We start from the raw sequence: 124,965 nt of genomic DNA on the forward strand, positions 1-124,965 counted from the left end.
CCCTACAGAGTAGGGACTCTCAAATCCCGCAGTTCCCCCTGGTGGACCCCACAGAACCCAACAGGACTACAATACACGGCATGCCTTGTGGGCACCCACGTGGGAATTCCAGCCTGGGTTGGCTGCCATCTAGCATCCTGGGGGAAGAGAAGGCCCAGTGTAAGCTGTGTACCCCTGTCCTTCCGGGTTGAGGGCATCCTGGCCGGACCAGGCTACCAGCTGTCCCTCACTCTGTCCATGAAGATGCTGAAGAAGTAGGCATCAGTAAAAGGTCATGTTACACAGATGCATTATGAGCAGAGAGCGAACCGCGTCAGAGTCAGTCAGGAGCTCTTAGATCAGTCAAATGACGAGTGGCTCTTACAGGCCCTGAAAAGTCGCAGATATTAAATAATAGAAAATTCACATGAGATTAATGTGACATTCCACAAAAGGAGCTCCAGGACGCATTCAAGAAATGGAAAAACACTTTGGGAATGATGTATAAATAAAGGAAGGGAATACTTTGAAGGAGGCAAGTCTGATTAAGCTGTAAACATAATAATAAATGTTTCTGTTTTTTTTTTTACGTTTAGTTTCTTTTTTGGACAGACCTCGTAAAATGGCTTATTTCCAACACAACAAACATTTTAAAATCCAACAGTTCATGAAAGTACAGAACAGGGCACAAGTGGATTCACCGCTCCCAGACACGACTGAAATGAGCCGCCAGGAATAGTGGGAGACCCTCCAGATTGATAGGATGGAAGGCAGTGACTGGCAGATGACCACCCCTTTTGGGGGACCACCGACGAAACACATGGAGCATAACACAGGGCGCTTACATACATAAACTAAGACGACGAGTGCTGCAGTAATCGACAAAAGTAGCTTTAACAATAAAAATAACAATAGAGACTCTGAAGCCATCCCGGGGCTCCTGGCTGAGACATGACGGTGTGACCAGAACTGCTCACAATACTCCAGATGTCACCTCACTGGGGTGTCATAGTAACCTGAACATAACGTCCCTCGGTTCACATTCAACACTTTTTATGACATAACCTAACATTTTATTTCCTTCTTAGGTCGATGAAAACATAGGGGACATTCTATTGGAGCCTTCTATTTTAAGTCGAATTTTAACTGCAAAGGGAATGAAATTTGATAGATATTTATTAAAACTGTGCATGAGTGAACTATTTAAACAATAGAAAAGGGGTTTAGAGTGTTTTTTTTTATTAACTTAAAGGTAGAGGATGTATATACCTTTAAATAAGATTTTATTTATGGGATTAAGTGTGCCAGAGCATGCCATTCATGGCCATATCCCCTACCCTACCCCTGATGTTCCTTTTACCTCCGTGTAGCACTTTGCCTTTTTTACATTAAACTCCATTTTCCAAGCACTCACCCACTTCTGAAGCCTTTTCAGGACTTTCTGGATTTTCCTTTGCTGCCTGCTCAGTGTCTGCCATTGCTCCAATTCTAGTATCGTCTACGAATTTCACAAGTTTACTAACTACTGCAGAATCGACGTCACTAATATAAATCTGAAGAAGTAGCGGACCCACGTCAGAGGGACTCACTCCGCTGCTCACCTCATTCGCCTCTTATTGGTGCTCTTTCTCTTCTGTCAGTTTTTCAGGTTTAGTTCATCCATCCGACTCACCTCGATTGTCCAAAATAACATCAAGTCCAGATTGGAAGGTCCCTAAAGTCCTTCTCTCCACCACATATCTTTGGTCATGTACTCCATGCGTCTGCATGAAGAAAAACTTTGTAACATTTGGGAAAATTCTGCCCTTGACAAGTCTCTAACCGTGTCTCCCTGGGTTCTTGTTGCAGAGTTTAAAGTAACAGCTGGGATCCATGCATCCCTCCATTATCCAACCTGCTATATCCTAACAACAGGGTCATGGGGGTCTGCTGGAGCCAATCCCAGCCAACACAGGGCACAAGGCAGGAAACAAACCCCGAGCAGGGCGCCAGCCCACCGCAGACAGCTGGAATCCACTCCACTAATTCCCTTTCGTCATTTCAAACACTTCAGTCCTGCCCCCTTAACCCCCCTGTACTTCAACTGAAAAGGCTCAGCTCCTTCACTCTCTCATAGCTCGTAGTCCTAAGAAGCCTAGTCGCTCTCCTCTGGACTTCCTCTTGTGATACTTTGTCCTTCTTGTAATATGGAGACCTAAGGTGACCGCAGTACTCCAGGTGGGGCCTCACTAGTGTTGTGCTATGAAGCCTTCGACTTGTACTCCACACGTTGTAATAACCCTATTAGCTTTCTTGACCCTTTCTGTCCACAGTCTGGATGTACTGTAGGTAATGACCAGTCAACTATGACTTCCAGGTCCTTCTCATGAGGTGTGCTTTCAGAGCTCCCATTGTGTATTCAAATCGTCACTTTTTTCCTACACATAACACTTTACTTACATTCAGTTTCATCTCCCCAAGCCTGTCTGCTCTCCAAGTCCTTCTGTAACATTATCTGCCTCTCCACTTAGGGTGGCATCATCTGCACACTTAACCACCTTAATGATTATATGCTTGTCCAGATCATTTATGTATATTAAAAAGAGCAGCGGCCCCGGCACTGACCCCCTGCTGGACATCAATGCTAACATCATTTCATTCTAAAAAAATAAAAACCTTCTTCTCACCATAACCCTTCGCTTCCTGCGTTTAAGCAAATTTTGTTCCCACCTATAGAAACCCCCCGTATTCCCACTTCTTTTGTTGCTTTCTAAGAGTTAACATACCTGCTCCACTCACACCAGAGGACAGCAGTGATCCTCTTATAATGGGCTGAAGGTGTGCCAGGAGCTGAAATCCATAGAAGGCTTTCTGTACAATATGGGGACGGTGTGTTACCGCGGCAGAGTGTTCAGAAATGGATCGAGAAATTCAAAACTGGTCAGACAAGTGAATAAGCAGTGGGACACCCGCTTCCTTGTCCAATATTAATGACCGTGTTGAGCGACTCTGATGAACCGAGGAGGATTTTGACCCCCAGTACACTTTCAGCCTATAAGAAACATCACTACTCGCTGTTTAACCTTAGAAAACAACAAGACAGACTTCACTGATGAGGTTGAAACTTTACCACGATGACCACAGACACACCGTGTGTCCACGTGTGTGCAGGCAACCCAAACAAAATAATCACCAAGACGTGCTTCAATACTGACTTACCCTCACGAAATGAAACACGAAGTGGAGCTGACCAGAAGTGGAAAGACCACCTTTTTATTTGAATGAGCCCTCACTTGGTCCTACCCTTTTTCCCTCAGCTCCGGCCAATATCCCTGTTTAATGCTGGTGCCAAAAAGATTGAAAATAAAGTGCACACTTGGGTCCAAAACTGGTGTGAGCCAAAATAGAGCAAATCAAAGTACCTGAGCAAATGTTCAGTTCTCTTCAACTGATGGTCCGCCATGAACGTTGACTTCTGGTGGCTTCTGGATTTTTATACCACCAGCCCAGAAAGGGTGGGGCTTCAGTGTGAGTATAGATACTGGGTCACACCCCTCCCAGCTGGTGAGCTTCAGAACTGCAGGTGGAAAAGGAGAGGCGATTAGTAACGGTGCCCCCTGCCTGTTCGGGGTGATATTGTTTATTGTATCAGAGCCCTGAAGATGGAACATTCTTGACACCATCCAGTGTGGATTTTTTTGTATTACCATCTTAACCCTTAGTCCCGATGATCTGAAGTTTTAGAACAAATGACATTTAGGTCCATCCATGCCTGTCACTAAGGTGGCATCACAAGATGGCTCTGCATCACTGTTTTAGGCTAAGCTCCCCCAGGTTAGGTGGGTTGCCCGACCACCAGGTGCCCGCCAGTGAACGTCGCTCCTCATGATTGGCGCCGGGAGTGAGTTCAGGTAATCCTATCCTGCGTAGGGTAACTCTCCATCCAATTTGTGCCATTATGAGGGTCATTGCAAACCATTCTTTGTCCCAAACCAGTTCTCCAGAACACCTAGCTCTGTGCACAAAGAGCCAACACAACAACAAGGTGACGGCCCAGGGTGAGGTGGTGGTTAGGTTAAGGTTCAGGGTGGGGATCAACACCTCCAAGTTGGAGGCCCTTGGGTCTTTCGTGGAAAGGAGTGGGTTGCTCTTTCCTGATGAAGGAGGGACAACCGCCTTTAGTGGAGGATCAACTTGTTCACAAGCTATGGAAGAAGGGAATGTGAGACTGACAAGCAGACTGGAGTGAAGGCAGCTGTTGTGTGGCACTGGCCCGGTGAAGAGGGAGGCGAGTCTAACGACAAAGCTCTCACTTTATTGGGTAATCTGCTCGTGAGTTGTGGGTAACGACTGAAAAAATGAGAGCGCGACTACAAGTGGCCCGAGTGAGGCTTCTTCCAGGGACACTGGGCTGGTAGGATGTGTAATGGGCTGCCAGGATTCTTACATCTCCGTAACAGAGGGACCGGGGAAAGGAGCTTGCACGGGGCAATACCTCAGACGGGACGACAGAGGGACCGTGGCCACCGAAAGGGAATGTTTGGAGAATGGCTGAGCCCTCCTGTGCAGGGCTGCCGTCACCCCCGGAAGTGTAGCTGGAAGGAGATCATGGGGCCCCTGGAGTCTCCAGTCCTTCAGGTATGGAGGTGTAGGAGGTGAGAGCCTCAGTGTAGAGTGTCTGCTCCCACCGGATTGAGGGGAGCCAGGTGAGGTGGTCTGGACATGTTGTAAGGATTCCTCTCTGGTGGCTTCCCCTGGAGCTCCCACTGGCTGGAGACCCAAGACATGCTGGAGGGATCGTATCTCAGGGCTGACTTGGGCCTTGGTGAAGACAAACAGGAGCCTGTGCCTGGGATCGGGGAAATCGGGGTCAACGAGACCCTCACCAGTCTGAGAGGATGAGGTGACATTCTGGTGACATTTTTATAGGTTGTGAACAAAGTTCCCTAAAATGGGGAGCAAAATCCACCGGAGTGTATGGTGGAAAGGAGGCAGCAGTGTTCAAAATGTGTAGCGGCTCTGCACAAGGGTGACTTTAAAGGGTACTTTGGTGGGGGGCTTTACATTTCTGAATTGAAAAGATAAACCGGAAGACTTTGTGTGCTCTGTGAACAGAAAATACCTGAAATGCAGTGGAAAAAATCTGTCAATGTCAACGGATGGCTGAAACAGGCCAAAGGTAAACATTTTTAAAAAAAACTGTACAAATTATGGGATGTTTAATGTTTCGTTTTTTTTAACATTTCTTAAATTGGAGAAACTGTAGGAAAAGTCACCAAGTTTCATCAGTTTTTAAACACTAATACAGTTTGTACCTTGGGGCCAGTTATTTATAGTGTCCCTTTTGAAGTTCTCACTGGGAGGGTATCCCCGGGGGTCTCTGTTATCAATCCCACCATCAGCTGCAAGTCTTTGGGTGAAGCTTGTAGAAGACAATGGCTGAGCATCACTGCTCTGGACGGGGCTAAGATCAGCATTCTGAGGGGCCACTCAAGACCCTGTGTGTAAAGTAAAGTCCTTAACGACAGAGCAGAAAGTCTTTCAAATCAGCCCCCTGGACCGCCATACTAACACTGGTTTGGACTTCCTTTTGCTCTCTGACACGCTCAGTTCTTCATGACGTGGCTTCCACAAAATTCCTTTGAGGTTCTGGTCCGTGTGACTTGACTTATCAGCCGCACATTCATGTTGTGAATCTCCCGTTCTGCCACATCCCAAAGGGGTTCGGTTGGATTCAGATCCGGTGACTGGGAAAGCCACTGAAGAACACTGACCTCACTGTCACGTTCATGACACCAGTTTGCTTTGTGACATGGTGCATTATCATGCTGAAAGGAGCCATTAGAAGATGGAGAAATTGTGGCCAAGAAGGGATGCACAAGGTCAGCAACAATCCTCAGACAGGTCATAGCATTCAAGCAATCATTGATTGGTACTAATGGGGCCCAAAGTCTGCCAAGAAAACATTCCCCACCCCATGGCACCACCACCAGACTGGACTGCTGACACAAAGCAGGCCGAGTGCTTGGATCCATGCTGTTCTGACCATAACATCTGTGTGTCTCAGCAGAAATCGAGATCCACCAAGACCAGCCTAAGCTGTTTGAGTCGTCAGCTGTCCACTTTTGGTGGGCCTGTGCCCACTGCAGCTTCGCCTTTTGTGTTCTTGTCTGACAAAAGTGGAACTCGAGGTGGACTTCTGCTGCTGTTGGCCGGCAGCCTCGAGGGTCCAAGTGTTCTGCATTCTGAGACGCTTTTCTCATCACCACAGTTGTACAGGGTGAGCCAGTCTGGCCGTTCTCGGGGGGTTTGCATCTGCAGAAATGCCATTCACTGGATGCTCTATTCTGAGCAAACTGCAGAGATTGTTTTGTGTGAAACTCCCAGGAGATTAGCAGTTACAGAAATACTCAAACCAGCTTGTCTGACACCAACAATCACGCCACGGTCTAAATCACCGAGATCACATCTATTATCCATTCTGGTGTCCAATGTGAACATCAACTGAAGCTCCTCACCTGTACCTGCAGGATTTTATGCATTGCGCTGCTGCCACATGATGGGCTGATTAGATAATTGCATTGGTCAGCAGGTGTAGTGGTGTCCCTAATAATTTGCACAACGTGTTTACATATAGTACTGCATTTTAATTTCTTAATGTCATCACTCAGAGAAAGTACAGAAAAGTATACCAGGACTCATGTATTTTCATAAAACAGAAAACATGAGGCCATAGCTATTGACAGTTATGTATCAGTTTACAGATTTTAAATTTTATGTTCAAGAATAGGTTTTTAGCGACATCTGCTGGCTAAATGAAGCAAAATACAACAGCGCGAAATGGAAAATCTGAATTAGCTGGCAAATAAATAGCCAACTTCAGCCTCATTTCATCATGCCTGTTGTGAACCAATTCGCCACTTTGCCACAGAAGCCAGACGCCTGTCATTTCAAGGATCAACTGCCAGTGGGCACAGTCAGGATTAGCAGTCACCAACACTTTCTGTTATCGGCATTGGGGATATTGGCCTCCAAACCCAAACGGTCCCTTCAGCAGATCACCACATCAGCCACAATTTTTAATGTTTGATTTTAATGATGTAATTTAATTAAATAAAATTTTAAGTTAATCTAATATAATTAAAAAATGTTTAATTTTTGCAAGCTGAAATAAATATTTCACAAACTTTTAGGTTTTTAGGAGAAGCACGTCATGTGATGCCACAGACGCCAGACGAGAGGCCGCGATACTTGAAATCTGCGTAACTCGGAAATTAAAACAACAGAGCTCCGTCACGGTAAGAAATTAAAAAAAGCAAGCAACTGGCACGAGAAGCCAATGCCGAACTATACGAAACATCCATCCATGTTTAAATCATATGCGAAAGAGGGATTAGTAAAATGCGACCCGCGTCATCCAAGCAGGACATCCCGTCGGGCGAGTGTGGCACTGCAGCGGGCTCGATACAAAAGGCTGCTTCTTCTTGTTCTCCCTGTCCACCTCATCCCATTGCCGCCGAGCGACCTGCCAGCTTCAGACCCAAGCAGAAATAACGAATGCGAAGAATGCAAAAGCCTTTACAACATTTATTCACCTTTTATGATATGAAAAGGGTCGAATGGCAGGGCGCAGCGTTCCAAAGATGCAAACACCTTTTTTTAACTAACATTATACAGTACAATACAGAATAGACATACGTAAAGAAACACACAATGTTCCAGTATTACTAAGTAAACGACACAGCAGTTTTCCCCAGGAATCGCAACACACTGGCCCGGTGCAGCACGCGATTCATCTAATTTGATGTCCGAGAAAACGTTTATGTGCACAGTCGCCTAGAGGCTGACGGACGGACTGTAAAAGCTGCTTTTAACTAAGGGGTTAACGGATTTTGCGCTACCCCTGTATTTTTTTTTTATCTAGCGTCACACACTTCAGCATCCATAAGACGAAGGCAGATACGAACGGCTGTTCAGGGGTCTTATGTCATCTCGTGTTTTCTGAAAGTCTCTCACTGCCCTTCTCTCAAATAATCTCAATGCTTCTCAAAGGACACGTTGGTCTGGCGGTAGTAACTAGTCTCCGCCCACCAAGCTGCCACTAAGCGATCTAGTCCCCGCCTACCAAGCTGCCCCTCAGCTATCTAGTCTCCGCCCACCACGCTGCCGCTCGGCGCTCTAGTTCCCGCCCACAATGTTGCCACTCCGCTATCTAATCCCCGCCCAGTCTTCGGCTACTAATGCTTTTAGCCCCGCCCATCACGTGAAGCGCTCGCCGAACGCTGCGTTCCCGCCCAGCCCGCCTGTACTGTACCCTGAGCAGTTAGTTTATAACGCTGTAATGAATGGATTTAAAAAATATATATTTTAATAGCCCACCACATATTTTGATATTTAGAGGGCTAAAAGGGTCAATTTAAGTTGGGGAGGGGTTAGCCCGATACTCTCTAACCACCTCCGAATCCCTGAATTTCGCACCTTGGCTGGAAGAACTTGTAATGGCTTGTACTGAACGGGAAGTGGCACTGAGGCGAAAGCTGGACGTTAAGGTAAGTGTTGTTTGTTTGTTTGTTTTTAAATGTAAAATGTCATTCAAGTATTGCATGAGACCTATCGACGATATCTGGTTCGAACAATTCGGATGAGGCGTTTCCTCTTCACTGCTAAATCCCGGCACACCGCCAAACGACCGCCTGCCTGCCTGCTCTGCTGCTTTACTCGGCCTCACCCTGGCAGTGGCAGGTTTAAAAATGGAATACGTGGCCCACAGACTGCCGTTTGAAGCACAACCCAAATGGACGGGTTTTAACCCAACGAGGGGTCGTAGGGCGTGGAGACGAAGCTCACCCGAGCATCATGGGGCGCAAGGCAGGCTAGAAAAATCCATATTTTCTTAAACCGAATTGACTGTACGCGTAGGGATTACACGCAGGCCAATGCAAGTTTCAGCTCCAGCACAATTTAGCTGGATTGGGTGAACTAAATTGAACTTCTCTTAATAGGTTTGGTTTAGCTCAAGAAAGTAGAGAGCTGTTGTCTGCCGTGATGAAACTGCACTGATCCCTTTAGTTCAATTTATTCACGTCAAGTTTATAGTCACGTACACCCAGTACAGTGAAATTCACGCTTCCTTAGAGCTGCTAATAAAAGTACAATACAAGAAATAAAGATAAATCACTTCTCACAATTTCTGCCACAAAAGCTCTGTGCAAGTAAAATCATCAAGTGTCCATTTTCACTGCTTGATATAAATATGACACCACCTGCCATCACAGAGAAGAAAATGATTCTCTTGTAATGTAGGGTGTGCAAGAAAACTGACACATTATGAAAACCGTAGCAGCCTTACTAATAGCTGCCTGTCAGTCAAGTCCCACCATTTGACTTTCACTTCAGTGGTATAAAGGAGTGTGAACCCTAAAGAGACTATTGCTACATTTTGCCATTAAAGGAAAATAAGTGTAAAAAAAAAATACAAGAATAACCCCTTGCTCAAGTCTTTTGATGACACTGGGAAGTATTAAAACATAATCTGGGGGATAACTTGCCCACCAGTGTGACACCCTGACATGTGATTGGTGGTCCTATGTTAATGACATTTGTTTGCGCACATCCATCCATATTCTGTTAATATTACAGGAAACGGATGGCGGCACGACGGTCACACGTGCCCACAAGTGTGCGTGACACCAAGCATGCAGCTTGTCACCAAATATGAGAGGAACATGCATACTTCATACGGAAAGTGACTGTGCTGGGGTCTGAGCCCACCGTCAGGCAGTGGTGTTAACCACTATGGCAACAGGTCATTCTGCCCCAGAAAGTATTTCTGTTTGCTCATTAATTTGTCTCTGTGTATTTATTTAGATAGATAGATACTTTATTAATCCCAAAGGGGAAATTCACATAATCCAGCAGCAGTATACTGATAAAAAAAACAATATTAAATAGTAATAAAAATGAAAAAAATTAAAATAAAATTAATGTTAGCATTTACTCCCCGGGGTGGAATTGAAGAGTCGCATAGTGTGGGGGAGGAACGATCTCCTCAGTCTGTCGGTGGAACAGGACGGTGACAAAAGTCTGTCACTGAAGCTACTCCTCTGCCTGGAGATGATCCTGTTCAGTGGATGTAGTGGATTATTCATGATTGACAGGAGTTTGCTTAATGCCCGTCGCTCTGCCACAGATGTTAAACTGTCCAACTTTAATCCTACAATGGAGCCTGCCTTCTTAACAAGTTTGTCCACGTTCACATCCAGGGACTCCGTTAAACTGTGGCGCAGCTATACCTCTCCCCCAGGGCCGCCTTAACGTATGGGCACAATGGGTAGTGGCGGGGGGCTGCAGGAGCTTAGGGGTCCACAATGCTTCTGATGGCCCCGTATGTTTCAGTTATCAAAACGGGGACCTCAGTGCACTACTTTTCCCGGGGGCTAAGATGCTGTCAAGTGGGCTACCCCAATAACGGAGGTCAGAGCCGCCTCTGAAAAATGCACTTAAAACAGGACCCCAATTTAACATTGCCATATTCGGCATTTTCACACATTTAAAGTTTTTTTGGATGCTTCTGTTGACGTAGATAAGCTCTTGTCTGAAGAAGACTTTTAAGACCACTTCCACACAATAACTAAAAGTGATTCGATCCTGAATTTTTTCCTGCTGTTTTGTCTTCTTTATTTTGACCCCTCACATAATTGTGCGACTGATCCAAATCTGTCTATCCTGAATGTGTCCACTGCTAAAAATGAATACAAAATTTTGCCAGACAGAGGCAAACTAATAGATGCCGCTTGCTGCTCCGCTTCAGGCAGGACGTATGAGAAACCAAGAAACGAAAGAGGAGAGCTGTTTGGTTTGAGCGCTTTTGTCAATTCCTTGCCGGTGTTCTGTATTTCGCAACGTTTAACCCATAGGACTAGAGACACGACAGGTCCAGAGACGTCGCCAGCTTCAGTACTTATTAGGGACTCAGTCCTCGATCTCTGACGTTACCGCACTGTTGACAAGCGTTAATAGAGAGCTGTACGGGAGGAATCGCGGGCTGGGGTCTCAAAGAACGGGAACTAGAAGCTTAACAGTCGCTTACAGAAACACGTGTTTAGGGATCATGATACGTATTTGCATATTGTTCGTTTCATTTTCATTCAGAAGTGGGCTTCTCACACAGCAGCGAGCGACACTGTAAACCTGAACGTGAGCTGCTACGGACATCCCCGTCACTCAGTAGTGGAAAACAATCGGTCTGAAAATAGATGAACAGAGCCGCCCGAACAGGTGGAAAAAGAATGTATTTGTTCATTAAATATATACAAATCTCAAATATATATAGATAAATAGTTTAGGGGGGGGGGGGTTCACCAAAATATTCTACTTGGCGTGAAAGTGAAACGTGAATCCTGATACGTCCCCAAAGCCACGTGACTTTCTGTTAATAAACTTCGCATTGACATACGGGTATTGTCGTTTTACTGCAGTTAGATTTCCGCTCAATCGTTAGAAGAGAACTACGATTCCCGAAATGCATTTCTTTTCCTGGTTACTTTTATGACGGCTCCTCTGCGAGTCAGTGGTAACGGCAATAACTGAACTGCACACTCGAGCTGGGTGGTGAAATCGAAAAAGCTTTTTATTAAATGGTTAGAAGCCGATAGCAGTCATGCGAAACAGAGCGTGGCGTGTATTCGTGTGCAGTTCGTGGTAAGTCGTGTTTAATTGTTAACGGCGTATGGTTTGCAAGACGCTTTCCGTTTTGCACTTTTTTGACAGAATAGTGATGGCGCTGTCAGGAATTTACAAAAGACCCGCTTTAGGATTATCGGTCACAAGGATCCTTTGAAACGTTAAAGTTTGCAGCGATAGTAAAGCGAAAGCTTTTCTTTATATTTAATTCATTTCCTTGGGAATATTCAGCCGTAGCTGCTTGGTTGAACAGTAGAGCAGCACTGATTTTTGTTTCCTTTTTGTGCGAGATGAAGTTCACACAGCCTTTTACTGAGGCGCAGACATTAACTCCATTGTGGATGTCCGTTAGACTTCAGGGTGAAGACATTGCAGATCTGTTAGCCGCTTTTCATCTTTGTTTTTTTTTTTTCTAGACATTTTCCTTAAAACTAGTGAGGATGAACATAGTGCGGCTTTGAGTCTGGGGTGTGCTAAAGTGACCAGTGGATGACTTCCAAGGTAAGGAGACTTCACATGGTACAACTTTCAAAGGGACACAACGGTTGAAGGGGTCGCCTCGAAATGTGTTATGGACCCGTGGCTTTTTACGGCTGTGTGACATGGTGTGCTGTATGTCCGGTGTACCTAGGAGGTATACCCTGTGGTATGCGCCGTTATTTGAAAAGAAACAAAACAAAAGAAAGTAAAAACAGAGATTATATAATATACACAAAATATAAAGCCAAGTAAGTGCATTAGGCAGTGTATCACATCACTTCAATGTGGCCACACACATACACACACGTCATTTCTGACTGACATTTTGTACATTATGTGTGTATTAGTTCAATTTGGTTGATTTCAGTAACATATAGTAGTTCTCTGAGTTGTCTCATTTATACTTACTCACCTGCAAGTCGATTTTTTCAAAGTGACGTACAAAATAATTTGTATTGTAGACTTTATTGTCCCAGAAATTTGTTTGTAGCAGAAAAGTACAAAACATGAGGCATTGTTACACAGATTTAAGAAAATAAACCAAGGTACAAAAACTGAAAACTGGTGATATATATACTGCCAGCCCACCTGTAGGAACTGCACACCGTTTTATGAAACACGACTTGGTGTGCATTCCAAATGAATTTTGCTGAAGCAGACACTATAGAAAGGTAAAAGAATGATTTTTCTCCAAATTTGGTGTTTAATCGAAATTGGCAAATGTAAAGAAAGGTCTTTTATGGAACAGCAGAGGTGCTTAGCAGCACAATCGAAAACCCAGCCAAAAATTAGCACAAGAACACAACAGACAAAAAATCCAAAGACAACAAGAAAAAGAGGGGACTCTACGTGAGCCCAGATGTCAAAGGAAGGCAGAAAGGCGGTAGGGGCCGTGCCCCATGTCTTCTCTTAACAGGGAAAATGGCAAATTAACACAAAGAAATTAAAAAGCAAATCGCGATCAGACGTGTTTCCCTTCACTTGTCTCTGTGCTGCTCTTGTTTAAAAGGTGGAAGATGGAGGACTTCAAGAAGGCGTACCTTCGACTGTGTAAGGAAAATGATCTGGAGCCGCAGGAAGCTGTTCTCAACCAGCTCCATGATGTTCGGGCCTCAAGTGGCAGTTGCAAGCTGGACCTTGCAACGCGGAGTCTCTCTGTTGACACCTGTGCTGTGCTCAGCAAAGTCCTACATGATGATGTTTTGTTTACCGAGCTCATTCTGAGTGACTGTATGCTCAGCGAGGAAGGTATGAAAATGTTGCTTCATTGTCATCCTCATGCTGTAATAAATATTAGAGATGCTGCCTTCTTTCTGATGCATTCTTGAATGGATGGCATGTTTGGCACATACTCGTGACAAAGAAGTTCTGTTCATTTGTATAGCTGAGGTCTGATCATTTAGTCGGTGAGCACTAAGCGACCACAGACAAAGAATCGTGACGGCAGTGCGGACTACTCAATGTTAACACAATGTGTTTGTTAGTTTCACTAGCATTACAGAACGTCATGGAATAGGGACCTCCTCCCTCCTTGACGTATTTTACCATTCTTTTACCCTAGGTTTTCATAGCCATATTTATTAAGTGTGTATTGACAACATGATACTTTTTTTCTTCACCTTTCATGCAATGAAACCAAAAACACATACTAGTTTGATATTCAATCTGTACATGTTAAACAGAACATAATGATGGCGTTGATGGCGAAGAAGCTGAGGCTGCCATACAAGGCCATATTTGCACGACCCATTCTTGACCTTAGTTGGAGTTAGTGAAGAAATCCAATCCAAAGTCTGTCTTGTTTATCTTGTATATAAACGTGTACACGTGGAAGTGTGTGTGTCTGTTCGGCCCGGAAGTGAGCGGTGGAGTCGGGGTAAGGGCTCTACCTCCGAGGATACGCAAGTGAGGCCAGCACGTTGGCGAAACGAAACCGCCAAGGAAAGTCACTCGCTTAGCCACTAATGCACAGGCGATGTGAGCACATCGGTAAAACAAGTCCACCAAGGAGAGCGCTGCCCAGAGCAGTTCCTTTCAATCACCTGACATCTCTACGTTTCAGTTTTTTTTTTTTTCCTGACGATTTCAATAGTTTTTAGGACCCCGGGCTTACACCGCTAGTATTAATTATTCATTTAAATATACAGTACGTCCAGCTTATGCACAATATTCAGGCACAGTGTGACAGACTGACTTTTTTTCTGGTGCTCTTCATATTTCTACAGTTTAGAAGCCAAGTTTGTTTTCTGAATATGGTGAGTCTGCAGTTTAATAAGTTTGTGTTTCCTTTCTGCATAATAGAGTAGTAACATAAACAAAGCCTAAGGCCACTGCGTCATCATTGATGATCTACACATTACAAAAAGCAAAATAAGAGCCACACCAACATGTTGTGTATAACGTGATACAGAAAAACAATGGGATCAAACTGATGTTGAATTTTAAACTCCTACACGCCACACTCTCTAAATGTCCATTTTTTTTTTCTTTTTCTTTTAAAATGCTGTTTTCTACTAATTGAAATTATGTGTTAATCAACTCCCCACAGCCATGAACTGGGCAGGTAGTTTAGAAATTGGATGGATGAGCCTATTTTGTTTCAACAGTTTGTTTTTTCATCTGTGCAAATAATTTTTTCTAATAAACTGCTGTGTGGCATTAAAATGAAAAGCCACCCTAATGCACGTTTATTAACTCAGTTTCAAAACTTGTGTAAGTCGTTTTGTGATGTTTAAATGTAGCCTTAATTCTGCCATAAAGGCAGTGATGAAAGCATCACAACCTTACCTAAAGCCAGTGGCACATTACACGACTTCTAGTCGGAGGGACTGTCAAACTTGAGGACTGCCAAGTGCTGATCTGGTCACCTTAGAATGTCCGATTACATGACTGGAAATCGCATGGCTTTACACAGCTCTGTAATGCCTTTCCAGCACAGTTTCACATTTCCAGATTATGGCGAGCTCACGGCAATAACGTACTGCGTGGCAGACTCCCGTGTTGTTCAGATGCTTTGTAGGAACAGCGTGTTCATCCCCAGTCTCTGCATCAAATGACCGGCAGTCACAGGAGCACATCACAACAAAATGAAAACGTTCTTTGGTGGGCCTTTTGGGCTGCCTACTAAAAGGAGAAGGTCAGCACTTGAATAATGAAGAGCAGTTAAGTTTTATTTTGAGTTTGTGTCCTCCTGGACAGTGGATGTGGTGAAAAGCAATCTCAACAATCCGATCCAAGAAACATCAAAAGACAATTATTGGTTTGTTCAAATAACAGAATGCAAACTGAGACCTTCACTTTTTTCATTATCTAATCCCCACTAGTGCAGTTTAGTGTCAAGCAGAGACCGTGAATACCTTGCTGGCACTCGGTGTAAGGCAGGAGACAATCCGGCACAGAGTGCCTTTTGATCACAGTCAGAAAGAAGCATATTGACTGATTTTTTTTACATTTTTTTAAAATTTATATATACACAGTCATATAAAAAAGTTTGGGAACCCCTCTTAATTCTTTGGATTTTTGTTTCTCATTAGCCTTTGATGAGTGTCTGGACTCTGGATGGAGGTATTTGTGACCAATTCTTCATACAAAATCTCTCCAGTTCAGTTCAATTTGATGGCTGCCGAGCATGGACAGCCTGCTTCAAATCATACCACAGATTTTCGATGATATTCAAGTCAGGGGACTGTGACGGCCATTCCAGAACATTGTACACCTCCCTCTGCATGAATGCCTTTGTAGATTTCTTGTTGGAATATCCAACCTCTGCGTAATTTCAACTTTGTGACTGATGCTTGAACATTATCCTGAAGAATCTGTTGATATTGGATTGAATTCATCAACCCTTAACTTTAACGAGGGCCCCAGTCCCTGAACTGGCCACACAGCCCCACAGCATGATGGAACCTCCACCAAATTTGACAGTAGGTAGCAGGTGTTTTTCTTGGAATGCTGTGTTAATCCACCATGCAAAGCGCATTTTGTTATGACCAAATAACTCCATTTTTGTCTCATCAGTCCAAAGCACTTTGTTCCAAAATGAATCTGGCTTGTCTAAATGAGCATTTGCATACAACAAGTGACTCTGTTTGTGGCGTGAGTGCAGAAAGGGCTTCTTTCTCATCACCCTGCCATACAGATGTTCAAATGTGCAAATTGCGCTGAATTGTAGAACGATGTACAGATACACCATCTGCAGCGAGATGTTCTTGCAGGTCTTTGGAGGTGAACTGTTGGTTGTCTGTAACCATTCTCACAATCCTGCGCATATTCCACTCCTGTATTTTTCTTGGCCTGCCAGACCTGCTGGGTTTAACAGAAACTGTGCCTGTGGCCTTCCATTTCCTGATTCCATTCCTTACAGTTGAAACTGACAGTTTAAACCTCTGAGATAGCTTTTGTAGCCTTCCCCTAAACCAGGAGACTGAACAATCTTTGTTTTCAGATCTTTTGAGAGTTGCTTTGAGGATCCCATGCTGTCTGTCACTCTTCAGAGGAGAGTCAAAGGGAAGCACAACTTGATTGACCCCTTAAATAACCTTTGACCACTCATGATTGGACACTCCTGTCTATGAAGTTCAAGGCTTAACAAGCTAATCCAACCAAGTAATCAGCATTGAGCAGTGACAGGCATTCAAATCAGCAAAATGACAAGGGGACCCACATTTGTGCACAGCCAGTTTTTCACATTTGATTTAACTTCATACAACTAAGTACTGCGTCACTAAAAATCTTTGTTCGGAAAACACATCAGTACTCGGATGTTCCTAGGAAACGAAGGACATGCCACTGGTATCTTTTTTTTTGTTGAGAGTCAATTATTATGCAGGCTGAGAGGGGTCCCCAAACTTTTTCATATGACTGCATATTATATATAATATACAAGTTGAATATTTCTTTGAAGTATTTGGCCTTGACTCAAATTTGAAGCCAAAAGGTAGATTAAAATACCGAGGCCTGGAAAAGTTTGTTGTCTGGCATCAAATGTGCGAGTGGACGCTCTTAATATGTCTGTCCTTTGCAGGTGTTAAACTGCTGGCGCATGGACTTTGCTCAAACACAACTGTGAAAACTCTGGACTTGAAGGTAAGTTGGGCCCCTGGGACTTAATGAGAAAAGCACTCCTGACTGCTCCCTAGAAACAGATGCACGCTGTCTTGGTAATTTATGAAAGCCTTGCTAAGGGTGGAAAACCACTTTTGGAGCCTCCCCTAACCTTGTGTTTCACGTCTTCATTTTGATTTCAGATTTCCCTTCTTTAAAATACTTTTTTATTTATATATATATAAATAGTTTTTACGTTTTTCCTTTTAGATAGGCCCTTAACCTGGAGTTACTCCATCCCGAGTATGACATTAATCTGCATCTAGCACTGCAAGCAGGTCCTCCAACTTTCAGGGAAAACTTGGGGGTTGGTGGCAGGGTTGGCACTCCAGCCACCTTTAAAACCTGCGCAGCAACACACTATCAGCACATATGGTGTTTTGAAAAATGTTTTCAGGCCCCAAAATTATTTTTTCATTTTATTTAGGTTTTAATCTTATATATATTTTATTTTTTTTCCCCCCTTTTAGGGTAATAACATCCGAGCGGCAGGAGCAGAGGCCCTTGGAAAATTACTACTACATAATAAGTCACTTAAGTGGTAAGTCACTTTTCCTTTTTAAGTAATGCAAACATGATGGCAGTTTGCTGCTGTAATGGTTTAATAATAATTAATTATCAGGTATGTTTATTGTGTGTGTATTTTGGTTTCCTTTTATTTTAATTTGCAGCTTGACTTTAGAGTGGAATGCTCTGGGGATATCGGAAGAGTCCTTCTCTCTTTTTTGTGAAGGCCTGGGTTCCAATCAAGTTCTTAAACGGCTAGATCTCCGAAACAACCAAATTAACCACCAGGGAGCTGGAGATTTGGCATTGGCGCTTAAGAGGAATCATACACTCCAAGGGCTCGGTGAGTATGAAGTCCTAGGCTGGTCTTGGTCTGGAGTGATGTAATAGCAGTCCACTTATGGCCTTTTGAGAGATTGGCTCCAATTTACAGGTAGGGTGTACGTTAGAATAGTTCTGCTGGAAGAAGTTTTAGAGCATCAGAACGATTTTGACGAGAACACCCTAACAAAACTCCCCAGTCCTATTTGTCTGATTTTTTTTTCCAGAATAGCACTGAGTCGAGTTTTGAAAGGCCCTAAAGTAGTACTAACCAACATATTTGGTAATTCATTCAATGTGTCTGTGGTTCTGTCTGTAAAGAAAAACTTGAAGGCCAACTTCTCAACGGAGAAACACTGGCTGGATCTCCTCACCTTGAGGATGTCATCTTACACAAGAAGGAAACCTAGATTACATGATTACCCTTATGACGTCTCAGCACAGTTTAAGGTTTCCAAGATGTCACTGTATTGATGTAATACTTGATAGCACTGGTGACCGTGCAAATATTTTGCAAGTTAGAGTTGCGCTTCAGTCTCCGCTCATCCTTTTCCTATTCTGTTCTGGTATGAGAAACACAAGAGAGACACTGGATAGACAAACCCCTCTTCTGCTTGCACAGTCCAGAACACTCCCTTTTTCTTCTTCCATTTCAACCACATTTTGTGTATTTTGCTTTTATCTAAACACTCATTGGTTGTCCGCTCTTAAACCCACATCTGCAGTTAATGAAAAAATCGGAGCTGTTTGATTTTGTTAGTGAAGTCGTACACTGGTCTGACCGAGTTGCTGGGGACATCACGTTACACAACTGGTAATGAGTGCACTGTGACCGACCCCAGCTTACGTTCATGAAGTCTATGAGTAAAACGTTTGCAGTGTGACAGGGTCTCGGTGTCTGTGTGAATCTTGCTTGTAATGCATTTCCATCTGTGACCCACCCTGTGTTCTTGTCCCATCGAGCAGATTCTGGATGTTGGGCCCGACTCATCGGTGATCTCGGATATTTCTGTTTACGTGTTGTTGCTACCATCAGCGTCCTTCTGCTTCCTCCAGTTATGCCCTGCTTGTTGAAAAGTTTTAGAAATGCGTTTGAGTCCAAGGGAAACAAGAGCAGGAAATGACTGACCGTGTTGAATTGTTTTAAAGCAACAATGCCCAAGCAGTGTCCTTGTATGAGGTGTGGTGAGGAGATGGTGTTAATTATTGGATGGCAAGCAGTAAATTTTGTGGTACATTTTTAATAAAAGAGATGTGCAAAAGGCATATTGTGCCTAGCAGTGTCTGAAAGCTTTTGAAATCCTCAATGACTAACAAGAGAAAATCAGATTGACTCTTGTAGATTTCAGATCTTTATGTTATTTTGCTTGTGTCCGCCTGTGCTCGATATAAACAATGGTTGCCACAACTATATATCCCTCCACAACGATAGTGAGGAATCCATGTTCCTGGCAGAGTTTTGGTCTTAGGCTTCTCTTCAAGTCTTCAGTTCTTCAATGTGACCAGTTATCGACTGGAGTTTGACGTTCCAGTTTAGCTGGTCATCTGTTGGCTCGTTTCACATCTCATTTCTGTTTGGCTGCCATTTAATTGCAGAAACAAAGCAATTCAGAGGACTAAATCCTTAAAAACAGGGCTATTAAAATGAACGGAAAAGGGGTTAATTAGCAGTGAAAACTGCTCATTGATTAGGAAAAGGGTCAGAATGAAAACTTGCAGCTGCTGCGGCCCACCAGGACTGGAATTAGACACCCTTGCCTTAGAACAACAAAGACAACTTATGACAAACCACAGAGCACATTACCCGAAGAACAGCAGCAGCAAGTCTTGCACCTCGACAGTGAACGAAAAGCAAATCGCACCGACAACCTTTCTGAAGAGCAGTGGCAAACTGCCAGACAACAAGAACCATTACGATGGAAGAACTACAGGGATTCCATAACACTGACAACTCAAAACAAGATACTCCCTTTATATTACGGAGTAGGCCATTCCCTGTTCGTTTAGCATACTGTGTGACTCTCGCCAGGTCACAAGGACAAACGTTTAATAACATCTGGAGTTTATTTGTTAGGCCTAGCTTTTACTCATGGCTGCATGTTCTCAACGTGTCTGCGTGGTGTGACAGATTAGGGGCTTTCTCGCACCCTTGTACCCTCAGACCACTCGTCAGACACCAGATAAAAAGTCCAATTATTATTTATTATAATAATAATGTGCACAAAGTGCGCTCCTCTACATAATTCTCAAATAATCAAATAAACAATAACAATCCTCCAAACTCCCAGACGCTTAGCCACCCTGCCTCCCAACTCGCTCGTCCATCTGGAATTTCCCACAGTCCTTTATACTCCTTGACCCGGAAGTGTTTCTGAGCCCTCAGTCCATGTGATTATCCAACACTTCCGGGTCGGGTAATTTTCTCTTTTTCTTCAGCCCGGAAGTATATCATTTCTTCCGTTTCCGCGATTGTGAATTACTTCCGGGCTATAAGGAAAGTATAAGTCCCTGGGCCTCCCTGCAGTGTCCTCTGGTGGCCCCCATGGTATCCAGCAAGGCTGTGGTGGAAAAACTCCCAAGTTCCATGATGCCCTGCTGGAATTCGGGGCCCTTCCATGCTGCAGGGATGGCTCCATCTGGCGGTTTGGGGTTGTTGGCCAGGATACACGGCCAGCAATCCCTCACAGTGGGTTTCCTTAATTGTCTCTGGCGTGTGTGTGCCCTGCGGTGGGCTGGCGTCCTGCCCGGGGTTTGTTCCTGCCTTGCGCCCTGTGTTGGCTGGGATTGGCTCAAGCAGACCCCTGTGACCCTGTAGTTAGGATAGAGCGGGTTGGATAATGACTGACAGTTGTACACTACATGTTCCAGAGTTACGTCGAAACCTGGGTTGAACGTACAACTACTTGTGGGTTACACACAAGGGAATATTTTCACTGACAATAACGTTTATGCAATTAATTGTTTTCCGACAATTCTAGACACTTCACACATACTGACTTACATGTGCCGTGCATTTCCCTTCTTATCGAATGTGATCTATTTACCTGTTCATGTCACACTTTGTATTGTAAATATTCATTCTGTTGTGACTATAATAACATCCCATACTAATCACGCGACTATTCTAATATTGAGTCCTCTCACCAGTCGCTACTTATTCAAATAATCTGCTTTGTTCCTGTTAACGTGTGATGTTCTTCTCTCCCTCGTCATCATTTCATTAACACTTTTATTCTTGCAGATTTTTCGCAAGCACGATTTGCTATTATCCTGTAGAATTCTTCTTATAGTTGAGCTGTGTGTGTAGGCTCCATCCAGCCTTATTAATTTAAACTCCCTCCATCCAGCCTCAAGCCTTCTCAGTCCTGTTCAAGTTCACAGGGGCTTCATGCCCTGCGGAGCAGGAGTCGGCCCTGTGCTGCGCACATTCTGACCCACCCAGAGTGTCATATGGTGACGACTCATAGTTTTCAGTCAGTGTGACACGCACGTCTTTGGCATGTAGAGGAAAACCAACGCAAGCAATGCCACAGCTGGAACTTGAATGTAGAAATCTGGAACGTTGAGGCCTTGGCACAAACACCTGTGTAATTCACATTCATACATAGAATTGAAATTTAGTGCTTTGCTACTTTGGTAAAAAAATGAGTTGTTCTAATAAAAGTGAATCTAAAACGTAGACGCAAGAGGCCATTATTATTGTATTAAATTGAGCGATGCCCAGTGCAGTTAGGGGCTGTGCCACTTTCTAAATGAGTGCGTTGTATTTTTAAAAGTGGATTTCTAGCTGTGTAAATGAGCCCACTTCCTTAAAACGAGAGTAACTTGCCTTGTGCTCATAAGAAAAGCCCCAAGTTCGTGTAACTGACAAAGTTTTGCAAGCCTGTATTCATGCACTCTTAGGTAGTTGTATTCTCATTAAAGTTTCTCCGAGACAATCCCAATCGGGTGTTTCTGTACGGAGTATTCCATAGGCCCTGTAAGTGTGTTCATCCATGGAAAGAAACTCCACTTTCTTCACTGTAATGAAGCTGTTCTTTAGCAAGTCTGCATTTATACGAGCTAAAAATGCTGGGCCATTTTTTCCCCCCTATTTTGTGCAGATATTCGCTGGAATAACATTGGACTTCTAGGAGGACGTTCGTTACTAGAAGCTCTGCAGCAGAACAAGACCCTCTTTGAACTGGAGATGGCCGGAAACAACATTGCCAGCGATACACTTAAAGCAGTCGGTAAGGCCGGCGGTGTGGGTTAATTGGGGGCTTCTTTCAGCGTTTTCCTTTGGTTCAAAAGAATGGTCATTCGTGGCCAATCCTTTGTTAAAATGTCGTCATTTGAGATGTTTCATGCTTCATTAAAAACAGAAAGTAGGGAACACTTCCCAGTACTTTTTGTAACTATGGAATCCTGATACTGTGAAGGCAGAAAGCTATGGTGGTGTGTGTGTGTGTCTACTGAGTTTCATTGGAATAAAATGAAATCCACTGCCTGAATTTGGTGTCTTGTTGATGAGTAGCTTTGAGGATGTTTGTTCTTTATACTTTATCTTTTACTTTATCTAGTGAGGGCTTTAGCTCAACGAAGGGACCAGGTTCATTGCAGAAGGGTCGTTCGGTTCAATATGCTGCCACAGCTTTGGCAAAAATAACCTCAACACCCACAAAATACAATCATGAAATAAATAGTAAACGTACAGGGTGTCCCTAAAGTCTGGACACACAGGCAAAATGCATATTTTCAATAATAAATATGAACATTTTATTTAATTAGAATATTATGAATTAATAACCTCTTCAATGTGATTTCCACCATTTGTGATGCAAAGTTCGATGCACTTTGTGAGATTCACCCGATGCATTAGCTCCACATTTCCATCAGCTTGAGCACATTCGTTTATGATGTGTTTCCTCCGATGTCTCGTATCTTTCATTTTTTTTTTTTTATACCTTCTCCTTTAGCATACCCCAGAAAAAGAAGTCAAGGGGCCTAAGCTCAGTTCTTTTTCTTTTTTCGACAAACTCCTATTTAATCTGTGGGGCAAAAAAAAATATATAGTAATAAATAGTGCTATTTCCTATGTGTGCACACTTTAGGCACACCCTGTATACTGCATCTTTTATTAAGCTAGGGGGCTTCACCATCTGCTCTCTTCACTCCCCACGCCAGTGCTACATGTGAAGGGGGGGGGCTGAACGCATCCAGAGGAGACGCAGCCGCTCCACGAACCCCCTCTTAAACGGTGATACATTGGGAAACGAGTAACAGTTGTTTTTTTACCTCCTCTTTCCTCAATCAGCTGCTAGCTTGCTGCTGCCGTGCCGCGTGATCCGCATTTCGTGCGGCGCTTCAAACATTTACAGCACCTGAATATTCAATCTCTGTTCTGTTATTTCACCAAGTAATATTTTTCAGTTTGCTAATGCGATCTTTACTCATTTTTTGAGACTTTCGAATTTTCCTACTTCCATTATCTCTAACCTGATCTGCATGTGTCTCACGGATCTGAAGGTTGTAAGTATGACATGACTTGTCCGTCTCGTGGGAAGTGAAAGTCTCTCTCTCTCTCGCTCTGTTTCTCTCTCTCTCTCTTTCTCTCTCTCTCTCTCTCTTTCTCTCTCTCTCTCTCTCTCTCTCTCTCTCTCTCTCTCTCTCTGTCTGTCTTCAAAAGATCACGTCTCGTCGCAGGAAAAAAGTCTCGTATTGTTGCAAGATTTTTTTTTATAACAGAGAGACATTCTCTTATCATATACTCGTGTTCGGTATTGCCTGGGAAAATGGAAAACTTCTATGAATACTGGCAGAGAGAATGTTAAAGTAGCGGCCCATACAGGCTCACGTTCTCTTGCAATTCAATTCAGAGCAGCTTTATTGGTGTGACAAGTGTCGAGATCTTTTGTCAAAGCAGAGACCCTTACGGTGCTAACAAGAATAAAAGATAAGAAGAAATGCAGAAAATGACAATAATACAGTAATTGTATTTATTTTACAATGCCATAACTGTACAATTTATTCTATATGAGTATTGTGAAAGAATGAATCTCAATACACTGGAAAGGTTTGGGGCAGCCACCCGGATATTGTCCCTGGCTGCACAAGGTTTAAAGAAAACAAGTTGTTGTCAGGTTGAATTCCAGGATTGAACTGACGAGGTTTTGGAAAATGACGACTTTATAAGCCATGGACTGGAAGTGATGTCCTTCTGGGCACCAGAACTGGCAGTGATGTTAAATCGGGCAGGTTTTCCCATATTTGGTCTGTAGAGATAACAGAGGTAGGTTTAGTGCACCCCGTCACCGCCTGGCCTGGTGGGTAATTACCTCCACTTAGTCCACTCCACTCCTTCCTAGTTGCACATGTGTGTGACAGTATATTAAAAAACATAAACTCTCACATGTCATATTACTTTATGCTATTTTGGACCCATTTTGCTTTCTTCTCTCAGAGCACACTTGAGTAAGCACTTGTCACCAGAAGTGACAGCCCACAGGGGTTTTCGTCTGTGACTTGACCTGACGAGTTAAAAACCAATACGATTTGGACCGAGTACTGAATTTCAAGGAGTGTCAATGATATTGCCTTAATTTTATTAATATAATAATGTCATCTGACGATCAATTAATTGCAAAATAGATCATATCGGGTGCTTTTACGCTGTCGGGGAGCTGATCCACTTTTAGCCTTGAGCAGTGAAGGCTACACAGAGACATACATTCCGGTCTTCAGAATTTCCAAAGGCATCAGTAAAGAAGATCAAGTGGAATTTCTGCAGTTACGTAGTGCGTCGCAAACTCGAGGGCACAAGGTGTGAATTAAAGTGAATAATTCAAGATGGACGCCAGAAAACATTCCTTCATGCAGAGGGTGTTGGGAATTTAACCAAGCTACCGGGTTATGTGTTAGAAGCAGTGACCCTGAATCGCTTTATAAAGGACCTGGATGAGATATCACAAAAGACTTGACTATTTCACCGAGCAGACATTCTGGATGGATTGAATGGCCATCTGTTGTTAAAGTTTATTGTGCTCCGCCGTATGAATGCCTTAAGTATGTTACATTTTCCAAATGCCTTCTATTCTCCTTGTCCGTTCTCGTGTAGGCTGCAGTGGCTGAAGTGCAAACTCGCTGCTCATGCTGCATGCTAATTTTCAGAAGGAGTGTAGCTGGGGAAATAATTGAGGGTGCTTCTGATATGTTGTGAGACGTGAAGTTTTGGTGGAGTGTAGCTCAAAAAGCAATATGAACCGTTCTGACAAGTGCAGTCTCATTGACACTTAAAAACATTTGTCACTAGGGATGGTTTTAATGTGGCTTTACATTTTGCTCTTTCCGTGGCAGCCTTTGTCAATTGTGCAAATATCAGCCAAACGTGAAAATGCTGTTCATTTGTCCAGCATTCCAGCTGAGGTTGTGCTTTGACTTCAGCTCTTCTCATATCTTGATCGCCAGCCTCTCGGTGTCCGGCGAGTGAGCTGCTTCCCCGGCTCTTGTTGTGTCCACGTAGAGCTGTTCTCTCCCGTCGGGCTGTCTAGTGTGAACGGTCCACATGGACGCTGAGTTGGCAGGAGCTTGGACTTGAACCTGTGCACCATTTTAAAATGTGCAGGAGTGGGTGGTGCTTCATGTTGCTGTCGGAAGTGGATGAAGTCTGCAGGAAATGAAGTGCTGTTGTATCCTCTCTTATAAATTGTTTAAATGTAAATCCTGCAGATATGTCATAAACTGTTAAATCTATGCATCCATTTTCAAACCTGAGTGCTTAAGCAAGTTCAGAGTCTTGGGTCTATGAAAAATAACACTGCAAAAATAACGTGATAGATATACACTCGGCTTTATTAGTAAGAACCAGAAGGCTCATGGGACAACTGACAATAAGTCAATTAATGCCATAAGCTATTATAACTGAACAGCAGAATCCTGTACCTTGTTGTAAACGACATGCAAAAGCATGACATGGATTTCAAACTCCCTTAATCCAACTCAGGGTCATGGGGGCCAACACTTATCTCAGCAGCAGTTGGGCGCAAGGAGGGGAAAGACCCCTGCAGAGGACGGCAGTCTGTCACAAGGCACATACAAGCAGGCGCCATGTCTGCCGACACTGCCAGCTAATCTAATCTGGAAGCCTTTTGGAATGTGGTAGGAAAAGCCGACTTCTCAAAGGAGAACTGAGAGGCACGGGGAGGACATGCAGACTCCACACAAACGATAAGCAGATGCAGAATGGTAGAACTGTGCCGCTGCACCATTGTGCTGTCCTCGCCGTCAGAAATGAAATAATAATGAGTTTATTATTACTGTGAAAGATGGTGGAAAGTAACACAGAAACGGATTAATAAGTGGAAACATATACTTGGATCTTTGTTGTTTATTGCACCAAGTAAATCGAAAAATTGCTGTCAGTGTTTTGTTTTTTTTTTTTTCTTTTTTTGGTATTGTCCGCACATGACCAACATGAACCCTCTCGCGTCACTGCTCCACTTCCGTTTATATCCACATTGTGGTCTGCTTTATAGTTATCTACTTAAACAGAAAGATTTTCAAACTTGTGTTCATTCATAGATAAGCAGACTTTAAAATACCCGTTAAAAAAAAAAAACGTTTTGTCGTATACTCGTAGGATTATTTAACTTTATATATTGTAGCAGAAATGTAAAAAAAAATCATATTTGCTAAATAAGTTTATAGCTTTAAAGGATCATTCCCTGCATTTTTCAAGTCAAAGATTGTTTTTCACAACCATGATATATATGCAATTGTCATTGAAAATTGCATTCTTAAGTTTTTTATACATTTTAAAAAGTATATAGCCAGTCCTGACACAGGACGCCCAGAAAACAAAAGCCTAGTGAAGAAGTGAGTGTGTGTTTCAGGCCCACAGTTTGTGTGCACAAGACTCTGAAGCAGTGAGACGGCACCGCTGACCGCTGCGCCACATCCTGATGGCCTTGTTCTATTGGACTGAGTCCTCATTTTGGACGACGTCTACTTGATTTCACTAAGCGCTGCTTCTGCTGTGCTCCAGACGCCAGTGCAAACATTTTGTTTCTTGCATGCTTTGATTATAGCCGTGTAACCACCCAGCCATGCGTTATGCTGCATACGTCTGTAGAATGGCTGTAATTGATTTTTACACTTTTATTTATTTATTTATTGGATGTGTTTTGTTTTTGCTTTTTAACCTCTAATCTCAAATTGTGTGGCTTTTTGGCAGGCACTTTAATTATAAGTCAGATTGCTGTCAATTGTGATATCTCTTTACACAGTATCCGTTTTCAGAAAGGTTATTGTCATACAAAATAAAATAACATGGCCTTATTTTCAAGTTTTATTTCCAGTCCTTGACCGGAGGTGTTATTGGTCAGATGTGAGCGGCTTTTCTCCTTCCCACAGGCATTCTCAGACAAACTGCCTTCAAGTATCAGCGGGGTCTCTCATTTCCGAACTCTGGCACCCATTATAAGCATTACTCAATGGGGCTAATCTTCTGTAAGCGGAAGGATAACTCTCTAAAAAGGAAAATAAAAGTGCTTATCCGTATGTTGACAGCAAATGTCCTATATTATGGACTGTTTTTCTGGTTTTCAGTTTTTTTTTTTTATGATTTTTCAGGTATAAAGTTAGAAATGAGACTTTAATACCTGTTTTTTTTTTTCCAGAGCAATCAGTTCGCCACAACTCTGAACGTCAGTGTGTCGTTAAGGAGAGCCAAAGCAGGACGCATGTGCTCAGCCGGGAGATCCAGTGTTTGAAAGATGAAAAAGGAAAACAAGTAAGAACTTCACTAGCTGAGCTGGCTTTGTTTTGTATATTCTGTTGTAGGCCCACCTGCAGCCGGCAGAGCTTGCATTGATTTTATTCTATCGGGCTACTTGGAGTAGACATTCACGGGTGTACTGAGGGCGGAAAGTGGCGTGATCTGAACTTAAACGTTTACAGTGGATCGCTGGTCTTCATTAACTACACTGGCATGGCCAGCTGAGCTGACCTGAATGTGAATCAGTCACCAATAAATTAGCTCACGCATATGTAAGACTTTCACTGTACTCTGTACATGTAGTAATAATAATAAGTTTTATTTATGTAGCGCCTTTCATACACTCAAGGATACTTTACAATTCAACACACACATTAACAAGACAGTAGAAATTACATATATGAAAAAGAATGTGGTTTTAACAGAAGTTTGAAATTAGTAATAGATTTTTCCTTGCGAAGGCTGAGAGGGAGAGAATTCCAAATTTTAGGGGCTATCACTCTGAAAACTCTGCCACCCATAGTTACTAACCTGTATTTAGGTACAGTGAGTAACTTAACGTCCAATGATTGTAATGCCCGGGTAGGAGTGTAAGGAAGCAGCAGCTCCCATGAAGGGCTTTAAAGGTGAGAAGAAGAAGAATTTTATATTTGATTCTGGAAGAAACTGGTAAGCAATGTAAATCATAGAGGAAGGGAGTGATGTGAGAATTGTGACATTAACGGCCCTGTAAACCGAGAAATCCAGTCTGTTCAGGGAGATCTTTGAAGTTCTGACTGGTGGTAAGGGAAGTGTGCCCTGCTGTCATTACTCAAGATGCTTTGTTGTTTGCCTTCTTTGGCTGAACGCCCTTTTTTTTAGATGATTTGGCACAAACATAAGGACGTATTTACACTACTAGGTCTTGACGCCTCAATTGGTGAAGAAATCCAAGCTGATGTCCATAATGTTCACATGGTCTAAATGTGGCTTAAGTGTTTAGACTACTATGCATATTTAGCTTATTTTCACAAAAATGTTCTTGAGCAAAAATACAATATGACTGATTAAACTTAGGAGATCAGTTCAGTACCACATACACAAAGAGCCCGTATCAGATCCGAAAAAGTCAGATACGTTTTAGTTTTATAAGATGACATCTAAATCCAATCTGTGTCAAGTATGTGGGGAAAACAGGAATCTGATCACTTAAGTAATAAGTCATGTAAATGCAGCCATACTACTACACGAAAGAAGAGCAATGCTATGATGTGAACACAAGTCACTGACTTTGGTTTGTACGCTTATTTGTCCTTTGCAGTTCTTGAATCTAATGGAAGTCATTGATAAACAGCGAGACGACATGAGCAGGAGTAGCAGGTCTGTGATTTATATTCTGAGTGCTTTTTTCAAACCGTGCTTGTCGGCACTTAACAACATTAAAATGATGGTTCGTACTTTGTCATCTTTATTATATGCAAATATAAAGGACCGTAAATACTTCAGTAAGCATCTGTGTTTACCCATCTTTGTACAATTTAAAGCCAGGAATTGGTTGTTTTCCTATGCACAAGTTTTCTTTGACTGGTTATTAAGTGTTTTTTGTTTATTTTTTGCTATAGAATTAAGTGTATTTAGAACTAACAAACTCTTCATCATAGAAATATTTGAGATTCTGATATTTTTTAATCATTTAAAAGTGGTTATTCTAAACCCTGATTAACCAGTTCTACCTCTGCCATTACACATTTTGGATAGAAGTTTTCTTCACTACTTCATCCTGTTCATAGTGCAGTGTATGCTGGAGCGCACCCCCTCTACATCCACCCCTTGAATGGGGTCCGCACATAGAGGCTCTTTGGTGTAATGAAAATGAATAATTGGTTCGTTGGCTTTGCTGATGTTAAGTTCCAGACCGTGCTTTCAAGACCAAGAAGCAAAGTTTTCCAGCTGACTCGTATATTTTGTATTTTCTCCCTTTTATCAGTAAATCCTATAAATCCAGAATCATCTGAGAATTTCGGCAAATGACATGACCTGGTGTCATATTTATAATCTGAGATGTACAGAGTAAAGAAAAATGGGAGACGGGACTGTTCCTGGTGGTGCTCCAGTGTTGCTCGCATCCACGTCAGAGAAACACAGTTCTCGAATCTCACAAACTGTGGTTTACTACCCGGGACCCCAGAGGCTCATCTACCTGTGTATCTCTGAGCGTACCCCTTAACAGGGATAGCTGGATAGCACTGAAGGCAGTGTAGAAATCAAAAAACTTAATCCTCACTGTTCTGCCAGCTTGGTCCAGATCAGAGTAGGCCTTGTGGAGCAGATAGATAATTGCATCCTCCATTCCAAGCTTTGTCTGATTGGCAAACTGCAGTGGATCTAGGTGGTCTACCATAAGAGGACTCCAATTGTCCAGGGCCATGGTATGAGACGTAAGTGCCATTGGTCTGTAGTCATTAGGTGAAGAGGTGCCTGCCTTAGTTGGACCAGGAACTCTGCAGGATGTTTTACACAGCAGCAGCACTTTATGGAGACTGAACAGGTGACAGAGTCTATCACAAAGGTGTTCAGCACAGTAAGAACCATAAGAACTTAAAGGCTGACTCCATTTGGTCCTGCAGCTTTTCCTCTGTGTCACTTTCTTAGTTGTCTCCTTACTTAATTTAGGACACCCCATATTGATGGTCAACAGTAGACTCATCTCTGTCCACAGTGTGGGGGGGACTGTGGCACAATCATCACATAAAAATGAGAGAGAACATGTTTTTTACTTTATTGCAATGGAATTCTGATCGAGGTAGCTCTAATACATTCGAGTTCAAACTGTATGACCAAGGTGGTGATCACGATCAAAGGCAACGGGTGTAAAACTACTGATCACTAGCAGATATTCAGAAATTGTAAAAAGTTATAAATGAATTCATCGGGCGGCACGGTGGCGCAGTGGGTAGCGCTGCTGCCTCGCAGTTAGGAGGCTTGGGTTCACTTCCCGGGTCCTCCCTGCGTGGAGTTTGCATGTTCTTCCCGTGTCTGCGTGGGTTTCCTCCCACAGTCCAAAGACATGCAGGTTAGGTGGATTGGCGATTCTAAATTGGGTTTGGTGTGTGGCTGTGGCTGTGTGGCGTCCTGCCCGGGGTTTGTTCCTGCCTTGCGCCCTGTGTTGACTGGGATTGGCTCCAGCAGACCCACGTGACCCTGTGTTCGGATTCAACGGGTTGGAAAATGGATGGATGGATGAATTCACACTTTTATGTGCAGGGTTCATAAGCAGGTATTACACAATCTTAAAACTGCACCATTAATGAAAAATGAAATATTTTATTGTATGATGCAGTAAGTGCTTAAAGGTATAAACTCATCAGTGAGACTGAATTTCACTACTGTATATCGCACTTGTGAAAAGTAAAATTACAATTGGAAATGTATGATGAAACATTTATAAGTTGGTGACCCTGTTCTCCTGTTCTAAGCCTATGTGAATTACAGAATGGCCTCCGTTAACACATAACAAACAAAATCTCCAAGAAAACTTTGTATGAACTTTAAAAGTGAATGGCTTATATTCTGTGATTCCTAAGGCCCAAAGCTGTTAATGTTTTTTTTTTTCCTTTACTGCTCTCATATATTTTATTTATTTATTTATTTTAAAACCAGAACATGCGCAACACGCATTGGCCAGCTTCAAGAAGCCCTGAATGAAAGAAGTTCTGCCGTGAATTCTCTCCGAGCAAAGTGAGGTTATATTTAAATAGATAAATGTTACTACATAATTATTTTGCATCATTTTTTTTAAACTTTTCAATTTGAAAAGTAAAGTCTAATTAAAATGAAGATGTATTGTATTGTAGATTTTAGTTCTGTGATTTGAGATTTGTGAAAGAAACTTTTCTTGTTTAATAGCTCGATATCAATTGAATTTGAGCTTGAAACGACATGAAACGTGCAGTATAAAGCTTTATGGGCACAGTGATGTTGCGGCCAAAACCCGAAGTTCAGCCAGTTCCCAGATTGGTTGGCCGTTTTGTCCGTGAGGTGTGGCCAAAGTCTGAATTACTAGAAATGACCAGTGTGTATGCTACTTTGGCCGGCAATTGTGCGAAGTGGCGAGAACTCCCTGGCCAAAATCCGATGCGCTGATGTAAGACTGTCCGCTCAAGGTGTGAAGATGCTTAAAGATTTCAGATGCAGATTCAGAAGTGAGTTTTCCATTCTGCACGAGTAACTGCTCAAGGCGGGTCTTGTTCAGAAAGCGGACGCCACTTGAGACGGCCTTCCCCTCGCCCAAACACTAACATTAAAGTCAGTAAAATAGGTCCCTGATGTTCAGTCACTATTTTAGGGCTAACATAACAGAAACGTGAAACCTACTTATATACCTAATCTTAATTATTGTGAAACAACCAAGTGGCGTTCGCTTTCTGAACAAGAGCTGCCAAGGCTACACTCGATGCGATTGCACTAAGTGCACAAAAGATCACTGCTCGTGCCTTTTTCCCGAAATCGAGGTAAAGATCAGAGATTGGGCGGTCAATTTACAGCGACATTGGCCTCTCCCCGATTTGGCCATAACATATACACTTCAATGTGTCTGGGAGCTTATGAAATATAAAGATTTTATGGCATAGCTTGATATTAAGAAGAGAGTGAGGACGTTTTCAGGACATCTTCAGTCTTTAAAACAAAGGTAGCATTTGAAAGGTGATTAAAACCCCCTTATAGTCAAGCAAAGAAACTCATTTTTTGCATAGATCAGTCACAGTGTATTAAAGGTAAACCTCCTGTTGAAACTGCCTTGCTGTTGGTCTCTGATTGTTTGTCACAGTATACACTTGAAAGGGAAAGCATTCATGTAGAAGTAATCAATAAGGGGGCTGTTGTAGAAACCCAAATCCTAGAATAATACCAAGAAAGTCAACATATACTGAAAGTAACATTTTATTAAAAAAAAAAAAATAAATGAGTGTTAGGAAACAAGTTATACAAAAAGAAAAGAACACGGCACAAAACAAAGAAAGTAAAAATAACCCCAGTGCCGTTCAGCGTGTTCGTGAACAGGATGAATCACCCGGTCTGTCAGGTGCTGTGGGTGCTACACTTCCCAACCTCTGCACATCCAACACCATTTATTCTCGTGTCACATTTCTCTCTCTCCAAAACTATGGCCCCTTTACCTCCTTCCGGATGAGCTCTCCCCAAACTCCATTCCTTCTAGCATCCAACATCAGTTTTGTGCTCACGTTGGCTCTCAGTTTGCAACATGGAGATCAGCGTAGTCACGGGTGTCCAGCTCTGGTCCTGGTGGGCCGCACAGACTGCAGGCTTTCATTCTAACCCTTTTCCTAATCAGTGAGCAGGTTTCGCTGCTAATTAACTTTTTACCCTTCACTTTAATAGCTCTGTTTTTAAGGATTCAGTGCTCTGAATTGATTCTTTTCATCATTAAATGGCAGACAAACAGAAGTGAGATGTGAAACGAGCCGACAGATGACCAGCTAAATTGGGGCTTCAAATTCCAACCAGGTTCTTAATGAGAAGCAGGTTCTTGCTGTTAATTAAACTCGTTATTTAATTCCATGGCTTGTTGCTGCTCTCATTCGGCTACAGCAGCCATTTCCAAAAGTTGATTTTTCTATTTATTTTAAGAACATCGTCAAAATGTTTTGGTGACCTGAGGCATCAACCTTACTGAGACCTACACCCTTCTTTATTTCCACATGTTGTGTGATGGGCCCAGGTTAGCTGGTCATGTGGAGGCCCGTTTTGTGTCTCATTATTATTTGGCTGCTAATTAAGGAAAAAGAAACAACAACAAAGGGGTCTGAGTCAAGCTAATTTAAACTAAGGCAACAGAAGTTAATTAGCAGCTAAAACTGGTCACTAATAAAGAAGATGGTTAGAATGAAAACCTGCAGCCCTCCTGGACCGGAGTGCGACACCCCTGGTAGGAGATCAATATCTGTTCACCTTAATTTTAAAACGGTCAGGTCAAAATTTGAAAAACCTCAGAGTGCTGCTTACTGCTAACTGGTAACTCATGCCATGGATCTGTTGCTTTTTGTGTGAATAGATGCGTTCAGATGTTTGTGTGGAACCTTTAACCTTGTGTTCCTGTTTCAAAGTAATAGCTGGTGCCGGTAGTCAATGCTGCTGCCTCGCTGATAAAGCATCCTGGGTTTGAATGCTGTGCACATTCAGTGTCTGTGTAGAGTTTGCACATTATCCAACTGTGTACATGAGTTTTCCTCTGGGTACACCAGTTTACATCCCACATCCACAAAGACATACAGGTTAGGTTGACTGGCAATGCAAAATTAGTCAATGGGTGTGTGCATGAGTGGGCCAATAATACCAGAATAAATGCTGGACATCTGTGACCCTGAATTAAATCCATGACTTGAGCATGAGAATGCTATGTTATCATGTCATGCCTTAATATTTTATTGGTCAAACTGAAAATATTTAACTGCTTCAGTCATCCCTCGTAACTCGTACCCCACAAGTCAAGAATCAGTCTTGTTGTTTGTCCCTATACTTTCTGTGGTACTTCTGTACGATATGGAGACCAGCACAGCGTGTATTCTACACATTAAACGTCACCTCCTTTGATTTTTACTCCACACACTGCGTTATGTAGCCTAGCATCACGTTAACCCTATCAATTCCTTATGCATAATGGCTGAGTGTGAGCAGTGGTGAGTCCACTACAACTCCTTTTCCCTCTGCCTTTAGGGGTATTTTCAGGTTTCAGGTCTCGGGTCTCACTGTGTTGTGTGATTATATCTTGTATATTTTCTTCTTTTTTTCATATAATACAGTGTTACATTCACTTACATTAAACTTCCTCTACCATTTATCAATAAGAGAGAACCATGACCATTTGTAACGAGTCTCATGACTCTAGGGTATACAGGTGCTGGTCATAAAATTAGAATATCATGACAAAGTTGATTTATTTCAGTAATTCAATTCAGAAAGTGAAACTTGTATATTAGATTCATTCATTACACACAGACTGATGTATTTCAAATGTTTATTTCTTTTAATTTTGATGATTATAACTGACAACTAATGAAAGTCCCAAATTCAGTATCTCGGAAAATTAGAATATTGTGAAAAGGTTCAATATTGAAGACACCTGGTGCCACACTCTAATCAGCTAATTAACTCAAAACACCTGCAAAAGCCTTTAAATGGTCTCTCAGTCTAGTTCTGTAGGCTACACAATCATGGGGAAGACTGCTGACTTGACAGTTGACCAAAAGACGACCATTGACACCTTGCACAAGGAGGGCAAGACACAAAAGGTCATTGCTAAAGAGGCTGGCTGTTCACAGAGCTCTGTGTCCAAGCACATTAATAGAGAGGTGAAGGGAAGGACAAGATGTGGTAGAAAAAAGTGTACAAGCAATAGGGATAACCGCACCCTGGAGAGGATTGTGAAACAAAACTGTGGGGGAGATTCACAAAGAGTGGACTGCAGCTGGAGTCAGTGCTTCAAGAACCACCATGCACAGACGTATGCAAGACATGGGTTTCAGCTGTCGCATTCCTTGTGTCAAGCCACTCTTGAACAAGAGACAGCGTCAGAAGCGTCTCGCCTGGGCTAAAGACAAAAAGGACTGGACTGCTGCTGAGTTATGTTCTCTGATGAAAGTAAATTTTGCATTTCCTTTGGAAATCAAGGTCCCAGAGTCTGGAGGAAGAGAGGAGAGGCACAGAATCCACGTTGCTTGAGGTCCAGTGTAAAGTTTCCACAGTCAGTGATGGTTTGGGGTGCCATGTCATCTGCTGGTGTTGGTCCATTGTGTTTTCTGAGGTCCAAGGTCAACGCAGCTGTCTACCAGGAAGTTTTAGAGCACTTCATGCTTCCTGCTGCTGATGAACTTTATGGAGATGCAGATTTCATTTTCCAACAGGACCTGGCACCTGCACACAGTGCCAAAGCTACCAGTACCTGGTTTAAGGACCATGGTATCCCTGTTCTTGATTGGCCAGCAAACTCGCCTGACCTTAACCCCATAGAAAATCTATGGGGTATTGTGAAGAGGAAGATGCAATATGCCAGACCCAACAATTCAGAAGAGCTGAAGGCCACTATCAGAGCAACATGGGCTCTCCTAACACCTGAGCAGTGCCACAGACTCATCGACTCCATACCACGCTGCATTGCTGCAGTAATCCAGGCCAAAGGAGCCCCAACTAAATATTGAGTGCTGTACATGCTCATACTTTTCATGTTCATATCTTTCAGTTGGCCAACATTTCTAAAAATCCTTTTTTTGCATTGGTCTTGATTGATATTCTAATTTTCCGAGATACTCAGTTTGGGTCTTTCATTTGTTGTCAGTTATAATCATCAAAATTAAATGAAATAAACTTGAAATACATCAGTCTGTGTGTAATGAATGAATCTAATATACAAGTTTCACTTTTTGAGTGGAATTCCTGAAATAAATCAACTGTGTCATGATATTCTATTTTTATGACCAGCACCTGTATGTCATTCCGCCTAGTGTTGGGTCATCTTCATCTGTCTCTCTACCCATCTCCTGCCTTTTATCCGTACCCTGGACGTGGGGGCAGCAGTCTAAGCAATGATAACCCAGGCATCCCTTTTCCCTGCCACCTCCTCCAACTGTTCCTGGGGGTTACAGAGACGTTCCTGAGAGAGAAATAGCATGTCTTGGGTCTTCCCCGAGGTCTCAGTTTGGAAAGGGAACTGAGGGCCCTGCTCTGGAGTCAGACCTGATGTTCGGGCCTTTACCCATGAAGGAGCAACATAGGTCTGTCCTCCAGTGGGCCCACCACCTGCAGACCTGTAAAGGTATAAGTGTCTGGTGCATTGTGGCCTGGGTTGCAGTTGAAGGCATGGACTTCTCTCTGGCTTCTGAAACTGACCTGGTTTTTAATATCCTGTAATTCAGCAGCAGCCTATTTTACACACATATGCACACTACACTTTGATTTCCTGCGTATTTTATTTTAATTACTAGGCCAGACAGATAGATCGGATGGAATAAAAATGTACAGTATGTGCATCGTAAGGGCTATTAAATACAGTCTGATGCAACCTCTTTAATTCAGTCTTTTCTAATACGTTGGTATAGACATTGTATTTGTTTATGGCCTGTGATGAAATTATTTTCAACTTTTTTTTTTATTCTTTGAAAGCTTTGAGTTAGCCTTGTTAAATCTAGGTTTTGGAGTGTTCTAACACATGGCAAACATGGTTTGGCCTAAATGGAAAAAATATGTTTCCTGTTTCAGGCTGCAGATGACCGAAGCTGCCCTGGCTTTGTCAGAGCAAAAGTCTCATGACCTCGGCGAGATCATCAGCAGAGTAAAACAAGACAAATCGGAACAAAAAGAGCGCCACTCAAGAGAGATGAAAAAAGAACAGGAGGTAAAGGAAGGGGGTGGCTATGGGGTGGTAACAGCTGAAAAAGCAAATAGCGGGCTTACATTTATTCAGCTGGTGTCTTGCGACGCTCCACCTCTCTGTTGACATCAGCTGTGCTTGCCAACTGCACTTTACTTCAGAGCTTCTTTGTTGTGTCTGCTCTTTGGTGCTGCCTCTGAAGAATTGTTCCCTGTCGAGGGGTTGTCTCCTGCCTCATGCCCACTGTCACTTGGGTGGGCTCTGCCCCTGTAATTGGAGTAAGCAGGTTGGTAATTTAAAATCTGGACTACAATGAGAATGTCCACAGTCAGGCTTTTTTGAATACAGAATAAATGTTTTTATATATCTCAACAGGGGCGGCACGGTGGCGCAGTGGTAGCGCTGCTGCCGCGCAGTTAGGAGACCCGGGTTCGCTTCCCGTTCCTCCCTGCGTGGAGTTTGCATGTTCTCCCCGTGTCTGCGTGGGTTTCCTCCGGGCGCTCCGGTTTCCTCCCACATTCCAAAGACATGCAGGTTAGGTGGATTGGCGATTCTGAATTGGCCCTAGTGTGTGCTTGGTGTGTGGGTGTGTTTGTGTGTGTCCTGCGGTGGGTTGGCACCCTGCCCAGGATTGGTTCCTGCCTTGTGCCCTGTGTTGGCTGGGATTGGCTCCAGCAGACCCCCGTGACCCTGTATTCGGATTCAGCGGGTTAGAAGATGGATGGATATATCTCAACACTATAATAATGTTATAATATTGCAGCTGTGAACATTTCCTAATATTCAACAGCAAAAGTGTTATGCTTAAAATAAAAAAACGTTCTAAGACTTGTGAAATGTGTTTTAAAAATTTCCCTTTTTCAGTCCTATTTCAGCCTCTGCCTTGTTTTAGAGTCCCGGTATAGAATACAGATTTGGCCAATTACCAGACTTTTAAAGGTCACATTTGTTCTATTTCTATTTTTATTTTGTGCCCCAAAGGCTTTATATTGTTGGCAGTGTGGCCTAGTGGCCAAGGCTGTTAACCGACTGTTGAAGTTTAGTTTTAGTTTTGCACTTGTAAAATATCTAGGTATTTTATTTACAATACAAAAGTATCATATTTTTCAGGGGGAACTCACTCCCTGAAAGGTGGGCTGTTTTATTTAGTAATTTATTGCTGGTTGACAAACTCATACCTGTAAACAAGCTACAGAGTTAAACATTAAAACTGTAGCAAAAATACAAATATTTCTTATATCATTGTATTCTATTTCTAATATGTCTTTATAAGTGTAAACATCCCACTGCTGTGCTTTTTAGAATCTGCAGAATAAGAAGAGAAAAAAAAAATGATCAGTTAATGAAATGAGATCAATTAAAGGTAAATGAATCACTTGTTGTGAAACTGCTTGGAATAAAAACCTGCAGCCATCTGTGGTCCCCAGGGCTGAATTCGAGGCCCACTGCTGAAAAATGACATTGAATGGCTTCACATCCAGGCAGAGATGTGTGTTAGGACTGCGCCGCGCAAAATAACTGGGAGCACTCGCTGTCGCACATTGTCAGACCTTAAACTGTTGCAGTGAGTGCTTCGCCTGTTTGTTGTTCAGTTGGCGTGTTGACTTGTCTCTTGACTTAGGATTCAATCCTAAGAGAAGGAAAGCTTATGAGAGATCTGCACGTGGCAAATGAGAAGAATCTCCAGCTAAAAAGCAAGGTACGCTTCTGTCTGCAAAGTCTGTTTGTTCGTATATCCCAGAATCTTCATCCACTTGCGATACCAAAGATGATTGTTCTCTGTTGCCTCTGGCAGGTTGATGAATTGGAGCGAAGGTGTAAAAGCCAGCAGGATCAGATCTTTAATCTGAAACAAGAACTGACCAATACTACCAGTGAGCTCAAATTGCGGCTGGCCCAGGCTGAAGGTATGTCATGAAAAGTTAAACAACATCCTGGGATTAAATAGCATTTGCCTTTTCAGAGGTACCATCTGTGGAGTGCGTACATTGTGCTGTTTATTTTACCATGGAGGCGCCTTTTCTTGGCTAACTATGAAGACTATAATATGCAGGGCCCTTCTTCAGGCAAGATGCATCTTGCATATTGTAATCTTTGTAGTTCGCCAATAAACGATGTCATTTTGCTTAACTTCTCACCACATCCATAATGGCTAACGCGGTACAACACCCTCGTACTACATACAGGCACACAAAAGCATTTAAAACATCCAGACATACAGTATATCAACCCCAGCTTTTATTAACATTATAACAGGGACTTGGAAAGAAAATGAAATATTTTGTAATATGTTTACTTTGCATGTTATAAAATCTGCATGAGTGTAAATGTTAGTGTGTACACATGTGGGCCCTGCAAAGGACTATTCAGGGCCGTTTCCTTCATTACATTGGGACCAGAGTGACAGAACACAGGAGTCCACCAGTGAGAATTGGGGTGCCAACTGGGCAACCCTGTTTAATAAGCAGACAAACAAAAGAAAAGAAGTGAGTGGAAGCACAACATAAAAGATGTCTGCTGTAGACCATGGAAAGGATTTCCAGCCAGGAATACACAGGCAGTTGGTTAAGGAGGAATGACACACACACACACACACCAATAGGACATGCCTCTCCTTCCGAGACTTCATGGATCTCCTGCCAGAAGGGGCGAGCCCTGCACTGGGCGCTGTGACCAGGATTTGCAGTCCTCACTAGATGTCGTCGTCTTCTCAAGAGCCGTGGGAGGAGGAGAAAAAAAGCAATAGCAGAAGGCCCCGCTCTCGTCCTGAAGTGCTACTGCTTACCTCAGTTGAGCCAGGATGTGATGCCCAGACACACGTGTGACGGCATCAAGTGCTACCAGGACGGGCTCGAGCCCCGTGACCTTGAATTGCATTAAGTGGGTTTGAGAAACTTAGTTATTTCATAAAAGCCGTTAATCCACAGTGCTATCTGAAATGATGGCGATCTTAGTAAAGCTCTGCCACAAACACCTAAATTTGGCCCACTTAATTGATATTATATTACTTTAGTTGTGTTTGGATTTTTTCAAGTTATAGTTCAACAATAGGTAAGCATGATTCTCCTGCGATATTTGTCAAGAAGAATAACCGTATTTTTATTTTATTTCAGTAACTGGGGAAATTGTTTAAAATGTGTGTTTGGATTTAACCTTTGTTATTTATGCTTATTTATTACTGGTGTAGTAGTTATAACTGCATCCTCCTGGGTGCAGCATTCAGAGTTGAAATCCCATACCCAGTTGTTGTCTTTGTGTAGTTGATTAGGTCGACTTTATTATCCTAGAGGGAAATTGGTCTGCAGCAGTAAAGTACAAAATCTGCAGTCTGACAGCAACAGCAGAAATTTAGGAAAAAAGAGGATGGCTACGGTCTGACAATTTATTTTTCTTTCTTTCCAACCTGTTTATAACACAACTCGGTGACAGGATGGTTTATATTCTTGATGCTGAGGTTGTGAAGCCAATAAATGAAAACAAATGTACCAACAAATTAAAAAAAAAACAAAAAAAAAACACCTATTTAAAACAAAAAAAAAGTGTTATTGTGGTTTTGCCTACTTTAAAACAACAGAGTTTCCTAAGAATGAAGAGTCGTGTCTGCCCCTTCTTACAATTCATTCTGTGTTAAGATCAAGCCCGTTATCATCAACGATTGCCCCTAGATATTTATGGGAGGGGAGCACCTAAGATCTGCGGCCATATCCTTTGTCTTAGAGATGCTTAGCTGTAAAAAAGAACAATCACACCATTGAACAACCTGCTCAACAACAGGTTCATGGCTGGCCTCCTTATCTTGTAGAAGACTCACAATGACAGAGCCATCTGCAGACTTCAGGATACGTCTGTCCTGATGTGAACTCCTGCAGTCATTTGAGTACAAGATAAACCAAAGAGGAGACCCACAGCAGCCTTACGGTGCCCTGATGTATTAAGGCTATCAAAAAAACGGCCATTAGCACTCAAATGTTGTGATCTGTTAGTTAAAAAGACCGGTTGCCATGTTATATTATTGTATTTTGTTTAATGCCAAAAGTCGGGTTACAGTACAATGGTTTACATACAGGTTTTTCTCACTTGGAGCAGCACAGTAGTTTTAGTGGTTGGCATTACTGCTTCACAGGTCCACCATCTTAGGTTCAAATCCTGAACTTGGTCATTGTCCATGTGGTGTCTGCTCTGCCTGTCAGAGATGAGCTCCTGAATGGGACTAACCAGGCTGTAGAATAAACAAGTGATTGTTTTACAGTTGCACATGACTTGCTCAGAGTCAGTCTGTTAGTCCATGGTAGGGACTGAACAGGCAACCAAGGCCTAACCAGTACACCACAATGCATGCCTGCCTGTTTGTTCATAATTTGCCAGGCCTGATATTTTGAAAATATTTGCTGAATCTGTGGTTGTATTTAGGCGCTCAAGAGCACCATAGTAAGCAAAAACAAAAGGAATTTGATGGCAGAAATTACAGGCGTTCATGACCAGTGCTGCTCATCCCCTCCATGATGTATTGATCTGGAGCACATTTAGTGGGGCCGATTCCCCAGGGTGTGCTTCGAGGCAATGCTCGGTCGGTACGTCAATCAGCCTGCACAAGGCCTGCTCCTACGCAGCTATGAAATTGGAACAGGAGCAGCATTTCTTTATATATTATATATTTGAACATTGGAGAATGTTTAAACAAAGCAGAACTATTGACTGTAACTGTAAGAAATTAATCATTTGTTATAAATGATACAGTAAGTAAATAAGCAACACTGAAGATAAAGAAATAATAAAATAAATATTATTATGATATTGTTCTTTATTATGATGTGTTTATAGTTCCGAATCTTGGACTTGTATTATTGTTTGGACTTGGTATTTTACTGCATTGCACTACTGTATATGAATATTACAAGTCATAAAGTAAATGAGGCAGTTGTCATTTTGAGAACTGCTGCTCAGTGTAGTGCTCCTGATTTTTGCAGGCCACCATCAAAATCCTTCTATTTCTATGTATGACAAATACAGTTTTTATGTTTCACATACTGGCTTCATTCACAATCGGAGTGTGCTGGAACTCCTGGTCTTCTGATTATTCCCTCAGTCCTTATGCACAGCCTCCACCACCACCTGGCAAACTGCTCAGTATTTTCCAGTGAAAATGGGCCTGATTTCAAAGTGCATTACTTGAGACTAAGCCTCCATTGTAAGGCTCTTATCCTTAAAATGTCCTGTCAAAATGAGCTTGAACTTGCACAGGGGGCACAAGGAATTACCTTTAAATTGAGGAGTGTCAGAAACACTTCCAGTGTTTTTCAGACCTGAGCTACTGGAACAGGTTTTCCAGCACCTGTTTAACCAGTGCTCAAATAACCTTTACACCCCAAACCCAACACATTAAAGCAAACAAGTCTAACAAAATGCACTCGGGCAACAGCTGCTAGAATCGGACTGTTGGAAAACAGAGCATTTTAAATGTTAGCAGCTTTGTCACGAACAGGTGCTTCTTCACTGTCGTTTTACTTTCTAGAACGTCTGGAAACTGAAAAGAAAAGATCTAAACAAGTGCTGGAGGATTTAGAGCATTTACACCAGAAAGAGGTGAGAACTTGCTTTTTAATTTTTGTTGTTTTACTGACACATAGCAAAGTAGGCCTTAAATGACTTTGGTCCATCTATACTTTATGTGCAGGCATTTGCTTGTCTTTGCAATTTGAGCTTCCTGTGCACTCGGAAAATGTAGGAATTACTGCTGAACCAAGCGGAGGCAGCTGCTCAGATTCAGTGACCAATTTACGACATCACAGTCATCATAAGAACAATAATACCCTGTCATAGGGTGCCCTGTACAGAGGACATGACTTAGGCACAGTGTGATGAAGTCCTTGTGGTCATTTGGATAAAGTGTAAAATGTGTGGCCTTTAGTATCGGGCCTGAACAGAGAGTCCCTGTAAACAATGTGCATCTGAAAGAAAGAGCACCAGGGACAGGCGGGACGCAGTTGTGCCAAGTAGCCACCAGGGTATGCATGTGATTATTATTTTTTTTTTTTCAGACCATGGAAATGATGTTTGGGCAGTGGTGTAAATGGCTGCTTTCTGCCAGATACAGATAAACGTGGAATGATCGGGAGAAGGAATAACTTCCTGGCAGACTTTATGACTGCTTAAAGCTTAGAGAAGGTGAATGGGAGAAAACGCAGTCAGTCTGTCCCCGTCTAGTTATTAGAGAGCTGCTTTTATGCTTTTTACATTTATTTATATGGCACATTTTCATACAAAACATGCAGCTCAGATTCCTTTATTATAAGTTACAAACACATTCTCAATAAATACATCAGTTTTTTTTTATTTTTAATAAATTTGCAAAAACCTCAAGTAAACTTTTTTCACATTGTCATTATGGGGTGTTGTGTGTAGAATTCTGAGGAAAAAATTGAATTTAATCCATTTTGGAATAAGGCTGTGACATAACAAAATGTGGAAAAAGTGATGTGCTGTGAATACTTTCCGGATGCACTGTACATACAGACTTGCACAATAGAAATAAGCACATTTTTAATAGAAATTAGCCTTTTTTTGTCATCATCATGAGTTTAAAACCACCATCATTAGGAGCCTTATAAAATTAGAAACACTTTGTATATCTGCCAGTGCCAGCACCCATCACACTCATCTGTTGTGGGCACAGTACAGGAGCATATCTCGCCGTCTGTGTCCTCTTTAGCCACAATGTTGGCACACGCTTGCTAAATCTTCAAAATATTTCTTTCAAAAACAAAAAATGTTTGTAGCACCTGGGGTGGGGGTTAATGAGAAACTTTTTCAGGACTTTAATTATTTTTCGTCTCTCTTATTTTCCTCAATATTCTTCCAACCGCATTACTAAAATTGCATCTTTCACTGCAGAGTATTAAATCAGGAGTGCAGCTTTCTTCTAGTTCGTGTAAAACTTTGTGTGAGAAAAACCAAGTGAGGCAGCCTGTCGTGGATTGTTGTGAAATTTCCCTCATGAAACTTCACTGTTTGTATTAACTTGATAAAACGTTTATATTGTGAGCTTTGTTTGACTTGGTGGTTTTGCATTTCAATATACTGGATGGCGATATGGCAAATTATTCACTAAATAAGTATGAATGAGAAGTTTTAATTTGGTAGAGACCAGAAAGAGCGAGGAAGCTTTGTATGATCTTCATTGCATTTCTTATTTGAAATGTGTGATATTATAAATGACTTCATCTGTATAATGGAGAATGTTTGGACTTTTTTGGCATTGTTTACTAAGTGTGTATAATAGCTTATATGTTTATGTGCATCAGAACGGTAATGTAGCTGAATGACCACCCCAGAACGTCCAGTGTGTCGGCCTTTCCCAGGATAGGAAGCTGACCCTCCTTCTCCAAAATCTACGCCTTCCCCATCAAGTTTTTGTCTTAAGTAGTTTTGCAGGCTGTGGATAGTGACGGCAGAGTGCAGTTGGCTTTTATGTCTTTAGAAGATTGTTGTTATGATTTACCCCCCCCAATGACACACACACAAACACACACACTGAAGAATTAAAAAAATAAAAAAAAAACACCCTGGTCGTGCTTTGTAAGACACAGTTACTTGTTCAGCTTTTCATGAAGGATGTTTCAAACAATGGGTTTGCACAAGTGTTGCGTTTCTTTCCCCTACAGTACATGTCATGTCTCTTCACAATCTCTGTACAAGAAGGAATGGCAGTCCAACAACTAAGGCCTATTAGCTCCTTTTTCCTTCCATCATTGAAAGAAGCTTTACATGAATGTGTACACATTATTCTGGGTCACTAATTAAACCCTGCTGCCTGTTCTCTTTTGATTTGATTGAGCATGGATTTGATGGCCTCCGGTGTCTACAGACAGGCAAGTAAACTCGGTATTATGAAGCTGAAGTAATTTTCTAAAGACGTACCTCGTGGTTCATATTTTACTATAGGAACATTACAGGAAAGCTGTTTGGATTGATATGCGTTTTAATGAGCTACCCGGCAGTGTGTTTTTTTCTTTTCCTTCCCCCAGAAATTTTCTGATACTTTAAAGTCTGTGATTTCCAGAACCTTTTTGCCTGACGATGGCCGTGGTGGTGGTGGTAGTAGTAGTAGTAGTAGTAGCGGTAGTAGTAGACTGAGCAGGCGCATTTCCTCATAACATTCTACTGATCTTCCAGAGGAATTCCCAGCCAGGTGGTAAATTCTCTGCTACATGTCTAAGTCTATAGTCTCATCCCTTTAGTAGTTACTGGTACAGAGCAGCAGAGTTTCTACCCCATGATCCACCTGAATTAAAAAAACCTTTAACATTTTAAATATTGCTTCCACTTCTGCATTCTTATTATTTCAATTACTTCGATAGACAAAACAATCGACTGGTGCATCACTTTCTTTCTCCAAAGTCTTGGTACCACCACCTCTGCTGCAATCTGCTGGCCTTGTTTCACAATACCCTGTACACTCACTCATTGAACTAGACCGCATAAGTCTTTAAATTTATTTGACCTTCACGCCTTCAACCAAGACATATACTCCTAGCACAATCCAGCATCCTGCCTTAAACATATTCGACGTAGTGCCAAAAATGTTGTTAGAAGCCTTCCTGTAAGTGCAGCGTCTGGGTACACACAATCAGGCCCCTAAGCCACGTATTTTTGCATTACCTCTCACAATATACCATGGGAAATGAAATCGCAGGCCTTCTCCAGGGGCACACATACCTTTATAGACTGAACTGACAAACTCCTGTGATCCCTCAAATAGCCTGGTGTCCCAGTCTGTCATTCACAAGGCACTTTCGTGGCATCACCTACAACACTGAAGAATTGTGTTAACCAAGACATCCTAAAGATTCCTAATGTATTGAACATTTGTAGCTGGTTGTCATTCATACCCGCAGCTTTCATATTGTGTGGCACAGTTCTACCACAACGTTTGTCATAGATACAGAAACAAATGTTTGTAGCAGTGCTTGAGCTGTCTGGCAGGTTCAGGAGATCTTCAAGGTGCTGCTCCAGTTGCTCGAGGATTTTGTGCTCACACTAGCTGACCGATTCGTGGATGACAGTTCACTTACCCTTCTTAAGTTATTTTGCAAAATTCCTGTGAGGCTGCCCAAAGGTGATTCTCCGTGGTCTCTTCAAACTCCTGATATACCAATGCATCTGTCACCTTCCTAATTCATCTTAAACAGTTTTAGAGACCCTTCCTCGATTAATGTATATAAAACCCCCATGTTTAATTTGATAGCTTTTTATCTTCATTTCCTTTCAGCTGCCTACAGTGAAGTTTGTTAAAAGAGTTCATTCATTCAGTCCCCAAGATTAGGAAAAAACATGTCCAGCATTGAGTGGTGTGCTAACCTCCAAAATAATTGTGGTAGACATTCCATGCCATGCTCATTACTGATTTGGATCTGCAGGATCGGTTGAACTCACTTGGCACCAAATGGCGATTCGTTTGATCGCTCGGTACCCCTTTTCACTAAAACGTATAGCATATGTTAAGTTAGTCATCATTGTAAAGTGCCATATCATTTTATATTACAACTATGCTGCAACTATTTTTAAAAGACTTTGTTTTTACGGATGTCTACAATTTAAAGATGAGAGGTTTTAGTCCCATTTTGTGGCTTCTTCTCATGATAGATTCAGCTTCTGCAGACCCTGCAATTGGATTTTATGGGTTAAGAAACTGGATGGATCTTTTGATTAACCTGATAAAACTGATCGAAAGGGTCTGATGTTCTTTCATGCTTTACATTTACTGTTTGGCTGTTTTTCCTTAAACAATTTTGGCAATTAGGTGCAATTTTAATATTTCACTTTTTTTAGGCCACCCAGTTGTACAGACATGAAAAAGAAAAACTGCATATAAAACATTCCATTGAAAACCTGTAGAAATTATTTTTAAATACTGTATATTGTAGTTTTCTGCAAAACTTTAGTTGGCTTCTTTCATTTTTGTACAGGTGGATCACCTAAATCGACATCTGGAAGATAGCGAAAGATCCCTTCAAGAGAGGGTTCTAAAATTGGAAGGCGTTCGAATCCAGCTCGAAGAAGTGAGTGGAGGTTTGGCAAAATGAAAGCCACATGTAAACACTTAAACTGCAATAGTGATGCCTCTGAAGCTCAAAAACTTGTCTTGTTTGTCTCGACGCTTACCAATAGGAGCTTTCTCGAGTCAAAGCACTTTCCGTTACCGAGCGTGCTCAAGCAGAAGAAGAACTTCAGAAAGTGAGGAGCCAGGCTCGAATGGAGGAGGTGAGCTAACATATCCAATACATCATCCCTGCTTAGAAGTGGCCAACTGTAAAGTCATCCCATATGGCACACATTTCCACGTGTTGGATGCAGTAAGAAAATGTAATTCCAAGTAAAATACAAACTTAAGGAAATTAAGGGATACTTTCATGTTCTTTTTGACATTTACACTTGGGTTGTCCCTGGTTAGGTTATTCTTATCGTTTGTTACTGACAAGTCTTTGCTGTTTCCATCAGTAGTCGCACAATCCTTCAATAAAAGATTCTTTAACAACTACTCAAGTCTACCCTCCCCACTCTCCCCATATGCCCCAACTTTGCAATGAAAACGAACTTACACAGTAAAGTATGAAATTACACTTAGCTTGTCATGTTTATTGCTGGTTTACATTAGCGAAAGCAAACAGTTTGAAAAGTTAAAGAAAGCAACAAATCACTTTAGCCAAGGCAGGAATAGACCACCAGCTTGTTCACACAATACAATACAATTTATTTTTGTATAGCCCAAAATCACACAAGAAGTGCCACAATGGGCTTTAACAGGCCCTGCCTCTTGACAGCCCCCCGTCAGCCTTGACTCTCTAAGAAGACAAGAAAAAACTCCCAAAAAAAAAGCCTTGTAGGGGGAAAAAAAAAAAATAGAAGAAACCTTGGGAAAGGCATTTCAAAGAGAGACCCCTTTCTAGGTAGGTTGGGCGTGCAATTGGGTGTCAAAAAGAAGGGGGGTCAATACAATACAATACGATACACAGAACAGAACACAAGTAATCCTCAATAGAGTATAAAAATAAAAATATTACAAGTACAGAGCATAATTTAACAGTAGATGATATCACATAATAAGATTCGGATTTGGATTGTTTTTCCCCAGTTTCTTTTTCCAAGCTAACCCTGGTTGGTGTTCTCACAGGTATGCAGGGGCAGGCTGGCTGGAGGGAACCACGTGCCAAGCCAGTGTGTGCTGCCTCTTTATATAACTTTTTTCAGACCTGCATTATCAAAATGTTCATCCAAATAAAAATACCCACACGTCCAGCTAATCACTCACATTCGTTATAACACACCGTGACTGCATGCTGAAGGAAAAGCAGACAAAACCAAGTATCCGACCTTGTGCTGCTCATTTGAACTGTTTGATTGTTAATGCCGTGTAGGTTTTGGGACACTGCATGCCTACAGTGACTCCAGATTTCACATTATTCACTCAACACAGCTTAGACATTTGAGATGATGATAAAATGGAGGTACTGTCAACTGGTGTGAAGAGTCAAGCACACAGAGTACTGCGTTACAAATGTACGGTGCATGTGAATTGTTTGCTGGTAGTGAAGAGTACACAAGCTCTACCCTAGAGAAATGCAAGTTTGTTTATATAAAATGATTGCAGACCCCCGTGACCCTGTAATTAGGATATTGTGGGTTGGATAATGGATGGATGGATACATTTTTCAAAACAGTCGGCCAGCTGGTTCCTTTTCTTGCAGATTAAGACAATGCAAAGAAAACTTTGACAAAAATCTGTGCAACTAAGGTGTAGTGATGTGGAATCAAAGAGGAATGATACCTCCTCTTTTTTCTTGTTTGAAGTGGTTTCCCATAACTGGAAGACAGAAGAGGTGGTGCATGGGAGAAAAGAGAAAATGTGCACTTCAGACTTTAGCATACTTTTTTTTTTCCCGCCCTTCATGAATTATGGTGGTACAGGATGGGGCATAAAGATCTCCCACATTTTGAAGGATTATAAAAAATGAACGAAGCTATCTTAAAAAAATGAAAATTTGTACATATTCTGAAATGTACATTAAAAAAGTTTTGTTTTAATGGGTTTTAAAAATCATATCATAGCCGCCGTCATTGGCAATACATTGCTGAAGACGTTCTCGGAAGTTCTCCATCACTATCTGGGGCATCTCGGGCGAAATGGTGTTGATTTTCCTGTCTGATCCTTTCCTTCAAATCCTCAAGAGATTGAGGATGATGATTGAAATCTTTTTCCTTTAAGTATCTCCAAAAGAAAAAGTCACATGGGTTTAAATCTGGTGACCGTGCCGGCCACCCCACGTCTCTCCTTGAAGAGATCAAATGCCCAGGGAAGTGAGCTGTGGCCCTGTCCTGCTGAAACCGCACATGTTCTCCCTTAGGTCTGCCATGGTGATTTTTCTTTTCAGTGTGGACCCATTTGCCCGGAGGGTAGAAAGCCATAGCAAAATCTTTTTCCAATCTGGTACAGATGCATTTTGACCAAATGTGATGCATGTACGGAATGCTCTCTGTGTCACAATCACAGAACGTTTTTTCTCATAATACACTTGAACAACAAAGCCCCGATGTTCACCGGTCCAACTCGTGATGGGTACTGAAAACGGTAAAGCCTAACCTACCGAATGAGACCTACCCCTGCCTCTGTATCCCCACTTCGTCCTGCACAGTTCTCCCTCGCAATGTGGGAGATCTTTATGCACCACCCTGTATAAGATGACTTTTCTTATTCATTCTGCAGCAACAAAAATCAAGTCACCTTGAGGAGAAGCTGCGCCTCCTAACACAGTCTAGAGACGATTCACAGATTTACTGCACACAGCAAAAACAGACCATTGGCGAACTGCAGGCCAAAAACAACAATCTGTTAGTGGAGATAGAAGGACTGAAACGAAGGCTGGAAGATCTCCTACAGGTAAGATGTCCTGTTGTACTGCGTTACAAGATTAGTCTTAGCCAACGGAGCTCCCTCTGCATCTGTTACCTTTATGGGTGCTTATAGTAAAAGGCACTACACAAAATAAAATACATGTGTTACGTATTAAACAGTCACCTAATATCATTTTTTTTTTTAAATGTAAAATGCGTCATCCTGGACAGCAGTACTCTGTAGTTTTTTATAATTAGACTGCTGAGATTGAGTTCCAAGACTCAACAAGTTCAACTCTTCCAGGGTTTATCTTAGTGGTCAATCATGTACTGTTGTTATGTGAGTGTTTGAAGACAGCAATATCATACAACAGCCTTGGTGTACTCTGATGAATTGTTTTGATCGATAAACATTAATCCAATGGTGCATTAACAGCATTATTTCAGAAGCTGTCTTACCAGCATGCAGTGGCTGAGCTATTGAAGAGTAACTACTGAGCCTTTATGCCAACGTTTATTTTTTAAATTTTGCTTGTGATTTTTCAATTACACTACATAGCAAACTCAGTGCTGTGTTTTGGGGTTTCCTTTGTGAGCCCCTGTGCATTTATGGGTCAAACCTTACATTTTTGATTCATACAACCACTGCTTGGCTTTTGGCTTCCTGAGCTGAACCACGGGTGTCAAACTCCGGTCCTGGTGGGCCACAGTGGCTGCTGGTTTTCATTCTAACCATCTTCTTAATTAATGATGGGTTTTTGTTTCTAATAAATTTCTTTTGCCTTAATTTTAACTAACTTGACTTGCCCCTTTGTTTGCCCTTAATTAGCAGCCAAATAATAGTGAGACACAAAACACATGACCAGCTCACCTGTGCCCATCATGCAATATCTGAAAATAAAGAAAGGTTAAGGTCTCAGTAAGGTTGATCTCTCAGGTCACCTTAGAAAAAAACAGAAAATCAACAGTTTTTGAAATGTCTGCTGGGGCAGAATAAGAGCAGCAACAAGCCATGGAATTAAATAACGAGTTTAATTAACAGCAAGAATCGCCTTCTCATTAAGAAACTGGTTAGAGTTTGAAGCCCCAGTTTAGCTGGTCATCTGTCGGCTCGTTTCACATCTCACTTCTGTTTGGCCGTCATTTAATGAAGAAAAGAATCAATCCAGAGCACAAATCCTTAAAAACAGGGCTATTATAATGAAAGTGAATAGAATTTAATTAGCAGTGAAAACTGGTCACTGATTAGGAAAAGCGTTTCAATGAAAACCTGCAGTCACTGCTGCCCACCAGGACTGGAGTTGGACCACCCTGAGCTGAAGAGTTAAACTGCAGCATCAGGTGGTGTGGGATGAAGTTCTGTTTGCTGTTGTCTGTTACGCACACACTCTCGGGCAAATCTGTTATAAACTGAAAATACGGTGGATATTTGTGTGTTTTGGGAAGAAAGCACGTTCTGATGGTGCCTCGTGCATTATGTGATAACTGGAGTGCCTCAGATATGTTCATCTTCATAGTTTTCCTGTTTAAGCTACAAACTGGGCTGCTTATCTAAGTTGTGAGTTTGTTGTTGTTGTTCCCCAGGACTTGAGCGGAAAGGAGCAAGAGAAAGTGGCTGAGGTGAACAAGGTGCGAGTGGAGCTTCAGGAGCAGATTGGTCACTTGCAGGCAGAGAGGACCGCACAGAGTGGACTGAAGGAGAAGATTGCCTCTTTGGAAAGAGAAATGAAAGGCAAGTACCTTGAATGAATGAATGAGTGAGTGAGTGAATGAATGAGTGATGTGCTAAATGCCATATGCAGATCATCGCCGTTGTATAAGGTCTACAGTATCTCAACCAGTACAGTCCAAAGAAAGACTTGACATGTTTTGGTAAGTTGAAATGGTACAGTGTTCCAGGACAGTAACCGCAAGGAGTGAATGTGAACAGATAAGAAGTTGTAAGGAACCTGCACAGGGTTCTGCTATTTGGTATTTCAACATGTGTGCAATTATAGCTGAAGATCATATAAAATAGACTTATTCGTATTATATTTATTCATATGAGCTGTTGCTTTTAACCAAAGTGACTTTCACATCACAAGCCCCTAGCACAACTGCCTCCATATTTCCACAATGTGACCACTGTTTGGTGAAATGACTCAGCTAGGGTCTTTGTCCAATTAGGGTGAATTATCCAGCAAGTGTTTCCTTTACATTGCAATTCATTAATCCCAAGCATACCTTATAAAAGGTTTAAGGAAATGTATGTAGGACATCAAGTCCACTTCTGTTGTAGTGAGTGCCCATTGACCATCGTCCTGATTGGGTTCTCTTACCGTGTTGTGTCTATAATCCTAGATGAGGTGACCAGATACTCTTGTAGCCAATATGGAATGGTGGGAGTTCAGTTATGATTCATTACATATTCTTGTATATTACTTTATAATGCCAGTATTTAGAATGCAAGCTCTTATCTCTCTCCCACATAAATGCTACACATTTATACGACAACTCCACATGAGTAGAAGGAGGCTCTATGCAGCCATTCAGACCATACACACTGTCACGCTAACCGTGACATCAAGAAAATGAAGCAGACCATCTGTTAAGGTGATACCACTAAGCACATACGCTAAGATGTAACGTCAAAGCCAGTCTCCAGTAATATCTTCACTATAACTTTCAACACTAAAAATGTTCTTTATTAGCTTAACCTCGACTTGTTTCCAAATTTATCTGATGCCTGGATTTTTTACATTTTTTGCAGTGTGTGCACATTGCTAATCCAGGCTGTCTAGATGGTGATTGCACTGGCCTAGGGTTAGCATTATTTCCAGTATGTGAGCTTCACATCATAGAACATCAGATAAGTCAGATCTTGTCAGTTTTGAATAGAACCAAAAGTTAATTCAAGATAAAGTGCAGTGTGCTTAGCAAGGCACTATGTGCATGCAGACTGCAGGGTCTGTCTAAGATAGAGCAGTCGGAAATGAATTGCCTCGAAAATACAGGACTAAGATTGCTTTAAAGGCAAGTTGGCATACCAACATACAGAGGATTGTCTCTGAAAATACAGAATGCTGGGTCATCCTACTCCTAAACGTGGTGTGATGATGTGATGTGACTCCCCTTTTAGATCCAGCAGCCATTTGTGTTTTTAGCGATTTTGTTTCTTTTGCCGATCTCCTATGCATTAGTTTTACATCTTTCAAATGCAGTGTGGCATAGTGGTAAGGGCTTTGGATTTTGCCCTTCAAACCCTGAGGTTGTGGGTTCAAATCCCGCTACTGACACTGTGTGACCCTGAGCAAGTCACTTCACCTGCCTGGGCTCCAATTGGAAAATCAAAAGTAATGTAACTAGTTGTGTATTAAATGTTCAGTCACCTTGGGTAAAGGCATCAGCCAAGTAATAATAACGTAATAATCTCATTTTTAAGGTTCCCAGATTCGATGTGACCTCTACTACAGGACACTAGGGTCTTTGGGAACCAGTTAGGATGGAAGCAAGCTTGGGTGTGGTGTTTGGTTGAGTGGCTTATAATGATTCATACCTGTGAGCAGGAGTTGGAATGCCCACCCGTATCTTTCACCCATGTTAACTTTATCTCCAGTCAACAATCCAGGATAAATAAGCCCTGCCAAGACCGTTATTAACACACTGTAGACAATGAATTGTGCACATGCACCAACAGTGATGGCAGAAAAGCACAAAAGATGTAATCCATTAATCGCCACATGTACAATTTTACATCAAAACCAGTCAGCACTGACCACTGTATTGTAATTTTATAGAAACAGAATTTTAAAATGTTCTTCCTTGACCATATTCTGTGTGAGGGCTTTATTTTTTCTGTGAAGCGAGCGATCTTTCATTGCGTGTAAGCTTTGCCAGTGTGCTTGCACATGCATTGATGCGGGCAAGACCTGCACAATGTCCTGGCATCTGTTTGGTCAAGAACTGATGTGATTGGGGACTAAAAGTAATTTGATGATGTACAGCTGGCACAAGGATGTATGAAAAATGTGCACAGTGCAGTGATGTGTACGGTTAATTACTACAGAAGAAACGTTGGCACTCCTGAGACACGGGGCAAGTAAGTGATCTTTGGACTGTCATGGGAAAGCGGAATGACGGTTGACCATCTCTGATCCCTTCTGTTCGTTATTTCCTTCTTTCTCTCTTTCTCACCTGCTAACACACACCTTGGCCGTATAAATGTGAGAAGAATCGACAATGCGATGATTCAATGTCGTCTTTCTCCTTTTGTTTCATTCATACAGTACAAACCAGTAATCACCGGGAGGCACTGTTGGATAAGGAGAGTGAAATTAACTCTCTTTTGGAAAAGCTAAGACTTAAAGATGCTGAAATCTTGAGGATGAGGGAGGATGAAGCTCAGAGGGCGAGCTTTCTACAGAATGCAATTCTTTCGTATGTACAAGGATCACCTCTGGGCAGCTGTGCCCTGAAAAAATAATATTTTGTACGAATTGTTCAACTTCAAGGGGCATGCAGTATCACAATCGGCACGGTTTTCTTGACTAATTTTTGTATTTCACTCTAGCAATAATGTTTTATGAAATATGAGATATCAATGGATCACTTCAAGAAGAAGTGAAAAGGAAAAATGAGCTACTAAGCATGTTTAAAAGGGGGCCGTTGTAGCTAGTATGCACTACCTGACGTATGTAGCATGACTTGGGTTTTGAAGTGTTTCCAAATTCAGAACCAATCTTTGTCAGATGTAAACCGCCTTCTGCTGTAAAGCAGTGTGATGCACACACAATCGGTGCTAAAACCTTTTCTGGTTGTGGATTTTATTGACCTCCACGTGTGCAGTTGTTTCTTTAATACCACATTAATGCTAAACTTCAAAAATGTCTTGCAAATAATGATGGCCATGTTAACAAAAGTGCCTATTATCTAGGGGTCATGTAAAATATGTTACTGCTTTTCAGTTTGAATTGGCAACCACATAGACCCCCATTCCTAAAAATAAATTGCACATTTTTCCTTTGTTATTCTCTTTGACCATAATGGGGTGCATATTAATGTTTATATATAATTTTTTTTTCTTTTCAAATCAGCACAAGTAACATTTTATTTTAACTACATTAAGCATAATGAAGGAAAAGTTAACTCGACTGAATCTGATGTAGGGTATCAAAACAAGGGAAGGACATTTGGCCCTCCACATATTTGCAAATGGACCCCCAACGGAAGGCCGGTAGGTCCATCGCCTGTTTGGATGGCTTCTTTGTAGGTTGCTGTCATGGAGAGGCGGGTGTGTGTGAGACTTCAGAGTGTTCCCCAGATGCTTGCGTGTGCCTGGGCCGAGATTTTGAAGCCCTGCTAATGTTTTAGGTAATGGCAGCTCCACCTCGTGGCCTCTTAACATGTGGTCTCTCTGCCACAACTACAATCAAGTGAACATTCAAAGGATGATATTTTGTTGTTGTTATTATTATGGGCTAGACCATCATGAGACTCTTCGAGCTCAAGCTCCTCATAATGCCTTTGAAGTAACCAAGTAAAAACAGAGATGGTTTTCTTTTAACAGTTGCTGATGGGCACTTACATTGAAACAATTAGGCAGTTTTAAAAATCATTGTACTCTGATCTTTAATTCCCTTCTCCAATATTACTGTAATCTTTTACAACAAATTAGATATCATGATTTGCTGTTTCATATCTTTTTGTTTTTAATGAAATGATTGGCAAGGTGTGCACGGTGTAAATGCTTGTGATTTACACACTGCAGATTGTGTTATTGCATACATTTTGTACCGTTCTGTATTTGTTTTTTACATTTTATATAAAATGTTTTCTAATTTATCAATAAACAAATTTTAATTACATGTTTTCGCCGTGCCTTTTGTTCTTGTGTTTCCTGTACCGAACTACTTTCTGCTTTCCAGATGTGGAGGATAAGTGCATTGCCTGTGGCCTGTAACAGACCTGTTAACATTTTTCATTTCTTTTTCCTCCATCTAGCCCTCAACTTTCATAAACTGCTGCAGGAACGGTAACTGCAATGACACTACGTAGTTTAGAATGGGACTCGAGTGGCAGGTACACTAGCAGTGTTAACGACGGTGACAGCAGGCCGCTGTGTACCCCAGTACTGTGTTCTGACCTGCGGAGAAAGTTACTGGAAGTCCAGGCCACTGGGGACAATGGGACATGTGCCTTAGGGTCCCCATGCTGTTAAGTGCTAGTGACTGGACCTACTGGCTAACCAGTATTTCCCCGTTCTCCATTAGGAGGCAGTGTGGTGTGGTGGTTAAGGCTTTGGACTTCAAGCCCTGAAGCTGTGTGACTCTGAGCAAGTCACTTCACCTGCCTGTGCTCCAGGTGGAAAAACACAAGAAATGTCAAATGGAGTAATAATTGTGTGGTTCAGTGTCAGGGGGACTGGAGCTCTGACAGGATGACGTGTTCCTTCGCCCTTTCCTGACCCAGAAGGTTGTGGCTATGCTTCCTCTGTAAGTAGTTCCATGTCGAGACTTAAAGGCCCACCTGACCACACTGCAGTCAAACCTTAGAGAGCTTGGCAAGTATGTACAAGGTTGGAGTAGAAATTGAAAATGTCTAGACATGTAAAACTATTATTATTATTATCTGTTGTTACTGAACCTGCTTGATGGTCACAGGGAAAAGGCACAAGACAGGAGTCAGCCCAGGATGGGACGACCATTTTATTTTTTTAAAAACATTTCAGAAAATGTGGGAAAACACAAATAGTTTCAGATTATTTGGTAGTTGCCACCTTTGGCAACTCATTACTGTGGTGTGTTTCTCTCCTTTATGTCACCGGGTGTATTCTTCTGATTTTTTTGGCCATATGGCAGCACATTGTTTGTTTTTTACCTTGTCTGCCCATTGTCTCTGTGGAGTCTGCACATTCCCTCCACACCTCTTTAACTTTCCTCCACATATCATTGTCACCTCCTACATCCCACAGACATGTTTGTTAGGTTAATCGGCGACACTGTCTTTCACCCATGTAAGTGATGGTGTCCTCGCTTTACTCCTTACTTGTGCCCAGTGCTGCTGAAACGTTGGCTCCCTGTAACTCGGTACTGCAAACATCAGGCTGGAGGAATGGACTGGAGGTCTCATTTGTGATGCCTTTGTTCCTGATCATTTAGCCAGTACATACGTACGTATTAATAACCCATCCATCCGTGTTTTAAGGCCGTGTGATATTAGACAGCTTTTTCAGTGAGTTTCAGATGTCCGCTTCATTTACATAATCCTGGAGAGTCGGCCATGCACCCCGTGCAGGCCAGTCGTATGGCGTGACATCGCCAGTGACTACTCCAACTACTCCATGACTCGCCCTTCGGGCTCTCTGTGTGCGCGAGAGCCGACAGCCAATGGATGATAACCCGGGTGGGCAATGCTTATAATGCAGTGATGAGGAATTAGAAAGGCAGATGGGTGTATTGGACCTCAAAGCCAGAATAGAGGCTTGTCTGCCTGATGTCACGTGTTTTACGTGAAATGACAGAATGAGAAAAATAAAAGAAGGGCTGAGATTGCAGCTGAACTTGCCACACCTGTTAACCCTTTGAACACCACATTGGATGTGCCCAGCGGATTTTTAGTTGTCTAAATTGGCTCGGCGATGAGATCCACTGCCTCAGTCACCAAGTCTGACATTCCCTTTGACTAGAAGTCCCGTAATGTGACATTGGCTTTTGCAGTTCAGAGCTGTGCCATATTGTTAAGCCACTTTTCAACTGTAGGAGTGTTGAGCCTTTTCTGTGTTCTGCATTATTTAGTTTGCCTCCCCAGTGCCTTGATTTGCACCTACTGCCATTGTCACGTCTGTCTGTCTGTCTGTCTGTCTGTCTGTCCACATTAAACAGTTCTGTTCTTAGTGGACTGATTTCATTGAAATTTGGCACAGTTACTCTTAATGGAAATTTGCTAAGAAATGTAACATTTTGTTGAGATACCTTGAATAAAGCATGCAGTACAAAGTTTATAAATTCTTACATAAAAAGGCATTGGCTAATTTACCAAATTATTGTTCTTCAAACAGAGAGCTACACAAAGCAGCCTCAAGTACTGATTAAGTCAAGTGTACCCATAGGGCGGTTATTTCATTTTGCGTATTTTTCCCCTTCGTACGTCCACATTAGCAGCGCAGGTGGACTGCAATGTAAATGTTAAGAACACAAATCTGCTAAACGAGGAGACGTTCAGTCCATCCGGCTCGCTTGTTTAGCTGATACTGCAGCTAAGCTGTCCTACTAATGACTGTGTCAGGCAGGTCTTTAAAAGATATGTTTAAACAAAAGAAACTTCACTTGGACCCCCACAGTTAGCAGCTAACACCAGTGTGTCAATTTGTGACAGTCTTCCATCATTCGAGTTGGACTCTGCTGCATACAAAGACAGTTTCCGTCATCACAAGCCCATTTGGAATGTCCGTCCAAGACAAGCTACAGCATTAGAGTATTGGGAACAACGTGTGGGAATGTTTTGAGTTTTTTTTATAACAAAAAAGTTATGTATGGGTTTAATGCCATTTTGTAACCTTTGTGAGGCCAAACAATGAAGAGAAAATGGGGAGCACACTTGCAGTTTCTAAGAAGCGTGGATGGCATCAAAGAAAATTTAAGGGAAAAAAGGTGAATGTTCATTTGGAAAATGGGATCCATCGAGGGTGGCAGTGCCCTCCATGCTTTTTCGAAATCCGCTCTTCCTACGAGCCCTGCCCTGTTGGCCCTATTGCCAAGCACGTAAAACTGGCCTTGTCCCTTTAAAGTGGCTCGGCTTTTTCCGGACGCACGCGCGCTCGCTCGGCTTTTTCCGGACGCTGTCTGGCGCGTTCGGCAGTCGGCTCCTGATTGCTGCAGCTGGCTCGTATGCGCGCTCGGCTGGCTTCACGGCGAAGCAGATCCGTTAGTTAGAATTTACAGCCACCCCGGCTCGTTGCGAGCAGCCTTTTCTTCGTCCAATGCAGGCTATAAAGTGCGTGGTTGTGGGCGATGGGTGAGTACAGTTGGCCTTTTTATTTATTCTCATTTTTTTAGACGTTGGGGAGGTGCTGCGTCCCCTTTCCCGGGTAGATGAAATCGCGTTTCTCCGGGAGAAGGCAATTGTTGCGAAGGAAGGCAGCGACTGGAGGATTTCAAAGGCGGAGAGAGCTGCTCTGTCATTCATTCGTGGGGCCGCCGTCGTCGGGACTGACGCTGGGCATTTTTGCCGTGCGTTTTGTTTGTTTGTTTGTGGCGGTACTCGACTCGAGCCGCGGCTCCCTCTGCTACTGGTGTCGTCCTCGCTCCAGTATATCAGGCTCTACTGGGTTAGGAAGGGGCGGGCGCGTTGGTGGGCACTCGACGATAAGAAAACCCGGGGGCTTTGCTTCGAGCAATTTGTTGACACTTGGCGCGAGACCGAACCTTGAGCGAAGAAACGCTCGGTGTTTTGTGGGGCGACGGGCGAAGGAAGAGGAGAAGAAAGCGCCGCCGGTTGTGGGGGGCGAGCGGCTGCTCGTTCCTATGATGTAATGTTTCACACCTACGGTACAATGCAACGTGGGGCGAGAGGCGGCGGCGAGGCGCGCCTCCTCCTCCTCCTCCTTCTCTTGATTTTTCCCATGCGGTCACTATGTGTGTTGGGTTTGGAGATTTTACGAGTCATTCGACATGCGTTACACATGTCGCTGTCATATAATAATCCGACAGGTATCAGTCCGGCGAGCGGTCTGTGCGACTGTCATACTGGGGAGGTGGCCGCGAAGAAGTCATGCTGCTGCTGCTGACTGACGGACTGACGCTGTGGGAAGTCCTTGTAGCCGCAACTGCCCAAAAAAGCCGAGCCTTGCACCTCACCTGCCGTTCACGCTCGACGACATTTATTCATACAAATGTGCATCGTACTCTGCTTTTCAAACAGTAAACGCGCAATGAAAGGGAAAAACGGAAGGATCCCAAACTGACATTTACTGTTGAATACAGCCCGTGTATAAGTGGGTATAATGCCACAAGTCGGGGAATGGCATTGATAAGAACCTCGCCCGCCGTGCCAACGTCACCGAACAAACACTTGTAAGGGGGGACGAAAATGCACGACATACAAGAACGACAGCATTTAGAAATACCGGACAACTTTGTAGAAAAAAGGGGCATTCAAAAGTCAGTATTGTATTGTCCGCATCACAGGCCCCCGGGCAAAGTAGTGTGGTGGGCTCCCTGCTTTGACAGCAAAACAGTAACATTCATGGGCCTCCTAGCCGGTGCCCTTTATACCCATACGTTAAGACGGCCCAGGTGGGATTGGTGAGTACAAAGCACATTTATTTAAAAGAAACGCAATCTTAATCCAGCATTTCAGACGGGTGGAACCAGCTAGTGTCGTCATTACCTTGGGTTGTATCGCTAAGCATTGATATTTGAAAGAACAACACTATTAATATAACTTTCTAATGGAGAGAAGACTATTACATTCAGTATTCAGTGCTAGAGCCTCGCAGTTAGGAGACCCGGGTTCACTGGATTGACGATCCTAAACTGGCCCTAGTGTGTGCTTGGTGTGTGGATTGTTCCTGCCTTGCGCCCAGTGTTGGCTGGGATTGGCTCCAGCAGACCCCCATGACCCTGTAGTTAGGATATAGCGGGTTGGATGGATTCAGTGCTAGACTTTTAACATTTCTTATTGTATTGGTGAGTATTAAACAGGCTGTGTATTTAAAAGAAGCACAATATTAATACTGTATAATATTTCAGACCGGTCGAAACCATTATGTTTAATATTTGGTATTAGATATTCAGTATTATGTTAGCTTTTCTTGTTCTAAAAAAAAAAAAAACACATTTCGGATGGATAAAAACGAGTATCGTTAGCATTTCATGTTGTATCGGTGAGCACTAAGCCCATTTATTAATTGCTTGCATTCCCAAGTTAAGTTACTGAAAGGGAGGGATGAGAGCTACAGGAATGCAGCGAGGGGGCTCGTGGGGTTGCCTGAAGGCCGAGTCTGATTGACGTTTTGAAACGACTCGCGATGAGTTTTAGACAGAAGGGAAGCCCCATGTAATGACTGCAGTTGCCGAGTTCTCGCCAGGCCTCAATGGCTACGGCAGTCGCCACAAGTCACTCGACTCCACTCTCTGTGGCTAATTACAAGATTTTTTCCTTCTGCAGTTTCAGAGTTGCATGTGGTGTGACACTTGTGTGGACACCACATGCACGGCTGGACATGAGAGCTGTCATTGTCACCTGTGATTGTTGAGAAGGTGGGCTCTAGTGAGTACCGTGTTCTGACTGGTGAATTGTCGGTACAGCGGACCCCCACTTTGCGCTGTGAGACACAAGATTTTCACGGCAAGCAAGAGTTGTGGCACGTCTGCGGCGGACACGAGTGCACGGAGCAGTTGTGAGGTTTTTTTTCTTTATTAAATAAGCAAATCTTGTTGTTAAAAGGATGCAGCTGCTTTAAAGTTGTCCATGAAAGGATGCCTGCCGTAAGATTTCCAAGATGATGATAAAGGCGCCTTATCCTGACTTTTGCCTTTCTGGTTTAAAGTATGCAGACACTTCTCTAGGAATCAGCTCTGTGCAACAACAACAACATTTATTTGTATAGCACATTTTCATACAAATAATGTAGCTCAAAGTGCATTACAGAGTCCATCTTTAAGGTTTAGATCCTCCATCTTTACCTTGAACTGCTTCTGGAAGCAACATCAGCACAAGAGCCGTGAGCTTCATGAAATGGCTGACATCAGTTTAAGCCCATTCTGCCTGAATGGGGCACAAAATGCCACAAACACAGAAGAGGGGAGACTCTTAGAGCCACAAAGTGGGCCCCCCGACTGCATATTAATGCTCGTGGTCTTGGAATGGAATGTCCTCCACGCTCGTATATAACTGGGACTACAGACACTTGGTCATGTAGTGCAAATACAAAAATAAAAATAGTGGAGTATCTGAGCCCCACTTCAGGGCAGGTTCCTGCCTTGCACCCTGCGCTGCCATGGTGGGCTGCGGCGTCACTTAAGTGGATTAAGCAGGTTTGAGAATTGCATTTTGTAAATTAGTTCTCGAATGTAAATGTTACATAGTTAATGTACAGTGGTGTGAAAAACTATTTGCCTCCTTCCTGATTTCTTATTCTTTTTCATGTTTGTCACACAAAATGTTTCTGATCATCAAACACATTTAACCATTAGTCAAATATAACACAAGTAAACACAAAATGCAGTTTTTAAATGATGGTTTTTATTATTTAGGGAGAAAAAAAAAATCCAAACCTACATGACCCTGTGTGAAAAGTAATTGCCCCTTGTTAAAAATAACCTAACTGTGGTGTATCACACCTGAGTTCAATTTCCGTAGCCACCCCCAGGCCTGATTACTGCCACACCTGTTTCAATCAAGAAATCACTTAAATAGGAGCTGCCTGACACAGAGAAGTAGACCAAAAGCACCTCAAAAGCTAGACATCATGCCAAGATCCAAAGAAATTCAGGAACAAATTAGAACAGAAGTAATTGAGATCTATCAGTCTGGTAAAGGTTATAAAGCCATTTCTAAAGCTTTGGGACTCCAGCGAACCACAGTGAGAGCCATTATCCACAAATGGCAAAAACATGGAACAGTGGTGAACCTTCCCAGGAGTGGCCGGCCGACCAAAATTAACCCAAGAGCACAGAGACGACTCATCCGAGAGGTCACAAAAGACCCCAGGACAACGTCTAAAGAACTGCAGGCCTCACTTGCCTCAATTAAGGTCAGTGTTCACGACTCCACCATAAGAAAGAGACTGGGCAAAAACGGCCTGCATGGCAGATTTCCAAGACGCAAACCACTGTTAAGCAAAAAGAACGTTAGGGCTCGTCTCAATTTTGCTAAGAAACATCTCAATGATTGCCAAGACTTTTGGGAAAATACCTTGTGGACTGATGAGACAGAAGTTGAATTTTTGGAAGGCAAATGTCCCGTTACATCTGGCATAAAAGAAACACAGCATTTCAGAAAAAGAACATCATACCAACAATAAAATATGGTGGTGGTAGTGTGATGGTCTGGGGTTGTTTTGCTGCTTCAGGACCTGGAAGGCTTGCTGTGATAGATGGAACCATGAATTCTACTGTCTACCAAAAATCCTGAAGGAGAATGTCCGGCCATCTGTTCGTCAACTCAAGCTGAAGCGATCTTGGGTGCTGCAACAGGACAATGACCCAAAACACACCAGCAAATCCACCTCTGAATGGCTGAAGAAAAACAAAATGAAGACTTTGGAGTGGCCTAGTCAAAGTCCTGACCTGAATCCAATTGAGATGCTATGGCATGACCTTAAAAAGGCGGTTCATGCTAGAAAACCCTCAAATAAAGCTGAATTACAACAATTCTGCAAAGATGAGTGGGCCAAGATTCCTCCAGAGCGCCGTAAAAGACTCATTGCAAGTTATCGCAAACGCTTGATTGCAGTTATTGCTGCTAAGGGTGGCCCAACCAGTTATTAGGTTCAGGGGCAATTACTTTTTCACACAGGGCCATGTAGGTTTGGATTTTTTTCTCCCTAAATAATAAAAACCATCATTTAAAAACTGCATTTTGTGTTTACTTGTGTTATATTTGACTAATGGTTAAATGTGTTTGATGATCAGAAACATTTTGTGTGACAAACATGAAAAAGAATAAGAATCAGGAAGGGGGCAAATAGTTTTTCACACCACTGTATATGAATATGAATGCTGTGCAATAAAGCGTACGGGGGTGGGGACTCCTCAGAATTCTCAACCTAAAGTCCGCGCTGCTCTTTATCTTCTGCTGTCCTAGTTACAGTAATGCTGCTCCCAGTCTCCTGTTCCTTCTGAGCAAGTCTTGGGTGCACCCTGTCATTGGGGGAGATGTAAGCCCCCTGCCCCCAGGCTATCTGGAGTAGTCGGACCCCTTGTCTCATTCAGATGATGTCCCACAGCAGTTAGTAATGTGGATGTCATTTAATTTTCTAATTATGTTGGGGAGCAGGTTGCTCTCCATAAAGGCAGACAGCATGGTGTAGTGGTTAAGGGTTTGGACTTCAGCCTCCATGAGGTCGCAGGTTCAAATCCCATTACAGACACCGTAAGTCACTTCACCACCTCGTGTCCCACTTCAAAAACCAAAAGAAATGTAAAGCAGCCATATCTTACAATGTTGTAAACCTCCTTGGCTGGGCCGCCAGTTCTAATCTTTTCTGGCTCCTTACAATCTGGAGCTGCACCTCGTGTACTTCATGGCTTTTTTGAGTTGTTTGCTTCTGCACTTTTTCCCACAAATTAAACCTTGGCACCCTTTAGCACAACATACCTTTGCCTGTTGGTGCCAACGGCTTTACCCTTTTGGTCACCGCTCGCCATACTGGTACCAGTTTTTTGAGGTGGGTTTGCTCATATTTTTAGCAGTCTTGCACAGAAAAGAAATTTGCTCAAGTCTAGCGACTGTTGCTTTGTGCAGGCTACCCCTGGTTGGGGGGAGGCCAGGCAAGTGGCTGCCATTGTTATTTAATTACATGTGAGGAGAGCTAATTGTGGCTTGTTTTCTGTCAATGTCACGCTGCTGCTGAAAATGAACGTTCCCACCCTGCACGTGCACTGCCTAGTGAGCACAAAGGATCAGAATTCTGTTGGCTTTATTAATTTGTCACTCGTCAACTCCATTTGTTATCCATTTTGGAAATCTTGGGATGTTTGGGGAAATATTGTTACAACCTGTTGGTGGTCCCCTTATTCATCCTAGTGGTCAACAGTGAAAGTAACACCATGTAGCTTCCAGTCTTTAGATCGACACGCCGTCCTCCTGTCAGTCAGCGTGTCTGCACATAGGAAGATGGGGGCTGCAAGCCGATATCCAGTAGGAGTGAAGGTGAACAGAACGCTTGCATGATTCCCATTGTGTTTTTGGAATGCAGTTAGTGGTGTAATAACCTGAACGGCCTCACTGCACCTAAACACGTCCTCCAACATGGCGATAACCTCCCATTAGCTCCTCAGACTAGCCGAGCTGCAGTCCGCGTGACGCTGATGCTCTTCATGTGCAGCTTTGCTTGGCTAAATGCATTTCTGACAAACCGTCAGCGCACTTTCTGTCCTTTGTGGCGCAGCGTGCAGTAGGCGTCGGGCACTCGACGAGTGACTTGTAAACCCCACCGTCCAACACCAGCAGAGACGGCTGCCTTCTACTGGCCACTCAAGGTGGGCCTCCTGTTTGAACTTCTATTTCATCTTATTGTTTATATGCTGTTTACACAAACCCCCATGACTTAACACCACAAACGTGTCGCACGGTTAGTTCCATATTTCCACCGTGTAAGTATAGGTTGCTTTACAGTAGGGATCTGCGAAATTGGTCCTGGAGGTCCATACTGGTTTTTGTTCTAACCTGACCGATTAATTAGAAAGCAGTTGGTGTGAATAATCGCTCATGTTTAATTTGTACGGCTTGTTAACATGTCCACACCTCCTTATATCGTAGATTTTTGTTTCCTTTCCCAGTTTATCATCCTAATGATTTGTAGCCCGAAGCAGATGAGTACCGTATATACTCGCGTATAAGTTCTCCAGTGGATAAGTCTGGACTTTTACTGTATAATTTCCGGTATTTTATAATGTCGGTCGTATAAGCTAAATGCGGAAAACTCGCGCTATTGGTCCAAGAGATTATGATATGCAGACTCCCTCCTGAGAGAGTAACCACGGAGCACACGGCCTTGTTTTCTATGTCTACGTGACCACACGGTGATACCCAAACTATTACGAAGTGACATTTGCACTGATTTGTGTTTTTGGTATCTCACACCCTCATACACCTTTATCATAAGAGCATCCCTTATCTACGATGGAGCGTTCAATCAGAAGAAAATATGAAGCTGGTTTTAAATTAAAAGTCGTTGAAGTGGCGAAAGAAATTGGTAACTGCGCTGCTGCAACAAAATTTGATATGTCTGAAAAACTGATGTGAGATTGGAGGAGGCAAGAAGATGTAAAAAAAAGAATGAAGTGTCGCATTTTTGAACGGGCGTGTAAGTCAGGGTCTGATTTTTATGATCGATTTTTCGGGTTTCAAGACCCCGACTTATACGCGAGTATACAGTGCATCCGGAAAGTATTCACAGTGCATCACTTTTTCCACATTTTATGTTACAGCCTTATTCCAAAATGGATTAAATTCATTTTTTTCCTCAGAATTCTACACACAACACCCCATAATGACGACATGAAAAACGTTTACTTGAGGTTTTTGCAAATTTATTAAAAATAAAAAAACTGAGAAATCACATGTACATAAGTATTCACAGCCTTTGTCATGAAGCTCCAAATTGAGCTCAGGTTCATCCTGTTTCCCCTGATCATCCTTGAGATGTTTCTGCAGCTTCATTGGAGTCCACCTGTGGTCAATTCAACAACAACATTTATTTCTATAGCACATTTTCATACAAACAGTAGCTCAAAGTGCTTTACATGATGACGAATAGAAAAATAAAAGACACAATAAGAAAATAAAATAAGTCAACATTAATTAACATCGAATGAGAATAAGGTCCGATGGCCAGGGAGGACAGAAAAAACAAAAAAAAAACTCCAGACGGCTGGAGAAAAAATAAAATCTGTAGGGATTCCAGACCATGAGACCGCCCAGTCCCCTCTGGGTATTCTACCTAACATAAATGAAACAGTCCTCTTTGGATTTAGGGTTCTCACGGAAGGACTTGATGATGATGGTCACGTAGACTTCTGCCTTGATTTGGAAAGGCACACACCTGTCTATAGAAGGTCCCACAGTTGACAGTTCATGTTCAGTTCAAACCAAGCGTGAAGTCAAAGGAATTGTCTGTAGACCTCTGAGACAGGATTGTCTCGAGGCACAAATCTGTAAGTGGAAGAAGTGTGAAACCACCAGGACTCTTCCTAGAGCTGGCTGGCCATCTCAACTGAGCGATCGGGGAGTCAGGGAGGTGACCAAGAACCCGATGGTCACTCTGTGGAGAGAGGAGAACCTTCCAGAAAGACAACCATCTCTGCAGCAATCCACCAATCAGACCTGTATGGTAGAGTGGCCAGACGGAAGCCACTCCTTAGTAAAAGGCACATGGCAGCCTGCCTGGAGTTTGCCAAAAGGCCCCTGAAGGACTCTCAGACCATGAGAAACAAAATTCTCTGGTCTGATGAGACAAAGATTGAACTCTTTGATGTGAATGCCAGGCGTCACGTTTGGAGGAAACCAGGCACCGCTCATCACCAGGCCAATGCCATCCCTACAGTGAAGCCTGGTGGTGGCAGCATCATGCTGTGGGGATGGAACTGAGAGACTAGTCAGGATAAAGGGAAAGATGACTGCAGCAATGTACAGAGACATTCTGGATGAAAACCTGCTCCAGAGCGCTCTTGACCTCAGACTTGGGCGACGGTTCATCTTTCAGCAGGACAACGACCCTAAGCACACAGCCAAGATATCAAAGGAGTGGCTTCAGGACAACTCTGTGAATGTCCTTGAGTGGCCCAGCCAGAGCCCAGACTTGAATCTGATTGAACATCTCTGGAGAGATCTTAAAATGGCTGTGCACCGACACTTACCATCCAACCTGATGGAGCTTGAGAGGTGCTGCAAAGAGGAATGGGCGAAACTGGCTAAGGATAGGTGTGCCAAGCTTGAGGCATCATCTTCAAAAAGACTTGAGGCTGGAATTGCTGCCAAAGGTGCATCGACAAAGTATTGAGCAAAAGCTGTGAATACTTCTGTACATGGAATTTTTCTCAGTTTTTTATTTTTAATAAATTTGCAAAAACCTCAAGTAAACATTTTTCACGTTGTCATTATGGGGTGTTGTGTGTAGAATTCTGAGGAAAAAAGTGAATTTAATCCATTTTGGAATAAGGCTGTAACATAACAAAATGTGAAAAAGTGATGCGCTGTGAATACTTGCCGGATGGACTGTATACGGTGATTCTCGGCCCTTCACTTTTTTCACTTCCGTTTCCTGCTACATATTTTTCTCATTTGTCGTTTGCATCTTACGGCAAATAAGGAGCCATTAAAAAATGAATTGAGCCGTTTAAGACTAAAATACGCAATTAAGAGTAGAAGATCCTAAAAAGGGAGGCTGCTAGAATGAAGTGTAAAAAAGTGTTGCTTCTGCATAAGTGGCTTCTTATTAACAGGTTGGGTTAAAACAAAAACCTGCTACCACTACAGTCTTCCAGGACCGACTGTGTGGACCCCTAGTTTTGTAGGGTCATTATGGTCACCTCATGTCATTTTGTGTGCTAATGAACATGCAACATGGCACCATGATTACTGAGCAGAACTACCGTAGTGACTCCCCTCGGATCACACAGGGAGTCACTGGTGGTGATGGAGTCGGCGCCCTTCTGGATTACAGTCTCCAACACCTTAACCACTAGGGAGCCGAACTACCAACTGTAAGATGTTGCTTTCTTTTTTAAACTTGTGATGGTATTCGTTGGGAGAAACACAATATAAAATGAAGATTGATGGATGACAGGGGAGAAAGTAATTTGCCATGCAGTGATGTCATTAAACATGTCTCCTAACGTATTGGCCGTTTATCAAAACCTTTACTAAGAGAACATTACAAGCGCCTGTCGTGTAACCAAATACAAGAGACTGCCAGTGTGCTGTGACGTCACCCCTGCAGCGCCGTTCTCCTTGCTCCCTTGGGGTCCACCTAACAGCCTTTCCTCCTGGTCCGCTCGCTCTCTCTCTTCCAGACCGTCTCTCTTGGTTTTCCTTCCTTTTGTTTTTCTTTGTCACTCTTTTCCTTCCTTACCTCCTCTTTTTATACCTTTTGTGGGTGCAGGTGTTTTGCTTGATGACCCCTGGAGTGTCAGTGAGGAGCAGCTGAGCCAATCACATCTACTGTATGCAACCCTGTGGGTGCCCAAATCGGAGCCATGCCAAAGGAGAACACTGGCACCTATTGTACTGGGAGGTCTCCCTCAGCCTCTCCCCTTTGACTGGGAATGAGAACAGGAACCATTAGGGACCGTTCTTCATGCCAGTCCATCCATTATGTCTGTCGCAGCAGTTTGTAGCACTACAAACAAAAGGCAACAAAATAATCTTAACATCATTTAATATAAATATAATAAACCAGAAACGGCGCACTGCACGAATACACTTGACTTGACTTCCTAGTTTTGCTCCTCTTTCTCTGTACGTTTAGCATTCGTTTGCTCAGAGGTCGATGCACTTGCTGCTTCCTGATCAGCTCTTCTTTTCTCCACCCTAGCGGCCCGCATCTTTTCGCATTAAAACTGATTAAGTCAGAGTTTGTGTTTTGCAATTATTTAGTGTGTGTTCCTAAAGCTGGCACGCAAGTCTTCAATGTGCCTCAAGAATGATTTAAGATATTGTGACAGATAGGAGGCGCTCTCGCTCCCTTGAACCCCTGTCCACGACTCCAGACACCAGATAAAAGTCCAAACGATGACTTTATTAAATCGCCACAGTGCACAAAGCACCCTCTCCTCCACTATACTCATACAATCACAATTAACAAATACAATAAATCAATCCTCCACTCCCAGATGCGTTGCCACCCTTCCAACCAGCTCAGCTCTCTGTCTGGGAGCTCCCATAGTCTTTATATTCCCTGACCCGGAAGTGTTCCCAATCCCCAGTCCATGTGATTTTTGTATCACTTCCGGGTCAGGTACAAGTCCTTTTCTTCACCCTGGAAGCACGTCGCTCTTCCGCTGACGCACTTCCGGGTCATAGGGCACAAAGGAATCTTCGGTCCTCCCTGCAGCTCCCTCTTGCGGCCCCTGTGGTATCCAGCAGGGCTGAGGATAAAAACTACAAAGTCCATGACTCCCTGCTGGTCTTTGGGGCCCCTCCATACTGCAGGGAGGACTCCATCTGGCGGTCTGGGGGTATTGGCTGTGATGACAAGCCGGCCAAATACCACGATATGAAGACGTAGGGGAAGTGATGGCGAAGGTGGTAGGGGATCAGAACGGTGCCCATACGTATGCATCGCATGGCCGCTGCCAAGAGTTGATTGTACAATAAAATAAAAAGAGGAATAACCTTGAAGGTCAATCGTCACCACGAAGCAGATAGTAGACGTCACGTAGTAGATGTTGCGTAGTACACGTTTACCAGATTTCAGGTCAGTAGGTCAAACAGTTTGCGAGCTACAGGTGAGTTAAAGTCCTGGACAGACAAACGGACAGCCACGGTAGCGTATTACATAAGAAGAAGATAAACAGTGTGATGGTGCTGCACTTGTTTCTACAGAGGTTACCTGTGCGCTTTTGTGGCTGCCAAGGCCTTAATTACATCTACGAAATTCATCTGACTTTTAAGCTGCCATTCGGAGGGCCAGGGTCTCGAGAGCGTTCAGTCTCTTCTTGGTACGCCTTTGAGTGGAAGTCGTTTTTAACTCTTTCGAGGCTGGTGTTGACGTCGCTACACGAAAGTGTTTAGCACGACGATCAGCTGACGCTGGTACATCGCGTTGGTTTTTGATCACCAGATCAGTTGCATCAAAACTGGAGTGCGGTAGGTCTGAGTCCGATTCAGCTGTGATGTGCAAAAACGTTGTCCACGGAGTATTCTGCTTTGCTCATTCGCTATGCTCTCTTATCAGATCCTCCTTTAGCTCTGGCAGCTGGTGCCTTCATGAAGACAGCTGATATATATATATAAAATATTCAGCCCTCAAAGAGTTGATCCATTTCAGTTTACTGAAAACCACACTCTGCCCCGAGCTCAGTGCGACACACACCTCTCCCAGACTTCAGCGAACGCCATTGAGCAATTCAAGAGGCGTTTTTAAAAGGGGGACAAATACCAGGGGCTTCACTTGACATTAAAGGTGGTTGTCATATCACTGGATATTTATATGTAGTGGTGGCACTACAAAAACAGGAAAAAAAAAAATAAAGCAACATTGTGGGCCCCCACTAGACCCAGAGCCTGGGACAAATGGCCCCATTAAGCCCGCTGTCAGTGCCCCTCTGCCTGCATGTCCATTGCTTTAGTCGGTTGTTTTCATTTTTTCTGGTAAACGCGTCAGTCAGGGCCACGGCCTTTAACAAACTGTGCATGTGAACTGCTCCGAGTGGTCCTACCATGACATGTGGTACGCACACTGAACCCACGCTGTTGTCTCATTCATTTTAAGCAGTCCTGTTCTTTACGTTAAAGCCTTACTTGACAAACCGTTTGTTTGAAGGCATTTTAAAGATCGTAAAGTACGTAACGGCACAAGGCACACAGTAGGCCGCAATAGCAAAGTCACTGCTCTCATTTCACTCCACCTGGCGCTTTAATGACCAACGGGCGGTTCACGCGGGGTCTCTCCTGTCCGGTGATCACTTATTGGTTTACTGGTGAAACTGGGCGCTCGTTCAGGGGTCCTCTACATGTATGGAAAAATTTGGAGGTCATTTTTTTTTTTTTTGCCTTGGTGGTTACTGCCTTTAGTTTTACTTTTTCTGGTGTTGCTCCTTTCCTACTTTTTAAAGACCCATACTCCTGAGGCCACATAATCCTGAGCAGGGTAGGAGCCAATCCCAGCAAGCATAGGGCACAAGGCAGGACGCCAGTCCATCACACACACGCACACAAGCCAGCTTGGCATCACTGATCCTCCAAACCTGCATGGCTGCAGAATGTGGGCGGAGACCCCAGGATGTGAACCCTGGTCTCCTTCCTGTCCTTTTTGTCTTGCAGTAACTTCAAAACACATTCGCCCGACAGTTGTTTTTAATCAAATCAGGACTCGCGTGTTCACTTCCAGCTGTCTTTGGCCCCTCTGCCTCCAAGCTTGACTTCCAGTCTTCAGCAGTGGCGTCTGGACACCTACTCAGTGGGTGGGATGCGTCTGAACACTTGGCAGGACTGAGAAGTGAAGTAATTGCATCTTCTGAGTGTGTTCTTAACTAGATATTGAGAGTGTGTGTGTGTGTGTGTGTGTGTGTTTGTGGGCCCCTTCATCATATATGGCTCTCCTGTAACTGTGGTGGACGGAAGCAGTCGTGGATAATCAATTTAAAAATAGTCTGGGCAAAAACATTGATAACGTAAAAGACGAGTTATTTATTTATTTATTGATTGATTGATTTGGTCACAACTACCCTTCATGTGCCCATCCTTGACCGTTTTAAACGTATTCAAGTTCTGCATTTGTTTTGAATTTGCAGCTGAGATTTGTGCTTGGGGCATGTGGAGCCCCTTTCTCTCCCCCTGGTATTCATTTGCTTCAGCTCTTCCTCGTAAGTCTCTCCTCCACAAAGCTCCCCTCCAAGCTCTCCCAGTTGACCGCTCTCCATCTTCTGTGTTGTGCTAGCAAATCATCTTTCTAAATGCCAGTAATTGCTCTAAAGATCCTAATCGCCAGCACACACAGTTTAAATGTCTCCATAGACTGTACCCTATCCCCCAGAGATGGCATTATGACCCGATCCCCTGTGTCCTGGGGGGCTGCAGGTTTTCATTTCAACCAGTTTCCTAATTGGCAGAGAGTCCCTGCAGATAATGACACTCGGTATTTCACTATATGGCCTGTCGGTGCTTTCACTCCTCCAAGCCAAATTTGAATCGCGTTACCTTTTCTCAGGACACTCTCCATGGGTCTTGTGGACCAAAACAGATGTGCACTTCAGGACCCTCTCCATTTGTCACTCTTTTATTTCTAAATGTCTTATTAACATGGATACTTCATGATGCTCATTCCCACATTGGCTGCAGAGCTGGTACATTCTTTGATATTTGCTGTTTGTTATTAACGGTGGCTGGGTAAGAAAATGGGAACCAATTAAAACTTAATGCAGCAGTTTAAAACGGAAATATGCAATTTAAGGGTTCAGGATCATAGCAAGTGAGTTAACTAAAATAAGGCTCACACACCACACTGCTTTAGCAGAAAATACGTGGATTCTCGTCAAGAAGCTGGTTGAAGTGAAAACCCGCAGAGATCTGCCCGTCCAGTGTCGTCTTTACCCTGGGAATCTCCCCTGGCCTTCCCCCCATTCCATTGTCCTGTCCTGCACGTCGTTCTTCTCCTTCCTCACATTCCCATTGTTTTTCCCAGCAGAGCTCCACTGCTTTTAGCCTCTTGCTGGAAATCTCCTGGCCTTGTGTCTACTGCAGTCTGGAAGTCTTCATTCTACCATTTTGAGCTCTACATCTCAGACCAGTGACTCCACCATCTCTGCTGTCCACAACCGGCTTTGTGCTGTTCAGTTAGTAAAGAGCTGGTTGCCGGTTGCTCCACAAGTCCATTCCTTCGGTCCACTTTCCTCATCTTTTCTTTCCTTACTTTGCCTGGCACCTCTGCCTACGTGGGTTGTTTGTGTGTGTTTACCTGTCATCATTTTTATTGTGATTCGGTTGAGAAAGCCATTTTGAAATAAGGTGGGGTGGTCTTGGCATGATGAGTGGGAGTTTGTTCTTATTTAGCCCAAATATCCGTTACTGATGGTTTCCTTTTACTGTACTTCTCATTTTATCAATAAAAATGTGATCACAAAAAAAAAAGGTTTTGCCAGTTGGTATTGAGTCACCATTAAAGTAATGCATCTCCAAAGTGGAGTGCAGCTAATACTCTCCACGCCTCGGCCTGCTTCACAACACTAGATCGTTTCATGCAGCTTTTACCCAGCTGTCATTTTGCATTCCCTAAATCCCAGTCCTGTGGCAAATGCAATGTGATACAAGTAACAGGGGGTCTGGAAGTAGACCCTCTCTGTGACAAAGGCTATGTAGGACAGGACTGTCACAAACGGACATCACACGAGGAAGTGGCAGCAGCTGATTGGATGGATTTCTGAAAGGGTGATGGGCATTCACAGCCCAGGCTCTGGGACCCCCCAAAGCAAAAATGAGACCCTTTACTTTTCTCAGAGTTTTCTCACCCTTGGATCATGGCGACAGCAAAAGGAGTAAAGTAAGACGATTAACTACTGCGTTTCCTGTGACTTTACATGAAAAGAAGTTGACAAGAAAGTAGAACAGAATCCTCTGCTCATACAGATGTGCGTAAATACAGGAAGTCCTGACATAAAGAGATAATTAGAAAAACTTGCAGAATTTGAGACTGCATACAATATATCTTAGAAAAGTAGATTGCAAATGAATTTTCTTTTTTGATAATTATTTAGCTGTATAATATTTTAGTGAAAGTCGTCATTGGCTGTACAGCACCTTCAGAAAGTCTTCAGACTCTCCACATTTTTCACTTTTTGTTATTTTGCAGCCTTGTGCTAAAATTGTTTAAATTTGTTTTTTACCCCCTCATCAAACACTCAATACAGAAGAATAACACACGGAAAATTGAATTTTAGATATTTTTGCAAATGTATCTCTCATTATATAAAAAAAAAAAACTTCGACAAGACATTTTGGAAGATTTTCTCAAGTCCCGCCCTCCTCTCAACCATTTCCGTCTAACGGCCCACACCCGTGGTCCTCTCACCTCTCATTCGTGTGCATGCTTTTGACAGACACAGTTCTTGTGCTCTTATAAATTTTAACATTTCCCTCACTTTAAGTTCACAAATAAAGAAGATGTATTATGTCCAAATCCTAATGAAGAATTTGATCACGAAGGGTTATCAACAAAATGAGTACACGGGCAATCCTAGCACAGAGAAACAATGAAGTCAAATGAATTAACAGCAAAAATGCTGATCGGTTACACGGCAAATTGGTTAAATGCGTCTCAATAGACTCTGGTGAAACAGCTGGTGGTGATGGTGCAGAAGATATAAATATCAACTTACAATATCACGAAGAATATCTACAACCGTTAACACCGCCTGGTCTTCCACCACACGAATTACTATAGAAAGAAGGATGTATCCAAGAAAGGCAATGTAGTACATCTTTACGGGGTAACATTACACAATAAAGCAGATCTTAATATGCCATTCGAATTAATACGTTTACAGTTTCCCATTAGAATAGCTTTCGCAAAGACAAGTAACAAATCACAGAGACAAAACATTCGAAAAAGACGTTTTATTGAATAGAGAGAAACCAAATTCACTCACAGGCAGTTCTACATTGCGTCGTCACAATGAAAGTCCAAACACAGAATCAAAATTCAGTGCTATATTGATGAAAATTTAATTCAAAAAATTGTTTTTTTTTACTAAAGTTTAACTGTAAAAGTGTAAGTTTAAAAAGTATTTGCGTGTTAATTTCAAAGCCAAACAGAACGTAAATGTATAACTCAACGAATACCTCTAACGCAACATGAAGCATAATTTACTTTCAATTTATTACGTTTTACTACGGTTAATTACTCGCTGTAATGTAAAATAGTCAGGTCTATTATGCATATGTAACAATTCCCATGAAAATAAAAATCTGTTTAAATTGTACAACCGCATCCCCATACGTGAGCGTCAGAACCGTAAAGAGGCTAGCGTGTATCGCAGGCATGGGGGTTGCCGAGCGAAGCCAGCAGGGGGTAGAGCCCCCTAGCTTTAAATCAAGAAACTGAAATATCTCGCTGACAAAAGTATCGCTATGACACTTGACATCTGACTGTGGTGCATCCCAGTCTATTATTAATGCTGAGATGATTCTACACCTTCTCTGGAGTCCACCTGTGGATTAGGAGAAGCACACCGCTGTCTATCGAAGGTCCCACAGTTGAGCACAAAACCGAGCCAAGAGGTCAGAGGAATTGCCAGCAGAGCTTAGACATGGAGTTGTGTTGAGGCACAGATCTGGGAAAGGCTACAAAAAGCATTCAGCAGCATTGAAGGTTTCCAAGATCATAGTGGCCTTTAATTATTCCTAAATGGAAGAACCTTCCAACAGGTCAATGACCACAAGTACAAAGCAAAGACAACACAGGAGTGGCTTAGGGACAACTCTGGGGACATCCTTGATTGGCCAAGCCAGAGCCCAAACTTGAACCCAATAGAACATTTCTTGAGAGGATCTACATAGAAGATTGGCAGAAAATCACCAAATTCAGGTGTGTGAAGCTCAATGCATCAAACCTAAGAAGACTCCACACAGGAATGGCTACCAAAGTAGGTTTAACTACTGTAAGTGCAGGAAAAGGGGTCCAAATACTTGTGTCGATGGGACATTTCAGTTTTTTATTATTAATAAATCTGTTAAGAAAATCAAATCCTGCATTTTGGGGTATTGAGTGTCCCCCATGGACTATAACATTTGCTGATGACATTGTGATCTGTAGCGAGAGTAGGAAGCAGGTTGAGGAGACCCTGGAGAGGTGGAGATCTGCTCTAGAGAGGAAAGGAATGAAGGTCAATAGGACCACCACGACAGAATACATGTGTGTGAATGAGAGGAGGAGGTCAGTGGAGTGGTGAGGACGCAGGGAGTAGAGTTGGCGAAGGTGGAGGAGTTTAAATACTTGGGATCAACAGTACAGAATAATGGGAGTGAAGAAGAGAGTGCAGGCAGAGTGGAGAAGAGTGTCAAGAGTGATTTGTGACAGATGGATATCAGCAAGAGTGACAGGGAAGGTCTACAGGACGGTAGTGAGACCAGCTGTGTTATGTGGGCTGGAGAAGGTGGCACAGGAGACGGAGCTGGAGGTGGCAGAGTTAAAGATGTTAAGATTTGCATTGTGGGTGATGAGGATGGACAGGATTAGAAATGAGGACATTGGAGGGTCAGCTGAAGTTGGGAGACAAAGTCAGAGAGGCGAGATTGCGTTGGTTTGGACATGTGCAGAGGAGAGATGCTGATTATATTGAGAGAAGGGTGCTAAGGATGGAGCTGCCAGGGAAGAGGAGAAGAGGAAGACCTAAGAGAAGGTTTATGGATGTAGTGAGAGAGGACATGCAGGTGACGGGTGTGACAGAACAAAATGATGAGGACAGAAAGATATGGAAGAAGATGATCTGCTGTGGCAACCCCTAATGGGAGCAGCCAAAAGAAGAAGAAGAATGTCACAAAATCTCTGGTGATACTAATTTAGGTTATTTGTTAAAACACTTTTGTCCAAAGGGACTTACAAATCACAGTAGTACAGAAGGTGTGTTTCCTTCTTTGATTGTTTGGAGCCCTGGTAAGTGAAGTGACCTCCTTAAGGTCACATTATGAACTTGCAGGAAAAAGTGTAGCAGCAACCTTGTGCTTCAGAGTGCCTTAGTAAGCCCAAGGTTACATATCTGGACATTTGAACTATTTTCAGTTACTGTTAACACACGTGGCATACAAAAAAAAGCATTGACATAAAGCAATAAAGTGTAAACTATTGTAAAATAACAAAAAACATTTCTTACAATTTGTATATACGTTTTGTCAAACGTCCCTAATAGTTGGAGTGTGACATCCTACAAATGGAATATGAGTTTGGTCTTAGGGCTGAGCTAATGGATCTAAGCCCACGTTGTAGCACAAGGCTGCAACGTAACAAAATGTGAAAAATTGAAGGGTCTGAAGACTTTCCTAAGGTGCTGTACATTCATGTTATTTAAATTAAAAAAAATAAATAAAAAAGGTCCCTATGGGCAGGTGGATGTTGGAGTTTTTGGGGCAAAATGGGCGAGGAGGAGCAGGCTGTGGATTACTGTGCATTAGAGCATATTTAACTCTTTGTTGAGCATTAACTGGAATAGCGTACTTGTTTCACTTTTTATTCAGTGTCCTAAAACAGCTACTGGCAGGTCTTGTGAACTTGCATTATGCTGAATTAAGTAAGTGGTACTTGGAAGTCCAGTAAGGAAATGCTGCTTGAATTGAAGTTCCGGATATTTTTTAAATACTTTTAAACTTTATTTTCTTCTTTCTCTTTTCCAGCGCTGTGGGTAAAACCTGCCTACTCATCAGTTATACCACCAATGCCTTCCCTGGTGAATACATCCCCACCGTGTGAGTATGGTGAAGTCGAGCTTGCTTGGTTTATTCTTTATAACCCGGCGTGCTCATCTAATGCTCGTCAGTCTAGCAGCACCTCTCCGTTCTACTGCTTTTGTGCTCAGCGCTGCCTAATAGTCACTGAAACTGCATTGGTGTCCTTTCAAAGCAGCGAGCGCCAGTAGGTCACTTCTTTCATCCAGCCTTTATGAGGTGGCACCCCAAAAGCAGACATTTTTGGTATTGCATGTTTTTCTTTCCTATAGTTGCCACCTGCGTTATGATAAACCACAAGGCCCACACTGCAAACAGCCATTAAAACTAACCAGTCATTTTATTCCAATTGTGTTATCTACTAGCAGTGATCAAAAAGTTGTGAGGTTGAACCCAAATGGTGTCGTCTTATGTTCTAACGTGTTCTACTGTGCTGATTTTCAAGTGGCCAAAGATTAGCTCCTGTGCACTAAAATATGTGCGTTATAAAATTGTAGCATAGTGTAGGTTTCTTATTAAAACATGAATGGCAAAAAACTCTAAACTCAAGTATGGTGGTAACATTGCTCTCTACAGTTAAAAATTCTGTGTTCCTGTCAGAGGTGGGTTCTCACTTATTTCGTGAATACCAGGATCGGTCCCTTCATATGCCACACTCCAAAAAAGTTGGGCTGGCATTGCAACAGGATGGGCGCCTTTCTTGGATGAGCCGAGGTGTGGCCAGCCTTTGGCACCTTGGAGTGAATCGTCAACAAGGCCTGAGACTCTGTAGATTAGTTGCGGGTCTTTTGTATGCATTCAGTAACCGAGATCCTGGCCACATGCATTGGCCTGAATGTTCACATCTGATTTGAAGCAAAATCCCATCCAGTTTTCCAAGAAGAATCTCAAGCCAGTGAAGTCGTGCCACAATGAAAAGAGCTGCATTTGTTCTTGACACCAACGTAAATTCAGGGTGTTATTTTAATATACGAATGAAATGCCTAAAACTCGCAGTTTAAATTCATTTGCTTCTAAAATCAGTCTGCAGTATTTGAGTTACCTCACAGTTATCTCGTGGAACAGAAAATTGTTTCTGCACAAGAACTTGGCTGGGCTTAACAAGTTAGATCTTGCATAGTACATCGTAATCAAATGTCAGAGTTTGCATTTGAACTTCATAGCGATGAGACCCAAATTGGTGAGAGATATTCAGATGATTGTGGTTCAACAAACCATTTTTGTGAAAAATAAATGTTATCAAAAACATGGCTAATAAGAAAAAGTGAAAGTGAAATATTCTGTTGTGTGATCCTGCATTCTTATTTCAGGCACCCACTCTCTATTTACACCTGTTACCCACAAATATGCTCATATGTGGTGCTAAAGCCCCAAAGACAGATGACTTGTAGGTGTTGTCCACCTGTAGATCACCAGTGTTTATAACTGGGAATGAAACTCTGGTCCAAAGAGCAATTGAAACAATGGAAACACAGCCATTCTCCCAAAAATCAAAGAACTCGATAGTTGTAGCCAGTGCTAGCATGATGACATTGAAGGGATAATTCATATTGATTACATGGCATTTGTGGCAGCCAATCGGGAAGTAGCAGGGAGGGAAATTGTCACAAAATGTCCCCAACTCACACTGCTTCAGCTGCAAAGGCTGATGTGCAAAACTGTGGATTTGAGGAGATGCCACATCCAGCGTATACCACAGACTGTTGTACTGGCGTTTAGAGGGTCAAGCTCAAGAGCTTCTTGATCACCCTTCATTTTCTAAAGTGTTCATGAGAAGCGTTTCTTATTGGTAATGTCGTGCATTCTTTCTGTAAGTCATCATGAGTTGGTATTGCATTGTAGCGTTCTACTTTAATGTCTTTCTGGAGCACTGATGTGAAAAAGTCCAGACGTACCTGGTCATTGGCACACAGCGCAGCTAGCCATAGTGTGGAATGCTCTTGGTAATGAAAGGCGGGCTACACTGGCCTTTTATACAAGAATTCATTCTTTACTCTCTAAAAAATGCTGAGGCTGACATGTTGTGCCCCCACATTTGTGAAGGGTGATGCCAGCCATCAGTCTTACATTTGGAGCTTGTGTTGCTTCTAACAAAAGATGTATTTCTTATCAGCTCTCGTGCACTGTGGTTGCTCCACAGTCTTGTTGTGCGTCTGCAGTAGTTTGTTTTTTCTAATCTTGTCGTCCTCAAATCAATGCTGTTTATAAACTTTCTGGTTCCCTTTGCTACTTTTTACAGCAGATGCAATCACAATGTACTTCACAAAGCACAAAAGACTACGGAGCCTGTGTACCAACTTCACATTCTTGCACCGACTATGTATTACTGGAGCCCTGATTTAGTTATTTCTTTTACCATCATTCTGTTTTCTTCAAAGTTTACTGGCTGTTCATTAATGTGTGTGATGTTCAGTAATTTCATCCATTTAATAAAATCCTGACAAAGTGCCATGCCATTAAGAACGGGGACTGTAACTGTAGGAAATGGAGAGCTTCTGGCCTGCTTCCACCCGTTTCTCAGTGAGGATCTCTCACGATGATCAGATACTGCATGTTGGCCATTGCAGAGCTGTTTACACGTCAGAGGCCCAGAGTGCAATGCATTCTTGAGAGACGCAGCTTAGAAACGAACCCCATTGTTTCTCATTGCCAGAGTGGAAGAACAAATTGGTGTTTGATACAAGCCAGGGGTGATTTGTGATTACTCACTATACCAACCTCTCATTTTGTTTTACCAATTTTTGCTAAGCAGACAATCACACGGTACTTTAAAGTGCTTTGTAGCCTTGTGTATAATGAAAGAGCAAGTATACTGCACTAGACAGTCAGTCATCTGTTGGCACACTTGAGGTTTCTGTAAGCCACTTTCTGAAGGCCTGTGCTTACTTTTCTCGTCCAGCTTTGACAACTACTCTGCTAATGTGATGGTAGATGGGAAGCCTGTAAACCTGGGATTGTGGGATACTGCTGGCCAAGAGGATTACGACCGACTCCGACCTCTTTCTTATCCACAGACGGTAGGTCTTTTTTTTTTTTTAAAATCCGCCTGTCTTTTTATAGTGCCTGCCCATAGTGAGCTCTGTGGTGAAGGACTCCATATAATATTGTGTCTGATCATTTTAGGAATTGAGTAATCAAGTTTCTCATCATTTTTACACATCTTAGCCGTCCAAGGTTATTTTTAAATAAACTCCAGCTAACCCTTTGAACTTGATTTGGTACATGTTATAGAAATCATAGTTGGTTTAAGTAATGGGAAAGTCATACTCGCTAGTACTTTCACACAAGAGACAGTCCTCGATTTTTCCAGCTAAATTTTTCAATGCTTGGATAATTTTCTCTAAATGGAGTTTTTATGTAGAGCTAATTTTGATTAAATAAAGATTTCATAATAAACACGTGACATTTAAATAATTGCAGTAAAATGTTAACAAGTTTCAGGTAGCCCTGCATTCATACTTTTGAACCTTCCCACCACTTACTTGCAGCCTTACTAGGAGCTCTGTATGTAACAACAGAATACAATACAATAGCAACTGATTTTTGTATAGCACTATTCACAGAGTGCAGGTGTAAGTATAGATTATACTAAATACTTAATACAGCATTTGTACATATAAATATAGTTTTGTTAAAAAAATACAGAAAATAAAGCAGAAAACAACATTATCTATCTGCAACTTAACTACTAAACTATGGCCAGTTGACAACAGAAGAGATTAAAATTGTTAACCACGCCAGTTAGTCAGTTCATACTTTTGATGCAGTTATTCTAACACAAACCACCTTGTAGAAACATCTATTTGGATCAGGCACAGCTACTTACACAAGCTAGAGAAATTTAGAGTCAAAGCGAAAAGTCATCCTTCACAGTAAACCATTCTGAGCACAGAGAGAGCACACAAAGATTCTGCTGCAGCCTGCAATCAAAAAGCTCTTCAGAGGCCATGAGAAAATGGCTCTTCTCGCTGTGCCACTGACCTGTCATCAGCACGTGTCTGCCGTTGATCCTTGTCTTCTCTGTGAGAAAAACCTCTTTGACTTAAGTGTGTCTTTCCTCAGCTGTTGTCTTCAGTTGCAGCTTATCTGTAAATTGTACTTTTTTTAATTATTTTTTTTTTCTTTTCTGAATGATTTGACAAATTATTGAAGGAGGATTTTCTACATGACTTTCCTGCATTAATCCTTTTCAACACCCCAGGTCTTTTCATTTATCCATACGGACAATTGACAGAAAAGTTTTCTTGCCCGTGAGCCCAGGCAGGGCCTATTTTAAGTGGGTCAGTTTGGGGGCGGGGGAAGCAGGCGGCTATTGAAAATCACTAGCGACCTCAATCACTGACAAAAGGAAACTGGGCCACTGCTTCCTGAGAGAATTCACAAAAAGGTTTGCTATCAGATATGCTTTAATTAATATAGAGCCTTTCATCTCCAATGCAATTACAAACTGCTTTGACAAGACTCCTCCAAACGATTTACCTAAAAAGTCTATACATTTATATATATATATAAAAAAAAAAATATATATATATATATAAAATATATGGTGTGCTCCTTTCTGTAAGAAACATTAAATAGCTTGTACAGTCCAGGTGTTAATTACTAATGTGAGTATGTGAATAATATGGGTGTGTATACAGGGTGGGATGAAGTAGGTTTACAGTTGTGAGTACACAAATAACAGAGTTTGTTGTTGTATTATTTATTAATTAATTATTGCATTTATTTGTATTATTTGTCTTATTTGTTATCGTTATCTTAAAGCTATTGAGTTAATAAAGCTATTGTAATAATCACAACCTGCATGTCTTTTTCCATGCAAAGAACCGTAAACCTATTTTGGCCCATCCTTCTATATATATGTGTGTGTGTGTGTGTATGTAGGTGTACATATATAAAATAAATATATATATAGGCCCGGTTCTAGAGGTGAAGCCGCCATCGTGCCGTTTAATTTCAGTTGCCCCCTCACCCTATAATACCTTCACTCGTTTTCTAAACCAGTGTATTTAAAATTAAAAATTTTCGCAACTTCCTTAATGTCAAAAAAAATGTAAAGAAAATTTCTTCGTAGGTAGAAGAAAACTTGACTAATGAATTCATCAGTAAAATCCCGATTAACATTACACAAGCTTTTGATTGATGTGCTGCGTACTTGAGCTGCCACAATTCACGTGTTGTGACTTGCCCGTTTTTCTTTGAAGCAAGTTACCGACATTCGACGGGAAAAGACGAGCCCCACGTCGAGCCTGCGTTTTGTTGAGGGTACCCGCAGCTGCTCTCTATGTTCAGCCGCCTTCATGCATGCACCGTTTGCATGGCTGGCAGAACCAGGCCTGTATATATATTTCATGTATATACTGTGTGTGTGTGTGTATATATATATATATATATAAATATATATATATATATATATATATATATATATATATATATATAAATATGTGTGTGTATGCTTTTCTAATAGGTTGGTAAATAGTGTTATATGTACTGTAAAAAATGTGAACAATAATTTGAAATGTACATACAAATAGGCTATGAAAAGTCAATAAGGTAACACTTTCTTATTCGCAGCAACATTTACATTCCACCTCGTGATCCATTTTCTTAACCTGCTTATGGAGGGAAGGGTGGAAGGGCAGCTGGAACCTATCCCAGCATTCATCAGGTGCAAAGCAGGAATAACCACAACCCCAATCCACATGAGCCATTTTAACAGCGCTTATGTATTTATTTATTATTTATTTTCACACTCTGGCTATAGTGAGAACCTGTTGATTTCTTAAATGTATGGATGTTGCAGTGGAGTGTCCTTATGAGACCTAATCTTAAATCCAAGGGCTGGTGTGTAACAGAATCAGGCCTCCTTCTCTATTCTTACTCTGACAATACACTGTGAACAGAGCTTTATGTTGCAGATCTTCATTGTCATTTTGGGGAATAAAAACACCTTCCTCCAGTTATTGGTTTAAATGCACAAACAGGCGAACAAGGCCTGTAAATGGCGAAGAGCTTCCATTGCGTGTTGAAAGTATCTGCTGGTATTCTGAGCGAGTACCTACAGTCACTATGACCTTCTAGGACTATGTAGGCCTCCTCCTGCTCTATTGGTTCTTTTTAGTCCTCCCACTTCTTGTTTTCAAGAGTCTCTTTGAAGCGCCGCTGGCAGTTTAATGTTTTTGATAATTAACAGGTCTGAGCTAAAACATGGCCAGCTTTGTGTCAGAGTATACAGAACGCCCTTCTTTTATTCTTAAGGGTCTTACTTTCTTAAAATGTTTTGATCTCAAATTTTGCATGATGGGCACGTTTACAACTGATGCACCAGTGAATGTAATTTCACAACACCTGTGAAATTTTGGCCTCTCTTCACTATGCAGTTTTTAGTCATTAATGTTAATAACAAACATGTGCCCAACAAGATGCTGTTCATGCAAAACACTCTGATGGCCAATTGGCGAGTCTGTTTTAGAGCCTTTTATTTGTTTGTGAAATGTGAGTAAACTGGAGCCGTGTAAGAAATCAATAAATATTAATTATAGAATTATTACCATTTCAATTATAAATACGAAGAAATTCAGATTTCTTTGCACATTCAAAAATGAATATTATTCATAGAAGAAAGACAGCCTGAATAATAACACATTTTTATACTATTATGCCAAATGTATGCTATTTACTATCCTCAATGCATTTCTGTATTTTGTTTGTTTTAGGATGTGTTCTTGATATGCTTTTCCCTAGTAAGCCCAGCTTCCTTTGAAAATGTCAGAGCAAAGGTTAGTATTCTTTGTTTTTCATAATGGTGTTTAATTCTTTTACTCTGCTGTCATGTTGGGTCAAATATTTTATATATGAAACTGTCAGCTGAGGTTTAGAACTCAGTGACTTAGTTTGTGATATACTGCCCTCTAAACACATTTCATTGACGAATGCCTTGAATTGGGGCATAAACAACAGTCTAACTCTAAAAGATCACTTTTTTGACAGTTATTAGCTAAAATGTGTGACTGATTTTGTAAAAGTGAATGTTGCAACATCTCTGGTGATACTAATTTAGGTTATTTATTAAACACTTTTGTCCAAAGGGACTTACACATTGCAGTAGTACAGAAAGTTTGTTTCCTTCTTTGATCGTTTGGAGCCCTGGTAAGTGAAGTGACCCCATTAAGGCCACATTATGAACTACGGTAGCAGGAAAAAGTGTAGCAGCAACCTTGTGCTTCAAAGTGCCTTAGTAAGCCCAAGGTTACATATCTGAACATTTGAACTATTTTCAGTTACTGTTAACACACGTGGCATACAAAAAAAAAAAGCATTGACATAAAGCAATAAAGTGTAAACTATTGTAAAATAACACAGAACAAAAAACATTTCTTACAATTTGTACATAAGTTTTGTCAAACTTCCCTAATAGTTGGAGTGTGACATCCTACAGATGCAATATGGGTTTTTAGTCTTAGGGCTAAGTTCTAGGATCTAAGCCCACTGTAACTCTCATATTTGCTACTTTTTTAAATAAACAGAATGCTTAGCCAAGGACTTGATTTATGAATTTATCAATATAGGTTAATGTTTAGATTTGTTTAGATGCTAAATCTAACAAACTGATGAGTTACGATGAATTACATAAAATGTCTACCCCTGAATTATTCCAGAAATATGAAAGACCACCAGTTCTGCTTTCTTTTGATTGAAAAGCCCCATGGATTCAGCTTTAAGTATTATTTACTGTATAAAACATGATTATGCTGAAGTACTACCCTTAACCTTCAACCCAAACTTCTGATGCACCTTATAGTCATGGAGGTCTCACTAAATAAATGGATGCTGCTGTTAAAAATGCAAAATGATAAAAAGGTTATTCACAGTGGTAATGCCAGTGCTGTGCTATAAAAAAGGCTTTACAAATACATACGGTAACACTTCAGGTACGGTAACAGTGCCTCTTATTCATACAATGGTATGCGCCAAGACCTTGAGAAAGGCGTCTTTTGTTCTTACTAATGTTTACAAGGCACCAGCAAAGTAGTCATTCACTTCTGTGCAGAGTGGCATATTGATAATAAATAATATAATTGATTGACAATAACTGATGATAAAAATTGCCAATATGAAAAATGACCAGGTCTTCTACTCAAATATGCAATATGAAGAGGAACACCTCGGTTAAGCCACCACAGACTATTCCAAAGTGAAGGTATTTTACTAGGCCATATTGCAGAGATGAATAATCTCCAAACTGGTGCTTTGCAAGTGTTGTTATGACCAAGGGAAGTGATTGTTACTGTCTTATTACGTAATAGTAAGTGAGTAACAGATGCAGTACCTAAAGTAAAGTGTTACAGTACATACAATGTCATCGCTTTCCCAAAATCAATATAAATAAAACCAAAAGCATTCGTTGACTCCAGTCTACTTTTGAACCTTCTCCCACAATGCAAAAGGATTGCAAAAAAAGTGCCACTCATGGTCATAAAAGTAAAGATCAAGTAAAATATCACAAAAGCTTAGACTAGCCATAGTATTTTGTACATTTATAAGCTCGACTAACTGGAATGGTTTGAACACTCATTTTTGTCTAAAAATGACTTTGCAGTTTAACAAAATGTAACATAATGCTAAATGTCTGAACACTGTGTTGTGCAGGACACCTTAAGAAACTCGTTGCTGTTTATAACCTTTGGTAAGAAGGTATAGCAGTGGTTCTGAAGTTTGATTTGGGCGTTTTGTTTATTTTATGTTATTTTTTTTTTCCCTTAATTGCAGTGGTATCCAGAGGTGCGGCATCATTGCCCAAATACGCCCATCATATTAGTAGGGACAAAGCTGGATTTGCGGGATGATAAAGATACCATTGAGCGTCTCCGTGATAAGAAATTGGCGCCCATCACTTATCCACAAGGACTTGCCATGGCTAGAGAGATTGGTAAGAAGAGAGACGAGAAGCTCTAGTACATGCAGGATTTGGTATTGTGGGACTTTCTGTGAATTTAATGTCACACTTACCGTACATACTCCTGTCATTACATACAGTGCTCATGGGATTATTCCATTTTTTCTGTTTATTCCATTTGTAAAGTTTCAGACAGCTATAACCTATCCTCTTGGGGATTAGCTCTTGATGAAGTGCATTTTTGTTGTAGAGTACATACTCATGCACAAGATCAATTTAGAGTCAACAGTTGGCTTAAAACTCCTGCTTTTAGGATTTGAGAGGAAACTGGAATATCTGGAGAAAACCCATAGACTCTTGGGAGGTCGTGTAAACTCTAAACAGGTCAGACTAGCCTGGGATTCTAACCCCCCTCCTTAAACCATTGTACCAATAAGCATCCATATTTTTTATAATACATGTATACTTTTTTTTTTTTCCCCAAAAATCTTTGAGAAGACATGCAAAGATATTTTGTATATCTCTCTCTTATTAAAAAAAATCTTGGCGACAAGTCATGACCTTTTGAAGACAGACAGAGAGACACTTTCACGCCCCGCAAAACGGACAAGTCACATCATACTTACAATCTTCAGAAGCAAGTCCCGTGATACACATGCAGAGCAGGTTGGAGAGAATGGAAGTAAGAAAATTCAAAACTCTCAAAAAAAGGAGAGTTAAGATCGAATTAGCACAAACAAACAGAAAATATTTGTATACTCCGTGAAATAACAGAACAGTGAAAAGAGAGAGAATAGTGTTTGAGGATGTCTGGGGGAGAAGAGTGAGATGCAGATCACACGGCACGGCAGCAGCAAGCCAGCAGCTGATCAAGCAATGAGGAGGTAAAAAAAAAAAATATTTGTTTCCCATTGTATCACCGTTTAAAAGGGGGTTTGGGGATGAGCGACTGCATCACCTTGGGGTGCGTTCAGCCACCCTCTACACAACAGCGCGTACCACTAGTGGGGTTGTTGAGCGAAGCCAGTAGGGGGTGAAGCACCCTAGTCATCCAGAGACAAACTTTCAAACCTTTACAGAGGTCTGAATAAAAAGCACCTCATATTTTCTACCATAGTGAGCAAACTCTGAATTTTTCTTGTGGATGCTGCACATTGTGTCTGTCTCTCCATAAACTAGGGCCGTTCAAATATAAACAGGAATTTGTGAGCTGTGCTTTATTTATTGAATACGATGAAACGACTTACACTGTTTTTCTATGTAGTCTCCTGCCACAGCGATACACTTGTTCCAGCACTCAGGAAGCTCCTAAATTCCAGAAGAGTAGAAGTCCCTTGACTGCATGTTGACCCATTCTTGCACAGCGTCAGTAACTTGACTTGAATTTCTTCCCTCCTAAAAATTCCTTAAGTGGACCAAAGAGGTGACAGTCCCTCTCTGAATGACTTGCACCAATCAGACCCTCTAGACTGAGAGAGACACTCATCCCCAAACTGTTTAAGTCTCAAATAAATCTGAGAAGGAATGACTCCTTCGTTTGTCAAAGATTACTAATAATGTGCTGTGCACCACTACTGTGTACCTCCTGCTCCGACATGTTGATTAAAAAGGACAGGAAGGGGGAAAGAGCAGCTAACACTACTAATGACGAGTTCATACAGTGGGAAAGTATTCAGACCCCCTTCAATTTTTCACTCTTTGTTATATTGCAGCCATTTGCTAAAATCATTTAAATTAATTTTTTTCTTCATTAATGTACACACAGCACCCCATATTGACAGACAAAAAAAAAGAATTTTTGAAATTGTTGCAGATTTATTAAAAAAGAAAAACTGAAATCTCACCTGGTCCTAAGTATTCAGACCCTTTGCTCAGTATTTAGTAGAAGCAGCCTTTTGAGCTAATACAGCCATGAGTCTTCTTGGGAAAGATGCAACAAGTTTTTCACACCTGGATTTGGGGATCCTCTGCCATTCCTCCTTGCAGATCCTCTTCAGTTCTGTCAGGTTGGATGGTAAACGTTGGTGGACAGCCATTTTTAGGTCTCTCCAGAGATGCTCAATTGGGTTTAAGTCAGGGCTCTGGCTGGGCCATTCAAGAACAGTCACAGAGTTGTTGTGAAGCCACTCCTTTGTTATTTTAGCTGTGTGCTTAGGGTCATTGTCTTGTTGGAAGGTAAACCTTCGGCCCAGTCTGAGGTCCTTAGCACTCTGGAGAAGGTTTTTGTCCTGGATATCCCTGTACTTGGCCGCATTCATCTTTCCCTCGATTGGAACCAGTCGTCCTGTCCCTGCAGCTGAAAAACACCCCCACAGCATGATGCTGCCACCGCCATGCTTCACTGTGGGGACTGTATTGGACAAATGATGAGCAGTGCCTGGTTGTCTCCACATATACCGCTTAGAATTAAGGCCAAAAAGTTCTATCTTGGTCTCATCAGACCAGAGAATCTTATTTCTCACCATCTCAGAGTCCTTCAGGTGTCTTTTAGCAAACTCCATGCGGGCTGTCATGTGTCTTGCACTGAGGAGAGGCTTCCGACAGGCCACTCTGCCATAAAGCCCTGACTGGTGGAGGGCTGCAGTGATGGTTGACTTTCTAAACTTTCTCTCATCTCCTGACTGCATCTCTGGAGCTCAGCCAAAGTGATCTTTGGGTTCTTCTTTACCTCTCTCACCAAGGCTCTTCTCCCCCGGTAGCTCAGCTTGGCCGGACGGCCAGCTCTAGGAAGGGTTCTGGTCGTCCCAAACGTCTTCCATTTAAGGATTATGGAGGCCACTGTGCTCTTGGGAACCTTAAGTGCAGCAGAAATTTTTTTGTAACCTTGGCCAGATCTGTGCCTTGCCACAATTCTGTCTCTGAGCTCTTCAGGCAGTTCCTTTGACCTCATGATTCTCATTTGCTCTGACATGCATTGTGAGCTGTAAGGTCTTATATAGACACGTGTGTGGCTTTCCTAATCAAGTCCAGTCAGTAGAATCAAACACAGCTGGACTCAAATGAAGGTGATCAAGGATGAGCAGAAGGAATGGAAAGCACCTGAGTTAAATATAGGAGTGTCACAGCAAAGGGTCTGAATACTTAGGACCAGGTGATATTTCAGTTTTTCTTTTTTAATAAATCTGCAACAATTTCAGAAATTCTTTTTTTTGTCTTTCAATATGGGGTGCTGTGTGTACATTAATGAGGAAAAAAATTCATTTAAATGATTTTAGCAAATGGCTGCAATATAACAAAGAGTGAAAAATTGAAGGGGGTCTGAATACTTTCCGTACCCACTATATATGCGTGTGCTTGTCCAATGAGTCAGGTCTTCCTTACACTCTTTATAAGAACAGAGCATGAAAACTACTGTTTCTAATTGAACGCCCCTCGTATTTTAAACTGGTGATTCTAAATTGATCTCACGTTTGAGTATGTACTCAACAACAAAATGCACCTTATCAAGAGCTAATCCCAGAGAGGATAGGTTATCGCTATCTGAAACATTATAAATGGGATAACAAAAAAAAAAAAAGATTAATGTTTGGAGTGGGGAAAAAAAGTCCCATGAGCATGGCATGTAACGACAGGAGAATGTACAGTAAGTGCGATATAAAATCCACAGTAATTTAACCATATGGAAGGTGTAGATGGATGGGTGGATTTTTTTTAAATTCATTTAAATATAACGCTCTCAATCCTGCTTAATCAAACTCTAGAGTTATACAGGGTGGAAGTCCTGGCAACACTTGGCACAAGGTAGTAGTATCTTGTACCTTTTTTTAGGGCTTATTCAGTCACACGTGTATAGTGAATTCATTAGGAATCAACATTCTTTAAAGGAAAAATCCAATGCAGGCTTGGGGAGAATGTGTACCCTAACCCTAGCTAATGACCAAGTAGCACTCAAGAGTGCAGCCCAAAACAATGGATTTTTCTAACCGCTGTGTCACCATGCCACCCTTTACAGTATTTATTTATAACAAACTTAAAGTATTAAAATATAATTTGAAATCTAAAATGATTTAGTGTTCCCTTCCTGCACTAAAACTAAATGATTTACTGTTGCCTTATTCAGTCTGCATATTTAAATTTTGCCACTAGGGGGCAACTCATGACTATCCATCCATCCATCCATCTATTAACTAATTTACATTAGCAATAATGAGAGAAGTGAGAGCCACATTAGAACATATAAAACTACAAAGGAATTTTTTCAAACTGAATTGGATTCATTTAGTACTAACAGATTTTCAGAGATATTTACAAGAACAAAATATTTGTGTTCACAGAGTCCACTTACCATTTTGAATATTTGATTATAGTGAGAATGAAGGAAGAGGATACATTAACCGTCCTTCGTCCACAGTTTTAGCTTGAAACACTCATTGTTAAGATCATATTTGGGAAGATCAATTGGTGGATAAAGAACTACGAAGTGCCCTGGAGACTCGAGAGTAGATTTCCACTGTTTGGGGTACACCCAAGCCTGAATTACCTTGCTCTCATTTCTGCCAGTTCAGGTGTGTAGCTCAAGCAGAGTCCTATAAGGCTAATTATTGGAGGGTTTAATAATTGAATGTTTAATTATAACTGGTCATGATTTACAACCTCTCAAGTTGAGACAGTATGGAAAATGAAAAGGAGTGCTCTGTAAATTGTCTTTTGACTGAAAACCGTACAAAGACAAGGTATTTCATGTCTTACCTAATCAGCTGCATTGTTTCTTGAAGATAAACGTTTATTTTGAAATTGATCCCTGAAACACATTCCCAAATGGTTGAGGCAGGTTAGTTTAGAACTAATAACAATGTGACAAGGCCTAAGTCCTACAACAGCAAGAAGGAGTCAAGACTTTCCAATTTGACAACAGATGCATCAGTGAACTCCAGTACTTTGGGAACAATGTTCACAAAGATAAATCAGTAGGCATTTGGGCATTTCACCCTCAACACTACACAAAATAATTAAAAGATTCAGAGAATCATGGAGGTCAAAGAGCAAGACCAAAAACCACTTCTAACGTCACATGGTCTCCAATTCCTCAGACATCACTGTCTTAAAAACAATCAAATGTCTACAGTGGATATCATGAGGTGGGCTTGAGAATACTTTGGTAAACCTTTTTCAGTTGACACCATTTACTACTGCATCTATGGTTGCTAGTTAAGGCTGAACAGGCCCTCCATCAACTCTGTCCAGAAGAGCCACCGACTTCTCTGGGCTGGGTCTCGTCTGAGGTGGAAAGGAGATCAGTGGTTTAGTGGTCCAACAAGCCAGTTTTTTCAAATAGTGTTTGTCTCTCTATTATAAAAGGAAATTTTCAGACAAGTCCCGTTCTCCTCTCAACCATTTCCAGTTAACAGCCTACACCCGCGGTGCTCTCGCCTCTCATTCGTGTGAGTCCTTTTCTCAGACACACTTCCTGCGCTCTCAGCTCTTATGAATTTTTACGCTTTCCTCACTTTAAGTTCCCAATAAAAGAACATTTCTTATGTCCAGATCTTATTCAAGAGTTTCATCCCGAAGGGTTATCAACAGAAGAAATTAGTACACGGGCAATCCTAGCACAGGGAAACGATGAAGTCAAAAGAATTAACGCAAACATTGTCGATTGGTTACCTGGCAAATTGGTTAAAAGTGTATCAATAGACTCTACTGAAACAGTTGGTGGTGATGGTGCGCAAGATGAAAACATCAACTTACAATATCACAAAGAAAATCTACAACCGTTAACACCATCTGGTCTTCCACCAGCCAAATCATTGTGGGCAGAAGGATGTATCGTAATGTTCCTGCAAAGTTTGTCTGAGTGATGGGCTATGCAATAGGACAAGATTAGTTGTATTCAAAATTGGTCAAACAATTCTGACATGTAAAATTTTAACAGGCGACAAGAAAGGTAATGTAGTACGTCTTCAGGGGATAACAGACACCAAAGGAGATCTTGATATGCCATTCGTATTAAAACATTTACAGTTTCCTGTTAGAATATGGTTTTGCTATGAAAATTAACAAATCACAGGGACAAACATTCGAAAAAGTCGGTTTATTTATTATAGAGAAAGAAACAAAATTCATATACGTTGTGTTGTCGCGATGGAACTCCAAACACGGAATCAAAATTCAATGCGATACTGACGGAAAGTTAATTCCAAATATTGTTTTTACTGAAGTTTTACAGTTAAAGTGTAAGTTTAAAAAGTATTTGCGTGTTGATTTCAAAGCCAAAACAGAATGAAAACATATAACGTAACGAATACCTGTAGAGCAACATGAAACATTTTCTTTAAATTTATTACGTTTTACTATTTTTTACTATGGTTAATCACTCGCTGTAATGTAAAATAGTTAGGTCTATTATGTATATGTAACAATTCCCATGAAAATAACAATCTGTTTAAATTGTACAACCGCATCCCCATACGTGAGCGGCAGATGCTGCCCTGGGGTTGGTGAGCGAAGCAAGCAGGGAGCAGAACCCCCTAGTAACAAAAATAAAGGACCATCTAAGCTGTTATCAGCAGCATCAGGTCCAAACGCCAGCACCTGTCATGCTGTGGTGGTGTACAAATTTTGGAGCATCTTACCTAACCATCTAGATGCCATCTTTTCCTAGGATAGCCCTGTGTTTTTGTAGCCATCTTGTGCACAGATTACAAGTGCAGGACTCCATAAGCAAACAATTGGGGTCCATGATTGTCCTGACCAGTGTGGCGCATTATGAAGCACAAAATATGCCCCAGTGCAATTGAAGACCTGCATAATGGATGAATAGGAAAAGATTCTGCCTACTAAACTTAATCAGTTTGTGCCTTTAGTGCCAAGACACTTAATAATTAGTGCTATAAGTAACGAGACAGTGGGAAACACTTGACTGGGCCAACATTTTGGAGCATTTTGCAGTCATCGGGTGTACTCACAATTTAAGACATCAAATAAAGTGCTGTTGTAGTGTTTTCAGTATAGTGCTGGGCGAGTAGAATTTACAGATCATTCCTTTTTGTCATTAATGGCATTTTTCCATACTGGCCCAACTTTGTTGGAATTGGGGTTGTCAAAATCTTAATACAGCTGTGCATATACAGGTGGGTGGCAGAATTCAAGGAGCCACATGCAGTGATGTTAAAATAAAGATACCCGACCTTCTGTGACATTTTGAAGAATGTGCCGCCTTTCAAGTGAAATGTCAACACTCGCACTCATCTGTGGTGTGTCTTTTGGTCCAGGGGCTGTGAAGTATTTGGAGTGTTCGGCTCTCACCCAGCGGGGCTTGAAAACCGTCTTTGACGAAGCAATCCGGGCTGTACTGTGTCCACCGCCAGTCAAGAAACGCGGAAAGAAATGCACTGTGTTTTGAGGGAAGACAAACGGCCGCCTTCTCAGGAAAAGTAATGTTGAATGGGGTTGAGGGGACAACAACAAAAAAAAAATCCACAAAATATACGTGAATAGATGATGTTTTGTTTGCTTTTACTTGTAATTCATGAGTATGTATGAGTATGGACAAGAGGGGAGATGGGAAAAAAAAGATGGTGGGGGGGCCACCAGAGTGCAGTGGCTCTATACAGAGAGAAAACTCTGGGGGTCGTCTTTGTGTTTGTGAAAGGAAAATATAGGAAATGTCTTTGTATAAATTGCATGGAAGTAAATATCAAAAGGAACAGAAATGAACATATGTCAAATGTTAAAAAAAAAAAACAAATACTATTTTTATTAATTCTAATTTAAATTGCCACTTGCTGATCCGGTCAAGTGTGAAGAGTGCCGCCCCTTTATTCTTCCAAAATGTTACTCCCTGAAATCTCGTTTTGATGACAGTGTTACAGAGGGAGCTTGGTAGCAAACAATGAAAGTGTTACTCCTCTTCCGTATTTGCTAGTTTGCCTAGATTTGGGTTTTTTTGGTGAAGTTACATTGAAATAAAGAGGGACAGCCACGCGAGCCGATGCCTAACGGTGGTGACGAGTAGTGCGTTTATGTAAGATAGGAACATTCATTTGTGTCTTTTTTTTTTTGCGTTTCAGTTTGTTTTTACATTTCCGAACTGACGTCTCTTGTATGGTACGTTTTCTTTATTACTCTGACAAAATAAATAGGCAGGCGTATCTAAAATTCCGACTGGACGTTTTGTTAAATTCTTTTCTGTGTAAATTAGCGTTGTGTCAACACACACACTTCAACGCAGCTTTCTTCTTTCTTGCATTTACTTTTGTCCTTAAAACGTTTGTAAAGTGACTCCTGGTAGGTCGGTCTGCCAATTATATGTGAACAGTGATGTTAATAAAGGGCTTAAAAGATAGGAGGCCTTGTTGCCAGTAATGGTCATCCGCACCCAGTAAAGGCGAACCGCGTTTATCAAAGACTGAGCTCTCGTGAGATCGCTTCGGCCATATTGACTTTGGGCATCCCTTCAAGTGTGTCATTTTGATTAATGTATGTTCAGTAAATCCCCCCCCTATTGCCCCACGGCTGTTCTGAATTACTGCCACATGCTGTCTGAGACATTTAAGGGTGCCCATGATTTTAAATTAGAAACGTGGACAGAGGCATTCATGTAGTTAACATGCAAGCGAATACGATGAGAGGATAGAGAAGCACAAAGCAATTCATCAGTCGGAGCTGAGATCCGTTTACCAGTGCAGACGTTTCCCACCTTCACGCTGTCCATTCGCTGCTCTGGTCATCGAAGCCTCACAAGTTGGTAAATGCAAATCTCACCGCTTCTTAACCTGAAGAAAAAGAAGAATTTCACTTCTAAAAAATGCCCGATTAAAGTCTGTCAGAACTTGCCAGCAATTTCAAACAAACAAACAGCCCAGGCTTTTCTTATCCTGACAGGGGAAGGGGCAGTGTGGGGTTTGGGTACTGCGTGGTAAGGGGTGCTGTGCCAGATGGCGTGTGAGCAACTCGTAGCACTAATTACAGTTGGTGAGGTGCTTACACCTGAATGGAGTTTGTGTCGATGTGCATCTGTAAAGGGGAGAAAAAACAAACAAACTTAAGGTTATTACCACCCTGAAAAGAAAAGAAACAGAGACAATGCTTCAGCTGTAAAGTCTTCATCAGTCATGGCACCTTCTGAAGGCTCAACACTTTGTGTCTTTTACCTTCTTTTCAGCCTTGTCCTTTACGCTTGAATAGTTCAAAATACAAAACTGGTATGTCAAGTGTCCAATGTAGCCTACCAAGTGTTGTTTCTGATCCAGACTTGCTGCTGACCAGCTCAGTGCCATCAGTTTCAGCAGCTGGCACACACACATCAGGCCAATGCTCGAAAGAACAAGTCTCCTCACGCAGTTGGCATAGATGGTCAGAATTCCAGCATTCACACAAACTTCTTTGGTAAAGACCCTTTGTTGTGGCGTGTGAGTGGGCAGTTTTTGTCATGCGTTCTTCACAAAGCCTGAGCAGAATAGGATGTTGTATTTCCTGTCTGCCTTTGACAAAATAGAACATGAGGTCTCGTGGGAGGACTGGAGTTCAAGGTTGGTCCGTGACTGCGTTTATTTGGATTTGAGCTATGCCAGGCACATCGAGGTGTCAGTTCATTTAGCTGTCTCCATGCTGCCTTCTGTGTGTGTTCTCTGGGGGCTTCTCATTCTGCTTGCAATTCTGACTTTAGTCCTCCTTCTCTGTGCCGTTAGTGATGCACCCCAGTGGTGTCCCCATCTAGAATGAGTTCATATCGCCCATGGTGACTCAACATATGAAGTTTTGGAGTGGAGTGTAAAGCATCAGAATTTAAAAAAGGTGCCCAGGATGTTGGACGAGGCCGTATCGCTGGCACCTCAAGCCCATGACTGTGTTTGTAGAGGGTGAGTGGCACAAGGCCCAAGAACAATGTGCAGGAGGCTGTAAAGACTTAACACAGTAAGGCCTGGCTGTTGGTAAACTGAGTGAGTTGCTGGGAGTTTCTAGAAGGTGTGAACAATCAGGACCGTGTACGGGGGGCACAGAGACCTCCTCATCTCGCCTCATTCTCGGCAGCTTCTCCAATACCCTTCCAGAAAATAATATGGTCAGCACTAGATTGTGGAGTTTAAAGCCAGTTGTGGATACACAGAGCCCATGTTACCAGAAAGGTGACAGCACGGCCACGGCATTGTATTTGTGTTTCTAACCCGATTTTTCTCTCATTTTGAGTAATTCACAGTAGATTATTGTTGTTGTGAGAGAGGATGCAAAGATGGAAACTGAGTGGAGAAGGCAAGTCACAGCAACGGGCAAAGCTGACATTTCAGTTCATTTTGTTGCAGTGACACAGTAAACCTCAGTTTGGGGTTTTTGGAGTAGCAAAGGTGCCCAGGATTATCATTACTGGCTGGCAGGAGAGCAAAAAACAAAACTTGTATCTGATGGGTATACAAAGGAATTGCAAAACACGAGGTACATTTAGGGTGTTTAAATTGCTGGCAAAAATCTAGGAATAAAGCATATTGGGGTGTAGGTGTACAATTCTACAAATCTGCAATTTTAGAAACGTTTACATGAATAACACTTTCTATCTGCAGTATTTTATAAACAGTCCAAAAAGAGGAAAAGCCAAAAAAAAAGCTCTGAGAGTCGAGTGTGCTCGGCACCTTTCAAAATTCACAAAGTGACGGCATAAATATCAAATCATGGGGACTCTAAGCGCAGGGCACCCACCTCTCGTTACTTTTAGCCAGGGTCCTTCACGTCAAGACAGTTGAGCTTGGTGGTTGAGTAGAGTGAGATGTGTACTTGGCGTGGACTGTAGAGGTGTTTTGCTAAATTTTTCTAAACTGAAATTTATTTTTTACTTGGCTGGCTCTCATTAAGTCTTGGATACCAAAATATGCTGCCACAAAAGTGTGTGTCGGAAAAAAACGCCGGAGGAGCACGGAATATGTGTATTCATGTAGAGTCCTGATCAGTGGCATCAGGGCGGGCACTGGAGCTTGTGAGAAGAAGCTTGTTGTGCAGCCAGGGTACCAAACAGGCTGCCATGGTGAGGGCTGGGTTTTGGGTTTTGTTTGCCTCCAGCATTATTAATAAAGCTCCACACACACTGGGCCACAGGGAGGTGACAGTCCCAGCAGGTAGTGACAAGTACGCCTATGAAAAGGCGTCGGCCACTTGGAAGCTTTCCTGTTTTATTGTTGTGTGACATTCAATCAGAGTGGATTTACATTGGCTTATTTGACAGAAAAGTCTTTAATCTCAAACTGAACTGATCTTGAGTTTAATTAATGATGAATATAAAACACCCAATACTGAGACTCAAGTTTTCACTTCCATCAAATTAGCCTTTAGTACATGGCAGTCGTGACCGCCTTCAGTCTCCGTCTCTCTCAGCTTTGCACATCTGCCATTTCCCATCCACTCGTCCTTTTTAAATTGCTCAGGCTCTGTCAGGAGTCACGTTGCTCATGCCTTTGTTAAGTCCTACCACAAATTGTCCATTGGATTGAGCGCTGTTCTCTACCTCGGCCACTCCAAGACATTCACATGGTGGTTTTCAAGCTGTTCTTGTGTAGCTTTGCCTTTGTGCTTGTTATCTCCAGGATTTTCTTTATTTTCATGTTAGCCTCGCCAAGACGTCCAGAACCTTCTGTGTTAATAATGATTAATAATGATCAGTGTTTAAATGTGACTTTTTCAGTCTGGCAGCCAAAACCCTCCATGTTGGTCTCACCAGAGCTTGTCACGCTTTCCTACTCCTCCGATGTCAGTTGGTGGTCACTGTCACTCTCTTTGTTGGAGAGCATTATGCAGATTTCTAGCCGTGCCACTCTTTCCATTTTTGATTCAGTGTTTCATTGAAGTGGATTATTCAGTGATGTGGATGTTTTCTTGTCTCTCTCCCCTGACTTGTGCTTTTCATCCAGTTGCTTATTCTATTCTCTTGTCTTTATTGTGCAGGTCAGGCCACCATACAGACTTGCACAAGGTGACCCTTCCACATTCAGGGGAGTTTACTTTGCAATTATCTTTAACCCCAGCCCAGTGGTCTACACTGAACCAATTCTGGTCTGTGTCTTCCACTTATAATCTTAGAGGTGTCATATTAACATCTTACGGGATTCATTATTTAGTGTTTAATTTTAAAGTGAAAACAGATCCCTACAAAGTGATCTAAATTAATTACAAATATTAGTCTTTTTCTATTAATAAGCCAAAATGAAATCCACTGTGATTCAATGTTGTATAACAAACAAATGTGACAGCAGGGTGTGAATACACTTTATAGGCGCTATATAAAACGTCCCGGCTGGTGTAGTCAATAATCCTTTAGCTGCTCTTCTACTAATGCCTTGCTCTGATTAGAGGAGCCCCTAAACTCTGATACCCATTAGTTGTGCCCACCGCTACCCTGGCCTCAAAGTGTGCATATAGGTGGGCAGATGAAAGCACATACCTTACATGTAACAAATGCCCTGTTAAAACTCACTGCAGCATCCCATGTAGATAATAAAGAGAATCCACATCCACACAGTTCAGTTCTGCAAGAAGCAGCCATACATTTACATTTTTTATACGTTAAAAGAAATGTTTCTTTGTTGTGTTGTATGATGTGCTCTTGTGTTCAGAGCACCATGTCATTGGTGATGCGAGTTGAATATCATCTGCTACAATTCTTCCTCCTTTAGGATCTGCTGAATGGGCATTTATCCACTTGGAAAACAATTGTTTTAAGATATGTAAACTCCGTTTCTCCGCTATCCAGCAGTCCACAGACTGAGCGTCTGGTATTCTTTAGTCGTCTCCCACTTGAGAGTAAAATGCTTAGCGCCCTTTGCTGGTTAAACCCACACACACACACACACACACACACACCCCTCACAGCATGTGTCGGCCGTGTGAGGAGCAAATTCCCTGGAGCATGTTCTGGAAAAATGCATTTAAAAAAGAGAGAGAGAGGGAGATGGCTGTTGATTTCTCCAAATGTTATTCAGTTGCATGGAATCTGTTTGAAACCTGTGGATTGAGTCTGGTCTTGTCAGTGAAATCTCATTCATCTTCTCTGTGTATATGATGATGTTTTAAAATTGCTCCAGATGCGCTTGTATAATTTTTTTTTTATTAACTATTATTCATGTCATAAAAAGCATTGCAAATGAAGCATTTTGTATAATAAATATGGACTTATGACTAATGACTGTCATAATTGTGTATTATTTCGTTCTTGCTCCTTTCTTATGAGTGTTGTTTCTGTCATTTGATTTAATCCTCTCAGTCTACCTGCAGTGGTAAGAGCTGCAAATTTAGCCTCTCCTAAGTGGGACAATGGGGCACTCGGGCAACGTGCTGTTCTCTTTTAATTCCAAAACTTTTTTTAAAACCTACTTCTCGCCCCAAGTGCCTTGTGTTACCCTCGACTTTAACATTTTGCAGTAGGTTTATGGGTAACTAGGGTGTCCTCCCAAGCACATTTGTTTTCTACGGCATCTAAAGGGCTGAGCCACCGCCATCGCATATTTAAAGGTGTTCTTATGTGGGGGGCTCCATCCTTAACTACCTGTGTCCTTAATTAGAGGCTTTTACTGCAAGCCTTTGGTGTGTGGTGATCTACAAAATGTACCACGTTTATCAGAACAGCAGCCCTGTTGGACACTGGATTCTTAATTGTTCTCCTTAAGCCTGTCGCTCTTTGGTTAAAAAACATTCAAATCCAGCTAATTTGTAATCTGTGTTTGTGTGCACAGGTTTGTGTACTGTTCGTGTGTGTGGCTGGTTATATACAGTATATTATTGTGCTTGTGTCATTCAAATAGCCTGTATGTGGAGTTTTTTTTCAGAGTTTATTCCACAAGATTTCAGGAAATGGGAACACAGAATCAGGAATATGGGAGTACATCAGGTAAGTTTGTTTCTGATTTCTATTAAGTAAATATTGAACTTCATATTGTAATACATTATGTTGTGAGGATTAAGAAAGTGCTGTCCCAATCCTGTGTCTTACGGGTCTTTTTTGACCCAATTCTGACAGCCCTTTTCAGGTGCCCTGAACATCAGATTTTTCCACCCCATACCAATTTTCTACTGGTCTTCACCTTTAGTGCCCATGATCCAAGGTGACATTTAGGATGTCTTTATGGGATGTAACCAACAGTACACTAAATGGACAGTAAAAATCCACCGAGGCTACCAGGTAGGTAGATATTACTTTCTTTTTAGCTCTTATGACATTTTTATGGGTTGTGAGCAAAGTACCATGAATGTAGTAGAAAAATAGATTAAAGGCAATGGTGACCTGAAGGACAGGGATGTGTGTGAAATGTGCAGCCGCTATACAAAAATGGCATTTATTTATCCCCAATTCTGACATGAAATGACAAGATTTGGGATTTTTTCGAGTTGCAAAGCAAATATACGACCATAGGCCAAAACTGACCCAAGACATGGCGAGGTAAATATTTTTTTTTTAAAGCTGTGCAAATTATGTGATTTTTTTTTTTTTAACTGTTTACTAATTTGGAGAAATGTAAGAAAAGTCACCACGTTTCATTCAGAACTGACTAAACGTAAGATGCTTTTACTGATTTCAAACACAAAAACAAGTCAAATGTGACCAGAAGCAGTTGTAGGGTTAATTATTGTGGCGACATTTTGCATGTTGGTTGGGCTTGTAAATAAGAATGTGACTGGTAACATTTAGTGGTAACATGTCTATTACTAATATATGCATTTTATATTGTAGGACCTGCGGTGGGGCTGGCACCCTGCCCGGGGTTTGTTTCCTGCCTTGCGCCCTGTGCTGGCTGGGATTGGCTCCAGCAGACCCCCGTGACCCTGTGTTAGGATATAGCGGGTTGGATAATGGATGGATACTGTAGGACCTTGCAGGACTATTTGAACCCTTGACCAGTTCTCAATTTACCAAATTAAAAATAATACTCTGAAGGCTTCTCCTCTGTGATTATCATTTCAAAGCATTCAAATCCCAAATATTTGTTTGTTGAGACATCTTTAGTGTAAGATCTGTCATTCAGTAAAAGGGTCTGAATACTTTTACAGTGCATTGTGTGTACGCACATGCATGCTAGTACTGTATTGCATTCTCACACACACACACAGTCAATCTACATCATTTAAATCTAAAGGTATGTGTGAACAGACCAAGTAAGACAGAGTCAGTACTAAATGTTAGAGCAATCAAAAATTTTCAGTGGTCTCAACATACAGTTTACACCCATGGCTCATGCAATTGAAGTGAGAAAGCCCCCACTGCAGCTCAGTTTGAAAGTAAACTATGCATCTCAATAGCTCCACTGTTTTTGTCAGTAATGTGTGGCTTGCCATTTCCAGGACATGTTACCACTTTGTTTTTACACCCCTAGTTTTTCTGTGATGGTTTGCAATGCTAACCCATGGGTCACAGTGTTGCTTCTTACAGCCCTGCCAGTTCTAAAATGTACTTCTCCACCTTGGTACACTTTGCTCATGTACTTGACACCATGATGACTATTACATGGATGGCCATGTAAAAGTCTAACATTGGCACCAGGCACACATGCTATAGAGAAATGTGCACAACAGTAATAAATATTATTCTGCTACAGCTGTCTGCTTTTTGTGATCAACTGCAGGGAAGAGAATAGCATTACCTAATGGACAGTCACAGTCTTGTTTCTGGAGGAGTTTGAGAGAAGGTGGGCATAAGATGTCCATGAAATTCTGCGGTGCTTCTCATGTGCTGACAGTGTTGCAGACAAGATGTAGAAAGGACAGCAAGCTGGAATAGTGAAGGTTTTTGGATGTGAAAGCAGGACAAGTGTCCATTGCTATACAAAGGTAGTTCTCAAATTGAGTCCAATAGTGATGTGTATGGCACCTAGAAAGTTACAGTAGATGAACTGTCATGGAAGCTTTACGGTGCTGATGATTTTATATTGATGATTAGAAGAGACGAGAAGTTAGGAGATAGTGAAGTGGAACAATGTTATGAGATGCATAGGATGACAACAATGATGGTGTCTGAAGCCAAGAGCAACGAGGAGGTGGTGGCTGCATGATTAAGTGTATTAAAATGTTAGAAGGAACTCTTTGGTACACACCAGGCTGGCAGTGGGTTCCTAACAGATGCAGTGGCAAGAGGAAAGGGTATTGATAAGACAGAAGTCAATGTAATGGCAGTAGTGAGTAGGTGATTTGCTTAAGATACATTTGCTCACATGGAAATGGTAGCAGAGGTGAGATGTCTATAGAAATAGTTCAGTAAAGTCTGTCTCATGAAGGTAGAAAGTGGAGGGAACAGTGATTGAGTGTACATCTGGTGTGCCACATCGAGAGAGGGACAAAAATGAGAGAAACAGGGCTTGGGTGGAATCAATTAATAGTGTAAAGAGAAGACAGGAGGTGGTTTAACATTTTAAGATAAAAAGCAAAGAATTACAGTGTAAAGATGCCGAAGGGGGTGGTACCCAAGACCCTCGTTCAGCTGAATTTGGAGGACACCCTGCCGATCTGACTAAACCTGGGTAATGTCCATTAGCACCAAGTGAAGTTCCTGACTTTGTAATACTTTGAGTTTTCCTTCCATATAAAGTGCTCTATGTTTCCACACAATTCCACTTTAAAACAAATGCACCCTATAAAGTATATAGTACTCGGGCCATTCCAGAATACTTTGCCATACATTTCCTTAAATCTTACTCAGATTCAGGGTTGCTTGGCTGAAATGTATTGAACTTAACCTAATGGTTTTATCCATTTTTGTGAATACGACAACTGGTCACACTCTTGTCTGATTTGGCACAAACCTTATCAACTGAATGTGAAGGTGAAACTGGTCTCATGTACTGGCGTGACTGTTGTGCAAGTTGTTCATTAAGCAGGTACAAGTTATGGTGTGTTTCCCCAACTAGAGCTGATCTAGTACAGGAGCAATGATTATATGCTGCCAAGATAAGTGACATAACAAAATTCTCAAAACAGGCCTAATCCAGTGTGTAAATGTTGGAGGGTAGACAGCAGCAGGCACAGCATATGGTGTCCTGGAGTGGGCACCAGTTCATGGACACTGCCACCACAGAATCAATTCACACACCGATTCACAATGTGCTACAGTACACCGAGAACGCAGAGAAAAATCCTCCACAAACATGGGGTGCAAACTAACCCAATACAAGGGACATTCCCAAAACGTACAAATTAGTGGCACAGGTGTTCAGAGACATCTGTTACAAAAAGAATACTGACCCAGATACTTCTGTTACCACTCAGACTGTATAAAATGTATGTGAACTGAATGATTTGGCCTATTTCCATGTATTAATGTGAGTTTTCTTAGAGCTTGTTTTGCACGTGTGAAGGAAGACAATGGGCCGGATTCTCGATAACCAAGAATTCAACTTTCACTCACACTGTTCTCACTAGAGTTGTTTGTTATTTTGCAATTTTGGAAAAAAAAACAATTTAGCCCTTGTGTACAGTATACCATATACCCTTCAGTGTTTTGAATGTTTTCTGAGACACCCTGGTGGTTGGATGTCCACAGCAACTCTTAAATTTAGCTTATTGAATTAGTCTAAGGCAAAAAAAAACAATAACTGACACTTAGAGGAGCTGTCATCTCAGAATAGAGTTCAGATAGCTTCAAATAGTCAACCTTTTACAAAAGGTGTTTACTTTTACCTTTTACAGTTCATGTTATTAAAGGAGCGTTTTAATTATTCACTTTTATTATTGTTATGACAAGCATTGCAATTAGAAATGGATTTAGAATTAATTTATAATAAAAGTATAGTGAACACTATTGACTGCTTACATTTGTGAAGTTAACAATTGTGGGATTCTTTATATTACTGTCTCAAAAAAGTAAAGGTAATTGAAGTCTTTAGAGAATATGTGCTATGAAAGATTAAGCCTCTAGGATTATTTTGGGTATAATTAGTGAGGTAGTTTTCATAAATAGACTAATAAACAGTACAGTGTAACTATGTATATTAGTGTCAGATAATAGGCTACATCACATGCTTCAGCATCTGTTTAAGTATCTGTGGTAGTCGTAGTTAGTGGTCACTAAAGCTGTGGTACAAATGCAGAGATTTCACTAAAAAAGTCAGTTAATTTTTTTTAGTTATGTTATCTAGAGAAAATAGAAAGGGGATGTATTTTCTAATGTGATAAAAATGAAGAACCTTTTTGTTGGATAAGACAAACACAAATGGTTTATGCTTCATAAATGATGCTGTTAGTTCTTAAATCCACACCTCAGAGGGCATTTCCTTGCTATGAAATACAGGGAGACTCCTAAATTTATGAGGTGCAATAGAAAATGAATAAGTTTTAAATAATATTACAATAGCATTTAGTAATTTATCAAATTACCTCTTAAGAGTACAAATTATGTTGTAAAATTAGATTTGGTAGAACAACTTCATCAGTTAGTAACATGACAATATCTGTTTCGGGATCAGCTTCAGGATGCAAGGAATCCACCATCTACCGGCAACAAGGCCCCATTTATCATGGAACTCTTATTACTGAGAAGGAACAAGATGGCATTTACAACATCTTCAACCTCTGCAAACAAAAGAAGAAACATTCAGTTAGTCAGAGTATTAATAAATCTGCTCAGTGACACCAGACAGACTACTGCATCCAAAAAAGGACTGATGGACAAGTCTGAGCCTACAACAGGGTTAGTGAACCCAGCCCTGCAAAGTCACAGGTTATAAGCTTTTACTAAACTCGGTGTGCTATTTACAAATGAATGCTGTTAAGGCAGATGCCTCAAGTATTCCAACCAACAGGTCTGAGGATGCTGCAGTGTTTCATTTTCCAAATGCCACCTTCTTTGGTAAGATTGCTTGTTAAGATCAAGCATGGCCACATCTGTAAATCAGAATTAATAGACCTGTATTGCAGCTGCTCTGGCTCTCACAATTGGCCATCTCCCGTTTAATTTTTCCTATCAGTTGAATTGTTTCCTAAAGTGATATTTACATAAAGTATTATTTAACAGCACTCATTTTTTACTATTGTCAGAAACATCCTAAAATATTAAATATCATGTTTTACCAGGCTTCAAAAAAAAAGGGTAGGAGAGAAGTTAGAGCAGCCCGAGAACTAATACACAAATGATAGCACCAGCGCCCTCCAAGACCAAAACAGAAAAGAACTTTTAGAATTTGCAGGTTACATGTGAGTCAGTAAAATAGTGTGTATTTTTTAATCATCTTTCTCCTGTACCAATGCCAGTTGGATACAGCATGCCCTACCAAAAAAAATAAAAATTGTAAAACACGCAAATGAATGGGCTAATTTTCCCATAGAAAAAGTAGACCAAAATGATTAACTAGCAGTATGTTTACATATTGGAGGATTTCTCTTAAAAAAAAAAAATTAAGTAAAAGGAAGTACTCTTCAAAATATGAACTGCCACGCGGCAGACCTTAAAGATGCATTCTATAGATCTGGAACTTTTATATATTTAAAGAAAGAAAAAACAAACACACACCAACACCACACACACACACAAAATGGCGTAGATTGAGGATACCTAAAAGCAGATTTCCTCTGTTTTTGCAACAATGCTAATCCTCTCTCAGTCTTTGTAATTTACTCCTGCAAACCTACTCTATACAGGAAAAAGAATGCATCTACTATAAAACTGAGACTTCGCTGAAGAATAGTTACTGCTTAATAAAAAACTACTACTTCTTATTTGTGGTAGGTTATATGTTAAAAAACATCTCATTTTAAACAATGTGAGCTTCTACACAGTTTGAAAACAGCAGTGTTCTGCATAATAATAATAATTTATTACATTTATATAGCGCTTTTCAAGGCACTCAAAGCGCTTTACATACAAGGGGGGGGGGGATCTCCTCAACCACCACCAGTGTGCAGCATCCACCTGGATGATGCGACGGCAGCCATAGTGCGCCAGAACGCCCACCACATACCAGCTTACTGGTGGAGAGGAGACAGAGTGATGAAGCCAATCAGTGTATGGGGATGATTAGGAGGCCATGACGGTCAGAGGCCAATGGGCAAATCTGGCCAGGATGCCGGGGTAACACCCCTACTCTTTCCGAAAGACATCCTGGGATTTTTAATGACCACAGAGAGTCAGGACCTCGGTTTAACGTCTCATCCAAAAGACGGTGCTTTTTTTACAGTATAGCGTCCCCATCACTATACTGGGGCATTAGGACCCACACAGACCACAGGGTGAGCACCCCCTGCTGGCCTCACTAACACCTCTTCCAGCAGCAACCTAGTTTTTCCCAGAAGGTCTCCCATTCAGGTACTGACCAGGCTCAACCCTGCTTAGCTTCAGTGGGCAACCAGTCTAGGGCTACAGGGTGATATGGCTGCTGACAATACTCCAAGAATGGTTAGTAAATGAAATGCTACACCTTATTCTATAACAGAGCTATGGACTCACCAGTCTGGTCTACAGCTTCTGTATTAGTCATTACTTTCTTCACTTTTATGGGACAAAATTTATTTTGAAGGCTTACTAGGGTGTAATGAATTGAAGATTCAATTTTTCCTCAAGGTCTGTTCTAGCTGGTAGTGTACAATTGAAAAGAAAAAAAAAAAAAGCACTTTGGTATTACAGATGTAAATACGTTAGAACTATGGAGAGGGGGGGGGGAACCACCCAGAACAATAAGCGTAATGCCTCTGTCTTAATGACTAAACCCATTCTTGAGAGTTTGAGCCATATACAGTAGAACATATTGTGTATCAAACCCGCATTGCATTACCAGCTAGAGGGTTGAAAATACCACTGGATTTATAGTAGTTTTGATCAACCAATATAACATAACAAAACCACAATTACCAAAGTTTCCGACAGAAAAATATAAAATTCAGCAGCAGTTCATGAAAAATTACAAAGACCTTAGTCATATAGCATTCTTTATTAGTTATTTTCAGCTATGCTTCTTAATGTTCAAACAGCACTTACAATTAAAAGAACTATGGCTTCTCTGAACTGGAAAGAGGAATGGAAAAATGTGAAAACTAGTAACCAATTCGCATAAAGAAGTATACAGCTAAAGTCTGAGGCCATCTTTAGATCAAAATCAAGTGATCTGTAAAAAGGAGTCACAGTCTAATATTAAAACATCTGGATACATTTTACAGCTGGCCTTTACAAATAAATGTGGCAGATGTTTTACAGTTGCTAAAAACAGATGCTTTTAATCAAGGAAAACTTAAGAAATGCAGCAATACTTAAAATATTCTCACTCGTTACTGTTCAGGAAAATAAGAATGAATAACAATTCTATGGTTGATTCAAAATGGGGAACAAAACAAAAATAACTTCAAAAGGCATCAAACAAAAACTCGCAACTGACTTTACAACTGAGAGTCCTAAACAGATTACATTTGATGGTCAACTGCAAAATTTCATCCGTTCAATCAATTTTCCAGAAACATGCATTTCAATTCAAAGTGCCAAAATCTTTCCTGGCTGAATCCTGCATGGAACTGGCAAGTAAACAAACCTTTAGTATATATTAAGGGTGTCAAACTCGGATCCTGCTGGAGGGCCGCGGGTGCCGTAGTTTGTTCCAGCCACTTTCCTAAAGAGTAAGCTGCTGCTGTTTTTGCCTCAATTTTACTTGACTTCATTTTTAATATTTGGGACCTTTTAATTGCTTATTTTTTCACCTTAACCAGCAGCTAAACAATACCAAGATGCAAAGCAGGGTAACCAGCTAACTTGGCATTCCTCATGGGCCACCAGTTTTAGACAAAATATGTACTCAAAAGTCAATTCTTGATGTTAGTGAAACAAATCCTTGAATTCTGTGGCTTGTATGTTATTTCATTCTGCTACTTGGGACATTTCCAAAACTGTCAAGATTTCTCAGATCTTCACTTTTTTCCTTTTCAAAGATTTTCCTAAAACATGTTTTGTATGGCGGACACATACAGTAGGTGTAAATGGGATGGAGGTAGCAGGTCATCGGCTGACTTGCTTTTGTATTTCATTATTATTTGGATGCTGGTTAAGGTAAAAAGAAACAATGAAGTGATCCAAGTTTTAAAAAGCAGGTCAATCAAAATTAATGCAAAAAGAAGTGTTCAATTAGTAGTGGTAATTATGAAAGTGGTCATAACAAAAAACTATAGCCAACATCTGATTAACATTTCTACAGCTGTCACATCCAGAGGCACTTTACAAGTAAAGACCCGGTAGAACTGTAGTTCAACTGTCGCAACAATATACATTTCCTCCAGCTGGAGCATAGTTGGAGATGAGAATTGAAACTAACCTTGTGCTTTTGAGTCCAGATCATCTCACTAACTCACATATAGTATTGTGGGCAAATAAAATATTAGGATGTACCCAAGTCATTTTACAATCCTTAGCCAGCTTGATTATAAACCACCAATCCATAGCTAGGCAGCAAAAAAAAAACAAAAACACACACAGACAGCCATGGCCAACACACCAATACAAAATATATCACTTAGAAGTAACAGATGAATGGAATAATGATTATAAATTAGAAAACACTTACACAATGTACAGAAACCTGGGTTGCAGCACAACTCCCCCAATCACCATATAAATCAAAGTCTACAAGCAACACAAGTAATCCACAGAACAAACTAACAGAAGGACCTCTAAGTCAAAGGGTCGAATTATTTAACTGTATTTCTCCACTATTAATGGACTGTCCATAATAAACACAATGCTCAAACAGATGGCCGTTTATAAGACTACATGGTAATGGATTACCATGGACCACAGTTCAGTGATCATCATAATAGCTACAAGATTAGGTTTTGAACATAGTTAAAGTGCAGACATGTAAACTTCTCACCACCTGCTGGTAAGCTGTCAAGATGAAAGTAGCATTTGCAAGACAAGCCTTGTAGATTCAGATAAATAGTGAAGGTGTACTGAGAATGAGAGGCAGAGGCCCCTGTTCAGAATGAAAACAACCCTGGCCTGCAGAACATTTTCCCTAGTATCTCAAGAAAGATAGGGGACAGAGTGTGAATATACTTTGTTCAAGGCCTCAATAGTCAAGACAGCTGATGGGAGCGTGTTCAGGAGTTTCTAAACCCAGAGCAATTGTTTGCCAGGGTGAGAGGTCATACAGCCATCCAGCACAGTCATTTTTCTCACTCCTCCCATCTGGCAAAGTGCTGTGAAAGTGACAAACTGCCTATTTTATTTTTTTCTTATTTGTCACATAAAGATGTAAATTTCTACTCGTCGATACTGCAACCAAAGAATGTCTCCAATTTATTTAGTAATTTTTTAATTAGTAATTTTCTTTCGTAAAACAAGAGAGTGATTCTGACCTGCAAATTTCCCGAGTGGTATTCGTGAAATCATATATTTGGCATTTTCTGGGTCCTCCCACCTAAAGCGTCCCATAGCAGTCAGCACGACAGTGGGGTGCACAGAGTTCACTCGGATCTGCAATAAAATATCCATTATACAATAAAATTTCAACATCAGACAAAATTAGCATCTTTAGACACTTATTTCTCTATTTTCTGTGAAGAGTTAATCATAACATAACATTTTTAGCTTAATGTTTAGATTAAGTAACAAATATTGCAGTACACAGAGCGTTGAGATTTTAAATCCATCCATTTCCTGAATCCATTTTAACAATTCAGTGGAATGCAGAGAGTTGGAGTCTATCCTTACAGCAGGAATCACGCCGTTCTCCAGTTCACTGCAACATTCTCACATTCATAACCATACCTGAATAACTTAAAAGTCACCAATCAGCCTAACATGCATGAGAAAACCAGATTACCCAATTAAAAACTCAAGACACTGGCAGAACATGCAAACTCCACACAATACCTGGGTGTGGATATAAAATACAAGAATCAGAGCTCCGAGGCAGCAGTGTTACCCACACACAGAGGCATACATTCTTTAGGAAATGTCAGAAGAAAAAAAAAAAAACACACACACACCTTATGAGGGCCTAGTTCCAAAGCCATCACTTTAGTCAGCATGTCTAAAGCACCCTTGGTTGCACCTAAATAAATACATTACATGCATGTTAGCCAGAAAGGAAAACTAAAATGTAACTAGTCCCTAAACTTCTATTACACACTTTCCCACTTTGTTTCTGCTCTCCTACCCAGGTCACCAGCTTCATTTCACATACAATATTCATTTACAGAAACAAAGATAGACTATAAACAAGATATGCATAGCTATACAGGAGAATACCAGCTCTCTTTTTAAATGCACCGATTGACAATTAGGTGAAATTTATTTTACCCTTTACTCACATTTCATTTTTTGTTGTATTGAGCCATGGCTACAAGTATATTAACTTACAGTAAACCGCATGGTCTTTAATGGCAGCCTGAGATGCTTGGCTGGAGATGTTGACAATGCTTCCACCTGTTCCTCTAACCTTCATTTCACGAGCAACAATCTGCAAAAAGTTACACTTCTTTATTGGATTTGCCGCTTTGAAATGCCAAAAAGAATTTATGTACCAACAGATATATTCAAAGAGTGCCATTTCAAAAACAGTCAAAAGTTTAATACTGCCAACATAAAACACTCTTAACTGTGACCCAATAAATTGTAAATTTATGGAAAACACAAGAAGTCTGCAGACATAAAGGTTTTCTCTGGTCTTTTTTTTAAAAACGAGACTGATCCCTTTGATGTGATACTGTGAAATGTTCAACATTTAGACAGCTCTATGTGGAAGTTGTGTTACTCCAATAAAATAGACTAAAAATCCAACATCTGCATTTACTTCTGCATGCTTATAGAAATACAAGGAAATTGAACACAAGAAGAAACATTTCTTTCACTGTTCTTATTTGTTTTTAATTGAAAAGGAGGGGGCATTTTTACTTGGGTTTACTTTCAGCTTCAAGGGCATGAAAAGTAGATGACAATAACTGAAGATTATGAAATCATTTTTCAAAGGAAAAATAATTTATAAAGTGGGTGTTCAAGTCAATGTAGAACTTTGCATTAGTTGTATAAGAGAAAAATCAATTCAGGTAAAATGAAGGCTAAAATTAAAAATGTGTCAAATTAAACAACTAAAGATTACTTGTAGAAGGAAATATAAAAGTTACACTTATTCTCAATACAATTTCCAGAGGTTTTAACTCTTTCATATTCATGACACAGAGCAACAACAATAGAAATGTGTTTACAGTGGTACTGATTATACTTTAACTTTTGAATACTGTCAATTGATACATTAATAGTGACAGCACATTATTCTACCATGATTTTTGGAAAAAAAAAAAACTATAAAAAGGCACTACTGCCATATATAATGTATAAGGCATCAAATTTGCATCATACCATAAAAAAATATTTTTTATTATGCTTTACCTGTGCTACATGGAAAGCTGCTTTCACGTTGACATCAAATGACCTGCAAAAGCAAAACATTACACAGAAAATTGCAAACAGACTGTAAATATAAAGCTGATGCTTAAATCCTTCAGGCAAAATCTATTCAATGGAAGCTATACTACAAAACACACACACACACAATATCATTTTAGTGCTGCCTCCCAACATACTCCAAGTTAATTTTAAAAATAAGCACAATATACATTTACTTATTTATTTATGATTTGAATGCTTGGCTGTATTTGTCCAATCAACATGTATCCTTCTTTTTACTTTCTCGTATACGAAGTATAGGGAAAGTATTGGAATTCTCCAAAACTTCCATTTAAAGATTTTAATGAATCTCAACGTTTTAGACCTCCAAGTCCAAAAATACCATTTTTGAATTATGTCTGTGTGTGTGTGTGTGTATATAAACACGATAACTTAAGTACACTTTCACTTTAGGTCACCCACATTTTTCATACAAGTATTAGGTACAAAATGTAGATTTCTATCACCTTTTGAGCTACTTCCGATAACCGGAAGTGGTACTTCTTTTACTCAACTTTAATTTTATAATAATTGTTCAATATATTATTCATTTGATTTGTTGTTGATGGTTCTTTAATGTACATAATATAAAAATACATTATAATCATTGTCTTGCGGTTTACTCCTTAAATATCTGCCCCTATACCCGAGTATAGAAACTCTGGGGGAGACCACTCTGCTTTTTTGTTTCTTCTACATTCCCATGGGATTAATAAAGTTTAGCTAATCTAATCCAAATCAGAATGTTCCACTGAAGGGCACTGTATTAAGCTTTTGGCAACTGGCTATTTTCTTCAAGACCTGATAAATTAAAATACATGATGCAGGTAACAGTACTCTTTCCACCCTCAAACCATACTTATCAAAATCCTCTTGCGTGGCTTCCAAAAAAGGCTTCAGAATGGCGACTGCTGCATTGTTTACCAAAAGATCTACATGGCCTATGGCATTTAATGCCTTTTCAGTAGCTTCCCAGTTAGAAAGATCTACACAGATTGGAATAATGGATGGACACTATAAATAAGAAATAGATTATATTGTAATGCATTTAGAAAACAACTTTGATATTCATGCAAGGGAAAAAAAAGCACACAAAAACAAAAAACATTTTTAATTTAATGACAATTTTAGTAGTAAATGGACTGGATATCCCATTTACAGGTCGTTCTCATGAACTAGTCATTGTGTTTATAAAATATTCCTGAAAATTAAGAATTATGAACACTAACTTTATGATGTAGACTTACAAAAATAAAACACACATAAAAAATATACATTTTCAATAAAGAAAAAAACTTTCAAATGAACAAGCTAACATTAAAGTAAACGTTGAAGAAATGTATATTTCTACTTGCACTGTATACAAAATGTGTTGTTAAAATCCACATTAGGACAAGCACCAAAGAAGCCATACATTATGATAACCCATTCTGATTTTGTGTTATTTACCAAGCAAATCAAACTGTATATCTATATACATCTTCAACTGTTTGAAGTGCATGTTATCAATATTTGAAAATAAATTTAGACTGGGCCTTCAAAAAAAAAAAAAAAGTCTTAAAACAGCTTCCTTTGCTGAGCCACATGCCAGACAGACGCCATTTCAATTTTATCCATACCTCTGCTTTGAGGCTGTCCAGGTCAGACTGTGTGCGGCTGACTGCGATCACCGCTGCTCCACCCTTGACTAGAGCTTTGGCTGTATCCCTGCCAATTCCTGAAATAAGTGAAGCAGAATGTTCTGTAGAAGTTCGAGAACAACACTGACTGTCTACATTATAATGAGGCATTCCCTTGTAGAACTGCAATCAAACTTTCTTGGGGGGGGACTTGTTGTTAGCATAAGACTTATAGTGGTAATCCATCTTGGAATTTGTTTGAATTTTCTCTTAGTTATCTTTTACTCTATAAACAAATACTGCTACAAAAGGATAACATTTTTGTGACGTGGCAACACTTGTTTAACCACAAATTCTTCGAAAAGTAGTGGTATGTCATTAAATTATGAAAAAACAAAGATATTTAAGGTGAAGTAATGATAAATCAGCATTAATACTTAAAATGTTAACATTAATATGAATTAGTACACAAGAAAAGAAACTGAACTCAGCTATTATTGGTTTTATTTTTTTTTTTCTTTTAAACTAAGTGGACTATAAAATACATCTTCTGTTAGCTAATACTTAAGTGTGGAACATAGCAGACAAAACTAAATTTATAGTCAAAACAGCACATACTACCAATGCAGCCATCACCCAAGTACACAGGGCCTTTTACTGTATAGATCATATGAGATTTGACTTTGTCAGCCATTTATAGTTTACTTACACACACACACAATCTAAATGTTTCACTGATAACTAGTTATTGAACACCAAAGCATTATATTACATCACGTTACTAATACAGCTTTCAATTTTAGGTTTCCTCGTTTTGATATCAAAAATCCTTCCCCTCATCCTTCATTACCATAAATAACATACTAGTAAGCAGAGAGAAAAACTTCGAATTAGGGATGCACCAATACCATTTTTTGACCGATTGTTTGATACCAATAGAGTACTTAATGTACATTATACAGTATACCAATACCAAGTACTGAATAGGAATTTTTTAATAGAAAGAAAAGAATGCTAAGTTTTCATAGAGATACATGAGTTTTTTTTTTTGTTTTTTTGTAATAAGCCATAGTAAATGAAACATGTTTTTTAACAAAGACAAAAACATGTATTGTTATTGGTATTACAAAGAAAAATGTTAATATTTACTAAATAGATACAGTAGGAATTCATAACAGTGGAAATAAAAAAAATTACATGCAGCCTAATTGTAATTCCTGGCAATTAAAACAAATATGTGGCTTAAAACGTAATGAATATTAGAGGCAAATTCTTTAAATAAATAACAATATTGCAGCTCTGTCACAGAACAGCCCTTTTCTTCTATTGTCTATAAAATTCTTGAAGCTCCACTGACCACACTGCAAAGTAAGTAAATCAGACTAAATTGCATGCCCATCAGCGGAGAACACGGATGATGTTGGGATATTAGGTTCAGATAGGCACATCTGCCGTTCAAGTTCAATAATCTCTTCAACATTACTGGTGTAAAGCTTGGCTGCAGCCCAAACCTGATTTTTCTACCTTTAACTGTGGTCACATTGCTGGTGCCAAATGTGGTGATACCAACATCACAGAAACAGCTGCTCTCCTGGGATTTTACCTCATTACAGTCTGTAGAATTCACTGGCAACAATAAGCATGAGTTCCTTCAGTGAAACCAATCTGGTCATACTCATCTGAGTTCAAGGTAAAGTCACAAATACCGAATATCTCAACACTAAACATGTCAGACATTGAAGCAAATGGGCTACAGCACCACACCGAGTTTGACGCCTGTCAGCCAAGAACAGAAAGAGGTTGCATTGAGCACATGATCATTGAATGGCTCATTATGGCCACGGTATTCTTTTTTTGAATGGATAATGCACCATGTCAGAAATTATAAATCATCCCAAGCTCCTTCCAGGAAAATGATGGTGATTTCAGTATAATCGAAGGGCCTAGACAGCCCTCCGATCACAAGACAAAAGATCATCTTTTAGATGAGCTAGAACAGGAGCTTCACACCATGCATATGTTGCCAAAACTCTGCACAAACTGTGTGATAAGACCGAGTCAGAATGAACCAAAAATCCCTAATGTCTACTCCCATCATCTTGTTGAATCCATGCCTTGAACAATTCAGGGTGTTCTGCAGATAAAAGTGTGGGAGCCTACCCAATACTACTTCCACTACATGCGTTTACATCATAAAGCTGCCACTAAGTGTACCCGCGTTGTATCTTCTTATAACAACACTATGCTAAACATGTCACAACTCACAAAGCTGAGTAAGAAGTTAACCCAGTGACTCCAGGTTCTTGCCTCAACCGATCAGTTAGAAACCATTTTCTAATTTATCAAATTTCCTAATCAGTCTTAGTTTTCTAATGCAGCTCCCAGCAATAAATTCAGAAATAGATTTTGCACTGTGCAAAGCAAAACCTCATATAGTTTTTAAAATCAAATGAATAATGTTGCACACAACCAGAGTATAATGCTGTACTGGCAAGTGTAAAAACAGTCAGCAATTTAGATAAGGCTTACGGATATGAATCTATTGACTTCTTGGATCGTTTCAGAAAATGTTGCTTACTTTTAAAGTGTATATTTGCAAGGTCCACATTAATTTTTAAACTCTTTTTTTGGGGAAGACATTTTACATGTGCAACTAGGATTGAGCAAGTGCTGAATTGTCAAATCCGGTCCTGGACAGGCACAGTGGTGGCAGGGTTTACTGCAGTTAATCTGACAATCAGCAACTACTCTTATGACTCTGCCTGCCTGGTTGTACTTCAGACTCGCCTCTCATTGGGTCAAAAAAAGTCAGAAAAAAATATCAGGTCAGATTTGTACTGTTTTATGTTCAAGGACCTACATTTACTCTACACAATTTCATCCTGACCATTTCAAAGGGGAGATCACCTTTGAGGAGTGCACACTGGCATGAATAAAAGCGGATTAACTTAAACCTTTACACTTGCATCCACTCATCACAACATTTGAAAAGGAGGTGAACTGACACAAACTGCAGTGACTAGAAATAGTGCAGTGATCCCATATCCCATCAGGCAAATCTGTGCCAATATGTGTTACACCAAAAAAAGTCATCTAAATAAACAAGAAATGATTTGAAGGCATAAAGTTCTATAGTATTAGTATCGAAGAGGAGCACAGGTGGTACATGGATTAGCACTACTCCTTCATGAATCCAGAATGCTTGGGTTCAAATCCTATACTCAGGTTTTAGCGGATGGGACATTCCGTGTTTTCCCCTATATCTCTGAACGGTTTCCTGCATGTTGGGTTAACTGGTCCCAATGAGAGGGGTATATACAATAAGTGTCCCCTGAAATGTTGTGATCCACTGTTCACTGCTTACTCCGGCCTAAAGCCGTTGGAAATTGCTTCAGCCACTTGTGAGCAGGAGTTGGATCAGGCAGGTTTAAGAGTGTTGTATTATCTGGAACAAATACCTGCGGCCAACAGCAAGCCATTCTGTCATTTAAAATCTAATGTCAATTCCTATTTTGCATATCTAGAATTATACTGTAGCTATTCAAAACTTAAAATTAGAGGTATCGGGAATTACATTTTTACCTGTGAAAACTAGGAGACCATAACACCCCCCAAAACGTCTGTCTAACTTTTAGAGATGTCCAAGTACATTTTAAGTAATCAAAATTAGAATTATTGACTTCCTTAAATATTCCTAAATTAAGAACATGTAAAGGGTAAGTTTAGACATCTAAATATTCAATCTTATGTACTCGTAACTCTTATTTGTGAAACTATATTTACCTACATTATCCAAAATAACATCAAGTTGTGATTTGAAGGTCCCTGAAGTCCTACTCACCACCACACTACATTGTCACCCAATCGGTCTCCAATATTTGTGGGAAGAAAAACTACCATTTGTCCATAATCTTCCCTTACAAATTTTGCAGTGTAACCCTGTGTTTTTGTTGCAGAATGTATTTTAAAGTAACAACCAGGATCTACTGTACTTATTCCTTTTATAATTTTAAAACACTTCAGTAATGTCCCTTTTTAATACTGGTTTCCTTAAGCTGCAAAGGTTCTATTCCTTCATTAAGTGTGTCCTAAAATGGTGTGATGCTGCTGGAACTTTCCCCAGCTGTTGTATTATTACCTGAAAAGAAAAAAACCCTGCAGCCAATGGGAAGCCATTTTGTCATTTACCATCTTATGCAAATGATTATATTGAATATCTACAATTATACTCTTGACTATTCAAAACAGAAATTGAAGATATCTGAAAAAATCTTTATTTGTAGTAATTGGGGGATTCTTTTTTCATTGACTCATTTAAAATATCTATAATTACATTTTAACGGGTCAAATTTGGAATTATTGACGCCTTTAATGTTCAAATGAAGAACATATGATGGGAAATCTTAGCTATCTAAACGTTCAATTTTATCTACACAAAATTTAACTGAAGGTACCTGTAGCACTAATTATAGCTAGTAAAATATAAAGGGTGGACAAAAGTAGTTTACCGTTTTGAGTACACGAAACACACAGTTGTATGATTTTTTTAACAATTGTATTATTTATTTGCATTATTCGTCGTCTTATTATTATTTAGGTATGCTGGAGTGCAGTAACCACAACCTGCATGGTTTTTTTCCCCCCATACGACGTAACTGTAAACCTAGTTTTTTCCATCCCTTTATATTTACAGATCTACAATTCAAATTTCGACTACTGAAAAAAAAAAGCTTAAAATATGAAAACTTCGAATTCTCATCTAACTGAAACGAAATTTTAAGCCGTGATAGTATAATTATGACTTGATAACGTAACAGATTAAAACGGTTTGCCTGGGCAGCCACTCAAGTATCAAAGCAGTATCGGTTCTCTGTAAACGACCAGATACTTAATTTAAATAACCCTGGGCCGCCTGCCGTAACGCGGGCGCACAGCCACACGGTGTCGCTGTATTTGCTGCTCGGAGACGCCAGAGTGTTTCGTTACCTTTGCCAGCACCAGTGACCAAGGCCCGTTTGTTCGCAAATGAAATTTCCATGTTTCCTCCTTTTGATAGGTCCAGCCGCAGTGCACCAGCCTTGATTTCTATTTGAATGGAGAAAACAAACAAAAAAATACTAACTGGCGCAAAAGTTCACCGTAATGCAAACTTACATGAACAAAAGTGAAGACAGCATTACTAAATGCTTCATTAACCGTTTACTTACAAACAGTACTTTGTACATAGAAATTATGCTAACAGGCCCTAACAGCCTGCACTCACCTTGCAAGTTGGTGTCGCGTGAGCGTTGTGGGCGGGTGGTACTCGCGCCTCGGTCTTGTGACATTAACCCCGCCCCCCAGTTATTTCGACCTATCATGTCGTTCCTTCTTATTGCTAAACGATAACAGAAAATCCTGCTGGTGAACCGAAACAGCCACAAACCTGTCTTTGGGTTCGATTTAAAGCAGGCATGACTGGCTTCAAAATAAAACCAAACGCGTCATCTCGGTATTTTATAGGCCGTTCTGGACTCCGTGAAAGAGCAATGGACACTCGCGTTTCAAGTCTTGCAGCACTTGTAGTACGAGGTGTGGCAGAAAAGTAATGAGACTAATTTTTTATTTACCAAAGTTTTTATTTTTTTCAAACATCAATGTTATCCCCTTCAAGGTAGTTCCCTTGGGCAGCTACACACCGATGGAGACGTTGTTCCCACTGTTGGTAGCAGCGCTGGAAGTCTTCAACCGGTATGGTCTTCAGCATGTCCGTTACACTCTTTTGGATGTTTTCTAAAGTCCCGAAATGACGTCCTTTGAGGACATTCTTCAGTTTAGGAAAAAGGAAAAAGTCACACGGACTGAGGTCAGGTGAATTAGGGGGCTGGGGAACCACAGGAATGCCTTTTGAGGTCAAAAATTCTGTTATGGAGAGGGCAGTGTGACATGGGGCGTTGTCATGATGGAGCATCCATTTGTCTGCAATGTCTGGTCTCACGCGAATGACCCTTTTTCTGAGCCTTTCAAGGACGTCTTTATAAAAAACTTGGTTGACAGTTTGTCCTGGAGGAACAAATTCTTTGTGGACGATTCCCCTTTTGTCAAAAAAACAAATCAGCATTGATTTGATCTTCGATTTGCTCATTCGAGCTTTCTTTGGTTGAGGAGAGTTTGCAGTGTGCCACTCCTGACTTTGCCTCTTGGTCTCAGGATCGTACTCGAATTCAAAAATCCATGATTCATCACGTGTGATCACACGACTAAAGAAATCTTGCTCATTAGCGATTCTGTCAAGAAGATCAAGACACTTGTTTTTTCGAATGTCCTTCTGCTCAGTTGTGAGGTTTTTTGGCACAGACCTTTCGCAACATTCTTAATAGTAAACGACGGTCTGATCTCACAAGAGTGTTCACACATTCAATGTTTTCATTGGTTTTAGAAGTTGAAGGCCTCCGGTTTTAGAAGTTGAAGGCCTCCCTGAAAAACTTGAACTCGGGATAAAGAATGTTCCCCATAGGCCTGTTTTAACTTTTCAAACGTCACACTTGCCGTTTAATGGCACAACGTTGCTCCAAATTTCGCTGTTCCATTTTGCGCGACGCACAACCAAAAACACAACTTCGCTAATAGCAGTCACAAAAATCACGTAGTTAACGGAAGGAGTTGAAACTCGCACTGAGCTATGGGAGGGGACTGATACACGCGCTCTATCACGGACAACAGCGCAGTGTTGCCAGTCTCATTACTTCTCTGCCACACCTCGTATGTTAAATACTTCTAGGAAGGCTCCGCTTCTGTAATCGACTTCACAGTTAAACCTAAACCTTTAATTGAGAGTAGACGAGTAGCTCAACAGCAGGAATGGGTTCGTTTAGCTCTGAGTTCTGGCTGTTTAGAGAAAACGCGGACATTAATGCTGAAAATAGGACGGCATGTAAACTGTAAAAAAATACATCACATTACCGTATATTTTTCACAGTAATAAACTGTAGTGTAATTAATGGTACAAAATGTATTTAAACAGCAAAATGTATGTATATTTACATGTAAGCACTGCTTTAGCTGCCATTGTCAATTAGTTGTTTGAATGTGTAAGAATATTTTTAGGTAACTTGTATTTTGTATTAAAACACTGAATGTTTGTAAAAATACTGTATGTACTGTTAAAGTTTTAATGTCCAGGTTTTCTCAAGAATTTATGAAGCACCTCATTTAGTTTTGTTTTGATTTTTTTTATATATGAACTCCTAAATGTTACAGCTTCACCATTTTTATTTAACAGATCCTTAATAAAACGATGATGTTAAATATTGTTGATTTTTTAGTTCTTTAATCTTCATGAATACTAAATCAGTTTAAGTAGCTTAGCCAAATACTGCCTTTAATGCCGAGCTATCGTTTTGCTACTTAGTAATCCAACATGCACATTTAGTTTTTAATTATAGTTTTTTTTTTTACTGCTTTAATGATTTTTGTTTGGGTGGTTGCCTCTTAGCTTCACACAGTTTTGCTTTCTATTAGTGTGTAAGAAGCGGTCTTTTTTTAAACAAGATGACATTTAAAATGTATATACAATAGTGTACACGATTCAATTGGTATTGTTCTTCAGCTTGCATACATTATGGTAAATAAATACATAAATACATAAATAAACTACCAATTTAATTGCCTATCTATATTGACATTTATCTGACTTCTGCTGGCATTTGGCAAAACCGAACATCTCCAAATGCATGAAGTGGGCCACAAAATGACATGCTTCATTCTGTCACCTACGCTGTTTGTATTCACACATTTGCTGAAACTGTTAACTTCATTTACTACAGAAACCGCAAATGTCGAGAACTCGGCAGTATAAATTCAGGCAGTTATACACTTCGCTGTCTGCTCGGAGCGTCATTGTATTATTCATCCACAGCGCTCAGTGGCAGGTGTTTTATTATCAATTATGGAAAGGCTTTTTCTAAATTTCTTAAGTGGCCTGTTTCTCCACAAATTAAAGAAACACATTTTAAGATAATTAATAATAAATACCCGGTTGCAGAATTTTTAAAAAGAAGATTTAAATTTGAGGTGGACCTGCGTTCTTTTTGTGATTCTACTTGTGAAACATTACAACACTTGTTCTTTTCATGTCCTGTTTCGGCCAAATTTTGGTTAAAAATACATAGCTGGTTATCACTCAAGGTTAATGATATCCCACAGTTTGACTTGTCTCATATTATGTTCTGCATGAATAACTTCTATCCATCTGTCTCTGATATGAATAACATTATCGTTCTCTTAGGTAAATACTGTAGTAAGTGGTGAAATAGCAAACCGTCTTTTACAAGGTTCATAAATGATTTTATACAACACCTCCTATCACTTAAGAAACTGAAATCCAGACGATCTGTAAGAACGATTTATGATAACATGTCTCATTTAGTACTGTTTTGATTTATGCCTCTTGTGTCTTTTGGCCTGTGCTCCCTATGTCCCAATTTGTTATCGCGCATATACAGTGGAGCCGCGGGTCACGAACGTCTCTGAACACGTACAGATCGGGCTACGACCAAAACGTTTGCCAAACTTTTGCATCTGTTCACGACGACCACACACAAGCCAGTTTCCCTTCCGGTTTGCACGTGCCGGTGATTTCCGCACATGTTCAGTCTCTCCCTGTGCAGCGAGCGCGAGCGCGAGAAGGCAGTTATTGAATGCACCGGACTTGTTTTTAAAGAGACTGATTAGAGCATTCTCTGTTCAAGGTTTTCTCAATGTTATTCAATGTTTTTACATTTAGTTTACTATTACACTGTGCATTCTATGGTATAATTGTGCTTAAAAATCTTAAAAATATATATATATTTACATACAGCTCGTACGGTCCGGAACGGATTAATTGTATTTACATACAATCCTATGGGGGAAATTACTTCGGGTCACGACCAAATCGGGTTGCAACCAGAGTTTTGGAATGAATTACGGTCGTGACCAGAGGATCCACTGTACTGTGAATGTTGTTTATATTTTTTTGAATGTTGAATTTATATCCTCTACGAGAGGTTTTGTATTGTATTGTGTTTCATTTGATAGTAAAAAAAAGAGCCACGTTAGACGGCGACCTGCCCACCTTGTGGATAATTAAGAACACATCAAGTCAAACAAACTGTAGTCTGAACTTTTCAGGATTTCGTAGTAATAAGGAATTGTGGGTATTGGGCTGCTATTAGGATTCAGTAGATAATAATAAGGTGATGTAAGGTGTATTCTCTTAGTAAAAGGACCCGTTAAAGTTTATCACTTTCAACCTGTCTCCGTCTTCTTCCTTTGTATCGGAACAATATTATTGCCTATAGATATAACACAAAGCGCGACTATGAACACGAAGTGCGGCACTTTAAAACTAAAATCTCCAGTTGGGGCCTGGAGAGATCGCAAACATGCTGCTCGTCCGAAATGTCAAATTAAGAAATCGGGCTGACCTGAAATCCCGTCGGCTTTGGAGTCAAACATCTTCCGCGGCGTCTGCCTTTGCTTTTCAGCCCCCGACCCGACAATGTGCTGGCAAGTGTGCAAAGACAACACGCATTTGCAGTGATTTAAATCGCTGGAACAGGAATAAAACTATGGGAACATATGAATACAGTGTCCGCGTAAATATAACGCATAAGGTTTTCCTCAACATCAAGGACACTGTCATGTCACAGAACGCAGAAAGAGCTTCTTTCTTTAGAGGTGACTCAGTAGACCTGCAATACAACACGATACAATACAGTTTATTTTTCTATATAGTCCAAAATCACACAAGGAAGTGCCGCAATGGGCTTTAACAGCCCTGCCTCTTGACAGCCCCCCAGCCTTGACACTCTAAGAAGACAAGAAAAAAAATCCCTTGTAGGGAAAAATGGAAGAAACCTCGGGAAAGGCAGTTCAAAGAGAGACCCCTTTCCAGGTAGGTTGGGCGTGCAGTGGGTGTCAAAAGAAGGGGGTCAATACAATACACAGAACAAATCCTTAATACAGTATAATAATACAAATTGTAGAAGTACGGAGCAGAATTTAACAGTAGATGATATCACATAATAAGATTTGGATATTTTTAGAGTCCTGGAGACCTCATCCATCAAGATGCCTCCCCCATTTGGCCATTCCACGGCTAAAAACAGTGCTGGGCCAGCCAATCCGATGAAAGGACCCCCCTTTCCCATGATTCCTGCGATCCTCCATCAGGGATGACTTTGCCATAGGCAGGCAAACAACTTGGCAGGTGGGCCGTGCCACCAAGTGCCACATTTGAGTACCGAGAACAGAAACAGAACAGGTGAGGGTGAGTAACAAATTCTAACTGTCATGTTACTTATGTTTTAGTGCTGATGACCAACAACAGAGATGCAGTCTGTACAGTTAATCCGCAGCTCTAGTCAGGGTGTGCTAAACTGAAGTGGTGAGTCTTCAGCCGGGATTTACAGGCTGGGACCGAAGGGGCAGATAACAGATAACAAGGTTTTGACAACATTCACAAGGAACACACTGAGAAACCTGACATGTGTTAGACTGCTCTGGGACTCCACTGGTTTGTGCCTGCACGTTGCTTTGGTCCTCTTTGCCGTGCACTGAGGTCCTATTGTGCAGATGGTGAGCCACCTTTTCCCCTTTGTACTTTTAAAGTTATTGCAGTTTTGAAACATTCTATGAAATGCTAATTTAGTATCCCAGAATGCCGATTTAGCGACAAATCATATAAAGCTATACAGTATAGGCAACTCCTTTTATAGGACTGTCTATGTGTGAAAGTAATGGAAGCAGAATAATTATCACTACTCGTGTTTTTAGTTCAGCAAGTCCCTATTGGGTCGGCAGCGTTGTCGATCAGTATTGCTTAGCACTCGCACTCCTCAGTGCCAGAGCTGACGGGTGAAATGTGGTCTGCGTGGAGTTTCCATGTTCTCCTTGTTCCTTCCATACTCCAAAGACATGGATGTTAGGTGACATGCAGAGGTGAAACTGAGTGCATGTGTCACCGAGTGTCTCTCTGTTTGTGTGTGTCCTGTGATGAACTTGGCACCTTTTCCAGGGGGTCCACTGCCCAGCACCCTATGATGCCAGAGATTACTAAATTACTGTGACCCTGAAAATGGGGATAAGCGCTTTGGAAATGTGTGTGCATGTGTACACATCACTGTTTTCAACAAATCAGGCTCAGCAGAAGTTATATCTTTTCGCTGTCTTTTGTAGAAAATTGGAAAACCGTATGAATGCAAAAAAAAGACACCCGTTAGCAAGCATGAAGGGGAAAGAATGCGCTAC

The 124,965-nt window shown here is 41.2% G+C and overlaps 3 protein-coding genes across 5 annotated transcripts; 2 read left to right on the plus strand and 1 right to left on the minus strand.

Annotated features, from left to right (window-relative positions):
• The first annotated feature begins 8,229 nt into the window (after window positions 1–8,229).
• Window positions 8,230–55,900, plus strand: lrrc45 (leucine rich repeat containing 45). 3 transcript variants are annotated; one of them, XM_039739396.1, is made up of 19 exons: window positions 8,230–8,507; window positions 12,057–12,141; window positions 13,130–13,368; window positions 17,144–17,205; window positions 17,694–17,764; window positions 17,895–18,073; window positions 22,155–22,283; window positions 27,708–27,820; window positions 29,106–29,164; window positions 31,445–31,522; window positions 37,058–37,193; window positions 38,791–38,868; window positions 38,965–39,076; window positions 42,682–42,752; window positions 47,135–47,227; window positions 47,337–47,429; window positions 49,930–50,103; window positions 51,642–51,789; window positions 54,323–55,900. In XM_039739396.1, the coding sequence occupies exons 3-19, from the start codon at window positions 13,137–13,139 to the stop codon at window positions 54,517–54,519; spliced, it is 2,025 nt and encodes a 674-aa protein (XP_039595330.1). In that variant the 5' UTR covers window positions 8,230–8,507; window positions 12,057–12,141; window positions 13,130–13,136; the 3' UTR covers window positions 54,520–55,900. The 3 variants fall into 3 exon arrangements, with proteins under 3 accessions (XP_039595330.1, XP_039595331.1, XP_039595329.1); XM_039739397.1 differs by lacking the exon at window positions 8,230–8,507 and adding an exon at window positions 10,938–11,235; XM_039739395.1 differs by lacking the exon at window positions 8,230–8,507 and adding an exon at window positions 11,498–11,658.
• A 2,982-nt stretch (window positions 55,901–58,882) lies between these two features.
• LOC120517432 (ras-related C3 botulinum toxin substrate 3) lies at window positions 58,883–99,853 on the plus strand. The gene is made up of 6 exons (XM_039739763.1): window positions 58,883–59,048; window positions 77,805–77,876; window positions 80,755–80,872; window positions 84,572–84,634; window positions 86,625–86,784; window positions 93,963–99,853. The coding sequence occupies exons 1-6, from the start codon at window positions 59,014–59,016 to the stop codon at window positions 94,091–94,093; spliced, it is 579 nt and encodes a 192-aa protein (XP_039595697.1). The 5' UTR covers window positions 58,883–59,013; the 3' UTR covers window positions 94,094–99,853.
• Window positions 99,854–104,998: 5,145 nt separating this feature from the next.
• dcxr (dicarbonyl/L-xylulose reductase) lies at window positions 104,999–119,029 on the minus strand. The gene is made up of 9 exons (XM_039739761.1): window positions 118,958–119,029; window positions 118,681–118,779; window positions 113,695–113,792; window positions 112,935–113,089; window positions 112,019–112,061; window positions 110,990–111,089; window positions 110,617–110,681; window positions 109,984–110,101; window positions 104,999–105,225 (listed from the first exon to the last, which is right to left on the minus strand). Exons 1-9 carry the CDS (start codon window positions 119,019–119,021, stop codon window positions 105,122–105,124), a joined length of 846 nt encoding a protein of 281 aa, XP_039595695.1. The 5' UTR covers window positions 119,022–119,029; the 3' UTR covers window positions 104,999–105,121.
• Window positions 119,030–124,965: the final 5,936 nt, after the last annotated feature.

The sequence above is a fragment of the Polypterus senegalus genome, chromosome 17 (genome assembly GCF_016835505.1).
Source record: "Polypterus senegalus isolate Bchr_013 chromosome 17, ASM1683550v1, whole genome shotgun sequence".
Classification (NCBI taxonomy): Eukaryota; Metazoa; Chordata; class Cladistia; order Polypteriformes; family Polypteridae; genus Polypterus; species Polypterus senegalus.

Coding starts and splice junctions, on each gene's coding strand:
- lrrc45 (XM_039739396.1), top strand. CDS start 13,137: ATGGAGGACTTCAAGAAGGCGTACCTTCGACTGTGTAAGGAAAATGAT. Junction 39,077..42,681: donor GCGGCTGGCCCAGGCTGAAG/GTATGTCATGAA, acceptor TTTACTTTCTAG/AACGTCTGGAAACTGAAAAG. Junction 51,790..54,322: donor TTTGGAAAGAGAAATGAAAG/GCAAGTACCTTG, acceptor TCATTCATACAG/TACAAACCAGTAATCACCGG.
- LOC120517432 (XM_039739763.1), top strand. CDS start 59,014: ATGCAGGCTATAAAGTGCGTGGTTGTGGGCGATGG. Junction 77,877..80,754: donor GGTGAATACATCCCCACCGT/GTGAGTATGGTG, acceptor TTTCTCGTCCAG/CTTTGACAACTACTCTGCTA. Junction 86,785..93,962: donor TGCCATGGCTAGAGAGATTG/GTAAGAAGAGAG, acceptor CTTTTGGTCCAG/GGGCTGTGAAGTATTTGGAG.
- dcxr (XM_039739761.1), bottom strand. CDS start 119,021: ATGTCACAAGACCGAGGCGCGAGTACCACCCGCCCACAACGCTCACGC. Junction 111,090..112,018: donor CAGCTTTCCATGTAGCACAG/GTAAAGCATAAT, acceptor AACTTTTTGCAG/ATTGTTGCTCGTGAAATGAA. Junction 110,102..110,616: donor TGGAACTAGGCCCTCATAAG/GTGTGTGTGTGT, acceptor ATTTTATTGCAG/ATCCGAGTGAACTCTGTGCA.